At 43.6% G+C, this 112,361-nt stretch overlaps 2 protein-coding genes across 2 annotated transcripts; both read left to right on the top strand.

Moving 5' to 3' along the window:
- Nucleotides 1-11,887: 11,887 nt before the first annotated feature.
- LOC110343175 (aldose reductase-related protein 2-like) lies at nt 11,888-27,528 on the top strand. Its single transcript, XM_040728742.1, has 10 exons — nt 11,888-11,980; nt 14,381-14,548; nt 15,538-15,654; nt 16,551-16,628; nt 22,574-22,696; nt 22,962-23,068; nt 23,514-23,595; nt 24,076-24,159; nt 25,617-25,699; nt 27,138-27,528. Exons 1-10 carry the CDS (start codon nt 11,915-11,917, stop codon nt 27,178-27,180), a joined length of 951 nt encoding a protein of 316 aa, XP_040584676.1. The 5' UTR covers nt 11,888-11,914; the 3' UTR covers nt 27,181-27,528.
- Nucleotides 27,529-64,951: 37,423 nt separating this feature from the next.
- On the top strand, nt 64,952-91,180 carry Bpgm (bisphosphoglycerate mutase). Its single transcript, XM_005082389.4, has 3 exons — nt 64,952-65,101; nt 75,211-75,874; nt 90,318-91,180. The coding sequence occupies exons 2-3, from the start codon at nt 75,274-75,276 to the stop codon at nt 90,494-90,496; spliced, it is 780 nt and encodes a 259-aa protein (XP_005082446.1). The 5' UTR covers nt 64,952-65,101; nt 75,211-75,273; the 3' UTR covers nt 90,497-91,180.
- Nucleotides 91,181-112,361: the final 21,181 nt, after the last annotated feature.

Here is a 112,361-nt window from a genome sequence, read left to right as displayed (position 1 = left end):
TTGAAGTGTGTTATGAATGACTGAACTCGCTGCATCGAAAAATCCCATAGTTCCCACTTTACAGAAGAGCACATAGAGGCATCAGGGAGCCAAGAACTTGATGAGGGCCTCAGGTAGCAGGTGGCTAAACCAAGTTTCAAAGGAAGGTGTTCTCAGCGAGAGCTCCAGTCAATTTGATGCCCTCTTCCTCCTCCTCCCAATCCTCCTCCTGGCACCTTCCCTCCACTTTTCCCTGTGACTTTATCAACTTCTCCTGCTCTTTTTCCACCTTGTGTGTAATATGTCATCATGCCAGAGATGGAGACGCCAGCAACATAGCCTGAGAAACCCACAAAGGAGAGACTCTGTTCATTGAGAGAGAGAGTGCACCCCTCAGTGTCTTACAAACCTAACACAGCTCACATCTCGCAACACTTGGCCTAAGTGCTATAAAAAGGAAAGGAAGGAGGGAGAGAAGGAAGGAAATGGCTTGAAAACTAAGTGGTGACCAGTATGAACGAAGAGTCCCTGGGGAGTGTCCCATCTTCAGCTGATGCTTCTGCAAAGCTGATTAAGGGATCTGAGTTTGATGTTAAAGATTGGAATGTTGAGGGCTAGAGGAGTAGCTCAGCCGTTAAAGGCCAGGCTCACAACCAAAAAGACTGGGATGTTGAAAGCCCAGAGTCAAATTCTGTCGTCAAATTCTATCCATCTTTGGCAGCCTCAATAGGTCTTTGGTACCTACCTACCTCTGTATGTGACCAGGATATTCAAGCTAAGCAGCAGAATCTGGGGGTGGCAGGGCTCACATGGTTTTTAGGAAAATACAAGTCCAGGATCGGTAGCAAGGTGACTAAGACAGCAGTGGCTTTCTAGGACAGGGTAGAACTCCATCAGTAGAGCTAGATGGTCACACTTGAGAGAGCATCATGGGAAGCACACAGGGCAATCTGAGCCTGCCAGCCCTTACAGCCAACTAACAGCAGAAAACACACTTCCTGTTTGGTGTGGAAAACCTCCCTGCTTCTGTGGTACACGTTCATTTCATAGCTCGATATTAAAATGTTAATTCCAAGTGGTAAAGATTGGCCTCAGAAGAAAGATCCTTTCCACAACTTTGCCACCCTGCAAACAGTCAAACGGGCAGATATTTCGCTGCAAAGTTCACAAGCAAGTTTGCAACAGAAACTAATAGAGCTGGGATTCACTTTTCCTGTGCCACTGTGTACACTATGAATCTCTTCTGGATTGTAGACACTGACCCATTCCTTTGGAGTGGATGTGAATGGGTAGGTGCGTTCTTTGCATGAGAAAGTGAATAGTAAACCAGCTTCTATGGTAGCTCCAATGTCAACATGTAGTGATATATTATGTATGATTTATTAAAGCTTGCCTGAGGATTCGGAAAAGCAAAGTCAGCCACAAGCCTTCGAAGGCAGGCACACACCTTTAATCCCAGTAGCCAGAAGCTAGGGGGTGGTGGTACACACCTACACCTTTAATCCTAGGACTCAGGATTAAGGGATAGACAGATCTTTGTGAGTCCAAGGCCACCCAGATCTACACAAGAGTAAGTCAGTCTAAAAGAGAATTATAGCTCACACCTTTAATCCCAGCTTTAGGGAAGTAGATAAGACAGAAGCAAGGTCTCAGAGAGGCATTCATTCTCCAGCCATGTCTCAGCAGTTTGAGACTTGGTGAAGAGCTCGTGCTTGGATCAGCCCTTTCAGTCCGAGGTAGAGTGAGAGCTAGTGCCCAGCTGCTTTGCTTTTCTGATGTTCAACTCGAAGTTTGAACATCAGTCTCTGGGTCCTTTTATTTTTCCTGCTACATCAACAGCTTTGCCACCTAAAGACCCCAGGTCAAACGGCGGAGCTTGCCCACCCTCTGGGAAGCTGCCGAGTATAGCCCTGGTTCATTCTCCCTTACCTCATGCATTCTCAGAGAGGGCTCGCGTGAAAGAAGAGCTCACAGCTGCTCTGTGTGGAAACAGTTACTGCCCAGCCCAAATCCAGAAAATTTCAGGTCACAGCAGATTTCTCGCGAGTGGCTTTCTTAGTTCCCCTATTGCCTAACCTCCCTGTATTCCTCAGCTGTCAGATAATACAGGATCAATTTAACTTTTAAAGGTATTATTTTCATGCAGTGGCATCTTTCTTTTCATATCCCCACTCTGATATGCCATGACCCACTGTCATTTTAGTTCGGTTGTGCTAAGTGGGGCTTTGAGGGGTGTCCCCACTGTGGCCCTTTACTTAGTCAGTAGGTGGCATCCAGCAGCTGGGAATACAGATCCTCTGTGACGTTCCTGAAGCCAAGCTAGAGACTGCACTGAGACAGGAGGCACGCAGGTTCCCAGCAAGCTGGTGCCTCCTAAGTGAGGCTGGCGTGCCCCTGAAACCTCCAGAGAGAAGCGGGAGGGCTTTTTTTTTCCTCTTTAGTGTTCATTGGTGACCTCCAGCAGCCAAGGGACTGAAAGCCAAGAAGCCACTCTCCAGGGTCCTGGACCTCTTCACCTAGGCCACCACCTTGCTGCAACCAGATTTCAGCTCTCCAGTCCCAGCCCCCAGTTGTGTTCACCTGGGAGCCCGAGCACGCCTAAGGGCACTAGCCTGTTAGCTCACACACCTTCCTGGTGCCCAGGCCCAGGGGCGGCCTCTTGGTGCAGTAGGTGACCTCTGGAATCTGAGTCACAGACCTGGACCGACAGACCAGCAGCTGAAGCAAGAGTGCACATCTGTAAATAGCCCATTTCAGAAAGGACGCCGGTGATGGACCCCCGGCTCACTGAAAGCGCTTTCTAATTGGTCATCCATGAGCCCCTCCACCTGGGCAGAGTTCAGGGAGCTGGGGTCCCACGCCTGCAACCCAACTGGTACCAGAGGTGGAGCCGCCTGCTCTGCCTTTGCTTCAGAGAACTGACAGGTAACTGGGCATCCAGGAAACCCAGTTGTAACACTTCTTGGAACTGTAACACTCCTAGGCTTTCACATGAGACCTTGCTGCTAGGGAGAGTTCCAATCCATTCCACTTGTCACTCCTGCCTGAGATCTGTTTTTCTCATTTAAGGTTGTTTATCCTAAATTAACTATAAAGTGCTCCCAATATGAGCACTTTGCTGTCTGCCCACTTCATTCTTGGGGAGGCAAGACAGGACAAGAACCTGGTAGGAGATAGGATATAGTCTCTGCCAACCACATCATTTGCCTTCTACAGAGATCTCTGCAAGCCACCTAAGATGCTATCCTTCTCTAAACAAGTGGCACATGGTACAACCCCCTTCTCCACAGAAGTCTGCAACCGCCGAAGTTCTGAATCTCCAGTAGACTCTTGTTATCATCTGAATTTAAATATCACCCATGAGGCTCCTGGGTGAAACTTGTCATTGACAGGTGGTGTAAATCTTTGAAGATCTTGTCCAGTTGCAGGAAATAGATAATTAGGATTATGCTCTAGAAAGCTGTACCTTCATAAGGCTTCTTTCCTATTTTGTTTATTTATTTATTTATTTATTTATTTATTTATTTTGCTTCCTGTTTTTTATGAAGCAGCCTTCTGCTCATGCTTCTACATCCATGATATTCTGCTTCATTCTGGCTAATACAGTGGAGACAGGAATCCATGGGTGGAAAATTCTGGACCCATCAGCCAAAATATGCGCCTTGTACTTCTACATTATTTTAATTATTTATTGAGTCGTGGTCTTGATGCAGGGTTTTTGAGAGTGACAAGATCCATCTTGCCCAACTGAGCTTGAACCAGAGTTGTAAGATGCCTGATATCCACAGTCATCAAGGTTTCATTTGTAAGAGTGGCTCCATGTTTGTTCTCTTACGGCAATGAGAGTTAGAGATAGGGACTGTCCTGGGAGTACTCCAAGTGGAAGCAGGCTTTATTATGGATTACCAAAGGAGACTGGGATAACGGCTCAGCAGTTAAGAACACCAGCTGCTCTTCCATAGGGCCCAGGGTTATTTCTCTGCACTCACATGGCATACCATCTGTAACTCCATCTGTAACAACCATCTGTAACTCTGGCTCCAGGCGACCCAAAGCCCTCTTCTGTCCTCCTCAGGCACGGCACACACATGGTAAACAGACATGCATGTGGGCAAACATTCACACACATTAAAGAAATAAACCTCTTTAAATTTTTAAAAGAATTATTAACAGAAGAGGGAGAAATTAAGGAAAAGTGAGAGAAACTCCCAAGAGGAGGGGTTCCCAACAGAAAAAAAAAAGGACATGGATAGCCTTTATCCAGAGCTTTTATAGGGCAATGTATATACACAGATGTGAGGTACGATTGACCTTACACGTATCATTTCTTCTACTACTGCAGCTAATTGCAACAGACTTACATGTAAGCAAGCCGATCTCATAAAAGAGAGCAGAAACTGGACAAAGCCTGAGGTAATCTCCGCTGAGACTCGTCAATTCTCTGGGCTATCATGGGCAAAGCCAATGGAGGGTCTGCATGGTTTACGAATGACATCCTTACCCAACCAGAGAGACAGTCACACAGTGTTCTTGTGCTACTTGCCAAGTTAGGGTTGAAGCCTCCCTCCCACAATGCCCACCCCCATTCGTCTCTGACTCTAGCTTTAACCTTGACCATCTGTTGGCTGTTAATCACTTGACCAGTGTTAGTACATTCTGCTCTGATCTTGACATTGACTTTACGGAGCATTCTTGGCTCTCACATTTCTCTGATTACCTTCTAGCTTTCCCGCTGCAGAGTGTTAACTATATCTCAGTTACCAAGGTGTAGATAGTCTTTCACAGTTACCTCATGTTTAGCTCCCTGTCTCCTGGTTGGTCTGGGGACACTCTTAGATGTCAGCAGCCATCTTCACTTACAATTAAGTAGGCTATATGCAGTTGCATTAGAAACAAGAATATACGAAGGGGTAATAGTGTCTTCTGAAAATAGGATGTTCTTATTTTAAATGATTATACACACATCTATACATATACACATACACACATATATACATACACACACACACACACACACCAATAGACTTCTTTCCTATCTGTTTCTATATGATCTTTCTATTTTCTTTGAAAAATTGAAATGGGAATGTTAAAAGGGATAAAATGAGGTCACAGATCACAACTCTCATGTCATTCTTTATCTGAATTCTTTATTCTCAACATAGCATGTATTTCTAACAAAGTAAAGCTAATTATTTATGCATATTTACCTGAAAGGCAGAAAGACAAATTTCTTAAAAATACAATCCAGGAATGGATTTATGAATTCCTGGGGCTATCATTGCTAAGTATTAGAAAATGCCTAAATAAGAGCAAAACTCTTGTTGAACTTTCTGGGTTTTTATTTTAAAGGCACTATGGCTCATTCTTTTTTTTTTTTTGTAAACAATAAGTCTCTCCCATCAAGAAGTGGGATATCTCTGCTTCTCAACTATCCTGCTGGCCTGGTGATTTGCTTCAGAAGGGATAATAGCAAACACATACCACTAGCAGAGTCACTGGGAAACTGTGACTCTGGTAACCCTGTGAATAAGCTTAGTTTGAACAAACTAGACCCCTTCGGAAGAGGGGTCCCAGCATCCTCTGATATTCCAGACCACTCAAGCATGAGAGCAAGGCCAGATGCTACCAAGTGGAGCAGAGACAAACAGACCAGCTGGTTCCAGCTCTACAAAGTCACCAGCAAATGAACGTTGGCTGACATTGAGCTGACTTCTCACCAGAAATAGGTAATTAATTAACCCAAGTTTCCTGACAAAGGTCTCTACTCTGGCTCAGTTTTCCTGGTTCCAGAGTAAACCCAACCAGGAAAGATGCCCTTGTCTTTACTCTGTACACCACAAAGGACTTCTGGCCTTCACAATGCTTGTCTTATCACTCACTACACAGGGGCGTAGATTCAGGAGACTTTGCACTACAGTCTGGTAGCCACTTGATTATGAGATATTTGTGTATGATTAATTTGAGGCAATAATTTAACAAAGGATTAATGATGTGTATTAAGGTTTCCCAGCTGTAGCTATAAAATATTGTGCCTTTTAGCTCCCATGAATGACATCATCATACACAGTCTAGAGGTTAAAATCTATGTTGAGATCCAACCAAAATCAACTTACAAATGAACCAGAATATGTAAATGGATAGAAAACAAAAGAGAGAGATTTTATTCAGTGCTGTATCCACTAGCTAGTAAGATGCCTGTCTCCTACCCATCCTCATCCAAGCAAACACAGTGAGTCAAAAACTAAGAAAATGGGGCTGGAGAGATGGCTCAGCAGTTAAGAGCACTGGCTCCTCTTCCAGAAGTCCTGAGTTCAATTCCCAGCAACCACATGGTGGCTCTCAGCCATTTTTAGTGGGATCTGATGCCCTCCCTCTTCTGGTGTGTAGGCATGCAGACAGAGCACTCACATACATATATAAATTAAATAAATAAATCTAAACAAAACAAACAACAACAAAAAACAGTGCATAAAAGTGGAATGGGGACCAGTAGGGAAGAAAGACATTCTGCAAGACAGTGAGAAGACAAAAGAGAATGATAAAGAAGTGAGCTCATCAAAATATATACTCAAATGGAATTATTTTTAAAAAATTAATAAGAAACTGGAGATGTCTCAACAGTTAAGAGCTATAGATGCTCTTCCAGAGAAGTTGGATTTTGTTCCTAGCACCCACATGGTGGTTCACAACCAACTCTCTGCTATTCCATTTCCAGGGGATCTAACACCATCTCTAGCCTCCTCAGGCACCAGCCACAGACATACATGCAGGCAAAATACCCATATACAAAAAATAAAATAGAGAAACAAAATAAAAATAAGAATCAATAGAAGTACTTTCCTGTGTGTCAACCCAGAACACAGTTCACCATAGCAAGCCCTATGTCCTTACCATGGGTTACTGGCTACAAATGTTATTTATAGCTGACTCCAAGTCTTGTCTACCCCTAAACTGAATCTGGAATTGCAATCTTTAAAGCTAAGAGACTACTGTTCTCCTTTCCTCTGGACCTCATCTCATACAGTAAACACTCTGTTGTGCCCAGACTCTGAACCCCCGCCCCCAATCTACCCAGAGACCAGATCCAATGCAAAAGCAAAGTCTTTTTTTTTTTTTTTTTTTTTTGGTTTTTCGAGACAGGGTTTCTCTGCATTGTTTTGGAGGCTGTCCTGGAACTCACTCTGTGGACCAGGCTGTTCTCGAACTCAGAGATCCACATGATTCTGCCTTCTAAGTGCTGGGGATTAAAGGTATATGCCACTACACCCAGCCCTAAACTTTTCTTTAATTCCTTTTCACAAGTTGGAAGCTTAGCTGGGTGGAATCTTGTTCTGAGGTAACTATTACCTTCATTCTATTTAGCACCGGGTGGTGTTTTTTTTTCTTCTTTTTATCTCTTTGAGCACTGGACTTAATTCCATTACACTTCCTGGTATTCTTTTTCTCCTCAAACTGTACTTTTTGTATTTTTTTTCTTGCTCAGATTGCTCCATTTCATCATCAGTTATAGTAGTCATGAATAACCAAGCAGCACAGTCAACAGTAGGCTGTCTAGAAACCTCTCTGCCAAAACTGTTGATCAATAACTCTTAAATTTAGTCAGAAGCAGATTTTATTTTTTGGACAATGACAGAAATCAGCCATATTCTTTGTCAAAATATCACAAGAATGGTCTCTAGGCCACATACTAATAGTCTTCTCCTCGGAAACCTCTTTGAGTGGGACCTCACAGTTCCAATCACCCTCAGCACCACTGTTTTCCACGCTCCTACTAGTATGACCCATTGAGCCCTGCTTAAGCATTCAATGGTTGTGGCACTCGATTCGCTGGGAAAGGCCAAAGACACAGGCTCAATTCAAATTCAGGTTAAAGGAATGTATTCTTACTGCTAACAGAAGGATGGCAGCCATAGAGGTGAATAGCATACCACACCAAATGGAGCTAAAGGGAGGGTTTATTAAGATGGATAACAAGGGTGTATGTTATAATTATCTATGGAACCTATAGCTGGGCAAGAAAATTGTTTTACTCCCCTCAGTTGTTTCTCCTTCCCATTGTATAATAACAAAAAAGAGCACCTCATCCCTGTACCACTGTAATAAGCGAGTTTACAAAAGCAGAAAGCAGGAGTGCTATTATCTTATTTCTTATCTTACCTATAGGCCACTAGGATCTCACAGGCATTCCAAGGCAAAGATGAATGGCCCTTAGAGGATGTCTGGTACCATACTGAGTTTCTTTAGCCATCACAGGGAATCACAGGGAAGTTACATGTAAATCATTATATAGGTCTGAGCACTCTTGGGGAAGTGTCACCAATGACTGGGATAAGAGCAGGGAGTAACACAGTTCCATCAGGTTGGGCTGGCTATCACATCCCTAGACAACTGCTTTCCTAATACAAAGTTCCAAAGTCTACATTCCATCAAAAAAAGCAAGGTCAGGCTTATCAGAACAACACCAGTCCCAGGTACCAACTTCTGTCTTAGTTAAGGGTTCTTTTGTTGTGAAGAGACACCATTACCACAGCAACTTTTATAAAGGAAAACATTTAATTGGGTGGCTTACTGTTTCAGAGGTTTAATCCATTTTCATCATGGCAGGACATGGTGGTGTGCAGTCAGACATGATGCGGGAGAAGGAACTGAGAGTCCTACATCTTGATCTGCAGGCAACAGGAAGTGAACTGAACTAGGCAGAGCTTGAGCATAAGAGACCTCAAAGCCCACCCCACATTGACACTCTTCCTCCAAAAAGGTCACATATGCTTCAAGATGGCCACACCTCCTAAAAGTGCCACTCCCTGAGCTTATGGAGGCCAATTGCACTGGAACTACCATATTCTACTCCTTTGGCACCCATTAGCTTATAACCATATCATAATCCAAAATGCATTTAGTCCAATTTCAAAAGTCCCTATAGTCTATCACAGTTTCAACAGTGTTTTAAATTCTAAAGTTCAAAGTCTCTTTTGAGATTGTTAATTGTAATCCCCTATAAAATTAAAATAAAAAACAGATCACATCCTTCTAACATATAACAGCACAGGATATGCATTACCATTCCAAAGCATAGGGAAGGGAGCATAGTGAAGAAATACTGAGCTAAAGCAAGATCAAAAACCAGCTGGGCGAATCCCAAACTCTGCCTCTCCATGTCTGATGTCAAAGCATTCTTCAGATCTCCAACTCCTTTCTGCTCTGTTGACTGCATACACTTCTTTCTCTTGGGTTGGTTCAATGCCCTGTTATCAGCTTTCCTTGGCAGGTATCCCATGGCTATAGCATCTCCAACATCTTGGGGTCCCTAAGGCAATCCAGGCTTCACCTTCACAGCTCCATGCATTGGCTTCTCTAGGCCCCCATGCAGGGACACTCCTGCCACATGCCTCACCTCAGTGGCTTTCCTTAGTCATGGAGGCAGATTCCATAGCCCCTGTCTTTGATTCTAAAGCCAGAACCACATGGCCAATGCCGCCAAGTTCTACTGTTTGCTGGGGCTGGAACATGGACCCCTTGTTCAATTGCATCTTCACCAGCTTTCTGTTTTCCGTGGTTTCCTTTACTGCCTAAGCTTGGTTGTCCTCGAACTTGCTTTGTAGATCAGGCAAACTCAGAGATCTGCAAGCCTCTGCCTTCTCAGTGCTGGGATTAAAGGCATGTACAACTACACCTGCCTCCTCTTTTGCAGGGTTCCCTAAACCCTAAGGGTAGGGACTTTATGGCAGCATCCCACTTAGGGATTAGTGTTCCAAGTAATTTCACTCTCTGCACACTGTGTTAAGGTCCCATTACTGAAGATAGCACCTACACAACTCATTGAAAACAGAGAAGTCAAACTGGTGTGCTTACCTAGGCCTTCACCTTTATATACCAGAGTTCATGGTACTAGAAGGTACTGTGCACACTGCCAAAGAGAAAAGTAAACACTAATTTAGCTGCAAACTCTTTGATCTACAATGGCAGCCTGCCAGCAAGATGCACTGGTGCATAACCACACAAAGTTTCTGGTAGTAGCCAACCAAGGTCTGATTTAAGGTTCACTCCATGGGATGGAACCAATACACAACACTGCCTGGGTAGCCAAGAACCTGAGACTAGATAGTGAAAAACCAAATACTGCTGTCTTGCAAGGAACATAGCAATAAAATGACTCCTAAGGACATTATGCTGTATTCATAGATCAGTTCCTTGCTCAGCCATCAACAGAGAAACTGCGACAGACAGGAACAAATAACAGTGTTTTCTCATTTGGATGGGAGGGTGGGAGTAGAGGAACTATAGGTATCCTTTACCCAGGAAATGGCTAGATGGGCTACTGAAGGCTAGGACCAAATGAAACAAAGAAGGCTGGTGCTCTTCAAGATGTGGGGTGCCCAGGGGAATGGTTGGGTAAAGACAGAACAGGCTGAAAAGCACCCATTGTGCTAACTCACACTTTGTGAAACTGGAAGCCATTCCTGGCAGGCAGACAGCACATGCTCCTTTCCATCACTCATAAGAATGGGGTCAACTTGCTTAAGTCCATACCTGCCTCCCCTTTCCCCTTTTTTGAGTAAATACAATATATTATGTCAACCCCAAAGATAGTATAATAGAGTGATTTTGTGAGCTACAAAATTGTATTAAAATCTTTATGTCCATCTTGAATCAAGCTCTCAAAATTAGCAATAAGAACCACGTTTCGTACCTTTAGATCCTGAATGGAGGCAAACTCATCATCACCACCATCACTGTCATCATATCATTGTCACCACCACTTCTATCAGGATCAGCATGGAAATTTTGTCAAATGTGACCACCTAAGTTCAAACCTCCAGACCACAAAAGCTGGGACATCTGTCATCTTGCATTCCTGTGATGGAGTGGGAAGCAGAGCCCGGGAGAATCTGCAGAAACTAGATAATTTCTTGTACCTTGAAATATCGTTTATTCACATTAGAAAGCAAGCATTTAAGAATTTTCAGAACAATAGTGTAAATAATCGTAAAATGGAACCTTTTATTATCCTTAAATGTACGGGGTGACAGAAGTCTAAAATGGCCCTTTATAAATGTGCAGAGTGTCTGTTGCACGTGTAAAACATAGGCAGACAGACAAGAGCACACAGACATGTGCAGAGAGAGACTGGAGGAAGACAGCACTGGGCAGTGGCATCTTGAGTGATGGTAATGCAAGTGACTTATGGTCCCATACCTGCAATCATCTTTAGTTTTCATCCTTTCTTTATTGAGTACATAGCATCTTATAATAATCAAGGATTTTTAAAGTAGGTATTAAAATAATTTTAGTATTGAACAGTCCTGGCCAAATGGCTAACAGGTAATTTCTGACTCTATGAGAATGAGTGAGAATGGGCACTCCTGGAATCACAGGCTAGCATGGAGGTTACCATAACCTTACATAAAGTCTTTCAGCCAGGATACCTGTCCAACTGTCTGTTTGACCTCAGACAGACAGCCCCTTTTTATTGATTCATGTGTCCCATGATAGTTGGTTTCAAAACAATTTGTGTAGGCTTCCTCATTCTGCCTTTGGGAGTTTGTCCTTGCTATAGCCTTCTTAATGCCTTCACAGTTCACTACAGCATGCCTCTTCTTGGGGGCAATATCCCTTCTCAAATAACCTAACCAGTTCATCCTGGAAGATCTTACATCCTATATTATCTTGGTTTGCAAACTTGTAAGTGGCCCTCAAAATTACTGCTTTCTGTATCAGGGAATGTTGGCACTAGGTAGTGTTATCTTTATTCACATTACTCAATCTGACAAAAGACCGAAATAAAATTCCTGTTGTGGTGCCAGACCCTGGCTTATGGCTGCCTGCCCACACTGTAAGAGCTGGCCTCCTGCTCCAGGACATAAAAGCACTGCTTGCCTCCTTAACCAGGGCACAGGGGTGTAACTGCTCATTTAGAACCATTTCTGTAGCAGCCATGGCCACCTTCGTGGGGCTCAGTACCAAAGCCAAGATGCCCATCGTGGGCCTGGGCACCTGGCAGGTGAGTGAGCCGTCGTCTTGGGCCACCTGCTGCCTTCGAGGGCCATTTTGGCATTTCTTCTTCTTTGTACAGCATCTGCCCAGAGTTTTGAACTCCAGAGCCGGAGTACCCTCTTTCTCGGGGGTCTCTAGGCTTCAATGCTACTAGAGTGGATTTTGTAGAAACAATGATAGCTTCTATAGCAAGTATCAAGTTGATGCTATATGTAAAACAGAAAATGGTTTCTGGGCAATTCCTCTCTTAGCAAGTTTTTCTGTGGGTCTCAGAAACTTCCTGCATGTTCTAAGTCTTTGCTGTTACTTTGTTTCTGGTTGAGTGATTGAAAGAGGATAAAAATTCTGGAATGACCCAGATCCCTTTGCTGCCCATGGGGAAGGATTCCATCGCAGCATCTGGCCTGGGAGCCTGTGTGAAAGGCAGAGTCTCAGACCCCAGCCCAGGCTACTGAACTGGCCCCTGCCCTTTACCAAGACTCCACCTGGTTCCGGTATACAGTAAAAGCCCAGCACCAGAACCACAGAAAGCCTGGGCTGGCGGCATAGTTTCTGCCTGGCTATATTAATCTGTCCTGGCAAAATGTCCTGAGGTCCATTCTAGTGCCCAGAGAAGCCGATTTCCCAGCCACCTCTGGGACAAGTCTGACATTGTTCCATCTACTAATCCTGCCTTCTTTGCCTTTCCCCCAGCGATAACATGACATTAGCTAGCTTGTTCCCAGGACCTGTCTTTGGTTTTGGTTCCTTGAAACAGGATAACACTCTGCTACCTTGAACTTGGAGCAATCCTTCTGCCACAGTCTCCCCAGTGCTGAGATTACAGGTGGAAGTCACCATGCTTGTCAGGAGCTGATTTTAAAGTCCTTCTTCTCTCCTGTCCCTTGAGGCCCATCTCTGATGGCTTCCTGTTGGCTTCCCCTTCTTACACCCAGTGAGGACTTCTTTTGGGTTGAAATCTTACCAGAATAGCAAGATTTGCTCCAAATCACAATTTCACCTCCATCAACACAGTAAACAATCACGTGCAGAGCTCCGCTACTCACCGGAAGAATCAGCAGAGGTGAACTTGCAGAATCCCAGCAGTGATGTAGAGAGGACTGTACCAGAGTCGTTCTCAGCAGGAGGAGCCGGTGCTGCAGGGAAGGACAGTGTGCCTATCTCTGTGTGTGAAGGAGGGTGAGGCTTGGGCCTGGACCCTCGTGCCTCCCGGATGCCTCTGAGTGGCCGGTGCAATCCTTGTCCTTATGATGGTATAGCTGTTGATCTCTGCTACATATGCTTCTCTACGTTTGACATCTACAGAAAGAGTTTGGAGATTTTTGTGAGAGATGAAATGTTTTTATTTGTCTGAGTTTGTTTTGTTGTTTTGAGACAATGTCACAGAGCTCAAGCTGGCCTTCAACTCATGGTGTGGCTGAGGCTCGCCTTGAACTCCTGATCTTCCTGCCTTCCAAATGCTGATATCATAAGTATGAGCCAATACACATCATATTTGGTTGGGTTCTGTGTGTGTGTGTGTGTGTGTGTGTGTGTGTGTGTGTGTGTGATGTGCCGAGCACAGGTAGGCCTCAAATTCATGCTCTTCTTGCCTCTGCCTCCCTTGTGCTGGGACTCAAGCTTGCACCACTTTATTCTGCTGAGAGGTGACTCCAAAGTTTTTGTTTTCCCAAAGTACTATCTGGATGCTAGGTGAGATCAGACCATGGTATTTCGACATGGCCTTTTCTCTTGTTCTAGTTTCTTCTTTTTTTAATCCATGAAAAAGAATGTCCATTTACTCTTTCTCTTTATGGAACAGTGATTCTCCAATGAATTGTACCTCCTGAATCTTACTATCAGGTGATGTCATAAAATCTTTACAGCAAGCAAGCAACGTGAGGCACCGGCTCTTACTATTCCTACTTGTCAGTCATGGTTTAGAGAGGCTGGGAAGTCTGTTCAGCCTCATACTGATGCATGGTAGAGTTCAGATTCGGCTTGTAGTGCTCATTTTTGAGGTCCTTATAACTGTCTGGGGTCTAAAAATTCCTCTTGGTCACTTCAGAGGTTGGGGAGTTGCAATGTTGGAGCCATCTGCCACTCCCAGAAACTAGAGACCCTTCAAAACCAGTCTGGATTAGAGAAAAAAGTAATAATTTATTCCTAGAATGGGACATGGGATGTTGATCATTACAATGACACATGTACGAAGGTGCCATGATGAAGCCCAGCACTTCATAGCTAACCTAAAATAATCAGTTCACTTTTCCTTTTCCTTGAAAAGTTTTCCAGCCTATGTTTTTCTCCCCAGTGTCTACTTGGAAATGGGGCCTCAGTGGGGCTGTGGTTTTGAGAATCTGGTCCACATGGAGCCTTTAAGAGGGGACGGGCCTTGGGAGTATCTGTTTTTTCTCCTGTTTTCTAGTCTCCTCCAGGGAGAGTCAAGGAAGCCGTGAAGGCCGCCATTGACGCCGGGTATCGCCACATTGACTGTGCGTACCTCTATGAGAACGAGAGTGAAGTGGGAGACGGGATTAGAGAGAAGCTCCAGGAGGAGGCTGTGAAGCGGGAGGACCTCTTCATCGTCAGCAAGGTGCGGTGGCCGGCTTGGTGACTGTGTCTTCAAGGCAGGCGGGAGATCCGGCCGCACCAAGAGCCCTGTCCATCTTTTTCGTGTGGCTGTATTTCTTTAACCCCCTTCTCCCTTGGTCTTCGTATCCCTGTATGTAGATATCCACACGCCAAGACAGTCCTGGGAGAAGATGCTGCTGGCCCCCAACCCTTGTTGTTTTTCCTGTGGTGGGAACGGCTCCAATGAGTCTCTTGGTGCCCTTGGCCTCTCTGTCTTCTCTTAGTAGAGTCCATCTGCTAAGTGGTAGGCAGAGGGGGTACGTGCAGGCTGAACTCCAGCCCACACTGCCTAGTGCTGTGTTGAACAGCTCTGGCCCCGAGGGTTTTTTCAGACAAGGGCATTTTGGAAATGGTAGGAGCATTATTTATTGTCAACAGGAATCTCTTTATTTCAGTTCAGTAAAAGGTGAACTGTTAAAATATTATTAAAAAGAAGGGAGTGGGTGTGTGAGGGATCCTAGGCTTTGAATTGGATGTAACTCGCCCAAACAGGCTAGTTCTAGGTACTTGGAAATTGCGTAATACGTAGACCCACTGTGGGGATTGGCCACATCTGGATAAACTTGTACTTCATCACTTGAACCCAACAGGCTTCAGGTTGTGGGGGTACAAAAAGGGACAACTTCTCCATAGCATCGGGATGCTTGAAATTTAAGGACTAGTCACAATGCTTTCCCTCTAGGAGGTGACAGCCAAGGAAAGGAATAATACAGGAACAAACATATTTAACCAAAGGCCAAATGTGCTAACGGATTTAAGAAACAGAATACTAAGAGCGTGGAAGAACACGTACGCATGACTTCGACCTTCTGTGTTGCCTTTCTTAACTAACTTTATTATAAACCAATGGCCTGTCCTGGGGTTTGATCAGCTGCAAATCTCAAAGCAGGGAGAGCGACTGTGGTGTGGCCCTTTTTCTCCAAATTCCTCATGCCTCCTTGTCACCTGCAGCTGTGGCCCACCTTCTTTGAGAAAGGCCTGGTGAAGAAATGCTTCCAGAAAACCCTCTCGGATCTGAAACTGGACTATCTGGACCTGTATCTAGTTCACTGGCCGCAGGGATTCCAGGTTAGAGCTGCTCTCTGCCTCATCTGTAGCTGTTGAGCAAATGCCAGAAAACTAGCAGCTGAGCCTGAGCTGAGGGAGGGCGGTAGTGCGGAGGCAGGAGCTCTCACACAGAGTACTCTGGCCCAGAAGGGAGTCTGTGTCAACAAGGTGCATGGGGACGCCACATGCTCAGGTTTCACTTTAATTCTATTTTAGAGAAGCTGTGATTCCTGCCAGCCCAGATAAATATGACTGGCCTGTCACCTTCCTATCTTCTCCTTGCCCAATGGTCTCTCCTAGGGCATCTCATAGGATAGTCTGACATAGCGTTATTAGGGCTCGACACTCCTGCTAGTCCTAGTGTACTCATGGGTTGGCAGCCTGTTGATGCTGGGAGGCCGCCAACCTACCCTGGAAAGCTGCCACTCAGTGCCGGGGGCCTCCTCCTGCCTGCTCTCAAGAGCTTGGAGGAAGTGAAATTCTTAATCTTCCCCCCCCCAAGACCAGCTATGGTGTTGGTGGCATGCCACCCCAAATTCAATCTTTCCTCAGGGTGCAACAATAGGTGCTGGCTGCCGCTATACCCTTGCTATTTAATGTTTGCCTAATTACCCTAAATTAAAATTCCCTCCAAGTTTATGGGCGTCTTGGTACGTTGGGTTAATTTTCATGGTGACAATGATGGCTTCTGCAATATCCTACCAGCCGATTGCAAAACCGAGCCAGCAGTGTCAGATATAAAGGATTTACATGTTGTGGTAGGCTGAGCAGAGATGGGTCTTGAAGTGTGTTCTCCAGAGCTTGACCAGATGCCGTGCAGGGGTGGGGGGTTGTTGCTTCTCTGTCCTGAGATCTCTCTTCACAGGAATGGTTATCTACAAGCAGATTCCAATGGGTTTGTGGTTTTTGCATTACAGCCTGGGAAGGAGTTTTTCCCCACAGACGATAAAGGCAATATTCTTACCAGTAAATACACATTCCTGGATGCTTGGGAGGTAGGTTCTAATTTCTTTAAAGCCCGCTCAGAGAGAAAAAATTTGTTAGATACCCATTGTCTCCACCCTGGAATAGCAGCCTTGTATGGGATCTCATCACTGAATTCTCCATTCTCTCATTATACTTTACGCATCACTAAATGGATTGGGGTTCCCTATGACACTATTTATGTTGAGATCTAAGTGAGGCAGGAAATACAGAGCATTACAATTTGATACAAGCATGCTGGACTGGAAACAGAGGGATACACTGGGCACTTGGAATAATTGGGCAACCTAGAGTGAAAATTGAACTTCTGTAGGTCTCAGTGTCCATTGTCATTTAAAAAAATCATAATATATGATAATAATAATGCATATTATTAGGGTGTGACAAGGATGAAAATAGTTAACATGCAGAAACTTAATCAAAGAGCTCATTGGTCATTAGCTCTACAAAGGGAATGTTGCTTCCCCATGTAGAGATAGAATCCTAACCTAAATGATTGGTAAGTTGTCATCTTATAAAGAAAACGTGTGACACAATCAGGACTGGATCCAGATCTATGTGACCCAAGTCCAGCAGGCTTGGAACATCCTGCTTGGCAGTGAATATACAGGCAGACATCAGAGAACACACTGGCCTGCTTTTTAGGTCAGTCAAGGCATTGACCTGCATAATCATGTAAAAATCAAGTAAAGCATGGTTGTTTTTCTCTAGTAACTTTTCCCACTATATGAGTTAGGGTTACTATTGCTATGATGAACCACCATGACCAAAGCAACTTACACTTCCACAGCACTGTTCATCACTAAAGGAAGTCAGGACAGGAACTCAAACAGGGCAGGAACCTGGAGGCAGGAACTGATTCAGAGACCATGGCAGGGGTGCTGCCTACTGGCTTGCTTCCCATGACTTCCTCAACCTGCTTCCTTATAGAACCCAGGACCACCTGCCCAGGGATGGCTCCACCCACCATGGGCTGAGCCCTCCCTCGTCAATCACTAATTAAGGAAATGCTCTACAGGCTTGCCTACCGCCCAGTCTTATGGAGGCGTTTTCTCAACTGAGGTCTCCTCTCTGATGACTTTAGCGTGTATCAAGTTGACATAAAACAACCCAGCACAGTCACTATCCTCTTGTAAATGCTTAAAAGGTGGGACAGAGTGAATGAACAAGTCATAAAGGGTTAGAAAAATCAGACTCCAAGAATTAGCATGCTGTTTGTCAGGCGGTCCCGAACTGTCTTGTGCTCATACTCTAGGAAGCTTGCCATCTTTGGAGAGATTGGAATTGACAAAATGAGATGTAGCTTTTGCCCAGTTTGCCCCCAAAGTGCTTATCTACCAGCACAGCCACTTTGAGCTTTAACTGGTCGTGGTAAGAAAATGTAGAGAGAGCAAACCCCATGTGATAACTGAGGGTAAAGGCAGAAAAGCCGGGCAGCCTTTCTGCGCCCGGGCAAGGCTGGAAACCCTGGTGTTGAGGAATACAGTCCTGGGGGCATGGCCTGCCTGCTGTCGTGAAGTTAGGTTGTGATTACCTGCACTGGATGTTCACAAACTGCTAGGGAATGAGTCTTTTTTATTCGTGGATATAGTCATTCCTAAACTGACCATGTTTCTTAAGTAATCCAATTAAACTCACTGTTTCAAGAACTAGACTTTGGTAGAACTGTTTCTTTGGTCTGTTTGTCATTGCTACCCCATCTGGGGTGAATAGATGTTTGTTCATCTACTCCGTGGTGGTTAACACAACATCTGGAGATGTATTTAAAGGAGTTATTCTGTTGTGCCCAAGTTGACAGAGACCACCAGGAAGACAAACCCACTAAACTGCAGAAGCAAAGTTTAATGATTGTTCATCCACCCGTGACAGGTACCCCGTCTGGCTAGCTGTCACAGCAGCCCCCAGAGGGAGTGAAGTTCCCTGTCCACTGCTAGGTTTTATAGACAAAAGTCACAGGATTACATCAGTAGGTACGGGGTGGTTTCTGATTGGTTGACATTTGGGAGCAATCAGGAGAATTTCTCAAAGTCATGTTTTGGCATGAAATACCTGTGTAGCAATTATTTTCATTGGTCATTGCTGAGAGGGAACATTCTGTGGTTTCTATGGTATTGTCTTGTTACTTGCAGGTGGCCTCTTGCACGCAGATACCACTAGTTTTCAGAGCTATATCCTGGAGACTACAGGGGAGGTTTTGGTCTCTCATGGAGTTTCTTTTGTGGCCAAACAGTTCCCAGGAACCAAGCATCTAGGAGGCTGGGGGGGAGGGGTGTCTGGAGTTTCTTTGTGTTCAGTTTTGGCCCTAGACTCTGGGAGGCCAGAGTATCTGGAGTTTCCTTGTTTCAGAGGCCTATGTGTCTTTTCTGTAGCCTGTCATGGCTGCTAAAGCAGGGACTGAGTGAGGGTCTGGTCCCTTTATTTCTAAATTATCAGAAGTGAAGCCTTTGAGTTTAGTTTACCCCTTTCAATCCTTGGCAAGTGAATCATTAAATTTGCCACTAGCAGCAGAACATTTGTTACAAGGAATGTGGAGGGATGGGAACAGAGGCTCGGAGGTTAGTTCTGATAGAATGCTTGTAGAGCAAGTCCAAGGTCCTGGGTTTAAATAAACAAAAGCATTCTTTTAATACTTGGGTTTATATGGCTGGGTCTTCAAGACTGGATGAGGCTTCTGGAGTTAATGTAAATGGAAAAAATTAACCCCCAAACTACAACAGGGAGGCTCTGTAAGATTACCTCACTTGGTTGATACTTAGCAAATAATAGAATATGCACACAGAATCAACAATGTTGTAGTGTGTGCACCAACACTCACTGATAGCCTGATTTCATTGTTCATTTTTGCAGTGAGTTGAGGGTACTAATTAGATAAGATGGAAACTGTATATATTACTAGATTAAAACATGGTCTCTTAAATATCTTCTTAATTGTTCATTCCATAACATTTTCACCATAGCTCTTAAAATGATGTCATACTAAGATGGAGTTCTGCCACAGCATCTTACACTAGCTCTAATTTGCTGTCTTGTGAATAAATCCAAGAATAATTCCTAAATAAAAGCTTTACAGAGATAAAAAAGATACTATACTGCTCTGATTTGATCTTGGCCAGATTGAATATGCCTGGACAGGGACTCTCCAATAGAGAGTCCGTTGGTCACAATCTATAACAGAGTAAGGGAAGAGAGTGTAAAGAAGGAAAAATAGATCATACACACACCAGGTCACAGAGTAGCATTTATCTTATTTCCCACTGGGAAGATGCTGGGACCTTCAGATCTCATCAATGCTAAACTGTCTTGCTAGTGAAGTCTCCCTCACTGCTCATTTACCGAAGGGTTTCTCAACTTGGTACATTAAAGTCTGAAGAGGGCATTTTGAATATCCTAATGTCCATGCTGTATCCCAAAGGAAATCAGTAAGAAGCCCTGGGAGTGGAGTCTAGATACCTGTAGAACAACAAATAAAAGACTCAGAGACAGATATGGGATTCAAGCTTCAAGCTAAAGATCAGAAAAGCAAAGCAGCTGGCCACTAGCTCTCACTCTACCTCAGACTGAAATGCTATCCTGGCTCGACCGAAGCCTCTTCTCAGTGTGGCTGGAGAATCCTGAGACTTTAATGTCTTCCTATCCTCAGTGTGGCTGGAGAATGAATGCCAGCTCTGAGACCCTGTTCCTGTTTTAAATACCCCTCATGAGCCCTGGGATTAAAGGTGTGTGATCCCAAGTGCTGAGATCATCTTTGTGTGAGCTGTTTTTCTTTAGGACAGGATGTATTTCTTGTAACACAGTGTGGCCTTGAACTAACAGAGATCTGTCTACCTCTTAATCCTGAGTCCTGGGATGGAAGGTGTGTATCACCACTGCCTGATCTCTAGAGCTTGAGGCTGGCTTTGCTTTCTCAATAGGCAAGCTTTAATAAATCATAAATAGTATATCACCACAGACACCCATTTCCTTTAGAGCCTTCATAGAGTTCAAGATGCAGCCAAGATTGAGAAACAATAGACAAGGTGTCAGCTGAACACACCCTGCTCACCCCACCTCTAATCCTTTGCTCCCCCCCACATCTGTTCATGATTTTACCATCTTTTTTTCATGATATTTTTCTATGCCCAGTTTGACCTCTACTCCTAATGTCTCCCCTGGATCTCCCCTGGGATCCTTGGTCCTTGAAGCTGTGTCAACTGTCAACTGAGCTGAGGTGGAGGGGTACCCCAGAACTTTAATTAAAATTAGAATCTTAAGTGGTGGCACACCCCTTTAATCCCAGGACTCCAGAGGTGGAATGCTACAAATTCAAGGTCAACCTGGTCTATATAATGAGACTCTGGGGTCGGGAGGAGAACCTCAAGCTGCAAACACATTGCTTACTTTTGCATTCTAGAAACTTCCAACAGGAATGTATAATAAACAAAATATAACTGTGTGCTCAATTTGTGGTTGCCAAATAGACAAAAAAATAATAAACCCTAGGTCTTTGAGGTTGAAGCAGCTTTTGTAGGACAAGCTGTCAATGGGACAGCTTTCAGCTCCAATTCAGTTCTAGGCCAGGTTCTCCTACCGTGGCCAGTATATCCACATGGAATTCCCCACTGCATACATAACTGTGGCTGTGAAGGAAGAAAGATCTTAGAACCTAGACTAACAGCTGGTCCTGATGATTCAGGACTATAATCCTAGACAAGCTGGAGACAGAGGCAGGAGGATCACAAGTTCAAATCCTGGCTGAACACTGCAGGGTAAGTTTGCTGGGACGGAAACACGGTGACCATTTACAACTCTCAGGTCACCTTCTATGCTGAGGGAAGTCAGGGCAGGAACCTGGAGGCAGGAATGGATGCCAAGGCCATAGAGCAGAGCTGCTTGCCGGTTTGCTCAGCCTGCTTTCTATTTTCCCTAGGGCCACCTGCCCAGGTCTCATGCCACCAACAATGGGCTGGGTCCTCGCTCCCACATCAGTCACTAATTAAGACAATGCCCTGCAGACTTGCCCACGGGCAACTCTTATGGAGACAATTTTTTAATTGAGTCACTCCAGCTTTTGTCAAACTGACATAAAACTTGCCATCACAAAGGTCAAGGCACAGTCTAGGTAGAGAGATGTGTTACTGAAAGGAAAAGTGTCAGCTCAGGATCTCCAAGACCAAGGTCTCAGACCATGTTCTCAGCACAAAGGAGATTTATTTTCTCTGAGGAACAGAGGGCTAGGGAATAAGAGACAAAGACAGGAGATAGAGGACCAAAGAGAAGGGGAAGGAAATAAGGGAAAGGGGACAGGGGTATTTGTTGGTGTGTGTGTGTGTGTGTGTGTGTGTGTGTGTGTGTGTGTGTGTGTGTGTGTGTGAGACAAAGGACTACTTCTGGATAGCAGTTTATAAAGGTACAAGGGAAACCCCAAATAAAGGAATAGGCCTTGGTGGCTAGCCTTAGGAATATAATTTAATGGTTTTTAGCAAGGCAGAGAGAAAGAGGGAGAAGAACAAGGCCTGACAGAGCCATGCTGGCCACACTAGAACTGGCCAGAGTCCTTCAATCACGGAATTCAAAAGTGGGCCAGGAACACAGCTCAGCGGTAGAGTGTCTATTTAGTATGTGAGAGACCCTAGGTTTCACAACCCTCAATAGCAGAAAACAACTAATTTTAGAAGATATCCCACAGAAGTGATGCCATTCCACAGACTAGAACCTTCTTCGTGAATGACCCAGGTTTGGATGCACAGAGAGCAGAAAGCATTCGAAACCTTCACATATTTCACATTATTTGAGCTTGGGTAGTGGGGCTCGGAACATCCAGAGGGCACCATGGACCAACACTTGCTTCTAGTGCTTTAACTAAGCCTGTAATGGTGGATTCGCTGCAAAGTTACCACTATCCTGTATCATCGTGAAGCTGAGCCAGCGTCCCTGTGTCCTGCTACAGCCATCTAAATGGTCTTCCTTACTGTAACAGGTCATGGAGGAACTGGTGGACCAGGGGCTGGTGAAAGCCCTGGGCGTCTCCAACTTCAACCACTTGCAGATCGAAAGGCTCCTGAACAAGCCTGGCCTCAAACATAAGCCAGTGACCAACCAGGTAAGTTCGCCTTGGTGAAAGAGTTTTGCTTCATGACTGCTTCGACATTGAGAACCAATGGACTGAGCTGTCTTCCGGGGATCAGCGTTCAGGATGCTCAGTGAGGTGGGAGGCAGACCTGGGTCTGGTCTACAGCGCATCTATGGGTGGGTTGTTGTATTTGGCCTCTGCGTTGGTCGTTTCTTGTGTCTAGGGTTCCCTCTGAGCCACTCAGGAAGGACTGCTTCCCTCGTGACGAAAGTGACAGAGGTGTTTTCTCTTGCAGGTCGAGTGTCACCCGTACCTCACTCAGGAGAAACTGATCCAGTACTGTCACTCCAAGGGTATCACTGTCACAGCCTACAGCCCCCTGGGCTCTCCAGCTAGGCCTTGGTGAGGCTTCAGAGTGGTGACTTTCTTTTATCACCCAAAATTCATGTTTCATAATTGGTTAATACTGCTATGAATTTCTAAGGCATCTGACAAAATGTGTCTATAGCAATGTGTGTGGCAGTAGTTGGGGGAGGAAGAGAGGGAAAAGGGAGAGAGAGATAGGGAGATAGAGATAGATAGAGATAGAGAGAGAGAGAGAGAGAGAGAGAGAGAGAGAGAGAGAGAGAGAGAGAGAGAGAGAGAGAGAATATCTGATTCTGGCAATGTTCCATTTCTGCCAGGTCCTCAGACTGGTAAAGCTCTTGAACCTATGGACAGGTCCATGGGAAAGATAAAACTTCTCAGGTCCTCCTGGTTGCCTTGGGAACCAGGTTCATCTCTGACACCATCCTGGTAATGATATTCACTGTGATTATATTCACTCCAGCTGTCTTTCCTCATTTAGGGCCAAGCCAGGGGACCCTTCACTCCTAGAGGACCCCCAAATTAAGGAGATAGCTGCAAAGCACAAGAAAACCCCAGCCCAGGTAAAATACTGTGGTTGGATTTTATTCCCCCCCCCATTCTCCAGCAATCCCTCTTACTAGTCTTGGTTTATTATGTCACCTGCTTTTAATCCCTTGGGGAAGAAGAAATGGGAAATGGGAGTCTGCTGGGATGTCCCGGAAGTACATCTGGTATCAGTGAAGCCAGGACTGCCTGTATCCATCAGCTTCTTGTCATGTCCCCAGGCCGTACCTCGAGAACATGTCAGTGGGTCTGGGTACCAACTGCGCATGGTCTTGGTCTTTTGAACACTAGTTTCCCCATTCCTAACTAGGGAAATTGTGGTATTGTTTCCAGGATCGAGGACACGAGGGGCAGAGCTACCAAGTGTTCCTAATGGTGAAATCCTTAGTTAATTTTTACCTGTTACAGCTAAAGCTGTAAGTAGCCACAGATGTGTTTCCCTTGCCCTAGGAGAGACTCTTATAGGTGGACATCTGATATCTCCTCAATGCGCACAGGTTCTGATTCGGTTCCACATCCAGAGGAATGTGGCTGTCATCCCCAAGTCTGTGACACCAGCGCGTATACGTGAGAACTTCCAGGTAATATCTGAGATGATCATCTGCTATTCCTCGGGGGAGACAGGGGGCCCCTGTCCTTAAGCTTCTCATTGAATCCCTGTTTTGCTAGTGTGTCCTTCCATCTTGTGGACTCTTGTCCCGGGGAGCTGGCCTCAACAGATGTGATGGCTATTCTCGGTTGTCAACTTGACTACATCGGAATGAACTACAATCCAGAAATGGAAGGCACACCTGTGAGAGATTATTTTTGCTTGCTGTGAAGCGAATGGATCCACTTCTAGTCCAGACCTTTGAGGCAGGAAAACTCAGGCTTTCGATTTGGATCTTAAAACAGGAAGACACTAATCTGGGCCACCCCTTCTGCTGGAAGACTTGGAAGAAGGAAGCTTTTTCTCTTTGTCTGCTTGCCCTCACCTTGCTAGCACATCCGTTTCTTTTCTGGCACTGGAACTTTCTTCTTTGGGATTCCGGCATGTACTAGAGACCAGTGGAGACACCCAGCCTTTTCATTATTAAGAGTAGCCATGATTGTGGTGTTGCTTCACAGCAACAGAACACTGACCGAGGCAACAGAATTGGATGAATCACCATTTAGCAAAGATAGGCAGGGGACAGGGACTAGAAACAGTACCTTTTAGCATTGTAAATAGTCCTGCTTACCAGTGAACACTCAGATCATGGGCCATAGACTGTTCTACCCATGCACAGACTGTTCTGGCGTATACAACCCACCTGCTTGCAGGAGAAGATGAGTGGGCTAAATTTGAAGAAATGCCCACTGGAAGACTGCCCCAGCCAGCAGGGCACAACGGGTTCAAACTCACGGGAACCTGGAATGAAAGAGACAAGAGAGAAATGGCAGCAAGACAGACCTTCCAATCAAGCTGCCGTTTAATGAGAATTCTGTACAGGCTTAAATAGGGGAAATGAGGTAGGGGGATGCAGGACAATAAGGGAGGGGTCGGTGTCTAGTAATCGGCTCAGGAGTGTTCTTGGTCATGTACCCAGGAGTGTGTTTTTGGTCACGTTCAAGGAGTGCTGGCAGACCACCACTGAGGCTAAGCAGCGGGAATGAAGAGGTGTTAGTGCTAAGTAGCCTAATTACAAGGAGGAATTGAGTAACCTAACTGTAGATTGCTATCAGCTACTCCCGTGAGCCCAGGTTCTATTCATTAGGAAGCTGGGGAGGAGACTATTCTTAAAAAAGATCGACTATTTACAAGAGGTTTTAAATAACAATTGCTCCCTACAGAGGACTACTATTCAGGTGTCCCTCGGGGATCACAGTCTCTCTCCAGTAAGCATAGCTGCAAACGCAGTCTCCCTCCTTTTGAAGTACTAGACCCTACAAGCAATCCAGGCTTAATTTACAGAACAGTTTGCATGCAACGTGGACCTAATGGGAGAAACAGTAGAACCTCAGGTCTCACTAGCACTTTCCTTGCTAACGATGTTTTTTGGAACTCTCGCTTTTCTAGGTCTTTGACTTCAAGCTGAGTGATGAAGAGATGGCCACCATTCTCAGCTTCAACAGAAACTGGAGGGTCTGTTCCCTGCCTATGTAAGTGGCGCTGGGTTTAGGAGGATGATCAGGAATTTTACTAAAGTTGTGCAGGGTCAGCTCAAAAAACAACAAGGCACGTGGGATGACTATTTTCAGGCAGTTGTGAAAAATTAAAACTTGAGGAAAACCTTTGTTTCCCAAACTTTGCAAATAGAGAAAAGGTATGCTATTCCATGGTAGGAGACAAGGATAGCTGAAGTAACATCACATGCATATGTCAGAGAGTAACAGATGACGTAGAGAAAAACCAAAAGTAGGACAAAAGGCATAAGAATTAATGGATCCTGCTAGAACTGATACTTTCGTCATATGTGATGACCCAGGGGCAGTTTTGCTGAATACAGCAGGATTCTTGGTGCTGAGAGCAGCAGGTGCAAACGCACCAGGTATGTATGGGGTGAGGGATAAAGTACTTGAGTAAGGAGGCCAATGACGCCAGAACCAAATAGACAAGGCTACTGCAGGAAGAAATAAGCTTAGCGACAGCCTTGGGCTAAGGACACAAAGGTGGTACAGAGCGTGGGAAGGACTTTGACTTTAGCTCTTCAGGAGCTCAGAATACAGGAGAGGATTTTGTGAGGTTTGTATATCTCATAATCTCATAGGTTGGAATAATAAAGTGACTTTTTGTACTTAGAAATTACAGGGAGAATAGTAGAATAATCTAGGGAAGAGATTGGACCCACTTCATAGTATGGTAGGAAATTGGATTCTGGATAAATGGGAAAATAGAGCAAATTGAATTTGCTAACACAACAATCAAATGTTGATTTTGTGGCTTTATTTTTGCTTGAGCAACTCAAGAGCAGAATTGTCATTTAGAAGTAGTCATGCTTATGATACCTGTTGAGCATCGAATAGGGAATACCAGCTGGAGTGGGATTTATGGGTGCAAGTCATAGGTTGATAATAAGTCTCACCTTGCTGGCTTCCAATCCAAGCTCTGCCACTTACTCATTGTCTGTGAAGCACCGAGTAGATTTGGTAACCTCACCAAATTGTTTTCTTTTTCTTACAAAGTAGTGATGACAGTACAAATAAGAGAAAACATTCACTGAATATTTAGGATCCTAAACTCTTTGCTTATATTAGCATTTTAACACAATAACCTATCTGCCAATTTCACCATGATTCCCTACTTTACAATGATGTGGGAATGAACCAAAACAGGATTTGTGAGGCCCTTGGTTGTGTGCCAGGTTTCATTATGGCATTATTCTAAGGACTTGGCCAATGATTATTCCCTTGCCCCCTTTCCTTCAAATACTAATTTGAGGGAAGGTCGTAGTATGGGTACCCTTCTGTGTTCCCATGGTCCTGTGAGGGAGGAGGCTAAGAGAGCGGAAAGGTTGTTGAGTGCATCACATAATATTGTCTATGAGATCACATTTGTGACTTCTGTGGAACGCTGTCTTCTGTGTGCATGTTGCTGCAGGACAATTAATGCGGAGGACTACCCTTTCCATGTGAACTACTGAAGCATCATCGACTGAGAAGAGTGTCTCATGGATTCTCTTTGCCAATGTGCAAAGTCCTCCTGAGAAGTATTTAAGTTAAGGCTGTTTGATATCATATCACATTGTATCACATTGTATCGTATCATATCATCATATCATCAAGCAGGTCTTGATGTTGGCCAAATCAAGGCAATGCCGTATTCAAATCCTCATTGTTCAACCAGGAGCAGACTACTTTGGGGAAATGTGACACAAAGAAGGGAACTGTACTCTCTCGAATATAATTTGATGTGCTTGTCAAACACCAGTAGCCATGGTAACACTGAAAGTACAAAGATGAAATAATAAAAGTAATAATAGTAATCAACATGTCCAACACAGTTTGATGTATTCTTTGAATGAGTGCCCTTATTGAGTCCAGATCTTACCATTCACATTTCACTTGGCAAATAATAGAGCATAGGGAGGCAAAGCACTTGCTCATAGTCACCCAGGTAGTAAGTGGCTAAGGCAAATGTCAAAGGCAGGTGCTCTCACGGAGAGCTCAAGTCGATGCTGCTTTCTTCCTCCCACATCCTCTCCTGTTCCTGTCCTTTCCCTGTGACCTTCTCAACTATTGTTGCTTTCCCACCTTGCCTTAAGTGTGCCAGCATGCCGAAGAGTGCATGCTGGTGGTGGCCAAGCCTATGAAACCCACAGTCACCACTATGCATTGGGAAACTTTTATGCAACCCCAGGAATGCAGCGGGAAACAGAAGCGAGTCTGGAAGTGAAAATACCACTGACTTCTGTCTTAGTTAAGGTTTCTATTGTTGTGAAGAGACATGGCGACCACGGCAACTCTTATAAAGGAAAGCATCTAATTGGGGCTGGCTTACAGTTACAGAGGGTTAGTCCGTTATTGTAATGAAGAGAAGCATGGCAGTGTGTAGGCAGATGTGGTGTTGGAGAAGGAACCAAGAGTTCTACATCCAGATCAGCAAGCAGCAGGAAGAGAAACTGAGCCAGTAGGCCTGGCTTGAGCTTCTGAGACCTCAAAGCTTACCCCTCCTCCAACAAAAGAACACACCTCCTCCAACAAAGCCACACCTCCTCCAACAAAGCCACACCTACCCCAACAAAGCCACACCTACTCCAAAAAGGCCACACCTCCTAATGATGCCACTCCAATTGGGCCTATGGGGACCATTTTTATTCAAACCACCTCACCATCAATCTGGGACATGCCTTTTTTCTATAGTATTTATTTCTTCTTAGGAAACATTCCAATCATTCAGAAATGTATAGAGAGAACACGGTGGGTGTCCAGTAACCCATCTTACAAATTTACCATGGTAATATTTGGCAAGGTTTGCTCCAAATGCTTTGAAAAAGAAACTGATTCAAGGACTAAGTGACAGCCAGTGCAGTTAGTATCACTCAGTACCTTTCTCCATCCCAAAGCCAGTGTCTGTTCTCAGACAGCTGAGCCATCTGCTGCTGCTCACAGTCCTACTCGCTCTCAGGGAGACTTCCTGTCCTCTCTTTCCCCATGGGGTGCATGATGGTTGGTGACAGGTGGTCACCTACATTTCCAGGCCTCCTAATCAGATGGCTTCCCCTGGGATTGCTCAGTGGGGGCTTCTATTAGGAGGTTGAAGATCTGCAGAAAGAGAAAGGAAGCTGTTTCTTGAGTGGTATTTCAGTAGAAATAACATTTTCCCACCTAACCCCAGCTTGAAGCTAATTGATTCTGAGTCCTACCAGCTGACACCACTCTGGGGGTGGAGATCCCCCTTCCTCTTGTATCGTCTCATCTCTAGGTGTGGTGGTCTCTTCCTGCTGCTGCTAACCTTGGAATTACCTCCCACTCTTGTTTGATATCCCAGCTCTTCCACCAAGGTTGCAGAAGGGTGGAGCTTGCTTTTGAGGTTTTGATGGTGTCTTCTTTGACTCTCCCCAATGTCTGGAGATTGCTGGGATACCTGTGGCTCTGCTTTGAAGCTGCTGGACTTACTTCTCCCTCTGCCTCTCCATGGTGTGTTTATAGGGACCACCAGCCATCGGATTCATGACCTACTTTCACCCAGCATGCCCTAACTCTAGTTGCAAAGATCCTTTCTTTGAATGAATCTCATTCTGAGGTCTGGACAGACACAGACTTTTGGTAACACCATTCATATGTGTGATGTATTGCAATGCCCTTATTTGAGTGCTCCATGCTTCTAAAAGCATATTTGTGTACCTTTAAAAAAAATAAGCATGTATCTTTACATTCATTTGTCCCTCACTCAGAGGGGCTGAGGTTCCCCCGGAACTGGAGCTACAGTCAGTTGGAAGCACTGTGTAGATGCTGGGAATTGAACTGGAGCCCTCTAGAAAGGCAACCAGAACTCTTAACCACTGAGCCATCTCTGTAGCCCTATGCTTCCTTTTATTTTCAGCACATCCCAGTATATTCACCTCAATCAGTAATACAAAAGTAGAATACGTTAGCAGATTAAGTAGAATAAGGATGAAAATACTTGTTCATTTTTTTGGCATTTCCATTGTTCTAGAAAAACAAAACACATTTGCAGGTATGAGCCTCAAAACATGTGCGATTCTGCACATGAGTTAAATGTTTATTATACTTGTACATTTAATATAATTGCTACATAATAAAAGAGGCATAGTACAATTAAATATTATTATATAATAGATGCATGCCAGGACCCACCATGGTCTAAAAACACTATTGACAGTTGATGGCTACTGAGGGAGATATGGCTCGCTCCCATGGGTGTTCCCACACTCACGTACATGTAGGCACCGCTGACTGGATTCAGCATGTTGAACAACAACAACAAAAAGTAGAAAATGAAGCCAGGAAAGAGGCATATTCCAGAGGGTGCCCAGTAAGTGTTGGAGAGGGAAGTGGGGTGAATATGATCCTAACATATCATATATACCTATGACATTTTCAAAGAATAAACAAACAATAAGAAGAAGTATAGACATAAATAGTTGCATAACTGTAGATATATCCCTGTCATTTCCATTAAAAGAAAGTAAAATGTTGGGAGGCTGGGATGGGAGGATTTCTGTGAGTTTGAGGCAAGCCTAAGCTTCACAGTGAGTTCTGGGCCAACTGGGACTATATAATGAGAACCTTTGTCAAAGGGAGAAAAGAGGCGAAGGAAGAAGAGGAAGAGGAAGAGGAAGATGAGGAAAGAAGCTAGAATTACATGGGAAAACTGTGGGAACACCAGACCTTGTTCAGAGATCCACTTCCCCATCAGCCTGGGAGTAGGCAGCTGTAAGACAATGTTTACTAAAAACATGTTTACTAAAAACAATACAATGCCCAGGGCAATAAGTTCCTGAAAAGGGCTGGCCCACAGGAACCTCCCTGACCTCGACCTTGTCCAAAGGCTAACCACCTCTTCTGACACACCCAGATCAGTTTTTGGTGTCAGAGCAGAACCAGCCAGGGGTAGAGAGAAAGCAGAAGCTTTTCTGGAGGGAGGCCTTTCTTGGGAAGTTTTCTTGAGCCTTTTTGGGGCCTGCTTAAAGTTTTCTTTACATCGTTGAACAAGTCTCTGTGTTGTCAATCCCTGACACCCTCCGCACGTTCTCGGACACAGGCTGCGCAGTGAACGCGGCAGGAAAACATCTTTTCTAGAATTGAAGCAGGGAAAGAAAACCGTGTATAGCTTTTTTAGCCAGAAAGTAAGAGAGTGTTGAGCAGATGATGGTGTCCACTTTAAAGGGTTCAAAGCCCAACTCAAACAAGGCATTCAGATTGATAACACTAATGGATAATAATTCTTGAATAAGATAAGATTTATAAAAACTCACTAAAATGAAAAAAAATGAGAATAGAAAACTCTTCCTTGAGTATTTTGTTACCCAAATCTGTGTAGAGGAGACGACAGTTAGAAAAGCCCCATGTTGATAATATTAGCAACTAATCTACTCAACAGCAGTGGATGTTTAAACTAGTAAGCAAATGTTTGGTGAACAAATGAATGTCTGCCTGTCACTTATCAGTTGCTTATACTTCTTCCTTATTTAATTACTAAAGGAAAACAACAGAGGAATCTGATAGAGACCTACTATTAGTTTTTTGTTGATACGTATTAAAGCATCACACACTTCACAGCTTGAAATAACATGCATTAATGGTATCTAAAGTCTCTAGATCAGACATGAGGCAGATTTAGTCACGATTTCTTAGGTCTTCTAAGCTAAAATCAAAGTCCCAGCCAGGCTGGATTCTTCTCTGGAGTCTTTTGAGTAAGGGATTCCACCTTGCAGTTTCATTCACGTTATTGGTAGGGTTTGGTTCCGTATATTTGTGGGACTTGGATCCCTGTTCTTTGCAGGCTGTCATCTGGGGACATATGCCATCCCTTGTGGTTAAGTGTTTTTCTGCTCTGGTCTTTACTGAGACAAATCTGAACCTCCTTGGAGTTGAAGCTCAACCACACTTTAAATCTTGTGTTTTCTTCTGGAACTGGCCAGACAAAATGCTGTGTTTTTAAAGAGGTAGTTTATTTAGATCAGGCCTTCCTGAATAACCATCCCTTTACCACGTAAGAATGCAATCACAGACATGAGGTCTCAGGGCCATCTTACAGTTCTGCTCCTCACACTACTGTAGTCAATCACATTATCAATTTAACATTTCCAGGGACAGGACAAACTGAAGTCACCTACGAGGATGCAGCGAGAACTGGCTTTAGATCTGTGCTCTCTCTGCTAAAGCTGAAAACTTGAAGTCAACACCTGGCCTCATCATCAGAAGAGGAGAAATGCTCAACTGTGAGACCTGTGATCTCTAAAACAGTCAAGATCAGGAAGGACAGACAAGGAACGTGAAGCCATCACAGATCGAAGGAACACACACACACACACACACACACACACACACACACACACACACAGTGGAAAATGGGTGTGTAAAGGCGGTGTGTGATTCCAGAGGGATCCCTTGACTGTGACAGATGTTATTGCAGCAGCTGTAAGACCCCAATGGGTCTGAATGAAAGGACAGTGAGGAATTAAGATCAGCATCCTCCTTGCAGTACAGGAATATAATGATAGGTGTCGGTCCTGTGTAAGAATTCCACAGAGACGTACCCAAAGGCGACAGCGCATCACGTCTGCAAATTACTTCCAGGTTACTCAGTAAAAAGTACTATTGCTATTGTTTTCTAAGGATTATTTCTGAAATTATCTTTCAAGGGTGGGGGGAAAGAATCATTAATAATCACAGTAAACAAGAAAGGCAAAGTACATTTCAGCTGAATTTTGATGATTTAGGAAAGAATTTCACTTGAAATTTTGGAGACTGAGACTGTAGCTTGGAGGTAGAGCACTAGCCTACTACACATGAGCTCTGGATTCTACCCACAGCACAGCAAAACACAAATGTCGAATATTTTTTTAAAAACACATTTATGGAAAATCTGAACAAAATGTGCTGTCTTTTCTACCAGAAGGCTAAAGAAGAGAAAACTCCACCGAGTCTTTGCACAGTTACAGAAGACAAAATCTACTGTGTCCTTGCATGGCCCCAGGGACTTGACTGGACTGGTGCCTCGAGGGAATGAAGAAATGACAGACACGTGGACGTATGGACACAGAAAAGCTGGGACTGGAGTTCTGGGCTCTCCGACGGAGAGACCACAGCACCCAGGAAGCTTAGCATGTTTCTTAGCATGCTTATTACATACAGTTGCACTGAAGGTGAGCAGGACTATTGCATACACCTGAAGAAAGAGACTGCTGATTACATACAGATAAACAGGAAACAGGGTTTGCAGTAAACAGCTGTATCAAAGAGAAAGGTCTAGCTAACCTCGGCAGGAGCGATCTCTGCAGAGGCCACACTCTTCAGGCTGCAAATATCCAGGGGAAGAGAGCTCTGGCGGACATTTTCTGCACACACTAACAGCACTGGCAAATCAGACCCCAAAGAAGGCTTTACCATTTTTCCCCTGGGGCTGAGGCTGCGATCCTTCATGTGGCTGGCTCATGTTAACAACACACACCCACTTGGGACTTCACACACCCAGCGTTTCCTCCGTTTCCACAAAACTCCATTTAGAAACATTACAAAGCATCTTAAACTTCAGTGTCAGCTCTTCTCCCAATGAAAATACACACTCACGTCTAATTTCTCCCCAGGAACCACTCAGCATTAGCCTAACCTCCAGGGTTATGAAGTCCCATGAATTGTAGCTCTCAGGCTCTGGAGTCTTGTGACTTCACTCCTTTCTCCTAGGAAGCTGGAAGCCAAGTTCTGGGACAAGCATGCAAATACTGGCTTCATAATTATCAACTGGTAACATCATCCCCTAAAAACTCACCAGACAAGGGCTGGAGGGATAGCTCAGCCATTAAAGGCTAGGCTCACAACCAAAACTGTAAGAATTCACCAGACAAGGAGCCGAACACTCGCTGCTCACACACTCGCTGCTGCATGCTCTCCCAGCTCTGGGGAGATGATGGGTTTGCTTTGTCCCAGTGGAGGCCTGCCCTGCTTCAGCCTGGGGTGAGCCTGGGCTGGCAGCCGAGGCTGTATCTAACTACAAGGGCGAGCGCAGATGTGGTCTTTGAGCTGCAGAAGAGAGGATGGGGCTGGTTCAGGAGCTGCAGCCTGGGTCAGGCAGCCTAGAGTCAGGGACTCTTAAGGATAGGAACACTTAGAAAAACCAAGCCCCTTTGTCTTCAACACCACAGTCTTGCTAGTGCTCCAACACCGCTAGTTACCAGGAACTCATTCCCACGACAGGATGTAATGCTGTGTCTAGAAAGGTCTTTTGTGGTTTTCTTTACTCCCCCCTGTGCATCTCAGTTTTGTGTGCAGTGACAGCACAGAACATAGCAACTTTCAGGACACTCTCAGTTATGTAGAGATTGTCTAAAGGCTAAAACTAATTCTAGTCAAGGGGCGGGGTTGAAATTCATCTAATTAAGTTCAACTTTTTGATTTATTAATGAACTTTATTATTAGCTATTTTATTAATATTGAATTGAGCAAAGACATCAGTAAAAAACAATCCATACAGCTGAAAATGACTATGCTTTAAGTTCACATTGATAGCTTTAAGAGAGACAGAAAGCTCAGACTGAATCTTGCAGGATGCTGCATTGGTAGGACTCTTCTGAGACTAAAGTCCAGTGTGCTGTTTTAACAATTTAAATTTTCATTTTTGAAAATTCACTTTGTTAGTCAACTGAGGACTGATCTTGGAGATAATCTATTATAATCTAGTTCATGAAAAAAACTGATAAATATGATCAAATTCTCACTTACATCACTGTCCAGAGAAATATTCCCCTTAAATAAATTGAAACATATGTTTATTTGCTATTTATACTTCCTCCTTGCAGTAGATAGAAAACTTCTGAAACTATTTGAATACTAGAACTACGAGTATAATTTTTTTAATTAAGTCTGAGTCACCTACTTCCTGAACTGACCCAACCAGTGTGGCCCACAGACCCATGCTTGCTGACCAATAATACGGGAGAAGATTCTGGTAAGTTCTGGTTGCATTGTGGTTTTCAACATTTGTTACTAGTCATAAAAACAGCCTCCCTGTCAACTCGTTTCTGTACCTGATGTGTGCAGTTGAGGTAAGCTAAGCATAGAGTATGTCTTACCAGCTGGAGATGACACTTACACAAACACCTCCTGTAACAGTGCACTTGGAACCTGACCACCTTCACCTGCATGTCCTATGCATACAAAATGCTCTTAGCAGCCTGCTGGCAACCTAGGACTCCCACCTGCGCATATACCCAATCCCAAACAATTGAGTAAGTTTCCCTTTCATGACCATCTAAGACAGGAAGATTTAGTCATACTCCAAGTATATCATAGCATTGAAGGTAGAGGCCCATCCATCCTGAACTAGTTTTGGGTGCATACACAGTAACACAAATTGTATCTTCTGAGTCAACTTTTAGGAAGCATCCTGTATTTACCATCTTAGGCTTGTGCATCGTTAGGCATGTGCACACTTAACACTGGATGCACAGAGAAGGGACATGCCCAGTGAGTGAAGGCTTACATAACACAAGCCTGTCAATCAAAACAGAGAACCACAACAATTTTCCCCTTAGCAACAAACTTCCCCCTTCTCTCAGGTCCCATGAAAGCACACATGTTACCAGGGGAGCTTCAGTAATTTCTCATGTCAGTCTTGACAGCATAATTCTTCCTCATATGCAGTATCCTTTCACATTTACAGAAGCTGTCTGCCACCTTTTCAGTCTCTGTGTGCCTTTATTGCGTTCCCGAATAAGTCACCAGGAAGCAGGCAACACACGGCTGGACGTAATCACCAGCAGTGGCCATGAACCTTAGCTCTGATGGCTGCAAGCACTTAGTAAATGATAGACTATATGAATCATTGGGATAGGACGCTGTCGGTTGAAATTTGGAGGACTGGCATGTATCTTACGTTTGTAGATGCTTCGATGAATAGTTAAAAAGCACTCTTTTTCCAGATGAACTTTGAGGTTCACCTCTTCCCATGATTTAGGAAAACCTCTGGCAACCAGCATTTAACTTGTCTTTCAGAGGAGTAAATTGACTCAGAGGACCAGACTTTTGTTTGTTTGGGTCTTTTTGTTGTTGGTTTTCAAGACAGGGTTTCTCTGTGTAGCTTTGTAGTCCAGGCTGGCCTTGAACTCACAGAGATCTGCCTGCCTCTGCCTCCTGAGTGCTGGAATTAAAGGCGTGTGCCACCAACACCCAGTTAACCAGACTTTATTATTATTATTATTGTTATTTCTGGTTGAAAAGGATGCCCAGATGTGTGAGAAGCTCATGTGACGTTTCATGTTGCAAGGTTTCAGAAGAAGGCAGAGCAGAAGAACTATCCCTGGAGGGAGGTCAGAATGTCAACTGCTGTGGTCGCTCAGCAAGGGTTTTTGGAGCATAGGGGACAAGCTAAACTGTCTCTGTGACATTAGTGGAAGACCTAAAGGAGAGGAGAATTGTGCAGCTTTGATGTCACTGACGGGGATAAAGTTCAGGAGTTAGGCCAATACACAGACTCCTGTAAGTTTCTGCAGGAGCACCTGGCTGCCAAGTGTGGAGCTACTGTTGACTTGAAATACTGGGGATTAGCCCTGTAGCAGAGTGCAAAGGGCTCCTGGATGCCCTTGGCGTCAGGAAAGTGATTCTTATGTAGAAAATCCATTAGAATCATTGGGCAGGAAACATGGCAAAAGCAGAGACAAGACCACCTTCATGGGTAGGAGTGACTGGTTACCAGCAATGAATTGAGACACCTGTCATCTGCCACCGCTTGGATGGAGGTCCTTATTCCCTCTTGTGTGGAAATCAAGCCCTTCCTGTCCTCTGCCAATTGGTTTATCTTCTTGTAGTCTCAACCCCTTTCGTTTGTTTGTTTGGCTTTTGGTTTCCTTTTTTTCCCTCCTTGCATTCTCAAACCTTTGTTGTGTGTGTTTTGTTTTTGTTTCTGTGGGGTTTCCCTGGGCAAAGCAAGCTGATCTCAAATTCCTGGGTGTATATGATCCTCCTGCCTCAACCTCTGGAATGTTGAGAACTAAATATATGCTCAGTTTTTAAGTTAAATTATCATCCCTTCAAATGAAGTCCTGGGACTTGGACAGCTTAGTTAGGATTCTGCTGCCACCTAGTGGTCCTTGGCCACCTCATGTTTCCTTCTGCCCATAGTATGCAGGCTAGTCAAGGGGCACCAAGAGAGTTGGAAGATTTGAATATTATACCCAAAATGTCTGGAACTCATTATAAGGGAAAGGAAAATGTATTCGGTATATGAAATACAAAATGTGATATTTTTGCTAGAATGCTTGACAATAGAGGAATATTAATGTGGGATAATTAATATCAAAGGAGTGGTTGCATATAGACAAAAAAGACGGAAGAAGGTTCTTAAAGTTGACGGCCAAAGAAATTATAATAACCACACACATCCCTCACTCAGGTGTCTGCTTTTATGATCCCTGTCTCAATGCTGTTGTTTAAATCTACACCGCCCATCGCATTGTCTATACAATTTTGATCGAACTGACTTGGATGTCTGAAATCAGTGGTAACTGGAAGGCTGCATGCAGTCAAGATGACAGCTTTGAACCAGGTAGCTTAACTTTTAACCGAGACAGTGTCAACCACTTGGTTTTATAAAGCCACCAACTCAAAGCCACGCAGCTCTTTTCAGTCTTTCAAAGGCTGTCCCCGCGTGTCCCCATGTGTAATTTCCTGCACCTGTCCTGTGTTCATTTGCAGGACGGGAAAACACGTGGATGTTGCTGTGTCCTCGCTGCCCAAAACTGACACACACACACACTTAGCAATGTCCTTCTCACCCTCCCAGATGTTTAGTCTCCCTGAGAAATTTCTCCACGCAAGATTTCCAGAATCTCAAGAATCCTGAATCCTAGGTTCACGCACTCCAGACCGTGGAGGATTCCCTGAAATCATACGGAGAAATTTTCTAACTCTCTTTTGCCCACTTTAAAAAAGCAAATTCTAAAAAGGATTGTGTCCCATGAATACAGTGACCTTGCTTTGGGCAATGGGGTTTCCTTTGATCCCAGGCAAATGCCTATGTTTTCCCAAACCCATCCTCCCTTCTGAGCTCATGAGTTGTTACTGAGAGCTAGTCTTCCTCAGGCTTCTCTTAAGTTTGGAATTGATAAATATTTGCTTCCTGGCTACCTTGTTCTTGACCTTGTGAGTCTTTGGCCAGCCTGGAGAAATTCCTTTCTTTACTTCTCAAAGGCAAGATGAATCCTAGAGACTGCTTTCATTCCTTGAACTACATTTCTGCCAACCGTGAGTGTCAGTGGGCGTGAGAAACACACTACCACAGTGTTGCCTAGCAGCCCAGGAGTTCTTCCAGAGACTTCTATTCTCATGAAGCTACAGAACTTGAAAGTCAACCCTTTGATACTGTCCCCACTTAATACTCCTCCATTGTCAAGACCTCTAACTCAAAAATTCCCTCGGCTCCCCAAATCTGTGTTTCTTGTACCTAATAATGCCCCCTTCCTGTTGACTTTGCGACAGGAAAGAATTTGAGGGTGAGCCAGTAGAAAGCAGAGTTGGGCTCTTTTGCGAACTTGGGGCTGGAGATGTAGCTCGGTTGGTTATTGATTGACTAGTGCCATGGCCTTGCCGGCCTCCAGGGACAGACATAACTGAGGCTGCAAGGGAACGAGGAAAAGACACCACACCCAGACACACGGAAAAGCTGGCTCTTAGGTGTACTGGGCTCTCTGCCGGGGACGTCTCAGCACCCCAGAAGTTAACTGTGTTTATTATATCCAGCTGAGCAAGGAGGCAGGGTTATGGCATACATCTGGCTCAGGGGGCAGGTTTGGCTGATTTCAGTAGGCGCAGTCTCTGTAGGGGAGCAGAATTCAGGCTGTAAATGTCTGCGGGGAGTGTGGGGATAAAGCTGTGGTGGACATTTTCTGCACACACAGTCAGCATCCACACGTGGACCCGAAAGGAAGGCTTTTCCATTCTCTATGAGCCTCGGGCAGAGGAGAGGGGTGCAGCTTTGCTGGGTCTGAGGCTCAGGTCCTTGACACGGCGGTACCCATGTCAACAGCACACATTCCCTCAGGACTTCCCTCACTCCGGGTTTCCTCCACACCTCACACCCTAGGGGGCATGCATGGAGTCTCGGATGTGATCCCCGGTACTTCATAAACTGGGTATGTGGGACATGCGGGCAACCCCAGGGTTCAGGAAGGGGAGGCGGGATTATCAGCTACACAGTCTGTGTTGCTTGTGCCAACCTGGGATAAAGACCCAGCTTCAAAAGAAAGAAAAGGAGGCGTTGTAACACAGATTTAAGCAAAGGCCTTAATAAAGGGGTGTTTAGGGAAAGGACACTCTAAATGTGGAGATGGGCTTCTCACATTTGACAGCTGTGTGTCTTTACAATTATATATATATATACATATACATGTATATATATATATATACACACACACACACACACACACAAGGACACACACACTTTGTGGCTTCTGAAGGTAGATTTCAAGTGGTTGTTAAGAAACTTTGTTTTGTAGTGAGTGAGTTCATAGGGTGGATCTGTAGGTCACAAGGTCAAAGGAATCTTTACTATATTAAACCAAGAGGAAATTACAAAAACGTGACTTTCCTGTTAACAAGGAAACTTATGGTCTTGCTTGTGAGAGTCTCAGAAAACTGCAGGATGGGAAAGCAGTGAGGATTTATATATTCAGGCTTTGGGCATGGGTTACTGATATTTTAACATTCTTATTGCAATATCTCTACATAAAATGAATAGTATCTTTATAACACGCTAAATAAAAGACCCAAAGATTGGTTCAAACTTCAAGCTGAGGATCAGAAAAGCAAACCTCAGACAGCAATCTCAGACTTCTATGCTCTCCTCAATGTGTCTGGAGAATCCTGAGAATGAATGCCCACTCTGAGAGCTTGCTCCTGTCTTATATACTTCCCTAATGCTGGGATTAAAGGCATGTGATCTGTTACTTTTTTTTTAGACTGACTGAATCTTTCTTAGCCCTGGATGATCTTGAACTCACAGAGATCCGTCTGCCTTTGTCTCCTGAGTCCTGGGATTAAGGCTGTGTATCACCACTGCCTCATCTCTGTAGCTTGAGGCTAGTTTTGCTTTCTGAATCCCCCGGCAAGCTTCAGCAACTCATAATTAATATATCACCACGTGTCTTGATGTAGACAACTTTCAGACTTTAATTTTGGTGTATGTGCCAATCACAGCTTTGTGCAATTCTGGGGACTGAAGCCAGGGTCTCATGCATCTAGACAAGCAGTCCATCAGCCGGCTCCACATCTACACCTATAGTTTTGCTTTCCCAGGCTAAATTTCTTTGGAGTTTTGTTTTCCTTTGTTCCGTCTGGTTTGAGTTAGCAGCTACAGTTTGCCATTGACTCATTCCTATCTTCAAGCCAAAGGAAGTTCTGAGTGGGTTTGTTTTTTTTTTATGTGATTTTTTTAATACACCAAAATAAAGGACTTTTTGTAATCATTAAATTCCATCTTGTTGGATTCATTGCCTCATGATAGACTTTAACACATTACTACCCTGCCCCATGATCACACTATGTATCTTCTTCCAATTAGATCAATTTTCCAATTATGGCCTTTATTGAATATATTGTTAAAATGTTAAATAGGACAGGCAGTAACACAGAACCCTGTGATTTGGCAAAAGAATGAAAGAAACTAATTTATCACTACTCTTTGGTCATTTAATTGGTACGAATTCACCTAATCTATAATCTAGGCCTAAGATGTTTTTGTTAAAAAAATGAAGGATCGTTCCAAATGCCTGTCCAAGTCCATACACTAAGTTTATGCTACTTTTATTCTTCATCCAGGCCATGAACATATCAAGAATGAAAAGAAGTCTACTGTAGGATGACTTACATTTGTGAATGCCGCATTCATCAACATCTGAGACACAGGGCCCCTTCACCTATGTTAGGAGAACAAAGACGCATATACAGTTTTCAAAAGTGCTCTTCTGGGATGTTATCACCAATGGCTGGTGACTGAGGAGGAGGGACTTCCGGAAGACTGGGGAGACAGAAGGAGATAGTCATTCAAGATTCAGAAAGAGGAAAAGGTGTCAAATAATGACCAAGAAGCACAGAGGGGTCATTTGAGGTCAGTGGTCCTAACTTGAAAGTAAAAGCAGTCGGCATGAGTTTTCTTTCTCCAACTCTGTGCGGCTGCTTGGGTTCAGGCTCAAAATAAAAGTGAATTCAATATCCTACATTGGATATCCTTCATTGTATACACTTTTCCCAACAGCTTCCAACATGTAATTTTGCTCCAAGATGACATATAGGAATTTGCTAAGAAATATTTCCTTAGGAACACTCCAAGTCTTAAGAACAGTTCTGAGGCCAGGTGTTGGTGGAGCACACCTTTAATCCCAGCACTCGGGAAGCAGAGAGGCGGATCTCTGTGAATTCGAGGCCAGCCTGGTCTACAGAGCGAGTGCCAGGACAGCCTCCAAAACTACACAGAGAAACCCTGTCTTGAAAAACAAAAAAACAAACAAACAAACAAACAAACAAAAAAAGAACAGCTCTGAATGTAAACTTACTTGGGAATAAGGTCATTGCAGCTGACTAAGCTAAGAATTTGGGGATGAGATGGTCCGTGATTGGTGGCATGTCCTGAATGCAATGACTAGGGTCTTTATAAGAGAAAGGGGAGAATTTGTGGCACCAGAAGGTGAGGATGGAGGCAGAGACTAGAGTGCTGTCTGCAAGGTCCAAGTTTTCTAGATCCTAGGAGAAGGCGGGGAACAGTTCTCCCTAATCTACCCCCAAACAAACAACCCACTGGCAGCTTGATTTCAGATTCTGTTTTACTCAACTGAGAATAGTCTTCTGCTGAGAGCCATTGGTTTGTAGGAATTTACTATGGTATCCCCAGAAGCTGAGACCGGGAAGGCACTCCTACTTCTGCGAAGCATAAAGAAAATGTTTGCAGGGGGTGGAGACAAGGATGTTTTCTTGGGGCCAGGAAAGGAGGCTGGCACTATCTGAGGTGTCTGAAACCTTATGACATTTCCGGTAGGATCCCTCTAGAACACAATGACTCCTCCAGAAACCACACACAGAGACAGCCTGGAAACCCTGCGGTTGTTTTGAGTTCATTGTCCCATTTCCATGAAAGTGTTTGCAAATATTTTGTTCTCCAGGAAGTCGTATCCCTATGACTTACTCAGTCTGCTTCTGCTGTCCTGAAACAGCTTACAGAAAGTCTGTGCTAGGTCTGTCCTGGAAAGAAGGCAACCTCCCACACATCTGGATGTCTCTGGGTTCCTGACTTGTCAAGTCGGGAATGCTTCTCTTCACCGACGCTTTACTTGAATCTAGTTTCTGTCTCAGGTTCCCCTTAGCCTCCTCAGGGGTCCCTGCTCATCCTTAAAGACTTGTCTCAAGATATTTGTTTTGTCCATGCAAGTGAGACATTAAGTATGTTTTTTTTCATTCTCACAGAATTGTGTATTTCTATTAAGAACTTACTAAATTCTATTATGGTTTACTTCTTTCATTCATGCCTACCTGAAACTCTGGAGGAGCTCTCCTGACTTAGGACTCACTGGACCTTAGCCTAGAATCCAGCTCAACACTTTTTGTATAAGCCAAGGAAAATTATGTCAAGAATCTACAACCATCACCTTCGAAGTTTTTATAAAACATGCAATTGCAGTGACTTGGTTTCTTTTATTTACTTGGCATCTCAGGTTATTTCAAATTTCACAAAGAAACAAAGTGACATAGAAGTTAGTGTGTCTTTCATCAAAGAATTAAGCAGAGAACCCTGAGGGGAGTCTCTTCTCTACAGATGGAAATCACAATGTCACCCCCAAGATCACCAGCTCCTTGCACACATGGCAACATGGCAGGTGGGGTTTTTTTTGTTTGTTTGTTTTTGTTTTTCAAGACAGGGTTTTTCTGTGTTTTTTTTGGAACCTGTTCTGGAACCCGCTCTGTAGACCAGGCTGGTCTCAAACTCACAGAGATCCGCCTGCCTCTGCCTCCCGAGTGCTGGGATTAAAGGCATGCGCCACCAACGCCTGGCTGCAGATGGGTTCTTCTGTTTGAAACCAGCTTGGCAGAAGCTTCCCAGAATTCATCACCACAGCAGCCCGCTGCGCCACATTCCCCCATCTGGTCAAGGCAGAAAGCTGAAGCTGCAATAGTAAATAGTGTTCTACCTGGTGCTGCCGTCCTGTGCTTGATCCAAATGCCCCCTCCCGTCGTGCTTCACTCGGGGTCACCTCTGGAGTATTTTGCATTTAGCAAGGATTCAAACAAATCCTTAACTGTATTCAAACAAAATTAGATACTGTTCTAAGCATCTGAGCATCTATGTGAGTATGCTCTCAGGGAATTGTAGATGCATTCCAGCAAACAAGATCTGGGGGCAGAAACATTAAAAGACGTTTGGGGGAGGTAAGCCGTGTGTTCCTGTGGGACTAAAACCGTGGGAAAGGGCTACAGACTCCTTCTATGATTCAGGCTAAGATTTATAAAAGAGTAAGAAGATACATGAGTCACCCCTCTCACTCACCATCATCACTATTTCTAAATAAAAAACTGGCCAAGAGTCACAATGAAAACCAGAATGCTGTATACCTACAGATGTTGACACTAGAGACTCTTCCCAGCAAGGCTTTCCACCAGTGTCTAGCACCCATCATATATTATTTCTCAGCTTATTTAGATTCTCATAATCCGACAAAAGAATCTCTCACCTAATTTCTGACCATCTTCCCATTGTGATGAACATGAGCGTCTGTCATGTCACACAGACAGAGAACTTGTTCACCTGTGAATCCCAACACACAAACCTCCTAGATTGGGTCCTTCCAGATAGCAAAGCCTAAAAAATTAGAGCTACAGTCATGGCTAGTGAGTACTGTCATGTTGAATACTAACTGGCCCACAGTTCTTCCAGACACACACTGTATCCAGAAATATCCTTGGGACTTTTCACACACTGATCCCAGACTGAAATGAAAAACAAAACAAAAACCCATGTGTCTTTTAGTCTAGTTGGGTGATAGGAGCCAGCTTTGGACCCAGTTCCTCTGACATGACATTTTTCCTTCCCTGTCACCTCACAAGGGACCTTAAAAGAGCATATGCTGTTCTTCCTGAACATGGTTTTTAAAAAGCATAAAGTATATCCTTTCTTTCCACACAGGATCCTTGCATGCTCCTCCTTAACCCCAGTTACAAAGCCCAATTAGATTGCTCAAGAAAACAAGATGCCCCTCTCAGAAGACATGAGGACAGGCCAGAAAAGCTCTACAGAACATACACAGCAAGAGAACACACTAGCTTTCTTATCAATGAGAAGTTGTTGCCTATATCAAAAGGAAATTGTTTCCTTGTGCTATAAATTTTAACCATATTTCTTTACAGGTCAAGTGCCACAAGATTATCCTTTTAAAGCAAAATGCTGAGGCTAATGTACTGTGTTTACAATCCTGCTCTTTAGAGTCTATCAATGTACCAATCTCTACTCCAATGCCAATCACTTTAAATTATTTGTGTGTGCGCACGCGCACACGTTCAAATGTGAGGTTGTTACGTGTATGGATGACAGAGGGCAATCTTCATGGATTGGTTCTCTTTCCACTGTGGGTTTTGGGGGCAGAACTCAGGTTACCAGCCCTGCACGGCAAGTCCTTTTACTCATTTCTCCAGTCCTCAAATGCCACTCTTACTATGGTTACTTCACTTTACTTCAAATAAAATAGCTTTATGTGTGGGGCTGGAGAGATGGCTCAGCAGATAAGAGCACCTGCTACTATTGCAGGGAACCCAAGTTTGGTTCTCCATACCTGTATTGGGCGACTCAAACTGCCTGTAACTTCACTTCTAGATTTGACACCCTCTTCTAGTCTCTGCAGGCACCCCTGCACACAGGGGCATCCACCCATGCACACAGGGGCATCCACCCATGCACACAGGGGCATCCACACATAGTCACATAAGTAAACATAAATCTTAAAAGTATCTCTATGGGGCTGCAATGGTTGATTGTCAATAAATGTAATTATTTGATTAAATTATGAAGATGTAGCACAGCTGTTGTTGAGGGAGTATTAGTAAAAAGCTTCTGTGGTACCTATTGGGTAGCATGCCTGAAGATTTTGGTATTTCCTCAAAGAAAGGCTTCTTCCTTTGGATGAGCAAGAGACAAGTATTCACACACTTATGAGAAGTGTGAGGCTATGAATAACTCATATATAATTTCTCATTTACTACACATCTGGTACACAGACACGATGATGATTAGAAGTCTTAGACAGTGGAGTACCAGTAAATTAACTCTCTGGATTTATCTTTTTCCACTAGCTGACAAGGATAAGCTGTATCACAAAAGGAAGGGGCTTTAAGGGCCATGTACTTTATTTCTCAGCCTGATCTGATCCTGTCTGTCCATCCTGTAGTGCATTGAGCACCTGGAACCTCAGCTTCTGTCAGTATGAGTAATAGATTGCAGTGATTCTAGAGTCACAATTTAGAAAGCCCTTCAAATACATTATTACCTTAAAATCCTGTTTTATTGTATTGTATATGGAAAAACTGAGTCTAAAGGGAGGCTAAATTGTGTCTGAAATGCCAATTTCCTTACTCCATGCCCATTAGAAGAGCTAAAATTTAAGAGTGAGAATCTCAACTATTGGTAGGATGATGGGGTATATTCTTCTGTATATATTTTTCTCTTATTGGTTGATGAATAAAACACTGTTTGGCCAATAGAGGCTGAAGATAGGCGGGGCAAGGAGACAAGGAGAATTCTGGGAAAGGTAGGCAGAGAGAGACAGCAGAGGGACTCCATGTGGAGACCGGGAAGACAGGATGCTCCAGGCATTCTCTGGTAAAATAAGGTCATGCAGAAATACATAGATTAGTAGTTATGGGTTAACAATTAAGAGAGAGCTAGCCAGTAAGAAGCCCTAGAAATCAGCCAACAATTTTATAATTAACATAGCATCTGTGTGCTTATTTGGGGCTGAGAAAGGCAGCGGGACCTGGCAGAACAAGAAACTCCAGCAACAAAATGGCACCCATATTCGGGGCGAGATTTTCACAAGTAAAAACCTGACAAAAGCGTAATAAGTGATTCTAAAAACAAAAGAACAAAGTCAAGTATGGCTTCTTGGTAGCAGCATTTTCTCAGGTGGGCTCTGTTTGCTAGAGGCAAGCAGAGGCTTGCAGCTCCTTTAAGAGAGGCTTCCTGACTCAGCACTTGCGGGGGGAGGGGGGGTTGGGGGGGGAGAGAATTTAAGAAGCCCTGCTACCAAACAATTAAATGGTGTGTAGGAGCAGCTGGCAGCAGCAGGGACCACATCTCCAAGCTGCACAGCACACTGCATAGCAGATTTAGCTTTTACTCATACAGCCACAAAAGGTTTAAGAGTCAAGGTGGTGAGCACAGCTCCCAGTGCTGGGGGTAAACACACACCCACCATGTTGGAAAGACAGCAGCTAAAATGTCCGCTTTAATTTTAGCCATGCTGTTTAGCAGATAAAATGCTCATGGCCAGAAGAAGATAGAGATATACAGTAAAGACAGATTCAGATGAAGACAAACCTCTAAAGGGTTTACAATGTGTTTAAAAATATACATAGGCTTGGGAGAGAAAAGAAAAAGGATAAAGTGGTTAAAAAAGAAATAGGGTAGCTGGGTGTGGTGACATATGCCTTTAATCCCAGCACTCAGGAGGCAGAGGCAAGAAGACTTCCATGACTTCAAGGCTAGCCTGGTCTACAGAGTGAATTCTAGGACAGGCAAAACACACAGAGAAGCCCTGTCTCAGAAAGCAAAAAAATAAAAATAAAAATAAAAGTAGAAGAAACAGAGTAATAAAAAAGCCACATAAAGATGGAAAATACACAGAGAGTCTGGATACTGTTTGTTATTGTGTTGTCTTTAAACTGTTTGATTGTTGAGGAAGGAGCAGCAGCTGCTAACAGACATTTTGAATCTAAATGTTGCCAGATTAATCCAACCTACATATTTTAAAAATGCTTTGACTTCAAAATTTAAGTCTAAGGACAGCTTATTTTGAAAAAGAAGTTCTGCTTTTGTTTCCACAGAAGATGAAAAGCTGTGGATTCCTCTCAGACTAATGTGAGTTGATCAAGCAAGACCCCCTGAAGCAGTAGCCCGGGTGATCCAACATCCAAAACAGCTGAGATGATGCAGCCTCAGACTACCACAGCCTGGATTTAGCCAGGTTTCTGGGTTTTCTCAGAATCCCCATGGTATTAACAGCACACCCAAACATAGGAAGTGGTTTGGAGAGAATGATGCCCAAATTCCCAAATATTGTTTATAATTTTTTTTAGTTAAATGGGGTTGGTTATAAATGGTTAATAATCACAGTCAATCTCCTTCTAAAGAAAAGGGGGGATATGATATAGAAATGAATACTTTGTATTGGTATGGATTTTTATTGATTTATTGATACAAATTTAAGGTCAATTTGTTATAGGTATATTTCTCCTCTTGTTTAGCTCTTTTAAAAATGTAATGTATAATTAGATACAGATTGTAGTCACCTATAATAGCCAAAACTTTTAGCTATGTTAGTTAGATTTTTTAGATATACAGAGATATATTTCAAGTGGATAGATAATCTTCAAACATTTCAAATACCTACAGAATATGGCATTTAAAATGGTTTAAGGTTTTTCATGACAGTGAAACACAACTGCTCCTGGCAATATCAATTATTTCAGAGAGGAAGATGGGCATTAAAGAAACTTGTTACAGAGTTTGCCTTCGACATGGCAAGACTAGTATCATTTGGGCAAGAAACTGCTCTTGCAGGAACTGTGTGCTGTATAAACTGGGCATGCAGGACCCACAGGAAAGTGACTGCTGAACTTGAAAAAACAAAACGGAACAGTCCTTAGGGTTCCTGCTTCATGGAAGAATCTGCCAGTCATTCTTCAGGACACAGAGAAAATTGGCTGGCAAACTGCCAACACAGATGGACAGTTTAAAATGTCCTGCTTTGATCAGGTGTCTGCCAGACACACTATGGCCTATTGGCTGAAGATAGATGCTCCAATGTTACAGAGAAACTTTGGATGACTGTCCACACAGCAAGATGTCTCTGTCAATTGTAGAGTTTATATATTATCCTTCTTTGATGAAGTTGAAGACAGATAGTTATAGTTTTCCTTAGTTATGATAAAAGACAAATTACATATAAGACTTTAGACTCACAAAGATAGGATAGATGATAGAATATTTCTTTAAATTTTGTCAGATGTTAATAATGGACTAAATATTATTAACTATAGTTCTTATTTGTTAACAGTTTTGTTATATATAATTTTACTATGTTAAAGTTAAAACCTTTCTTTTATTTAGATAGAAAAGAGGAGATGATGGGGGATGTACTTCTGTATATATGTTTCTCTTATTGGTTGATGAGTAAAACACTGTTTGGCCAATAGAGGCAGGAAGATAGGTGTGGCTAGGAGATGAGGAGAATTCTGGAGAAGATAGGCAGAGAGATATGGCAGAGGGATGCCATGTAGAGACGGGGAATACAGGATGTGCCAGGCATTCTCTGGTAAGATAAGGCCATGTAGAAATACAAGTGCCCATCAACAAGAGAATGGGCCAGCATGTTATGGTGCAGAATCATGTAGCAATACAAAGAATGAATTACCATGTCAATACACAGAATAATGCCAATGAATGTTAAGAAGAGAATCTAGGTACTAAAGGATATACACTCTAAATTCCACTTATGTTAAGCTGTAGAATAGGTAAAAAAGATAATATGAGGTGTAAAATTACTGCTTGCATTTGGGGTTAAGAGATGGACCGCAGGGGAGTACTCTTTCTCATTAGATAGAAATGTAAAACAGGGATGGTGGAGTAAAAGCCATAATTGGAGCTGAATGATGAGTAAATGGGGTTTATTGTATTATTTATGTTTGAAATTTTCCACACAAAAAAGACATGCGAAAATGATCAAAAGGCTCTCAGAGATCTGAAAATAGCCTGGCATGGCTGGAGCAGAGTCTCTTGCAGTCTTTGATCTCACAGGAATTTTCCAAGATTGCAGTGACCTGAAAACACCAAATCTCTTAATCACATCTCATTCTAGAGCATGGATGGTTACAATGACTAACAGAAATGAATAATGTGGTTGGAAAAACAGATGCTTTTTTAAAAATATAAACATAAATCAACACTGTTCCTTGAGTTACCTGACAGCAACTGAAGCCATGTAACTACCATGGAATATGGGCACATCTAATGGTACAGGTTCAAACCAGTATAATCCCCTTTTCTTAACTTGAGAAGGCTCCTGACACTGTAGTAACTAAACTGCACTGCACCCAATCAACAAATAATGAAAAAAATGATGAATACCTTTTTAAAATTTTTCCATTTCTGGACATTTGCAAGAAGCATGCTCAACGAATCGTCCTACTCCTCACTAATGCCAGTACTGCAGATCATATGATGAGACTGGTAGACTCCCTCCATTGTAACACAATCAACTAGAGTGTGAGCATGAGAACCATTGAGACTCCCTGGAGACCTAAAACGAATACAAATTTATTTTTTTTCCAGAAGAGAACTTATAAATCTCTGTAATTTTTCAAATGAGAAGACTGACTCCAAGAGAAATGAAATGTTTTCTTCAGGGTAACAGTGACTTAGATCCCAGGTCATATCTTCTGATTTCTTCAGATTGAGGTAGACTATGCTGCAATGTGTACAAATCTGAAATGTATCCGTATTGAATAACTCAAGATAACTTTATCTTGGTAATTAACAGTAGAAATATTCTTTTGGGTCCATAGATTTTACAATTTTGGAGGAGGATAATATTTTCAAAATACTAGAAAAAATTAGAAAGCACAGTGTATATACCATTTGCTTACGTATGGATAGATTTGAGTTAACTCCTTTTGTCTTCCCTCTATTTTCTCATTTTGCTTGCTCTTTCATGTGTGTCCTAACACATGCTTTACATGTGTGCTTTTCAAGTTACAGTCTCTCAGTGAATTATGAAGTCAGTTTAATAACAGCTACAATTAACATATTAAAGAATCAAGTTTTGTCTTAGAAAATACCAGGGAGCCTGAGAAAAGAGTAAAGTTGAAAGCATCACTATACTTGGTTTCATGTGTTTCAACTTCTCTCCTATCATATGGGTTCTTGGGATCTAGGTCAAAGAAAACATTACCTACACACGAACTACTTAGATAATATTTTCAGAAAATGACAAGCTTCTGAGAATAAAGGAATTCATTTTGTGAGATTCTACTTGTCAACTGTTAGCCTTAATTTCTGAGCAAATGGAGTCCTATCCAGAAAGTCCTTTCCTACACCTATTAGGTTAGGAATAAAGAGCTTGTGTAACCTTGGCAGGGTCCATGGCAGGTAATATTGACCGAGGTGGAGCAACAAACATGCCAGGCAGACAGAGCTTAAGTGAACATTTTATTAGAAAGGACAGGGGAAAGGAAAGAGAAAAGAGGTAAAGAGACACAGAGACAGAGAGAGGATAGGAGAGAAGAGGGAGACAGGAAAAGTCCTGTATGCCCCAGGTGAACAGCAGGAAAGAGAGAGAGAGAGAAAGCGAGAGGGAAAGAGAGAGCAGAAAGAGAGCTTAAGTGGGCAGAAGTCTTTCTTCTAAAGGGGTCCTTTGCACCTGTGTGCAGAGTAGTTAGTAGTCATGGAAACCTGGGCTGACCAGGGCACTGCCCAAGTGCATTCTGCCAGGTGACAGGGGCAGGCCAGCATAATGCATGAATCCTTAAAATATCTTGTAGGGGACCACCTTGCTTATGTGGGTTTGGCATTTCAGGCATCAAATGGAGGTTGTTGATCCATTTGCAGTTAATTTTTGTGCAGAGTGATACATATGAGTCTAATTCCACTCATCTATATTAGGATATCCAGTTTTTTAGTACCACTTGTAGAAGATGCTGTCTTTTCTCCTAGGTATGCTTTTGGCTTCTTTGTCAAATACAAGAAGGTTATACTTATGTCATGTACTCATGTTTGGGTCTTCTAGTTTTTTCCACTGGTCTACGTGTCTGTTTCTATTATTATAGCTCTATAATATATCTTAAAATCTGGAATGGTAATCTCAACAATATTGTTCTTTTTGCTCAAGATTGGTTTGGCTATCTAGCATCTTTTGTGGTTCCATACATGCTTGGGATTTTTTTTACTATTTTTTTTTTAATGCTGTGGATGTTTTGGTTGGAATTGCATTGTGTCTGCAAACTCGATTTTGGTTGGATAGTAGTTTTCACGACATTAATTTTACCAATTCATGAACGTGGCAGGTCTTTCCATTTTCTAATATCTTCCTCAATCTCTTTATTCATAGATATGAAGTTTTCATTGTAGAGGTCTTTCACTCCCTTGGTTAGGTTTATGCCAAGGTATTGTTGGTAGGAATGTAAACTGGTACAGCCACTCTGGAAATCAGTATGGAGACTCCTAGAAAAAGGTAAAAATAAACCTACCATATGACCCTGCTAGTACCACTATACTGCATGGCATATTCCCAAAGGACTCAACATCCTACGTCACAGACACTTGCTCAACAATGTTCATTTTACTTTGTTCACAATGGGTGGGAAATGGAAACAGCTTAAGTGTCCTTTCAACAGACAAGTGGATAATGAAAATGTGGTACATATACCTAGTGGAATATAGGAAAATAAAACCACGATGTTTGAAAGTAAATGGGTGAATACTGTATTGAGCGAGGTAACCCAGATCCAGAAATACAAGTACTACACGTTCTCTCATCTGTGGTTCCTAGTGCCGAATATTCAGATATAGCTATGTAACTTGGAATAACCACAGAAAGTAGGAAACTATAAGGGGACTATGGTCATGGGTGGGGTGAGGGGCAGAAAAGGAATACCATAATATAATACAGGTGGTATGAAGGGAAAGTGGAGAGGGGTGCTTAAAATATAAACCTATGTTTCTATACGTGTGTGTGTGTGTGTATAAAATTAAGTCATTCCACATGGACTGACAGTAGTACTCACAAGAGTCACAGACTATCTAATAGGACTTCTAGTACCTGGCATGAGAAACCACCATTGTTGCTGTTGGTCAGGGTAGTCCAAGTCACTCCTAAAATAGTATAGGTTATTGCTGCTGCTCTTGGTAGCCTTTCAGAGGTTAAAGGTAGTTCTCTGTTGCTGAAGACACTGCATACTTTAGACACAGGACTTGGAAGATTAAGGCTGGGTCTAACCTGGAAGCTCCTGGAATCTGGCTTCCATGGTACCAGACGGTGCTGTGCAAGATGCCTGTGGAGGAAAGTGGTCAATAGTCTGATGAAGCTGTGATGCCTGTGAACCACAGCAATGACCACAGCAAGATATTCCTAAAGATGTAAGGGTGGCACTCACCTCTGGGTGGTAACCAACAGTTGTCTGATTGGACTCAAGACCCAAAACTCAACAGGAGGAAAATCATATATGTTACTAGAAACTTAGCCACTCCCTGGGGCTAGTGAGATCACAGATCTTAGAGAAGAACTTTCCTAGAACTACCGCCTCTTTACTAGAACAGAATAATTCCTAACTGCATTATAAAACGTACTCGTAGGACCACAGATTACATGTAGATCTCACCCTGCACCGAAGAAACAATTTGCAGCAAACAGATCATTACAGGAAAACACAAGTGGTCAAGATGCAGGGATCACCTGACCCTGGAGAGCCCTGCCCCAACAGATGCATCTATGGCAGAACTTCTGCACCTAGGGCCCAGGAAACTTTAGGGAAGGTGGAGAGATTGTAAGATCCAGAGAACCAAAAAGTCTGCTGTTGAGATTGTCTCCTAGAAATGACAGAGAAGCTGCCCTCATGATATTTGAACAATATGGTTGCCTAAACATGACCAGAACAATGGCAATACCAATGGACAAGCTAACACAAAAGGAGGAAATTCCATGGGGGTCCTACCTACTAGACAAAGAACTACAGGCAACCAATGACTCTCTTCTGGAAGAGAAGAACTTGGGATATTAATTTTATTTTCTTTATGTATTTTCAAACATGGGATAGGGCTATAACATATGCTTGCCTAGAATGAAAGATCTCCAAAACACATAAAAAACCAGCATGGTGGTACACGCCTATAATCCCAGAACTCAGGAGGTAGAGGTAGGAGGATTAAATGTTCAAGGCCATCTTCAGCTACATGAGTTTGAGGTCAGCCTGTCAAAAACAAAAATCATCGTTCCTTTTGTAAAGGTGTGTGTGTGTGTGTGTGTGTGTGTGTGTGTGACGTATGTGTATGTGTGAACCATGTGTGTGTATGTATGAGCCATGTGTGTGTGTATGTGTGAATCATGTTATGCATGTGTGAGCCATGTGTGAGCCGTGTGTGTGTAAGTGCCTGCAGAGGCCAGAAGAGGGTGTCAGATGCCTTAGAGCTGAAGTAGCGGGCAGTTGTGATCTGCCCAACATGGGTGCTGGGAACTAGACTCAGGTCCTCTGGAAGAGCAACAAGCACTCTTAACTACTGAGCCACCTCTCTAGCCCCCACTATTGCCGAAGTTCTGGCATATAGGTATTAATATGTCACTTTATTCTCAAAGTAGCAGTGTGAGTAGATGGAACGGAGCACATCATTTCTATTCAGCTGGTGTGATGCCAAGGCTCTGAGATGTTCAGTAACTCAGTGGAAGCCACACAGATAATTGTAGCAGGATCTAAGTCACCACCCAGATCTTAAGACATTGTGTACAAGAATGACCTTTTGTCCCAGGTCCGTGTTCTTTCTTCCTCCTTTCCTTTAGTTTCTTTCCTTTCCACTTAGCTTCTTCCCCCTTTCCATCTTCTTCTTCCTAATTATGTGACATTTTGCGTGTATCTGTAAGTAAAACGAACTGGCATTATCTCAGTATTAAGATAAGAAATAAGATACTGCCAATACCTCTGAGATCCGGGGACTGCATTTTATCTGTAGCATGTTGCCACGATGGACTTTGTAGTCACTGTCCCTTTCTTGTCACTTACACATCTTTACAAACATACGGTTCTCTATCGCTGGACTTCATGTTAGTGGAACCACTGTATTCTTTTTTTTATTAGAAATGACATAGCTGGCACGTATCCATGCCAATTTACAGATATATATCTTATTTGTTTTGACTGAGTTAGAGCATTATATTTCAGGACTATGCCATGTTTTCCTTCTGACGGAAATCTATTGATTTTAGCTTTGTGCTATCAAATCTATATGACTTCAACTGCACATAAGCAGAAACTTTCTCCAAGATATTCTTGTCGTGTTGGTTAAAATGACTAATTCATATCACGCACGCACCTACAACTTTACTAGCTGTTGTCAAGTTCTTTTCCAGATCTTGGTTCGCATCTTGGTTTCTAAGCACTGTTTCGCAATCAGAAGAACAAGTGTTCCTTGAAGAAATATTTGATTACAGGGCCGGGCACAAAGAATATACAAAAACATGCTGTCGTGCCAGAAAATAATAAATTGCTCTAAGAAAAGCAAAAACAAACAAAAACGTACTCCAACTTGAAGGAACACTAGAAAATGAGAGCAGCAAAATAAATTGATAGATAAATAAAGCATTCAGTCATAAACCATAAAACATTACAAACTAATAAATTGCTCCAAGAAAAGCAAAAACAAACAAAAACACACCCCATCTTGAAGGAGCACTAGAAAAATGAGAGCATCAAAATAAATAGATAGATAAATAAAGCATTCAGTCATAAACCATAAAATATAACAAACAGCCAAACCTAGAAAAATCAGAACTCATGGTAAATAGCCATGAGCTCATCTGACAAATGATTAAAAGCAGCAGGTGGGGCTGGGGAGGCCGCTAGACCACTTGCTGTGCGATGCTGGGCGGAAACGTGTGAGGAGGAGCAATGTTCACACCATTTTAATGTAACCGCAAAGATGCGTATTTATTGCAAGGAGGAAAAGGATGATTTTTAAAAGAAAGGAACTTGGCAAAAACACAAAACAAAGTGACTGCCGGTTGAATAAGATGACATGTCAGCATCACAAACTGCGTGCTGTGATGCCGTGTGGATGTAGCACCATTTCATAGTATTCTCAGCCAACATGTAATAGCGTCAATGACAAGAAAACATCAAACTCAAAACTGAGAGACGTATGACAAAATAATGTATACTCCTCAAATATATCAAGGTTGTGAAAAACAGGAAAAGGACAGGAACAAGAACAGACTGCAGAGGACCAAGAACAACTAGTCAACGAAATGCCAACGTCACTGATAAGGTTCTGGAACACAAAAGAGCCTCCGTGGGAAGTCAGCGGCAAGACTTAAAAGATGTTTCCAGTGGATGTTAGTTTCCTGGCTCTGACTGCTGGGATATGAGGTGTTGAAGTCAGGAGCTGCTAGGTGAAGAATGCATGTAAATTCCTTCATATTCTGGCTGGCTTTTTGGAAAGTATAAATTTAGTTCAAACCTCCCAAAATGGCTTTTGCTATTCCAAAGCTGTAAGATAACAGCTAAGTCATGAGGTTAGCAATCAGAACATCAGCTCTATTTCTGATAAGAACATTGGATTCCATAGCCCAAGGATGAGGCACCGATAAGCTTCTTAATGCCAGGCTTAGCTTAGTGCAGTAGCAGAGGCTGACCTGCAAAGGAGGAGTGATACTGCTAATGTCACTCATGAGCATTCGGTTCCAAAGGAGAGGCTTGGGGACCAGGTCCACTTCAGGGTTGCTCTATCTCCTAAACATAGAGGGAAAGAAAGAGTCTAATTAGGTTACCTAGCAGACTTCTGTCCATAAGAGGAAAAGCAAGTTTTGAAAATCGGGTTCCCTTTGATCGTCACCTAAAAAATCATCTGGGCGAGAAGAGTTTCCTTTGTAGTATTGTTTTAAAGGGAAGATTTTATACTTTATTGACTATAGAACTAATTGTATCTTCGTCGTGAGTCAGTTTTTAATAAACACTGTCAACCCAGCTCTCATTTAAGGAGAGAGAGGATCAAAAGGAGGAAAAGATGAGCAGCAGGGATTGGTGAATGGTGTTAAGGTCCAAGAGAAAGGGCAGGGGAAAATATAACAAAAGAAAGGCCGGTTGATGGGACTTTTAATTCTAAAATAAATGCTGGTGGTGAAGATACAAAGACTGATTCAAAGGAAAGAGGGAAGGGGAAGTCATAGGCCAAGGACTACAAGAAAAAGAAGTCTGACCAGGAAAGAGAACAGTCACTCATTCTAAAAACTTATAGCCCGAGGCCCCTGAGATTCACCACGAAACAACAGACATGCCTGTTGTCTGGTAAAAATATGGCTGTTGCCAAATAATAAAATACTGGAAATGACACCTAAAGCAAGTGCATCGTGCGTGGTTATGTTTTATAGTGAATGCTGCTGCTGAATAGAGCTGATGAGACAAGAGGACACATGGGGACGAAACAAAGACAGCCCTGTATCCCAGTTCTTAAACTGAAACCAGGTCATGACTATAATCCTAGCACCTGGGAGTCTGAGGCAGGAGTTCCAGGCAGCCTGGCCTACCCTGAGACCTTTTCACCCAACAGGAAGGGAGCAACGAGACAGACTGAAGAGAAAGAATAAAACACTAAAAGGAAGGATGGAAAGACTTCTGATTTTCTAGTACTTAATTTGTATGTGTGTGTGTTATTTGTATGTTTTTGCTCATGTCTGAGCATGCGTATAAGAGGCCAGAGATCTGGTGTCTTACACTCTATCATCATCATCATCATCATCATCATCATCATCATCCAGACAAGGTTTCTCACCATCCCTGGAGCTCACTGACTCAATTAGGCTCTCTGGTCAATGAGTTCCAGAGATGGGTCTGACTTAGTTGCCTAGCCCTGAACTTACAGTCACACACCACCACACTTGACTTTTACACAGGTGTTGAGAATCTGAATCCAGGTCCTCAGCTTGTGTAGGAGGCACTTGACTGAGTGAGCCACCTTCCCGGGCCCAATATTTTGTTTTAATGGCAAGACCCCCAAATGACGCACATTTATAATATAGAAGGGACTTACTATGTACCTACACCTTCTATTTGATTCTGTCCACCATTTCTGGAGAAAATACTATAAGCAAGCTATTTGAGGCATTTAAGATGGGCTGACCACAGTAACTTTACATTTCAAAACTTGAAACCACGAATCAACACCTACTATATTGGGAATAGGGATGTAGACAATGTGTCTATAAAATGAGACTCTTCAATCTCGTGTCATGGGATGATGAAATCATCTCTACATAATGTCCAAAACACTTCTTGCCAATGAAAACAGTCAGTTATTGTGGATGTTATGAATGGAAGAAAGACTTGGCTGGGATCTAGTCTACTCCATCACACTTTACTGCCAAAACAAAAACTTCAACTAACTCACAGATTTGTCTAATTGAAAAGTTACGAAGCATAGCAGAATGTTAGGATGTGATAAATCAGAGTTTACATAATAATTTCTAGTCTTTGCTGGAAACATTACATAACTTTAAAATAAGCAAAATAATGATTAAGGATTAGTTCAGGGCAGAAGGTTAAGACACACATGGCAGGTGTTGGGGAAACAGCCCAGTAGGTGAAACGGTTGCTGCGTAAGATGAGGACCTGAGTTCACATCCCAGCAGTCACATATAAGATGGGTGGGGAGGTACACATCTGCAACCCCAGCATTCAGGCATGGAGACAGGCAGATGCCTGGGAGCTTGCTGATTAACCAGTCTACCGGGAATGGCAAGCTTCAGGTTCAGTGAGAGACCCTGTGTAAAAAATAAAAATAAAAATCATAGGTTGGAGAAGCAATTGAGGAAGACATCCAGATGTCAATCTCTGTCCTATGCTTGCACGCCTGCACAAGCAAGTGCATGTCCCCACTAGCACACAAACACACACATGCATCATACCCTCCCCAACAGAAAAAAGAGTGGGATTCACAAAAGTACAGAGAAATGGAATTGGATAACAGGTAAGAAAAGTGGTGCTTGCGGGGAAGGGAAAGAAGAGGGGACGGTAAATGGTGGGGGTAACAGGGTCACATTGTAAGGAAGGACACTAGAAGAAGCTATAGCTGTTCTTACCGCATTCATGACACAGCGATCAGGAACCTGGTGGACACTGGCTATAACTACTCATTGAGCACCTGTGAGAGAGAAAGGGAACTGACAGATACTAGACACCTATGCAGCAAATTCTTTAAATTATCCCATTCTAGCTTCCCAACCAGCCAAAGCTAGATATTATTCCTGCTTCACAGAAGAGTGCTGAAGATGAGGGAGGTTAACTAACTTATTCTCAACTAGGCAAGAATTTGTCCACTTCTACCTGTTTCTCCAAAGCCAATGGTCACTAAAATTTTTTAGGTGTAAATTACCCATTTTAATAATACAGTGGTAAATTTTGACAAGTTTAACACAACATGTAGCCATCATTATAAGCCCAGTTTGGGAATACACTTTCATTACCTGTAAAGTTCCCCAATGCCTGCTTGTAGTTTATCTCTGCAACTTTGTCTTCTGTTAGTTTTATATAACCGGAATCATACACTAAATTGTTTCAAAGGCTCTTTTATGTCACATAAGTTCTTAAGACTTTCAAGCAGCAGTAAAACTATGCCCTATTTCTTTAAAGAGTACTCAGAAATTCCATCTATAATTTACAAGCAACCAAAAGAATGTTTCTCTACTCAGATTATGATGCACTTATTTAATAAACAAAAAATGTGGTTCTCAAGAGTCCTACCAGCTCTATTAAACTTTTAAAAGCAGAGCGATGACATAATAAAGTGAACTAAATATTTCCTTCCAGCTCATGGATTGTAAGTTATAAGGATAACTGATTAGAATGTTGGGGGATGGGTACGTCCTTGAACATCAAGCCAGAATGATCATTTATGCAGGGGCTTAATTCCTTCCAAATTTAGGAGACACTTAAGTGCCGTTGATCATTTGTCAATATAATGTGCTGTCTGAGACAGGGTCCTGGGTGTTGCTGAAGGAAACAGCTGAATTTACAGAAGACACACATAAGGAAAGCACTTGCCATAGTATTTTGTTAGACTGGTCTACTCTTGTTTTGACCAATATAATGAGCATGGAGTAGAGAACACATGTCCCTTTCTTATGGGCCCTGAACAGATTTCTCTACAAAGAAAAATCTCTAGTAATGCGTAGATATACTGGCCTGTGTATACACACGCCTAGTGTTCCATTAGTGAAGAAAGCAGGTCTCTGGGCTTTGGGGCTCCTTGCTTCAGAGTGAACATGGGTCCCGACAACCTGAATTTTGGTACATCATCTTTCCTAGACCCACCTGATGCAGACGGCTTTTCATTGGTTCTCGCTGCAAAGCCACTTCTTGATTTCCATGCTGTGGTTGCCAGCACACTTCTCTCCGTGTGTCTGATACCTTACAGAGCAGCCATCTGGAGACTAGCCAGGGCACTCACCCATCATAGAGAGACCAAACTTCAGATGTCAGTTCTGAATGAGGAGACAAGCCTGGTGACGAATTATTTACTCTCACTCTTTCTTCCTTGAAAACTTCCTAACAGAACAAACCAGTCTGTTTCCTAAATTTATTTTATAAGGACTGTGTGGGGATATAGATGAAACATCATGAGTTTTGTCTGCCTCATGTTGGAGTCGTGGATCTATAGGTAAAACAGCTTTTCCTCAGAAGACAGTAATAGCACCTAGAGACAGTAGCTATAGAAACAGCTCTCCAAGCCAGTAAAGAACATTGTTTTAGATAGTGCTATCTGGTACTGCAAATAGCCTTTCAAATACTTACACCCAAAGAAGTAATATTTGATGCTAAAGTGGCTAATTTAAACATATTTCTAAGTCAAATTTTTTCAAAAATTTATTTTGTGTTTTTCCTGCATGCGTGTCTCTGTCTGGTGTCCATGAAGGTCAGAAGAGGGCATCAGACCCCCTGGAATTAGAATTATGGAAAATCCTGAGTCCCTATGTGGGTGCTGGAAATTGAACGAGGTCCTCTGTGAGAACACATGTATTTAAATGCTCAGCCATCTCTCCAGCCCCTAAAAGAGCTCATTTACGCTTAGGATGACTTCATCATGGATTGATTTTTGTTGTATGTTGTAATTTTCTACGGTATTCTAGATGTCTTTGAAGTGGTCATCTCACCATGAAGTTTTCAAGCCCCCAAGGCATCATGTTTTCTCACCTGACTGACACATATGGCCCAGCACTTATTTGGACTCTAATCATGTGTCTCCACTCACATAGCCCCTGAAACCTTATCTGCTCGGACCAGTCATCTGCTGCCCTGGACGGCCTCCAAGTGGCTCATTGCATTTGTTTTTCCTAGAAGAAAATGAGAAAATCAACCAGGTGGATTTGACAATATATGTAAGAAGTTGTACTGGGTTATTTACAGTGAGACATTTTTAAAAAGATTTCTATCTTATGTGTATGAGTGTTTGCCTGCATGTTTGTGCATTGTATATGTAACTGGAGCCTACAGATGTCAAAAAAGTGCCAAGTCCCGGGAATTGGAATTATAGATGACTATGATCTGCCATGTGGGTGCTGTGAATCCAATCAGAGTCTTCTGCAAGAGCAACAGAGGCTCTTAACCACTGAGATATCCTTTCAGCCCCTATATTGAGACTTTTTAAAGCTATAGTTTACTGGCTGGATGGTGGTGATGATGCATGCCTTTAATCCCAGCACTCGGCAGGCAGAGGCAGGGGGATCTCTGTGAGTTTGTAGTCAGCTTGGTCTACAGAAAAGTTAGGGCAGCCAGGGCTACACAGATAAACCCTGTCTCGAAACACAAACAACCAAAAACCAAAACCAAAACCCTAGAATTTATTGAGTTCCTGTCATGCAAAGAAGATATTCTTTAAATACATAATTTTATGAGATAATTAAAGTTATTGTGCCCATTTTATAACCAAATGAGAGGAAGCTGTGAAACAAGTTGCCACAGATTATACAGTTATGCAGGCAGAATGTAATGGCAGACGACCCTGGGTATTGGCAACATGTGTGTACACACTCTTTAGGTTCAGGAAACGAGGCAGACTGGTTCCGGAGTGCACACCCGACATGGCTGCACGTCTTTGGGTCTATCATTACTTCTGTTCTCTAGTGGATCATGATTAGTTCCCAGTAATACATCTACATTTACTCTTCAAACTGGGACAGGTAACTTACCCTCCGCTTTAACTGCCTTTACACCTACTGCTTTCGCACACTCTATGCCTTTTTCTCTGCTGTGAAACGAGGAAGCTGAAGGGGAACTGGAGGATACTATGTATACAAAGTAAGCAAGCCGGGACCAGAAAAGCAAGCACAAGTTTTCATTCACACGTGGAAGCTAAGAAGGTTGATGTCACAGAAGTAGAGAGTAAAACAGTGGTTTACTGAAGGCTTGCAAGGGAAGGTAGGATACAGCGGGTTTGAGGAACTGCTACCAAAATCGTTAAGTAGGATCAGTCCCACTGTTCTACAGAACAGTAAAGGGACCTTGCTTTACAATGACTATACATTTTGTAGTGAACCAGACTGAAGTAGACCAAAAGATCCCAACACAAAGAGATGATGTTTAGAGGGATAGAAATATTACCATCATATCCATGATACAGTGTATACATGTATCAAATTATTACATTGTGCTCAATACACAGTTATAATTAAGAAATCTGGAAAAGGTAAATATTAAAGAAAAAAACAAGGCTGGGTGTAGCACTTGCCTGTAATCCCACCACTTGGGAGGCTGAGGCAGGAGGAATATGAGTTCGAGGTCACCTTGGGTTACATAGCAGGTCTCCGCCCAGCCTAGGCTAGATAGTAAGATCCTGACTCAGAAAACCAAATTGAAATAAACAGAATTATATGCTTTTCAGGCATTTTTGGGGCAAACACTGAGTATATACATAAAATCTCGAGAAAATAATGGGTGATGACCTGACATAGGGAGAAAGGCAGGTCTCTCTGAGGGACAACAGAAAGGCACTGCTCTCACTCAGCTGGAGGGAGGAGAGAGGAGATTCACAAAGGTTTCCTGCTAGTACCAGCCTGGGTCCCCAAGAGGAAAAGCAGATCAGGGAGACTTATCGGGAAGCTGCTGAAAAGCTGCAGGCAGAATGTGATGGCAGACGACCCTGGGTATTGGCAACATGTGTGTACACACTCTTTAGGTTCAGGAAAGGGGAACCTGTACTTGGGTCAATGATAGAGGGCAGACTTGGGCCCATTGCACTGGATTAACCTGGCTTTGAAAATTCAGAGTTGGTGGGAGACTGACTGACTACCAGCAGCAAACAGCCAGCTCACGATGTTAAGATAAGCAGACAGTCCTGTACATGGGATAGAGGACTCACTCTGTAATTCACCGGAGAAAGACAATGGCTCTGCTAAACTAGATAAAGGCAGACTATCTGCTAAACTAGATAAAGGTCATTGGATAATGTTTGTATGTTTCATGAACCAGCTTAGTCCCACTTGGAAGGCTAGGGCCTCTGTGAAGTTATTTTGACCATGTAACTATGCTACCGTAAAGTGGCTCTTTAATCAGGTTGTTAATGGAACAGCTCTCAAGGTATCAATGGACTGATACTGACTTTTCAACATATGAAAACAATAAAGACAGGCAACAGGGTTAAAATGGTTTATTATTTTCATTTGGATGAAAGTGAGATTACACCAAAGTTGAAATGAACCAAAATGAAATTCCTCATTTTAAGTTTTTTGAAATTCATTCTTGCTACTCTTCTTTTCTTTTTTTTTTTCTTTTTTTTTCTTTTTGAAACAGGGTCTCACTATAGTACCGGTATTCCTGGAACTCACTACATAGACCATGCTGGCCTTGAACCCACGTAAATCTCCCTCCCTCTGCCTCTTTAGTACGGGGATTAAAGACATTGATCACCACATCTGGCTTCCTTACTGTGTTTTAGTTATGTGGACAAATGTGCCCATGTAAATATAGGTGCCCATGGAGTCCAGGAGAGGATGCTCATCTCCGGGAGCTGGAGTTACAGAAGTTGTGAGACACCAGATATGGGTGCTAGGAGCTGAACTCAGGCCCTCTGCAAGGGTGGTATTAACTGCTGAATCATCTCTCAGAATTAACTCCTCACGACTGGGATATATTGCTTATGAGAGGAAGGTGTGGGAAGAAAGCATTTCCAAGAATTACAAATTGGAAACTGGGTTTTTGTCTCAATCCTCAGTAAATACTTAACTATGTCTTGTCAAATCACTTTAAGTTTACTCATTTGTGCAAAGAACTGGATGGGTTTCTTTGGGAGTCCCTGTGAAGCAATGCATTAGTCTAATATTTTTAAAGGTCATCTTTGCCTTAAATGGGTTTATGGTAATCTTTGTGAGCACAAACTCAGTCTTTTAATGTTCCCAAGGAAAACAGTTCATGGACAGATCAGAACACAAGGCCCAGGATATATTCTTATCTAGATAACCATGAGAACAACCCTGCCACGACAGCAGTGACTCCTGACATGGTTAGCTTCTATTAATATTCGTGTCACAAAGACCATGCTTGCTCCAAACATTTGCTGTTTTAATTCCTACTTAAGAGAACCACTGATAAAACTGCTTCTCTGATATAAAATACATATGCTAATGATTCTGGGGAATAAGTCTAAGAGAAAAGGATAGTTAAAGTTTTATATGATAATCTAGCATTATTGAGTATTCATAACAACATCAAAGTATATCAAATGAGTAGGCATTTTTAGGTTCTGATATCCCTAAATGTCAAATGTTGTATGGTTGCTTTTTGTTAGTTAGTTGGTTGGTTTTGTTTTGTTGTGTAGACAGGGTTTCTCTGGATAGCTTCGGCTGTCCTGGGACTCACTCTGTAGACCAGTCTGACTTTGAACTCATAGAGATTTGTCTGCCTCTGCCTCCTGAGTGCTGTGATTAAAAGTGTGCGCCACCACTGCCCAGCTGTGAATGACTGCTTCTAATGATTGGTTTTTTAATGGCTGCCATCATCCTTCCTGAATAGAAAACTTTGGCATTACAGTAGAAATTGATATTGCAGTAGAAATATTTTCTGCCTCACCTGTCCTCATCTGCATGAAGAAAAGGAAGAACAGGCTGGCAAGTGTGTAAGATTGGGAGCCTGCATTCCCTCGTTAAGACTGGAAGCCACCTCCTCCAGGTGTTCGCACCCCGAACTCTAGTTAAATCTTGTTCAAGTTACAACTATTACTGAAGATGGCTAATCATTGCTAGGAGCTGCCAGGCTTTGAAACTTCTCGAATGCTTCTTCTTTGAAACACCAGGAGCGATTCTCATGTGCTAAAATGGGTAAGTGGGGCATACAACTTGCTACAAGTAGATGTCATCAGCTCATAATGTGCCACAGAAGTTTAACGTGTGGCAAGATTATCTTCCTAAATGTATGGATGGATAATTGATCTGAGAACCTGTCAGCTGGTCACAAACTTACTGGATTTGTTTATTGGATTAACTAGGAAAAATTCCGGAGACATTAAATACTAGGCAGAACAGCTTTTAGAAATCGAGAAGGGAGATTTTCCTGTGTTGTCAGGCAAACATACCATTTATCTTCCTCATCACCCTCCCAATTCTGACACACATGCTTCAAACATTGCGTAGCAATTTAAGCCCACTTAGAAGCTTCCAGCTCCGGTGCCAGCGCCGAGCGAGCGACAAGCTGGTCTTCTCACAGGTTTCTCTTCAGAAACTGGTTTTCCAAGTTTACAGTTCTCTTCAGTGCCGCCTCACTGGCCACGTCCCGTTCTGGGATTTTCTATTGTTCGTTTCTCCTCCCTTCACAACGTTAGGAGAAAACTAGAATGAACGGCCGTCTACAAATGGGACACTTTCGTTTTAATCTCTATTTACAACGCATAAACACCGAGCTGCCCTGAAGACGGCCCAGGTAGCATCTGAAATATCCGCTGACTAAAAGAAGCACCACCTCATCTCTTCCACGTTTCAGCCGGCCCGCTCTTCACGGCAGGTGTTTCCCTTCGACACCTCAAGCTTTCCAGAACGTCAAACCGCTCGCAGAGCGGCCATCCGGCTTCGGCCAAAACCCGCCCACCCACGTCGAAACTACCATCTGATTGGTCTATCTGTGCGTCCGTCTCCTCCTTAAACCAATCAAAACCTCCCTTCTTACCGGAGGGCTTTGGGAAAACGGAAAGAACCCCCAGCTGGTAGGGGGCGGGAGGGCGGGGCCGTCGGTGAGTGACAACTGTCTCCTCCAATCCGCAGCGCCATCGGTCCTGCCCAGTCTGGCTGCTGGGCTAGAAAAGAGCGTTGGTGCCGGTGGATAGAGATGAATCCTTGCTGGCGTCCGCGGCTCGGAGTCGCTGAGGAGCGGCTGCTGTTGGTTTCTTTGCCGGTGAGTGGTTTCGCGGTAGCATGTTACAGTTGCGGGAGTTTCTTTTCTATTTTTTTTTTAAGTGGCATGGTGTTCCGTCGTGCGGAGGCCAGCTCCTGTCCTGCCGGGCTCTAGTATCTGGTGGGGATGTGATGCCCGCTCCGTCCCCTCAAGCGGCGACCCTCACGGATCCCCCCCAGGGCTCAGCTGTCCCTTTCTCAGAATGCATCTTCCAGGAACAGTGAGCTCTGTCAGCTGGAGGATGGACCGACGGGCAGTGCTGGTGGCTTTTAGGAAGGTTGTTGAACTCTACCTCCTGGAGGGCTCAGACTCGGTGTGGCAAATCGTCTTGGCTGGTGGAGTCCCTGGAGGGAAGCAGGGCTCTGCACTGAGTGTGGGTAGTGGCGGCAGACCTGACCTTAGAAGTTTAGTAAGGGGAAGGGGGAAAGTGCCACGGAAGGCAGAGAGGTCTCCTAAGTTGTGATCTCTGGAGCCAAGTTGCAGATTCAGGGGAGCACTGAAAACAACCCCTACACACACCCCACCACCACCATGTCCAAAAAGTGTAATTCCTTTTGTTGTAGGGGATAGGAGCCCGCATCTCACTACACATAGGTCAAAAGAAAGACGAAATCGTAATTAAGTTCACTATTAATAGGTTTTGCGGGATGATCCCCCTCTCCCCCTTTCCTAATTAGGAAGGATTTATAGTTTGTGAATTAGCTAACAGAATTCAGACTCCAGAAGGAAATTAAAAGCAAACTGTTACATTTCACCATCAGGTAGAAGCCATATTAATTTGTCTCTAAAACTGTCTCCCCCGAATCCAGAAACTAAGTTTTACCCATCTTCCTGTTACTATAGCACCTCACACACTGTAGATACTCCCGGGATAGTGTTGGAATTTTAAAAGGCATAATTCCAACAAATAGCATAATTAGAGGACAGTGAATTAGAAGCCATGGCCCTGGCTTTAGTTCAGAAGTCGTTACTACTTGAGTGATCTTAAACAAATCATTTCAACACTGACTTTTGATTTTTTCGAATTTCTGAGGCCCATACCTTCATTAAAGTCTACTTAAAAATAAAGATGATTAGACAAATTTTCACTCCCAGGTCCACAAGGAAAATCTCAGTGCACTGAATTCTGTATAAAGTCTATATCAAATAAAAGTGCCCAGCCTCAAGGGTGTGTTCTTTTGTGCCCGTATTTAAACTGAACCAAGCAAAGCTTATCATTGTAAAAAAAAAAAAATTAAAGGAGAGTATAGAAGTGTAATGTAGCAAAACAGGTCATCTTTAATTTCATTACTTGAGCTAACCACTATTGGTGTTTGTATTGTTTGGTTTTAGTTTCCCTTCATCTTAACCTTTTATGTTTTGTTGAAATTAGTAGGGTTGTTCCACTTTAAGTAGTGATTGGTATAATCTGGATTCATCATCCATGAATTCAATTTTGGGTGTCTAGAGAGCAGGGGACGCAAAATGCTTGCACTGGTGGCGCCATGCACCTGTGATCTCAGGATTTAGGAGGTTGAGGCAAGAGAATTGCTGCAAACCTGAGGCCAGCCTGGGCCACACAGCGAGACCCTGGATCAACAGGTATCGCTAGCAAAACCCTCTCAGTGAGGAAATACGGTAATACAGTGCCTTATGGACTATACATTTAGCATTGGCCTCTCTGCTAACATTTGGGTTGCAGAATCTAACCGTAGTTGGTATGCTTCTAGGATGGCACAATTCATTCCTCATTCTCTTTCACCCACATTTGATTGCAATTTTCTTTCTTTTGTTTAAGTCTCTCCTCTCTAACGTTTCCTTCATGCTACTTTATTTCTAGATTTTTGAGTGTATTCATACCATTGGCCCAGGAGAATAAAACTGATGGGCCTGTAGTCTATGCCAATCTCGATGAGTTAGTTAAAGCTCAGTCCTTTCTACCTTTCACTGTTTGGGAGAGTACTTTACCGTAATTCATTTAATATCCTCTAGTAGTCCCTAAGAGAGTGAGGGTTTTGTTATTCATATGGGCATGGAACCTGGGTGTTCCAAGAATTTAATGTGTTCATGATCAAACTGTCTATAAGCAGCTGAGCTGGGCTTCTGCCCAGTTCTTTTGACTTTGAACTTTGGGGTTTGCTGGATACAGTTTGTATGGACAAATCTACTACCCTAGGGAAGTAGCTGGAGACAGAAAAGGATCTTGAGTGGGTATCGCAAACACACTGGTGATCCCAAGCAGGCTGGAACAAGTACCACGAAGTCACATCTCAGTACTACATGTGTGTAACCCTTCCCCGGAAAGAGGGAGCTACCTGCTGTAATCCGTTGTCTTTACAGCACATTGTGTGTGTGTGTGTGAGTGTGTGTGAGTGAGTGTGTGAGTGTGTGAGTGTGTGTGAGTGTGTTAGGAGAGGGTTTCAGTGACTGAGTGGCAGCGTCTGATGAGAGGTGCTCTGAGAACTGCACACACACGGGAAAGTTACCATATTAACTCTAGGGAAGTAATAGCGATGGCATATTAAGTGCCATCAGGATGCGTGTTTGAATTTTTAACACTGAGCTTGAGTCTGGGGACGGCATAGTTTGTTAACATTCTTGAAACTCTAGGTTCCATTGCCTCAAGAATTGTTTTTTTTTTAATTGATTGGAGGCATTGGTAGTCTTTCTCTTTGTCCTCAAACAGAGCCTGCTCATCTTCCATAAAGTTAAATCCCTCGTGCAGTGAGAATTAAAGTTTGCTGAACGATTCCCAGTAAGGATTTGGACTAAGGAAAACCTCGGAGTATTCTGAGGCAGTTTGGTATATTTAATTCTTTGTTTGTTTGTTTGTTTTTTATTTAGGGTTCTGCTGGCTGGCTTTCTTTTTTTATTTAAAAAATTTATTTTTTCATTTTACATACCAACCCCAGCTCCCCTTCCCTCCCCTTCTCCCCCTGCCACCTCCCGCCTTCCCACTCCCCATCTACTCCTTGGAGGGTAAGGCCTACCTTGGGGATAGTTAATTCTTAAAGGTAAGCTTTGGATAGAAATGGTTCTGGTCCCGTGTCCCTTATTTGATATTACCTGACATATTGCTGCCATTTTGAAAGTGGAAGAAAATACAAGTTTTAGGCTCTGTTTGCACTGTTGATTTCTCCATCTTTTCATGAGTTATGATGCAAGAGTCTTAGGTGGACATTACTTTTTGCACACTTGAGGGAAGGAGGAAGCAAAGTCCTAGCAGTGTTAATGTGTAAACAGAGTAGGGAAAGAATAGGCAAAATTCTGTGGCTTAATGATGGACAGAAGCAGGAAGCAGTAGCAAGACGGGCATGCTGCAAATGTTGACGTGGTTAGAGGCTCCGAGATACAGAGGTAACCTCGGTGAATTTGTTTACATGCCCATCAGTCACCTATCGGCTGTCTGTTTCTGCTTGTCAAGTGAATACTAATGTTGAAGCGTAGCTTCACAGTGGCATTTATAGGGAAAAAAATCTTTGGTTTTATAATTTAGATGGAATTTCAACATATATGTGAAATACATATGTGTGTGTGTATGTATGTATGTATGTATGTATGTATGTTATAATGAAAGGTCTTGGAAAGTTATAAGTAACCCATGAAGGTACTCTTTGAATCACTTATTTGATTCTGTGTTGCTAAGACAGCTGCATAGCACCTGCTTCTGAACAAACAGACTTTCACTTTAGTATAAAACACTGCAACATGATTTACACAGAGTTAGAGCATGTCAAATGCGAGATATGTTCCGTAGGAGGTTAACAGGTGAATCATTTTCCCATAGTTCCCCCTTGAACCCGTTCCTAAATACTGAATTAAACACAGACTGGGTATTCAGACTGACTTCAGTGTGCTTAGTGTTTTATTCTCTGAGAAAAAATAATAATTGTGAATGGGTTCCATTACCTGAGATACTTTGCAGTTCTGGCCAAGAGTAAAAAGCTGGTGATTTTTTTGTCTGTTTGTTTGTTTGTTTGTTTGTTTGTTTTGTTTCTTCAAAACAAAGTGTCACTATAAGCCAGCTATTTTATAGCTGAATGGGACTGTCCTCTGTGATGGGATACTTGGTTTAAGGCCAGAAACACCAGTGTGAAGAACACATCCAAGTATGGGGTCTAGCTAGACAGGGATTTGCAGACCAAAGCCTTCTGGCCCATTATTTTTTTATATAGGGTGGTTTTGGGTTTTTTTATTTTTTATTTTTACATTTTAAATAGATAAAATTAACCTAGTAATGAAAATTACATGATATTCTAATTTTGATGCCATCATCAAATTACATCACATTTACTCAAACTTATGCACTGCATATAGATACTTGCAGCCACAGAGACAGAATTATACAGTTGTACTTAGTTATGACAGAGATATTATAGTCTACAAAGCCAAAAAAATTCACTGGATTTTTACAGGGAATATTGCCAACATCTTAGCATCTTAGCTAAATTATAGTTTCTTTCTTATTCTTCTTTTCTTTTTTCTTATTCTTCTTTATTCCTTCTAACAGCCACCTTCCTGGTCTAGGTTGTCATTATATGTTACCAGGGTTACTGCAAAACCCCTCATAACTAATATTTGTACTTCTCTGTGAGTGTAAATGCTGCTTGGTCCTCAAATGCATGCTATTAACCCTTTAATGATATCTCAATATTTATAGTGCAGTCTGCATTCTTTGGCACAAGGTCCTCCTGGAGCCTCTATTCAGTTTTATCTTTCTAAATTAGTCTCCGTCTACTTCCTGATTATGCCCTCTACAGAGTGGCCATATAATTTTCCAAATAGGTGTGATGGGGGCCTTAGTAATAATTATGTTGGGGGAGGACAAAAGCGTAAAGCAGTAATGTTTGGGGCAGATCAGAATGAATGGCACCTACTTACCACTGCAGCCATCCGAATGGGCGGGATGGATGGCGCCTGCTTACCACTGCAGCCATCCGAATGGGCGGGATGGATGGCGCCTGCTTACCACTGCAGCCATGGGCCGACTCTTCTCTCTCTGCACTCTTGCGGACTGTAACCTCAGGCTAGAACGCCATTCCTTTTTTTACATCAATCTAAATTTAAGCATCTTTCCAAATCCACCTCGACTAATGCTATGCCCTGCCTGCTCTTCCTCTTTTATGAATGAAAGCTTCTCATGGTGTTATTTACTTTCACTTTTAGTGGCACACAAGCTTGTACACCTTCCCACACTGGTGTTTTTGAAGACATAATCTCTGCTGGAGCCCTGTTCCTCATGGGTTTATCATTATGCTGTGCCCAAATTGTATTTCCGCACATTGAAAACCTAAGAAATGGATAGACCTAGGAAGGCCCACAAGGATGGGCTTTCAGCCTAGCAATCATTCATTTATCTTGTTGAAAATAGTAAGAAAAAAATTGGTCTGTCAAGGTTTGAGGTCAGAACCTTGAGTTCCAGTATCGGTATGGCAGAATGGTTGAGGGTGTGGAGGTGTCCTTGGGGCCCCCGCTGAGACTGAATTATAGTTCTGCCATTTACAACCCGTGTTACTTTAGGCAAGTTCTCCCTCTCAGTTCTGAGTCTGTAAAATGGGCATGACAGGAATTACTGCATGAAGCATGGCTGAAGGTTGGAGCACGCACTCTGAATTACCTGCTGTGGTTAAGGTCACCACCACCACCATCATCATCATCATAGCATAGGTGGGGTGGGATAAAACAACAATCCGAGGTCGGGACATAAGAGCAGAAGAGCTGGAGGAAATGTATACCAAGTGCTGGGGTTCTCACTGAGGACGCAATGGATGCAGGAGACTCAGAGTGGCATGGGCCCTGAGAGAAGATGGTCTCCATGTAGAAGTGACTAATCGTAGTCTTGAGAAGTCGCTTCAGTAGAGCAGACAAGGCGCACATTCATAGTTAGAGGACTAGGAAAACAATGGCCAGGACTGGGGAGATGGCTCAGTCCTATGCAAATGTGAAGATCTGGGCTTAGATCCCAGGTATTTATGTAAAAAAACTAGGCTTGGCGGTACATGCCTATAACCCTAGTACTGGGGAGGCTGAGACAGGAGGATCCCTGAGGCTTCCTGACCAGCTAGTCCTGGTCAGATCCAGGTTTAACATGAAGTCATGTCCCAATAATATAGTAGTAGTAGGAGTAATAGTACTAGTAATAATAATAATGTGAAAAACAATAGAGGAAAGCACCTGGCTAGCAACCTCTGACCTACACACACACACACACACACACACACATGTGCATATACATACATATGTAAAGTGTGTATACACGCCATACCCACATGTACCCATAAACCGTAATAAGAAGGAAATGTCTAGAAAGAGGGGAAACAGTGGGAGAAAGGGAAGGGAAGATGAGCTAGAGTCACGTGACATGTTGCTTTAATAAACTTTCCTCAAGCAGGCTATGCTCTTAAAAGGAAGAAGCTGGAGAGATGACTCAGCAGTTAAGAGCACTGTCTGCTCATCCAGAGGATCTGGGTTCAATTCCCAGCAGCACGTGGCAGCTCACACTTGTCTAGTCCTGAGGACCTGACTCCCTTTCTCGTTTCTGTGGGCACCAGGCAGACTGTATGTGGTGCACAGACATTCAGACAGGACACCCACACACATTAAGTGAATAATAAGAGGAGGAAACTGCAGGGAATAATAGCCCAGTAGCCTATGCAGCCATTTTTATAGTAAACTAATTGAGGATTAGCACCTAACTTCAGTGTCAGTCACTGGCTGAGGGACAAAAAGAGCACCTTTAAGGAACTGCAGAGGGGTGGGCTTTACCCCAAACAGTAAAAACAAAGCTCGAGGCTTTAAAGGGATGGGTTTTAATTTGGGATGGGAGGGACTTACTCTTCATGACAACAGTAGCTCTTCGGGAGTTGCAGTGACTGCCTGGCCTGATGAGGCTTACCAGTAATGAGCTACACTTTTGTCTGTATTCATGTGATTCAGCACATTCTCTGCAATGGCTGCGTAGATCTGAAGGGACAAGTTGTGACTAGAGATGCTTCTGTAAAGTGAAATCCATGGAGCCTAGATTCCCAAACCAAGACTACAGCACAGACAGACACACACAGGCACACAGGCACACAGACAGACAGACAGACAGACAGACACACACACACACACACACACACACACACACACACACACACACACCCTGCTCTGTGGTGAGGATATAGGAAAGCCCCATCTTTTCCTAAGAGTTGTCTCCACGGTGCTTATGCAGTCATCAGAATTCACCACCATTCTGACCACTTCCCATAGTTCAGTGGCACCTTCTTTTCAAGTCATTCTGACTGGTGTACATGTTTGAGTGTGCAGTCCCTGCCTTGAACTTGTCAGACTGACAAATGAGTCAGTCAGTTGCCAAACATTTGATAGGCCAGCTTCAACAAATACTGAGAGGTGTCTTAAAGGTTGCCAACTCGACAGTGCCTTTGCATGCTTTGGACAGCTAGTCGATAGGAAATTAGTTTACCTGAGATAGATGGTCTAGTTTGCTACTTTATCCTCTGCTTACATCTTATTATGTCATTGTGAAGGAAAGTGTGTGTTTGTAGTTTTGTGTTCTGCTCCACTACGTATATTTTCAGTAAAAAGGAAATCAGGATTGTTTGTTAAAAAAACATAGAGGCAGTTGTAGCAGATTAAGATACTGGGAAGCTCCGTGGCAGGTATCTGGGTACTGATACTGCCATCGTTCCTCATTTGTTTGCCTTGATATAATTTGTAATCCAGAACTGATCGAGAAATGCTTGTGTCTATAGAATTCGTCCACCACGCCTGTCTTAGTTTCTTTTCCGTTGCTGTGATAAAATACTCTGACAAAAGCAGTTTGGAGGAGGAAGGGTTTATTTAGCTCACAGTTTCAGGTTACAGTCCATAACTTCAGGAATGGGAAGCGGCTAGTCACTTTACACCCACAGTCAAGCACAGAGCAGGCAATAGTGCGTCCACAATAGTGCGGTGCTCCCTTCCTCCGTTCTCCTACAGGTCTGGTCTCAGTCACACAGTCGAGATCATCCCCACAGGCACGCTCAGAGGCCATCTCCTAAGAAATTCTAGATTGTCAGTTAATGCCAAGATGATGCCTTTCTTCATTGGAAGGGAAAATTCCTTCGCTGTTCAGCCTGGAGGCTTTGTGCTTGACGTGCCAAATTAAGGGCTTGAGTAGAGGAACATTTGATTGCCTGTTTCTCATTTCTTACCCGCAAAACAAAACACGTGATTTACAAGATTGAGTATGGTTGTCAATAGGCACGAAGCTTCTATTACTTGGCTGATGGAGGCTTTCAAAGCAGGAATATAAAAATACCTTTTCTTGGGGCTGCTGAGATGGGTCAGCATTTGAGAACATTGGCTGCTCTTCTAGAAGACCTGGCTTGTTTCTCATCACCTGCATGATGGCTAACAACCATCTGTAACTCTAGTTCCAGGGGATCTGTCACCCTCTTCTGGCACAGACGTGTGCTGACAAACCGTTCACACACACACACATCTTTTTTTTTTACACACAGCTCTAACTGTGCACCACACCCATCCACATGAATTCATTGCTTGGTCTTCCCCACATGAAGATCCTTGAAGCTGGAGCTTCATCAGTGAAGAGTCAGCTGCCTCAGGTGACTTTCATCCTCTTCCCTCTTCTGCCACCTTGGTGCCCCTCTCAGGCTGAGAGGGTAGGCATTGTGCGGTCTCCCTGCAGCTGCCCTGCCTCGTGAGGCGCTTGCACCTGAGCCTTGGTTCTTCTAGACACTGGGTGTGTCCTCCTCCAATTTCACCACAGCCTCAAACTGAATGCTCAACAAGAAAGAAATCGTGATTCTAATTCTTGTAGCCTTTCAGCTACTTACAAACCACCTCGGTCACCACCACCACCCCTCATTCCTAAAGCCTTATTTTAGTGAAGCTCCCCCCTCAGAATCTCCAGGAATGACTAAACAAGAGTACAACCCAGACACAGGTTCCAGTAAACTCTGTCACTGGTTGTTACATAACTGCCGGTGAATCACAACTCAAGCAGGACAGAAAATCTCCGGCTACTGGGAGTTGTCCAGAATGGCAGAAGCCAGGCCCCGGTGTTCATATAATCTTTGCTCCTAGTGTGGAGAAACCGGTGGGGTGGAGATGGAGAGTGCCAGCTGAGCAGTGTGTGTCCATAGTGACCCACTCTTGTCCACCGTCTGAGAGGCGGACTGATGCAGCCGGGCCTAGAAGAATCAAGGGAGGGGGTAGACGCATAGGTCTTTAGGGTAGTAGCATCAGCATAAGGAGGTGTCAAATTGCTCTAGGGTTGCTTTCCTAGATGGTCCTCACAATTTGTAGCTGATGTGAGTAGAATTTCTACAGCAGGAGAGGAGGAGGCAAGGCCTTCTTATCGGCATGGTTCCCTGCACTCCCACAGACGTGTTTCTGTTAATCTGTTCCTGCAGGCAGCATCTCTCAGCTGCTTACATTTGATAACTTGTTTTGCATCCGGATTTATTCCTGCCAACGGCAGGTGAAAAATTACCTCAGTGAGTGCTACATTTGCTCTGGTTAAGGGCACTTTCTACTATCCATAGTTCTGTTTGAGCGTTGAACCGAAGTGTCTCCCCAGACCTTAGATTTGTGAACCTGTAGCATCAAAGAGCTGGTTGCAACCTGTCAGAGAGAGTGTATGGCATAGATGTAGTGTTTCCCTGAGATAGCGTGTTTTGTTACGACCATAATAAGGTAACTGGAAAAACACTGACAACTCTAAAGGGGAAGAACGCTTTCCGTGTAGAGTCAGCTGGGCACTCCCAGCTACCAATCATTCTTTTTGAGATCTGTAATTCATCTCTTTTGTTGTCTCCTTAATAAGCATAAACTGCCTACTTGTTGGGTAGAAACACACCATTAGAATGGAGTGTTGCCATTTTATGTCATACAATTAACGTACTATCTAGTCATCAGAGAAGTTAGGTCAGCAGAGTTGTCTGTAATTATCTGAACAGTGCCTGTGCATGCCATCGTGTCCGAACAGCAGATGTTTGACGTCAAAACTGTTCAAAGGAATTTCAGTTTATCTTAGAAACTGGCTGTTGTATAATTGTTCTCCATTACCGGGTAGTCATTTGAATAATGAATTGTAATTTGTATTTTTTCTCTTCTCTTTCTAGACACAGTGCTGTTCTTGACCATTATCCCATTGAGAACACCAGGGAAGCCCAGCCACCGCCAGCATGTCCAAGCACAGACTTATTATACTGAGACATGGAGAGGGTGAATGGAATAAGCAGAACCGATTCTGTAGCTGGGTGGACCAGAAACTCAACAGTGAGGGACTGCAGGAGGCTCGGAACTGTGGGAAGCAACTCAAAGCCCTGAACTTTGAGTTTGATCTGGTCTTCACCTCCATTCTCAACAGGTCCATTCACACAGCCTGGCTGATCCTGGAAGAGCTGGGGCAGGAATGGGTTCCTGTGGAGAGCTCCTGGCGTCTCAATGAGCGTCACTATGGAGCCTTGATTGGCCTCAACAGGGAGAAGATGGCCCTGAATCATGGTGAAGAGCAGGTGAGGCTCTGGAGGAGAAGCTACAACGTTACCCCGCCTCCTATTGAGGAGTCCCATCCCTACTTCCACGAGATCTACGGGGACCGGCGGTATAAAGTGTGCGACATAGCCCTGGATCAACTGCCACGTTCAGAAAGCTTGAAGGATGTTCTGGAAAGACTTCTTCCCTACTGGAAGGAAAGGATTGCTCCTGAAATACTAAAGGGCAAAACCATTCTGATATCTGCTCACGGGAATAGCAGTAGAGCCCTCCTGAAACATCTAGAAGGTACGGGCGCTCTGAATTGCTTTAGAGCTTGCAAAGGGTTGTAGTTGGGTCTTCCTCTAGAAATAGAGAGCACTCTCCTCTCTTCATGCCCCTTGTCACCTAATGTTTTAAAAGCCACTGTCCTATAACCTAAAACTCGTGTAGTTTTTGGTGGTCATCTGGCTGAAGCAGAGGTTTTCAGATGTCAGTGGGGGTCAGTGTGACAGAGTTGTGAGTTGCACCCTGGGAGTTTCAGAATCAAGAGGTAGAGTTAAGACCTGGCATTTCTTAGCAGTTGCTGGTGACAGCTGCCGTCTTGGGGCCTCTGCACTTTGACAGGCTCTGATCTGAAGGGTCACATGGCTTCTGCTGTAAAATGAACAGAGGCTAAGAATTGAAAATAAATTTATTTGAGTAAATTATCTAGAATTCAGTTTTGTCTATTTTCTTCCCATTTCAGATAGTTGTGGCTGTGTTTTCAGACCTGGATTCCCTGAGCAGGTCTTTTGTTCCAGTTTCCCAGACTAGGCTTGGTCACTGCCTGTGAGAGTGATAGAGGGGAGGGAGATGAAACAGTTCAGGGTTATCCGCACACTTCTGCTAAGAGCTTGAGAGGATTAGGAGCCTCAGTTTATTTCAGTCACTTGATGCTGTATTGCACACAAGAACTCTTGAGAACCCTGGACTCACCTCTGTGGGGTGCCAGGGATGGAGGCTCACTCTTGCTGTCCCTTCACTAGTCCCCATGGCTGCTCCTTTGGGTGCTCTCCACCACCTTCCCTGCCTCATCACTGGCCACAGCTTGCTCGTCACGAATCCCGTGCTTCACCGTTCCTCCATGAAAGCCTGTAGAGTCAGAATGGTTGAAGCTCTGTGTGAAAGGAGATAGGTTGCTGATCCCAAAGTGACGGCGTGTCTGAGATTCTAGTGGGAACATTTTACCATATGGTATCTTCCCCTAAGTTTTAGGGCATTATCTAGACCCGGGTTATTACTGGAATACCTGACATCCACTATCCTGCAGCGTCTATAATCTACAAACATTGTCAGCTGTTACGAAGTTTATTGGATAAGCATGGTGGTCATCTTTTTGTGCCTATGTATATATAGCTTATTTATCCAAGTATATAAAGGATTCTATTATTAATTGCTCAGGAAAATTAAAATGTAATTAAATTATATGTAACTGTCATTAACAGAGTATAATTGTTGTTTAAGGAGTTGAAGATTCAGTTAGAACAGCAAACTTGAAATTCCAATATTTCTGACAGAATTTATATTCTATGAATTTAGATCATTTTGTGACCAGGCCCCAAGGAAAATGCCACTGTCTCTATCAGAGTGTTCTTTTTCCTTAGCTAGGTGATCCCTTTTTTAAAAAGTTTCCTGCTATTTAGTACCATTTACTCCTCACCTGTCTATAAGTTTAGGTCTCCCAAAGACATTTCTTTCCCCTTGATGTTTCCATTGATAATTTACTGTTTGTTAAGGATCTCTGCCAAGGGAGCTAGGAAAGGTCTTACCAGTGGTGGTGAGAGAGGCCATCACCATGGTAGATGCGAAGGGAAAACACCTATGGAAGATGAGCTTGAACATTAAAAGACTTGTCTGCAACTAAGGGAAATTTTAATGTATTAATGATTTATTGAAAAATTACCTAATCAAATAGTATAGTGACTTTGGAAAATAATTTTTCTACTTCCTAAAGGGACTCCGTGTACCCTGAGCATGACCAACTGGCCCACTCCTGTACTCTTGTGTTAGTGTCCTAGTGCAGTTATAAAGATAGTGCCCAGAACTGGACACTTAAAACAGCAGAAATTCCTTTGATGAGTCTAGAATCCCTAAGTTTTAAGGTGTGGGTGGGGTTTTCCTCTGTGTCCAGGCTCTGCATCTTCTAGATGCTGGTGATTGCTGCCAGTATTTGATATTTCCTGGGTTTGTAGGCCATCATTTCTGTCTTCTTCCCATGTATTCTTCCTGTGGAGGTAGGGGTCCTTGTCCGTATTCCTTGATGTTGTACAGACACCAATGCTATTGAGTTAGTGGCTACCCCAGTGACTCATTTTAACTTGATTATTTCTGTTAAAGACAAGGCCACATTCTGAGGTCCTGGAGTTTGAGTCTTCAACATATCTTTTTTCAGGAATACAGTTCAACCCATATCAACTCCCACAAGAAATAAAAATTTCCACACTAAACTTGTATATAGACTTTCATAGCAGCATATTCATAATAGCAAAAAAGTAGATCAACTCAAATGTCCAACTATGAGCAAATTAAATGTTTTACAGCCATACTGTAGTATTTTTTGTCAGTAAAAAGGAATTAAGTACTGTATGTGCTATAACAGGTGAATGTTGAGATCATTGCATTATGAGAGAGTAGTCACAAAGAATTATCAGTATAGAATTCTTTCTAAACAGTCCAGAATGGGGGCTGGAGAGGTGGCTTGGTGGTTAAGAGGACCTCTTCTAGAGGACCCAAGTTTACCTCTCAGCACCCAGATTTAAGGGGCTGACACCCTCTTTTGGTCTCTGAGGGCACCCATACATATGTGGTATTTACTCATGCAGCCACACATACATGCACATAAATAAAAATGAATCTTTAAAAACATGTCCAGAATAGGCATAAATCTAGAGACAGAATATAATGCATATTGACAGGACTGGGGATACCTGGAAAGTGGGGGTGATTGAGATAACTTGGTACTTGAAAATTGATTGTAATGATGGTTACACAACTCTGTTAGTGTTGCAAAAGCTATTGAAATGTATACCTTAAATGGCTTGTATGTGAATTATATTTTATTAATTCTATAAAATCAGTGAAATTAAAAATCAGGTTGGTCAAGAATGGTTTAGGGCATATATATGGAAGTGATAGCATATGCATAGATAATTATAAAATAAGAAAGGCAAAAACTTAGTTTTGGTCACTGGGACCAAAAAAACTTCCTGGGTTTCAGAGAAGTGAGCAAGCTTTAGGCCATTGACTGCTTCCAGCACTTCTTCTGAACGTCTTCCTAAAAGCTGATTATATAAGACTCTGGTCTTTCAGAGGTCAATAAATGAATGAACTTGTTATAACATCAACGAAGGGAATGTTTTTCACTTTTGATTAAGGCAGTGGAATTGGAGTGGGAAGAAAAGGCTTACACAGGAAGTATGCAAACATGAGAAAGGCCGAGGACTGGAAGCTGTCTGCAGGAAGAGGAAGTAGGCACAAAGGAGCTAGAGACTAGAAATGGTGGGTTTGGTGCAAGGGAGAAATGGCTCAAGAGCCGGAGATGTAGGTAGACTCAGTCCATAATCCAAGAAACAGCACAGTAGGTATGCTGGTTGAAATCCGACCCCGGAAACAGGGAGCGTTGGCTTTGGTTCTTGCCCATCTTGTGAGGACCCCCCCCCCTGGCCTGTGTAGCCTCCTTTGGAACCACTTAGGATTCGTGGAGTTCTTTCGTGTTCCCATGCCTTCTGGTTATGGACTGCCTGTCTAACGTGGAGGAAGTTATTTCATGTATGTGAAATAGGCTGGGTTTGAGTTTAGGATTATTTCATAAAGTAGTTATCTATTGTTTGGGGAATGCTCCAAATGCTTTTCCATTTGTTTTCTCTTATAATACATATTGAAATTAAGAGCCAAGTGTCCTCATAGCTTCTTAACTGTGAGTCAGAAACAACTGAGTCACGGCAGGGGATTCTGCAACAACGTGAGGTTGTGGGAAGTCTAACAACACTAAAAGGTTCCTGAGTGCACAACTAATTCAGACCCAAATGCATAGTGACTCCAAGGTGTTGCACATTCTAGGATGTGAAGAAATGGTGTCTTGAAGAGTAGTGTGTCTCTCTCAACTTGACGAGGTCTCAGCATCTTCGAATCCGTTGTTGACATGTCCACTCACTGGCATAATGACATGGTCTATTATCTTGTAAGTCAGATCTTCAGAAGGTCACTGTTGTTTTTTTTTTTTTTTTGCTTCAGTTACGGGCGATGGAATATGAACCACAAGTCTTAGCAAGCCCATGTGGAGTTTATGGGGGAAGGGGTGAGGGGACAAAGGGAAATGGGGGAAGGAGGAAAAAGGGGTGAATAGGTGGGAGACGCTTGCTTAAAAGGGGAGCTTGCACATGCGTACAGAGCCCTTACTCAGCCCCATAACGCTCACATAGCCTTGAGTAGCCACCCAACACAGGGCCCTTTGAGCTGCCTGAGTACCTGCCTGAATGCCAGTATGTGTGTCCCGCCCATTGCCGGGGGGCGGGGCCAGCAGAATGCTGGGGGTGCAATTAACAGAGCTTCGTGCACTGCTTGATAAGTTCTTTTTATGGAAGGTGGGTTGAGACAGGGTTTCTCTGTGGCTTTGGAGGCTCTCCAGGAACTAGCTCCTGTAGACCAGGCTGGTCTCGAACTCATGTCTTTATTTGATAAGTTCTTAACCTAAAATATTCGACTGACTCTAGATGCTAGCTTTTTCCAAAAAATTGAATCTCCACTAGTTTAGGAGGGACATCTCAGCTCTCTCATAGGAATCGATACTCGGAGTATGTGTGTTTATTATGGGAACTTATCACATTGCCAGTTTATATTACTGTAGTTGCTTGTCCCACAAAACCCATTTCTGATGTATAGTAATCATCGTGCTATAATTACTACCAACTTTTACTTTTAGAATTACCCCAGCTCAAATAATAAATCATAAAATCACCTTACTTTATGGATTTGTTCTTAATATTAGACTTAACAACTAATCTGAATTCATTAGAATTGTCTTTGAAATGCATACTCTCTCTAAACACAAAAGTTGCAAAATTGCTTACACTTTTTTTTAAGGTAAAAATGCTTGTTGTAGATGCATCTGATTCCAACTCATGTTTTCCATGGGTATTAATATTTACATAAAAATCCCCCCTATAAAATTGGGTCTTACAAGGAACTGGGAAAACTTCTCATATTGTCCTTAAACTGCCTGACAAACATAAAGCATGTAACTGATTATAAAACTACCTTCTTGATTGTTTAGGAACTAACTAGAGAGGGAGCAGTGGTAACTACAGTTACGTAAGGAATTATTATACTGTCTTTAGAAGTCTGCTCACATCCCTCAGCTGCTCTCTGATCTCCTGGGTGACATCTATACTTTAGCCCTGTGGCTGTTGATTCTTAGGGCACTGCTTTGCTTCTCGTGGTTTGGAACTGTGGCATTTCTGCGTCTGACCCCAAGTGTGCTTAGGAGACAGGTCCCAGGGAAGCAGCCCAGGAGGCCTAGGTGACTTGGCCATGACGGCCATCATCTTCAGTCCGAGTTGTCAGCTCTGACCCAAATCCAGTTTGCTCAGTTTCTCGATTGCAGACAAGATTTTTTTTATTTTAAAATTTTGACTGAAAGATAGCTCTTTCCTTGAATATTCTTAATTCAAAACATTGTAGTGTAAGCAGCAGAGTCCAGAGCAACCCTGGCAGGTGAACCACTTTTTTAAAAAGTAATTTAATGCCTTTCCTTACTGCCATTGTAACACTGGCCTATGAATGGCACTCCCTGCACAGCTGCTCAGAGAGGCCTTTGGGGAGCTTATGCTTTCTGCCAACCCTAGTCCTAGACATTTTACATAGATATCTTGTTTCATGTAGAAACCTGAATGTGGCTTTGAGCTCCCTGGAAAGCAGTAGCTCAGTATTAGGTTTTATTCTGCAGTTTACCGTCTCCATGTCATGTCATGTTTTGTTTGTTTGTTTGTTTGTTTGTTTGTTTGTTTGTTTCATGGGATCAGTCACTAATGAATAAGTTACTCTACCTAATGAACTGCTTCAGTTAAAACAAGCAAGCTTTTCACACCCTGGCACCGTGGGTGAATCACCACATCATGCTAAGTGAAAGAAACTTGCCTGAAAAGGCTGTGCACTGTCTCAGCCCATACATGTGGCATGTGGAAAGAAACCAAGCTCTGAGAACCCAGGAGAGATGAGTGCCACAGGGCAGGCTGCGTGACCAGGAGAGAACCTGGGGACAGGGGGCCGGGCTCCTGGGTGTCCTTACTGCAGGTGCTTATACAGCTGTATGCAAAACTTACCAGAGCTGTATCATAAACATTTAGGGCAAATGCAGTGACGTTGCCCCAGAAAAGACACACTTGATCCAGAGTACTCAGTGAAGTGCCCTTAATTGGGACCTTAATTTTTTTGTTCCACAAAGTAATCATCTGAGTATCAATTAGGTGAAGGTTGCTCACACCTCCCTGTGCCTTTGAAAACTCACCTTGTTTAGTCTTCTGAACTGCGTGGCGCTGACTCTTCAGCATCTAAGACAGCAGCAGCATCACGGGGTCCCCTCTACAGCCCTCCTTCATGAGAAGTTACATATAAGATCCCCGAAGAGTTTGCTGACATCTTTAATTTTCATGCTGTTGGGTATTGAATCCAGGGCCTCACACCTGCCAGACAAGCATCCTGCCACTGAGCTACTCCCTAGCCCAGCCATACATTTTGTTAGTCTTGCTGACGTCACTTATATAGATTGTGAACCCTTCTAATAGTGTCTCCTCAGTCGCAGACCTATGGCCTTTATTTGCCACCATATTCTACAGCATTATGTTTTCTTGTGTTCCCCCCACGTACACACAGACCCCACTTCTTACAACATCTAGTCTAGAAATAGTTCTATGAGCATCTTGGAGCCAATACATGTGGTTGATACAGTTGATGACAAATGTTACTGATTGGAAGTTAGCTAACATTCTTACCTAAGGATTGCCAGCTTAGAAACCTTGTGGCAACATCTATGACAGGCTTCCTGCCTGATGAGCCTGGCCTGTACCCTGTCAAGTGACTTATTTATATAGATGATATCGTGACTTGTAGATTGTATGTAACCTTGAAGCCACTTTACTTTTAACCTGACAATGTTTAATACTTTCAGAAGTCAAAACAAGGCATGGGATACTATACAGTAAGAAAACTCCTCCAGGATTTAGTTTACTGGCTTGGGGAAGCATAAATAATTACCTACACATTGCCGGTAAGCTGGGTTAAAGCAGGTCCCACCCCTGACTGGCTCAGATACCCTTCTCGCTAAGTTGCAAGAAAGCTTCCAATACAGGCTGGAGAGCTAAGAGCATCCTGTCCTGCACAGTTCCAGACAGGCATGTGTTTCTTTTTCTTGTGGTTGGCATAGTCACTTCCTGTTTGTTTCCTGCCGGTCCACACTGAAGGAAAAGTCAGGTACCAAACTGGGTGTTGGATGTGGTCTGCCCCTCTCCAGAGGAAGCAGACTGTTTAGTCTGGGTTTAAGAACAGGATTAGGCAGGCTCTAGACTGGGATAAGACAGAGTGGCAGGCAAGACATTTGTGTAAGACTTGGACTTTGTCCCCAGAGAACTGTGTGCAGCTGCACACACAGCAAGGCAGAGAAGCAGTGACATGAAATTAGAGGAATGGGAGCAAAGGTCAGCTGGAGCTGGCTGCCCGTGGCGACCGAGGTGTGTGTCACCTCTGGCATTTAGTGTGACATTTTCAGAATCACAAGCTCAAGCCCTCTTTCTTGGGAGACAAGTAGTTGCTTAGTGGTAGAGTTGATCTTTCTTTTATGCAAACCTACAAAATCTATAGTAACCTCTATTTTAAATATCGTAAGATTTTAACTATAAAATTTAAAGGTAAATGAATTTCTCTTGCCTTCTTTTAGGACAACAGCTGTTATCCTGTCATTGGGTTACAGTATTTAATACCCTGTTTTCTTTGGCTTCCCCCAATCTGTCTTTAAATTGTATGTATGTGAAATTAAGGTTTTTAAGGACATAAAATTAAATGTAGTTGTTGGTCTCCTGTAAGGTACAAGGTCCCTTCTCTGATCCTTTATTGATAACAGAAGAATACAGAATTCTTATCACACGGGTCCAGCAGGAGACTGGGTGGGGAACGGGTAGAATCTGTCTCACAGTTGAAAGGGTTGACTGGAGCTGGGTTTTTTGTGTTTTAAATCCCAAAATATGGGCTTTCCTTTTGTCCTGTAACAAACCCTTCTATGTCCCCCAATGAATGCTTCTTCTCCTATTTCATTTCCTTCTGTTAAAAGATTTGTAGGCAGTTTAGAGAAAAGCTGAATAACACCCAGAACACATTTAATTTGGGCTTGATTAACACTGGGTATAAACAACTTTTGTTCCAGGCTAAGAACTGGCTAACTGCCCCCCAGCCCCCCCCACACCCCTTTTCTTGTTCATTTCATAATAAAAACAGTCCAGGCTTTAATCAGGACTTCAACAGTAGAGACTAGACTTAACTTGAAAACCAAGAAAGTTAGAATTCATTCAATTCAGCTGTATGCCCAGGGCCAGTGACCCAAGTCCCGCTCTTGGACAGGTACTGAAGTATACATGAATGAGTGAGACAGATAAGGCCGTGCCCACTGTGGATCTTACGTGCTCTTTCTAATTTTTCAGAAATTTCATCAGAAATGCACATCCAACTCTACCTTCTTTGGAGTACTCTGATGCAAAAGCTTTATGTTACAAAATCTTTAACCTTTATTCCTTATGACCTTCAGTCGAATGTAAAAAGTACAGTCATAGTAAATCCACTTGTTGTATACTTCATGTATGATAGACCATATATCTAAATAGTTTCTGCATCTTAGCAAGCAACCCCCGAAAGTGCTGCTCTCAGATGGGCAGACACACACTTTGTTCTTACAGTGAGGTGCTGTCTGAAGAGCTGAACTCACAGACAGGTAGAGCAGAGTTCTCAAAGAACTCATCATCCTGGCAGAAGCCAGACTTGTTCCAGCATCCTCCCAGAAGGTAGGGAGTGGAGCCTTGCAGTCAGAGTTCCCATCAGCTGCAATGACTTAGGAGGGGTGCTTGCACGTGCAGAATGGACCTTCTGAAGTTACTCCTGCGTGCAGAAAGTAAGTTTGTTTAAAACTTCCACTTTTGGTATGGATTTGCTCCCTTCATTTTCTCCTAAACTGTTAGTTCTTATTTGAAATACTTTAATCATTTCAACTAGTTGCGGTGATGGTGTAGGTATTGTTGAGATGATGGTGTGGGTGTTGTTGAGGTGATGGTGTGGGCGTTGTTGAGGTGATGGTGTGGGTGTTGTTGGGGTTATGGTTTGGGTATTGTTGAGGTGATGGTGTGGGTATTGTTGGGGTGATGGTGTGGGTATTGTTGAAGTGATGATGTGGGCATTGTTGAGGTGATGGTGTGGGTGTTGAGGTGATATGTGAGTGTTGCTGAGGTGATGGTGTGGGTGTTGTTGAGGTGATGTGTGGGTATTGTTGAGGTGATATGTGAGCGTTGTTGAGGTGATGGTGTGGGCATTGTTGAGGTGATGGTGTGGGTATTGTTGAGGTGATGGTGTGGGCGTTGTTGAGGTGATAGTGTGGGTATTGTTGAGGTGATGTGTGGGTGTTGAGGTGATGGTGTGGGTGTTGAGGTGATGGTGTGGGTGTTGTTGGGGTGATGGTGTGGGTGTTGTTGGGGTGATGGTATGGGTGTTGTTGAGGTGATGGTGTGGGCGTTGTTGAGGTGATGTGTGGGTATTGTTGAGGTGATATGTGAGTGTTGCTGAGGTGATGGTGTGGGTGTTGTTGAGGTGATGTGTGGGTATTGTTGAGGTGATATGTGGGCGTTGTTGAGGTGATGGTGTGGGTATTGTTGAGGTGATGTGTGGGTATTGTTGAGGTGATATGTGAGCGTTGCTGAGGTGATATATGAGTGTTGCTGAGGTGATGGTGTGGGTGTTGTTGAGGTGATGTGTGGGTATTGTTGAGGTGATATGTGGGCGTTGTTGAGGTGATGGTGTGGGTATTGTTGAGGTGATGTGTGGGCGTTGTTGAGGTGATGTGTAGGTATATTGTGGTGCTTGCCTGGCTGTAATCCCAGCCCTCCAGAAGCTGGGGTAGAAATCTCAACTTCAAGGCAAGCCTGTGCTACTTTCTTAAATGCTAAAGACAGCAAGTATATAACGTGAGGAATGGGCTCTAGAGGGAGTGTGATGGAAATCAGGTAGATAGAGTAAGGGCTTGGTGCCTTTTCCAGTAAAACGTTCTTGGACTCTATTAAATGTGAGCTAGAGATTGGGTGTGTAGCTCAGTTGGTGTAGCACTTGGCTAGAGTGCAGCAGGGTGTGGTGGTGTGCAGGCTTGTAGTCACAGCACTTGGGAGGTGGAAACAGGAGAATCAGAAATTCAGAGTCATCCTCAGCTACACAGTGAGGCCAAGACCAGCCCAGGCTACATGAGACCTTGTGATTAAAAAATAAATGGCTAAATAAAAACTTAAAAGAAAAATCAAACCCTGAGCTAGTTACCAGACAGAGAATGTGATATCTGAGTTCATATTTTAACCTGTGTTTGATGCCCCGGTGAATGAATTTTTTTAGCGTGATTTGCAGTGTCTTCTGTGCTAGCTTAGTTTGGTTTCATGCAGTGCAGCGGCACTGCCCCAGCTTGGGAATTCTGTTTACTGAGCTTTCTTGGGATGACACATTCAGTATATGCCAAATTTTAGTGACAAGTAATGGCTTCCCTGTGGTTTTTCTTTATTTTCTATCTTAAAATACCAGCTGTTTAAATCTTATTGACTGATTATTAACCAGTCTAAGTATTTTAAGTATTTGTAAGTAATTAGTTTACTATGTGAATGGGTTGAGGAGTATTAAAATAGAATGTTAATTTCATCAGAAACACTTCATTTTTCTTAAAGCTTTTTTTTGTTGTTAGTGACATGCTATAGTCTAGGGGCCTTTGTTTAGTGGACTTACACAAAAATGAGTCATTTGCTACTTAAGCATTGGCCAAGGACTCAGCCTGCTGAATCCAGTTGCATCTAAGTCATACCAGTTAGTTCCATGTGGTATGCTCTAGCTACCCGCTGAAAACCTAGAACCTGGCCCACGTGCTCCTTGTGTTTAGCTATTTTAAGCTCAGCAAACCTGCTCTTCCCCTTTACCAGTGAGAACATTGGGACTGCCATAGGACCATGGGCCTACACATAGTCCTCGGCAGCCGCTGGATCTGCATCCTCCTCTTTATGTGGACCCAAACTCAGGTCCTTGTGTTTGTGTGACAAGCACTTCACTGGTTGACCCATCTCCTCAGCCTCACCTGTCCTTTTTGTTGACTGAACCCTGGGGGGGGGGACATCTACTGCTCCGTATTTTTGACAGCTTTACTGAGCTATAATCTGCTTGTAACTGAGTGTTATAGTGCTTTTCGTGTATAACTGTCCTTAAGTAACTGTGGAGAACTGGTTCCAGACAACCATGCAGTTACCAAAATCTGTAGGTAGATGTTCAAGTCCCTAATATAAGATGGCATGGTACTTGTGTGGAACTTGTGTATACTCTCTCTCCTCAGGGACACTTGTATATAACTGTGTTCTCTCTCTCTCTCTCTCTCTCTCTCTCTCTCTCTCTCTCTCTCTCTCTCTCTCTCTCTCTCTCTCTCTCTCTCCTCAGGGACACTTGTATATAACTGTGTTCTCTCTCTCTCTCTCTCTCTCTCTCTCTCTCTCTCTCTCTCTCTCTCTCTCTCTCTCTCTCTCTCCCCTCAGGGACACTTGTATATAACTGTGTTCTCTCTCTCTCTCTCTCTCTCTCTCTCTCTCTCTCTCTCTCTCTCTCTCTCTCTCTCTCTCTCTCCCCCCCTCAGGGACACTTGTATATAACTGTGTACTCTCTCTCCCCTCAGGGACACTTGTATATAACTGTATATACTCTCTCTCCTCAGGGACACTTGTATATAACTGTGTACTCTCTCTCCTCAGGGACACTTGTATATAACTGTGTACTCTCTCTCCTCAGGGACACTTGTATATAACTGTGTACTCTCTCTCTCTCCTCAGGGACACTTGTATATAACTGTGTACTCTCTCTCCTCAGGGACACTTGTATATAACTGTGTACTCTCTCTCTCTCCTCAGGGACACTTGTATATAACTGTGTACTCTCTCTCCTCAGGGATACTTGTATATAACTGTGTACACACTCTCTCTCCTCAGGGACACTTGTATATAACTGTATATACTCTCTCTCCTCAGGGACACTTGTATATAACTGTGTACTCTCTCTCCTCAGGGGCACTTGTATATAACTGTGTACACTCTCTCTCTCCTCAGGGACACTTGTATATAACTGTGTACTCTCTCTCCTCAGGGACACTTGTATATAACTGTGTACACTCTCTCTCTCCTCAGGGACACTTGTATATAACTGTGTACTCTCTCTCCTCAGGGACACTTGTATATAACTGTGTACTCTCTCTCCTCAGGGACACTTGTATATAACTGTGTACTCTCTCTCCTCAGGGACACTTGTATATAACTGTGTACACTCTCTCTCTCCTCAGGGACACTTGTATATAACTGTGTACTCTCTCTCCTCAGGGACACTTGTATATAACTGTGTACTCTCTCTCCTCAGGGACACTTGTATATAACTGTGTACACTCTCTCTCTCCTCAGGGGCACTTATATACACTCTCTGTCACACTCCCCAGTGGCACTTGTGACACCTAGAACTGTGTGAATTGTTGTTCTACTCTCATGTTCAGGGAATGACAAGGGGGGAGGGTTAGATCCTTTAGTACACAATCATTTGTTTCCAAATGGTTTCCATCTGTGGCTGATTGAATCCGTGTGTGAGAATCCAGTGGACAGGAAGGACTGACTGTCACAGTCATGAATCCAGCAACACCATCAGTTTCAGAAGGAAAGAGTAGGGACTGCACTGATCAGGGGTGCTACTAAGTGCAGTTGTAGCAGTGTAAGTTCTGGGGTGGTGTTGCGTAGTAGAACTGTTATATTCTAGAGTAGGGACTGCATTGATCAGGGGTGCTACTAAGTGCAGTTGTAGCAGTGTAAGTTCTGGGGTGGTGTTGCGTAGTAGAACTGTTATATTCTAGATCGCTCAGGAAATTAGAAGAAAGGCTTTTGAATGTTTTCACTGTAAGAAATAATGTAAGGCAGTCAGTATGTTTAACTTGATTTAAATGTGGATAAATACTTTTCATTTTCCAGCCTCAGTTAATCCACTTTGTGTAATTATAGATTTGTATGCTCTGAATATTATCTGTTAATGGATTTCTACAATAAGTAGTCTTTTGTGGCTGCTTTAAAAAAAAACAAACTATTGTTTGGAACCGAATCCAAGGCCTTATGGGTTCCATGCAGACACTACTAAAAGCTATATTCCCACTATCATGTTTCAAGGCTTATCTGTATTGTAGCTTATATCAGTACTTTATCCCTGTTCAAAAATTATATTGCATTGTAATTCTTAGATCACGCATTGGCTCATTGGTTGATGGTTGTTTTGGTTATTAGCAGTAGTCCTGATATGAGGTGTTATATATAACTCTTGATATGGACATATGTAGTATTTCTCTTCAGCATATATATGCCTGAGGATTTTCCAAACTATTCCAAAGAGGCTACAGCCTTCTGACCTCCTGACTCTACACTGTTAGAACTTTCTGCATTTGTGAAAATGCTTGGTTATATCTGACTTTTTCTGTAGGCATCTCATTGGCACACACAGAGTGGTCACTCCTTGTGACTTGGATTTGCATCTCCAGGAAAACTAAGGGTGCTGGCCATCTCCTCCAGTGCTTTTGGCAGTTTATGTTTGGAGATAGGTTTCCTCAGATATTTTGCCTACTATTTCATTTTGTTGTTCATCTTTTTATTTCTTGTTTTATGCTTTTATGAAGATCTTACTTTTAAAAATGATTTTCTTGGCAGTGCTGAGCCTCGAGTCCTGGGTCTTGTGCATTGTAGGCGAGCACTGCCCCTGGGCTTATGTCCCCAGGCCACAGGACTATGGATGTTGAGGGAGGCCAAAGGTGTTGGCGTTACAGGTGGCTGTGAGTGCCCACTTCTGTAGACAAAGGTGGATTACCTATAATCTGCTTACATTAAAGTATTAAAGGTGACCTGTCCAATACACACGCCCTCCACCCTTAGCCGTTGGGATGTTAAGGGCAGTAGCAGACAGAGGCCTTGTTTACCGGCGTTCTCTAAAGTCCTCTCCTGATCCCTCGTGGCTGTGCTTCCTGGCTCTCTGGGAGAAGTCCTGCTTCACTAGGTTTAGCTCAAACTCATTACTACTGGAAAACCAACCACATTCTAGTCAAGTGTGAATTAAATTCCATGCTTAATGAAAGAAAAGCCCTCATCTTAAGACTAGCATTCAGACGATTTTGTTTTCTTCCAGTTTTAGATAAGAAACAGCCAGGAACAAGTTGCCCAGAAGGTACATACAATTCTCAGACTTAGCACCATCTAAGCTTTGATTTCTGTTAAGTTTCTTGGTGTCCTAGAACCGTAGGCGGGACGCCCTCGTGGTTTTTGGCATGGTGTTAGGCACATAGTTAATATGGGACAAGTTCAGTGTGCGCTCAGATGGCAAGGTAAGACTTCTCCAGGTCCGTCTGTTGACCGCGTTTCTTCTCTTCTGCCCACAGGTATCTCAGACGAAGAAATTATCAACATCACTCTTCCCACCGGAGTGCCGATTCTGCTGGAGTTGGACGAGAACCTGCGTGCTATTGGACCTCATCAGTTCCTGGGTGACCAGGAGGCCATCCAGGCAGCCATTAAGAAAGTGGATGACCAAGGAAAAGTGAAGCAAGGCAAAAAATAAAACTTACCCGGTGTGGCCAGGAGCCAGTGCCGGAGTGGTGTTCAGTGTGTTGCTGCGTGGGTTTCTCCTTTCCCCAATGCCCCCGTTCTCCCAAGGCTAGGCTGTGTGGTAGAGTTTCTGTAGATAACCGGGTAATCTATCATGGCCCAGATAAGACCTTAGGATGCTGGAGAGCTTTTGACTTAAGCCTATGCTAACCTTTCTGCTACTCCTGTTTGAATTAAGTTATCAGTGGGGTTTGATCAAGGCTGTTTTATGAGTTTTGGAGACAGGAGAGTAGCAAGTGGAGATCAAATTGATTATCACCTAACAAGTCATTACTGAGTTACCACTGACAGGCACTGTTCCAGTGAGCAGTTCACCTTTTCATTTAGTAGTTCTGAGATGAGTGAAGACTACTAGGTAGTACTGTGGTAGTTTAGACCAGAGGCCCCTCAAATGAGAACGCCACAAACAGATCCTAGGGAAGATAGCCGAGCATCACAATAGGGCAAGGAGCTTTAATCTCTCCTAGCCCAGCGCTGCCCTGCATGCCATCAATGGAGACGGTCTTCAGCCACTAGAATGATCGGGACATGCACAGCTGTGGCTGTTTATATCCTCTTTCTGTTTCATTTTTAGTTTTTGAACTTTAATCTCTGGGTACTTAACAGTTAGTTTAAAATAAAGTTTTGTGATTGCAAACAATGTGCAAAGTGTTTGAATATGTGATAAAATTCAGGGTGGCCTCTGAAGCTGCCCTTGATACAACACACCAAGGGCTGTACTTAGTTCAACACTGGCCACTCCTGAGTTGAAGGCTGGGTTGGGGAAGGAAATTATGGTGTGTGTGATTTTAGTCTCCTGATGAGGGTGATGGGTATATGGGAGCTTCTCACATACATTTGCTGTTCCTCAGCTAAGGACGACAGATTATGGTGTGTGCCCTAGTTTAGGTGGGCTGTGAACAGGAGTGATCACTTGTCATCCTCAGGGCGCCCCTGGTCCACAGTGTGGTTTATGTGCTCCGTCAGTCATTTCCGTAAGCTGTCGCCTCGCCGAATGCAGGGCGGGTACACATTTATTTTGCAGTCACGGTAGTTACCATAGATTAGTTTACTTGTATCCATTTTATATTAAAAATTGTCTATGACAGAAACCAATCCTAAATTCTTCCTGCTGCTTGGTATCCACTTTGGTTCTTTGGTTTTTGATTCAGTGTCTTTAGGGGTTGGCAGAAAAGATGGCTGAAGCGATGCACAAGGCGTTTGGAATCTTGGAGACTTCTGTAGGGGATTTTTGCCAGCGCTTTCTAATATTTACTGTTTTTGAGATTTGACTGTAATAGATGTGAACAGAAGAGATATTAGTGGGGAAAATCATATAAAATTACTTTTAGCAAGTACGGTGCTTCAGCCTCAGGATGAGCGAGTAAAGCTATCTCCTGTGCCTTGTTAGCTTGTACCTGGGGTTTCTGGAAGGGGCCCTAACTGCATCCTAATCTTGGCCTCTTTCTGAAACTGTGACAAACGAACAATTTTTCTTCTTCTAAAGCAAAGGAAGGCAGCCGTCTGTAAATGTGGTCCCCGGAGTGTGTTGTTGTGGGTTCCCTGGGGACCAATGTGACAGGGCTCCTTTGCTGTGTCCAGTTTGGTGAGATGAGGCAAAAGCCAGGGGAGCAGCAGCGTCCCTGTGTCCAGGAGTCGTGCATCTGAGACAATGCCCACGGGGCTCTGTTCAGAGGGTGAAGGTTTTGCAGTAAGAGTAATACTGCCACTGAGATAGCAGTGCGCCCTGCATAGGGTGTTTCTAACTGTGTTGCCATGGCAACAGTGTACGAGAAAACCAGTGTGATCTCTTTCCGGGTTGGATTTTGCCTCCAGTCAGCAAGTTGTTTCTCATCTCAGACTCTGATTGAAATGTAGTGTCTTCCTTTTCTTCCCATTGCTCCTCCCAGGAGAGGGTTCAGATCAAGAATCCACCCTCAAGCCAGGTGGTGTGGCCTTCTGTCCTGGCACTCAGGAGGTAGAGGCAGAGGAAGATGGATCACTGAGTTTGAGCCCAGACTAGTCTACAGATCAAGTTCCAGGACAGGTTCCAAAGTTACATAGAGAAGTTCTGTCTCGAAAAACAAACAAACAAACAAAAGAATCCATGCTCTCCATAGACACTTTTATCCTGCAATTGTAGTTCTTTATTTTCCTAGTCCCTTTCTAATTTTGACAGAATGAACTGCAGGAAAACAGATTTACAAGACAGAAGACTCCTCATCCACAGCGTCAATTTTAGTCATTCCATAACTACACGTAAGAATTTTCACAAAGTTCAGCTCCTCCTAGAAAAGACTTCTTGTAGAAGCACCCCACCATTTCCTCAATAGGCAGATCCTGGTCATATGTTCTGGTTTTATCTCTTGTGTGATTGGTTTGTTGCAATTTTTGGGCTCACTTAATGCATCTGTTGCGTTAAACTGCCTTGTGTCACAGGAGATCTGGCTGTGACAGATGGCAGTTCAAGCTAGGGTCTCACCCTGGACTAAGAAAGAAACTGAAACCACTGAATCCAAAACCAATATAGAACATCAAAAGATAGATAATAAGACAAGTTTAGTTATCCAATATCTAATTGGCAGAATTAAAGGTTGAACTGAAGTGATTCTGTAACTGGTAGCTGTATTTATTCAAGAGTGCTGTAGATGAATGTGTCCCTCCAGAAGATGTGTTAGAAGCATAAAATTCCAGCGTTGATGGTTTTTTTTGGGGGGGGGATTAGGTTATTAAGTTTATTTGAAGTCATGAGAGTGGGGCAGAGGGTGGCTTTCTTGGCTCTATCTTAAGAGAGAGACCTGAACTGTCTTTCTTACATATTCCGCTGTGTAAAGTTAGGCTCTCACCAGACCCTAGCAGCATGCTTTTGGTCCTTCTAGACCCCAGAACCATGAGGTAAATTCACCATTTTTACAAGCAGTAAGCAAAGAAACAGAGATGAAGACTGGGTGATCTAGCTATTAGTCTTTAATAGTTTAGAACCAGAAGCAGAACCCAAAATGTGCTGTTACTTTGACTGGTCTTTGCTTGTAGCAGTGGCTGTCTGTCTGTCTGTCTGTCTGTCTGTCTGTCTGTCTGCCTGTCTGTGTCTGTCTTGAGACAGGATCTCTCACTGGTCTGGAGATCAGGAAGCAGGCTAGATGCTCTGACCATTTCTTCACCTCCCCAGAACTGGGATTAGAAATGTGTACCATCGTACTTGGCTTGGAAAAAAAAAAAAAAAAAAAAAACAGAACAAGCAAACAAAAAACCATGGGTTCTGTGGCTCAGACTTAGCACTTTAATGCTTTCTCCCCAGTTTCTACTTTGACTAAGTTTTAGAAACATGCTACCAAGCAACACTACTGCGTGTGTATACATAATACAACATGGCTTAATCCCCTCTTATTTGAGTTGGAGCTGACCATTTATTGTAAATGATCAATACATTAAAAATATTTTCATTACAAAAAATGTAATATCCATGTAAGTAGAGCATTTATGAAGCATAAAGAGCACTTGTGGTGGACACATAAGTCAAGTGTCAACTTAACAACCACGACTGTGTTCCTTTCATTTCTTTCCTCCATTCCCCACTGGCTTTGTTGAAACAAAACAAACAGCAAAGACGATACATTTTAAAAAGGCAAAGAGCTCAAGTGGTCTTTTCAGGTAAAGCGGAAGTTGCCTGTTCGTGCGCCCTGTTGGTGCTCTATAGAGTACCAAGGCAGAACTCTACATAGAGTATAAAATGCAACCAAGGAAAGCGTGACAACTCAAGTCTTGATCTGTACATGGTCTCCATGATTTCTGGCTGCTGCCGAGAGGCGTCTCAGCTTGCTAGGTGTGGCTTCTGGAGGACCATTGGGTACCTCCAACATGAAATGTGTTTAGAGATAATGTTGCAGACTCTTCTTAGCCTGTGTGTGATTTGTATGTGATTACCTCCAGATGGCACTGTGACGACTGTGTCCCTGAAATGACTTCCTAGTATTAAAGGTGAGTAAGTTTACCAGTATTGTAAATCTGACACCATCATGGGAGAAGAGAGACACAAGACAGAAAAAGGCAATTTGGGCCCTTGGCTACTGGATTTGGACTGGAAGCCTTTGTGTGAACATGTGTATGTATTTTCATGTGCTGCCACCGCCCTGCCAACTTGCTGCTCTGAAAGGGCCGAGCAGCATAACCCACTAACCCTCAGCACACCTGCTTCCCTTTGCTCTTAGTTCCTGAGTACACACAACTGGGAACGTTTAGGGAATCGGTTCCAGATCTGAAACAGATGATGCACAAGGTCTCTACACCAGGAAGAACAGAGAGACATGTCCCAAGACTGATGGGACACAAAAGTTGACTTAAAGAAACAAACTTGAGATAATTTAAGAAAATTCATTTTAAAAACACTGGTGATGATAGTGATGCGTTATAGGACATCGACTTTTAAAAATCACCAATAAAATGGTGGATTTTAAAGACAGAAACAAAACGCTACACTCTTCTAAAGTATAAACATAACTGACAGGAGAAGACACTCGATAAATACAATTTTGTGTTGACTTCAGTCCTTCGCTTTGCTTGATTATGTGAAAGGCTAGATAAAGGCAGCTGGTTTCTGTCCCCTCTGTCTCGAACTCCCCTTGGTAGATAAGGGAAATAGAAAATGTGTTAACATTTATTATCTAGGGTGTACATTATCTATTCAGATGGCTGTGAAGGTAAAGGCATTTACGGTCAAGCCTATGGACATGGTGGGCAGAGAGAACCAACCCCTAACTTGTCTTCTGCTTCCCACATGCATGTTGTAGCACGCATACGCACACGCACTAAGGACATACAAGAGAAGAGTGGTTACATAGTCGTTCCCTTTTCCGTTTCTTTGCTTTTGAAGCTTCCGCTGTGTGTCAGACCGAATTAGCTCGTCTGCTGGTGGAACACATCAGAACATCGTTGTGATTGACACCTTTCACTTGAAGAGTAATGGAGTTTCTCTCCTGGTGCAAACGTATATGCCCTTGCTCCTTAGCATCTTGGCGGGACATGACTTCTTGGTGCTACCCCATGGCACCTAAATTCTACTTAATTGCTGGGCCTCCATTCCCTTGAATTTGAGCTCCCCACAGCGGGCACCTCTCAGATGTCCCTTGTGTCACTTAGCTCGGTGACATAATCCAGCTTGAATGTAAGTGACTTGGAAACAGCCATCATTCCTGCTGCTCCATTCACCCGCTGCTGAGACGTCTGAGGGTCACTGGCCTGACGTAGGCACACCTCATTACCTACAACAGAAGCCAAATAGATTCTGCCACACTAAATGTTTCCTTTTTATTTACAGTGCAGCTGGGCATTTAGGTCTGCATTTTCAGCTTTTTGTCACTGACAAACTACCCGAGGAAAACAACTTAAGATCTCTTTGGCACGGAGGTTTCAGTCCATGGTCAGTTGTCCCTGTTGCCCCCAGGGAGAACATCATAGGAAGTGTGTGGGAAAGCAGCGGTAGCCAGAAAGGAAGGGGGAGAGAGGGGTGGGGGAGTGGCCAGAGACAATACACTTGAGTGACATGCCGCCAGTGACCAGGCTCGAAACAGGCTCATACACCACAGTTTCTCTCTCTCAGTAGTCCACTCAGTTATGTCTCTGTCAATGCGTCGGTGTTTTTATTGCTTCAGAATGATTCAGTTTTAACTCAATTTTTGGTTTTAAAAAAGCAGAATATCACAGCACTCGGGAGGCAGAGGCAAGCGGATCTCTGTGAGTTCGAGGCCAGCCTGGTATACAGAGCGAGTTCCAGGACAGGCTCCAAAGCTACACAGAGAAACCCTGTCTCCAAAAACAGAAATAAATAAATAAATAGATAAACACATAAATAAATAAATGTGGAATATCAAATCCACCCCACCTTTCATTCTTTTCATTTCCCACACTGCTATTCCCTTTTAACCGTGTGTGTGCGCGCGTGCACATTTAACCCACTGAGTCCATTTAGTGTTGCCATTATGTACACGAGTGTGGGATCATCATGGAACATGGGTAACCTCTCAGACTGCATCCCTGAAGAAAACAGGCTCATCCTTCCCAAGAAGGGATTTCATGACTCCCTCACCCACCCGTGCTCAGACTTTTTCTGGGTTGCTTATGTTCATCCTGTCCCAGCAGCTGTGAGCTCTTGTGTACAACAGCCTTCTGTCTAGAAAACATTGTTGCTGTCAGTAACTGCCTCTGCTCTAACGGTGTTTCCATCTCCTCTTTCCTGATGATGTCTAAGCCTTGAGAGTTACAGTACGCGGAGGAATCGAGCTGGTACATCCCTACTGGCTAGCTTTCAAAGTGATGGAAGATGCTAGGCTCACTACTGGGGGATAAAAATAGCAGTTTTACTCAGCTGTGAACCCTGCAAGCTACAGTAACATGTGGCCTGACAAGATGCTGACCGCTGCAATAATGGGACAAATGTTATAAAAGTAACTAGTCTCTTTCTGATTGGATCTAAGACGTATTCCAGAAGATGTAACCCAGGCCTGGTGCTGCTGTGGAATAATCTTTTTGTACACTGTGAAGATGTGTCATTCTGAAGAGTCTAATAAAAAGCTGAATGGAAGAATTTTCAGGCACATAGGATGCTGGGAAGAAAAAGGAGAAGTAGGAAGGAGGAAGAGGAGGAGGAGGGGGGAGGAAGAAGAAGAAGAAGAAGGAGGAGGAGGAGGAGGAGGAGGAGGAGGAGGAGGAAGAAGAAGAAGAAGAAGAAGAAGAAGAAGAAGAAGAAGAAGAAGAAGAAGAAGAAGAAGAAGAAGAAGAAGAAGAAATTTCCAGACAGAGAGGAAGCAGCATGGGCAGTAAAGAGTAAAGGTAATAAAGGCACGAGACAAAAAGTAGATTGATAAAAATGGGTTAATTTAAGTCGTAGGAACTAGTTAGTAACAAACCTAAGCTATTGGTCAAGCTTTTATAATTAATAAGTCTCAATGTCATTCATTATTGGTGAGCCAATGGTCCTGACAAAAAGGTCCAACTACATGGTACCATTAACTGGGCCAAGAACCCAAGCTGGGTAGATCATAGGCTCTAGAGAGAACATGCTAGCAAATAGCTGTTAGAGGTACATAGTGTTAAACTGCTCCCTACTTTTAGTCTTTGCTTTATACCCACGGATAGATGTATCTATCAGCCCTCATCAAATAGGCTTCTTTTTGCCATAGAGGGCTATCAATGCAGAAACCCACAATTAGTCAATGTACAGAATAAGAAACTGAGAAGTTCTCAACACTTGTATTAAATTTATTGTGGGACACATGCATGCCTTGGTGCATGTAACTTTGGGGACTGGGACTGGGTCCTCTCCTTTTACCATGAGTCCCAGGTGTCAGACAGAGGTCATCAGGCTTGTGGCAAATACCTACTGAGAAGTCTTGCAAGCCTTCAGTGCAATCTGTTTGGATCAGAGTCCTCGTGATCCAGTTACTTCCCCAAAGCCCCATCTTTAAAGAAGCAAACAAAAGAGCCCAAAACTCCCATTAATTTCCTTTTTAGTTTTTCTTTTAATTAAAGTATAATCTGTTGATTCACTAACTGTTACCCATATGCACATGAGTTCAGGGCTGGCCTCTTGGTATTGTGTAACCAGTTAGGACTGATTGTCCCTCTCTCAGCAGGCATTACTTGCCTGGAGCTCTTAGTTTGGGGTTGGGGCCCCATTAGATTTTCCACTTTGTTAGCATGTTTATTGGTATTGTCACCCATCTTAAGGTGAGTCTTGCAAGGACATTTCACATCCAAACTATAATATCTGAAGTCTTCTCGCTTTGAAAAAATGCAGTTTATGAAAATGAATTAATTTTCTTGATATGTGGAGTCAGCATATCTCAGGATGTGGCATCAGTGTGTGTCCAAAGTAGATGTCATTCACTAGCAACCCTGTTGACTCCTAGCCAGGATGCCGGATGGCTACTCTCCTCGTGAGGAAGCCATCACAGCGGAAGTTGCTTTGCTGCCACTCAGTTGAGAAGGGCACATCTACCCAAGCGCCTTGTTTGGCCGACACTTGAAAGGAAGTGCCATTGGAAGCCGTATTGAACTAGATGTGATTTGTATCAGAGGAATTTCAGAGAATCCACTGTCCCACGGTGATGATAAGACTACGAAACAGCTGGGAGTGGGCCTTGGCAAATGTAAGCACTATGCCAGAAGGCAAAAGCTGGCACAGAGCTCTGTACCCATAATTGAGGCCACTGAGCCATTCTGACAGATTCTGTGAATGCCCGGAGTGCCCCCAGAGTGCCCCAGGCAGCTCTAGTCACAGCCTCGCTACTGGATGGCTTTGTTTCTGAAGTGTCCTGGATCCTGACTCAGATAGCACAGTGTCTATGCAGCCAGGAGAATTTGATCATTTTTTTGTTTCTGCACATGGACACTGGGGGTCAGTATTTATTCACAAATGCTTCTGTATTCGGCTCTGGCAATCTACTACAACAAGGAGACTTGGAATTCCTCTGTGGGATTTCTTTCTGTAGTCTTGTAACTGGAGAGCTTCGCCTATGTAACCATAAACACGAATAGAAACACTGGATCCCCATGAGATTTTAGCCTGGGAGAGGAGGCAGTTTTGAATCTAATACACTAGTACCAAGTTCTTCCTGGTTTCTGGGCACTTGTCTGTCAGCCCTTGCCACGTCAGCACCCTAGCCACCAACCTGTCTTTTCTCGTAATTGCGGTATCATGGCCACAATTTTACCACTTCTCCATACCCATCGCTCCTGCTTACATAAAGCCTTCATCTCCGCCCCAGAGTTAGTCTAGCAGCTTCCTTGTCAGTTCTTTGCCTCAGCTTTCCCCACTCCTCTCCAGACAGGCGGCAGAGTCACACATTGCAAGCCTTGCACCACAGCCTCACGCAGACTCCCAGAAGGGCTAGTGTCCTCCCAGGCTCTTCCCTTCAGCACTTGCATTGTCTGCCTCATGTCTGTCATCTTACAGGACTGATACAAGTAGGTAGGGTTGGGCAACCCTGCCATTCACTCTCACAGAAGTTCATCCGTTCGCTTGTCTCTTTGCCTACATGACCAGGGAAGTGAGTGAAGTCATGTCTGGGTACCATTTTTAGTATGTTGGTCCTACCTGTCCAAGAGCATGGGAGATCTTTCCATTTTTTGATGTCTTTTTCAATTTCTTTCTTTAGGGACTTAAAGTTCTTGTCATACAGGTCTTTCACTTGTTTGGTTTGAGTTACCCCAAGATATCTTATATTTGTGGCTATTGTAAAGGGTGATGTTTCTCTGATTTCTTTCTGGGTCTGTTTATCATCTGAATATAGGAGGGCATCTGATTTTTTTGAGTTAATCTTGTATCCCGCCACATTGCTGAAGGTGTTTATCAGCTGTAGGGGTTCCCAGGTCACTTATGTAAACTATCATATCATCTGCGAGTAGTGATAGTTTGACTTCTTCCTTTCCAGTTTGTATCCCCTTGATCTCCTTTTGTTGTCTTATTGCTCTAGCTAGAACTTTAAGTATAATATTGAATATATGGAGAAAGTGGACAGCCCTGTCTTGTTCCTGATTTTTGTGTAATCACTTTGAGTTTCCTGTAATTTGATGTTGGCTCTCGGCTTGCTGTAAATTGCTTTTATTATGTTTAGGTATGTTCCTTGTATCCCTGCTTTCTCCAAGACCTTTATCATGAAGGGGCATCAGATTTTATTGAGGCTTTTTAAGCATCTAATGATATGATCGTGTGGGGTTTTTTCTTTCAGTTTGTTTATATGATAGATTACATTGTCAAATTTCCATATATTGAACCAACCCCAAATCTCTGGCGTGAAGCCTACGTGGTCATGGTGGATGACTTTTCTGATGTATTCCTGGTTTCAGTTTGCCAGTGTTTTATTGAGCATTTTGCACCTATGCTTATTAGGGAGACTGGTCTGTAGTTCCCTGTCTTTGTTGCATCTTTGTGTGGTTTGGGTGTCAGGGTTTCAGTGCTTGCCCTCTAGAAGTCCCTATTTATTCCCTTGCGGTGTCAGTTTTTAAGGCATGTCTTATAGCCAGTCCTTGATCTTTAACCTGTCTAGACTCTGGTTGGCTACCCTGTGTGCAGAGATGATCCCCTGCTGCTGGCAAAGGAGCAAACAAAGGAGCCTTAACTTATCATCAGATCAGAGGACTGCCCCTCAGGCAGTTCCTTATGCCACAGAAACAGGTTATTTACAGAGACCTGCCATGTTGTCATTCAAATTATGGTGTTACATAGCAATATGACTATTTTGTGAGTGGAAGGAATTCCTAGTTTTGTCATCTTAAGAACTTGCATTTATTTCAATAAACACATTTCACATGGATCCATTCATAGTCAGGGTAGTGGTACATATCTTTAATCCCAGCACTTGGGAGGCAGAGGCAGGTGAATCTCTGTGAGATCAAGGCCATCCTGCTCTACATAGTGAGTTCCAGGACAGCCAGGTGTAACAAGCATTCTTCCCACCAGCCTGGTCGCAGAGCCGCATAAGTCCTAAATGAACATGCAGGACACTATATTAATTATGAAGCTGTTGGCCATTTTCTATGGTTTCTTGTTGGCTAGCTCTGATTTAATTATTAACCCATAACTGCTAATCTGTGCATTTCCTCTTACTAGAGAAAAAGTCCAGACCTCTTACTCCTCTCAAGTCCTACATGGTGACTCTCCACTCTTGACTACATTTCCCAGAATCCTCTTCATCTCCTAGTCCCTCCTATCTTGCTTCTCCATTGGCCAACAGTGCTTTATTTATCAACCAATAAGACAAACATATACACAGAAAGACTTCCCCCATCATCTCCTCTTTTCTGTCTAAATAAAAAGAAAGGTTTTAAGTTTAACATAGTCAAGTTATATATAACAGAACAGTTATCAAGTAAGAACTATAGTTACAATATTTAGCCCATTAACATTTAGTAAGATTTAAAGAAAGTATTTTATCATCTATCCTATCTGTGTGAGTCTAAAGTCTTATATGTAGCTTATCTTTTATCATAACTAAGGAAAACTATAATTATAACTCTCCAAACTACTTCCTGCTGTTAGGGGGCGCTGTCTTGGGGATCCTAAGAAGACCCAGAAATCCAGGCTGTAGTGGTCTGTAACTGCATCATCTCAGCTGTTTGGGGGATGTTGGATCACCTGGGCCACTGCTTTAGGGAGTCTTGCTTCATCAAACCATATAAGTCATGAAGGAATCCACAACTTTTCCCAAGTAACCTGTCCTTATATCTAAATTTAGAAGTCAAAGGATGTTTAAAATGTATAAGCTGGATTAATTCAGCAGCATTTAAAATCAAGTGTGTTTTATCAATTTTGTCTTTCCTTAGCAATTGAACAACAGAAAGACAACACAACAGCACACAGTATCCAGACTCTCTGTGTATATTTCATCTTTACGTGGCTTTTTTATTACTCTGTATCTTTTAATTTTACTTTTTACAATTTTGAGACAGGATTTCTCTGTGTGCTTTGGCTACCTTTGAACTCCCTCTATACACCAGGCTGGCCTTGATATCACACAGATCTGTTTGCCTCTGCCTCTGGAGTGCTGGGATTAAAGGCATGTGCCACCACACCCAGCTACTCTCTCTCTCTCTCTCTCTCTCTCTCTCTCTCTCTCTCTCTCTCTCTCTCTCTCATCCTGTTTCTTTTTCTCTCCCAAGGGGCTAGTGAGATGACTCAGTAACTAAGAACACTTAGGGTTTCTTTTTAAATTTATTCCTTCCTTTATGTGTGTTTGTATGTACGTTTAGTGTGTGTGTGTGTGTGTGTGTGTGTGTGTGTGTGTGTGTGTGTGCGTGCGCGCAACATACACATTTGGAGGTCAGAAGACAACTTGAGACAGTGAGCTCTTTCCTTTTACCATGTTTGTCCTGGGGAGCCTCAGATTTTTAGGCTCGGTGGCACGCACCTTCACTAGCTGAACCGTCTCACCTGCCCTCTGTACTGTTTTTAGTGGGAGAATTAAAAAAAAGAGATCCACCCAAAAGTGATCAGAGAGTGAGGTTGTCCAGGGAAGCTACAATGAGCATGTTTCCTTTTCATTCACTTGCAAGCTGTGCTAGCCACACAGGACACTGTGTGGAGCCAGAGAGCTGAGATTTTCTTCTACCTGAACTTTAAATTGATGCTTTCCTAAGTGGCTACAAGTGAGTTTGCTTTCCTTCTTTTATCAAATTATCTGTCTTGATATTTGGAGAATCCAGAACATGCGTGTTGCAGTCTGACTGAAGCATAGAAATAGTTAGAAGTAGATGTACAACGTGTTTGATTTTCCAAAAGGGAAGCAAAACCGTGCTTTCTTGGGCATGGACAGTTTAGAGTCAGTAAGCTCCAGCCTCCGAAAACCGCCAGTGTTGGGACACTGAGAAGTGGCAGTCAGTGCTCCAGCTGCTGTAAACTGACAAGGACATTAGGTGGCTCACAGACCCTTGGGGATGACCCCAGAGTGATGCCTGGAAGGACACACAGCTGAGAGCAAGACTTGAATACCACCGGGTTGCTCCAACTAGGACTCTGTGCCAAGGGGCCAGGCACAGACACCGCCCTCCTGCTGACTGTGCTGGGCACTGGGCACCAGACACAGACACCGCCCTCCTGTGGGTCATGCTGGGCCCTGGGCACCAGGAACAGACACCGCCCTCCTGCTGACTGTGCTGGGCACTGGGCACCAGGCACAGACATTGCCCTCCTGCTGACTGTGCTGGGCACTGGGCACCAGGCACAGACACCGCCCTCCTGTGGGTCATGCTGGGCCCTGGGCACCAGGAACAGACACCGCCCTCCTGTGGGTCATGCTGGGCCCTGGGCACCAGGCACAGACACTGCCCTCCTGAGTGAGGGTCATGCTGGGCACTGGGCACCGGGCACAGACACTGTCCTCCTGCTGACTGTGCTGGGCACTGGGCACCGGGCACAGACACTGCCCTCCTGAGGGTCATGCTCGGCACTGGGCACCAGGCACAGACACCGCCCTCCTGAGGGTCATGCTGGGCACTGGGCACCGGGCACAGACACTGCCCTCCTGAGGGTCATGCTGGGCACTGGGCACTGGGCACAGACACTGTCCTCCTGCTGACTGTGCTGGGCACTGGGCACCGGGCACAGACACTGCCCTCCTGAGGGTCATGCTGGGCACTTGCTCTAGAAATTTATTGATGGTATCCACTTAGCAGTGACTACAAAGCACACATTCCTTTCTTCTGTACTCATCCATTCTCTCTTTTCATGGAACTTTGTCCCCTCGATGACCTGGGACTCAGACACAGAGCCACCTTCTTTCTCTTCACCAGAATGTTAGTTCAAGGTCAATACTAGTTACTGAAAGGCCCGTGCTGGAGTAAGGACAGAAGACACTATCACAGTGAGGGCCACCTACTGGTCTGCAGCGCCAAGCTCTTGACTCAAAGGCTGCAGCACGCTCATGACGTTGTACAAAGTCTGCCTGCTCTGGGTACCCCAAGCTCCCAGCTCCCATTCACCTTTTCCAGCTATGCTTTTTTCTACAAAGTTGAAGGGTAAATTACATAGTAGGAGATCCTGGGCAACGCAGGCTGCTGAGGGTAACTGCTTTCAAATTGATGAGATGAATTTGCTCAGAGGCAATGCTGCGGTGGCAAAAACTGCTGTCTCTGCCCACTTCCTTCTCTTTATTCCAAATCAGACTTAAATGCCAGCCTTGCCCGAGGCTCACGCTGAGACCTGGACCTCAGTTACTCCAAAACACACACCCTTCTCAGAAATCTGTGATTTCATCATTCCTTGACCAAATGAGTCCAGCCGCAGAGACACAAACTTTCCATTGGGATTTATTTTGCCGCTCTATTTTGGCGAGTATGAGCTTTCCTCCCTCTCTTGCTTTTGAAACCCTATTCATTACAAGAAATATAGGTTTTTCCAAAACTGACTTTTAAAGTAAACTTATTATTAAACACATACATCTTGCCTTTCTGTCTTTTTAATTCTGGTTTATGGGTTTGAAGACTAAGATTCAGAACAGTCAATGGCTTAGAAAGTGAAATTCAGGTTGTATTTGGCCCAAGTCCCCTGCTCTGGGCTTTGAAGTCTAAAGATCTCGGATGACCGGCCTCCCCTGTCTCCACAGTCAGATCCTGCTCACAAAGTCAGGAGCCTCAGCCCCTGGGCGCAGGCAACCCATGGCTTCTAGCTTCCAGTTGTAACTGAACACTAGTACATTTAGGAAGCAGGGTGGAATTACTTGTTGTACAGATGAATAATTCATAACAATTGAGAAGTGTGAAGTTAAGGAAATGCAATTAACCCAGAAGAAAGGTTTGTTGCAAATGTTTATACTAAAGACTATATGATGCAAACGCAGGTCAGTCTTAGAGAAAGAAGAGAACGGGGAGTGATTTTTAAATATGGGGTAAGCTCTCTCTCTCTCTCTCTCTCTCTCTCTCTCTCTCTCTCTCTCTCTCACACACACACACACACACACACACACACACACCAGAAGACAGAAGGAATGGAGGAGCCCTGGGGCAGAAGGAGGAGCAAACTAAAGATGTCAGAGGTGTGCAGGGAAGGCAAGAGGGAAGGGGGAGGAGGGGGAGGAGGGGGAGGGCCGAGATGTGCAGGGAGGACTGGAGGGAAGGGGGGAGGGGGAGGGCTGAGATGTGCAGGGAGGACTGGAGGGAAGGGGGAGGAGGGGGAGGCCCAAGATGTGCAGGGAGGACAGGAATGGAGGGCGGATGGTGCTGAGATGCTCTCAGGCTCCTGGCTGGCTCTGAGCTATGCTGAGGGGAGGGAGAGAATGAGAACTATAGGATCTAGTTAAGCACCCCCCTCCCCCAGTAAAATGCCTGAAGGCGATTTCGAGAGCTAGCCTTGGTGACTTATGTCTATAATTCCAGCACTAGGGATGTTGAGGCAGGATTCCAGCAACTTCAAGTCCAGTGTGCGTTATACAGTGATACCTTAGTTCAACATCCCTTTCCCCACCAAAACAATCAACCAAGGATGCTTCAAGTTTTACTCAGAGTTCCAGATTAAGAGGGAGGGATTTCTGCCTTTAAAATATGTCCCGCGCTACCGTCTCGCCAGCAAGAACGACGCAGGACACTCGGATCCTTCTGCAGTAAAGCTTTAATACATCTTGAGAGATAGATGATCAGCTTCTGAAAGGGAGACCCCAAGCTAAGAAACCCAGCCCCTTATATAAGCCTAGGAGCTCCGAGTGAGACGTGTAGAGCCGGGATTGGTGGTTTGCTCATCACCCCAGATGACGGGTGAGGCACAGCTTAAACGGTAAACTCCAACTGACAGCAGATGTCAGCGCCATCTTCTAATGGCGATAGCGATAGTGAGGGCGGCTCCTCACATCTCCCCCTATTCATTTATTTTTGAAGCCATAGGACACCCACAACTTTGGAGTGGAGATAGAGGTCAAATCCCCATGTGCAAATTTGGAACATGTACAAAGCTCCTCTCCAGGGTCTTATCCCCAGAGGGAGCCCTGACCAGTCCCGATGTCGTTTTTCTGGGGGAAGGAGATCATGACATAGAACCTTCATGCAAGATGACTTATCTCCCAGGAGAAAGTCGTTATACCGCAGACCTCTCCTGTGCAGTGCTTAGCCTTGCAACTCCTTGGGCTGCTGAAGCCTACCCACTCTATCCCGTGCAATGAGACTAGCCTCGTGGGGTGCAAGAGCCGGGAGGCCAGCGACCTATTGCTTTAACATGGTTAACCAAATGTCAGGGGAGGCTCCGTGTTCTAAGGCAGCAAGTGCTTGTGCCACCATCACTTTGTCTCTTTTGTTTGGGCTCTGAGCTTACACACCATCCAAAGCATCAACACTATTCCACAGCAGAGAACTAGGCTAAATGATCCCACCCCCACCCATTCCTTAAAATAAGAAAATGCAGATGAAATCCAGGAGGAGAGGCCTTCCATCAGAGAAAGATCCAGACGCGTGGAATTCACTTGCAGGATCGCCACTCTCAACTCACGGAGTGTCTGCTCAAACTCAAAAGTCCAATTCTGTAATAAATGTTGAGACAGAGCTTTTGACAGGTTAGCTGCTCTTGTAAAATTCTCATATTGTACTGAAGTGACACAAAGGCCAGGCAACTTTTGTTCACATCCCAATTGGGCCATCTGCCACAATATATCCAATTGTTCCTGAACCAAATTAATCTGTTGGTTTACCAACATCAGGCCTCCTTGTATCTGAGAATTGGCAGTGGCCTGTTTATCTAGGGCCATGGTCACAGTGGCTGATAGTTCATTAATGGTTTGAGTTGTCTGCACAGTGGCGGAAAGTGCAAGGGCCGAGGCGGTAACCGAAGCAGTAACCGCGGCGGCAGCTATCAGGCCCACAATAATAGCAGAGATCCCAAAAATCTCGCTTTTCCCTAAACAAACTCAAACTACTTGGCACCTCAACAGGAACTGGAACAAATCGAGGCATGCGCATTACCAAAGCAAAAGGGTGCTTAATAGCATCCCAGCATAATGCATAAAAACAATTCTAAGCAGAGCAATTTATTTCTTTCTGATTCTTACCTAAGGTATCATTACTCACAACCCAAATAAAGGGCAGCCAAACACAAATTGGAGCAGCTGAATAATTAGTTCTCTTAAAAGGGGTATACTTAACATTGGAGGAGGACCAATCAGATGATCCAGAGCTCTGTCCCTCACTCAGACTGTTGCCTAATGCCCCTTTCCAATCAAAAGTAATCTGTCCCTTCTCACTATATCCTCCAGCAATCATTGCCATAGGAGAAAGATCAGTACAGCTTCCATTAATTCAAAAGGATTAGCATTAGATCTTTCTGGATCCATATGAATAAAATTATCCTTTAATGAAGAAATCACAGTAAAGCACAAGCTTCCTACCAATGACAAGGTTCTCTCATCCTGAAAACTCTGTATCTGAGGATCTAAAGGCAAAAAGGCAAGCCCCAACTCTCTATTAGTTGTGAAAAATCTAGGGAACTCCTGGGCATTATGCATCACTGGCATCGGTAGGGGAAGGTAGACATGATGGCCCACCGTAACTCTCCCATCATACTAGGAACCATCATCCCGAGTAGGAGAGTCTTCATCACCCACTTGGCCTCCATCCTTCTTATTCTGGAGTTGTGAAGGAGCTCTTCGAGTGAGTCTTTCAGGGATCCACAGGGGGTTTTCTTCCTCCTGTGGAAAAACACACACAGCTCCCCTGGATCTTATTAGAATAGGATCCGGGCCTTTCCATTCATTAGTTAGCACATCTTTCCATTTTACAAATTCTTTTGGCCTATCAGGCTCTAAACTGTGGCGATCGGCCGCAGTGTGGCCTTGGGCATCAGAGTTCAAGAAATTAAGGGTAAAAAGTGCCATGGACACAGCAACTCTTGGTACCGAGGGTAGAACATCCTCAATACTCCCCTTTTGTTTAATCAGATATGATTTGAGTGTACGATGGGCACGTTCCACAATGCCCTGTCCTTGAGGGTTATAAGGTAGGCCAGTTAGATGGGTAACATCCATTTGCCGACAAAACTGTCGGAATTTTTGAGAGGTATATGCTGGTCCATTGTCTGTTTTTAAAATTCTGGGTTTTCCCCAAGCACTCCAGGCCTCAAGGCAATGTTGAATCACATATGAGGCCTTTTCCCCTGTTAGGGGTGTGGCAAACATTACGCCAGAACAGGTGTCAACAGAAACATGAACATATTGAAGCCTTCCAAAAGAGGGAATATGAGTAACATCCATCTGCCACATCTGCAATGGTCTAATGCCACGTGGGTTTATTCCCACGTGGGGAGCAGGTAAGAATTCGCAGCAATTCTGGCATTGAGTAACAATTTCCCTAGCCTCTTTCCTGGATAGAGCAAAACGACGGCGCAAGGTCTCAGCCGTCACATGAAAGCGCTGATGGAACTCTTTTGCTGCTTGTGCGTGGGTAGACAAGGCAGCGGCCACCAGCTTTGTAGCCTTGTCCACTAAGTCATTCCCTAAGGACATGGGACCTGGGAGTCCAGAATGTGCTCGGACATGGGTAATGAAAACAGGAAATCTCCTATTTAACAAGGCAGCTTGTATCTTCTGAAAGATGTTAGCAACTCTGCTGGAGGATCTTATTATTCCAGCTATCTCAAGGAGATTAACTGCATTAACCACATAAGAGGAATCTGATACAATATTGAGGGGTCCTGGAAAAGCCTCAAGAACCTCCAGTACTATCAGACATTCTACAACTTGAGGTGAAGTTTCATTATATTGTTTAGATATAACCCTATCCTTGACCACATAAGCTCCCATACCAGTTTTCGATCCATCAGTGTACACCACAGTCCCATCTGGGAGTGGGTCTTTAGCTGTCACTTGTGGAAACACTATAGCCTGGTTTAGGGCAAACTGTAAAATTGGATGCTTTGGAAAATGATTATCAATTTGTCCTGAAAAGGAAGTAACTAAAACTGCCCAATCACTAGATGTGGCTGCCAAGGTCTGAACTTGTGCAGCAGTATAAGGCACAATCAAGGAATCAGGATCCCTGCCAAAATGCGTAACAGCTGCTTTTATTCCGCGAAGCGCGAGCTGTGCAACAGCATCAGGGTACCAGTCAATAATCTTAGCAGGGGAAGCATTTGGATGAATCCAAAGTAATGGTCCATGTTGCCACAGGACTGCAGTTGGCAATTGAGCTGTCTTAAAAACACACAGATTAAAAGGTAGTGACTCCTCAATACGTTGTAATTGTGCTTCCTGTAAGGCCTCTTCCACCATCTGTAAGGCTCGGTGGGCAGCAGGGGTAAATTTTCTGGGTGAGGAGATATGAGGCTCACCCTCCAGGAGATCGAAGAGGGGTTTTAGATCAGCAGATGGAATTTTTAAAAAGGGCCTCAACCAATTTATATCTCCCAGAAGTTTCTGAAAATCATTTAATGTTTGTAAGTGGTCTTTGCGAATTTCTATTTTCTGAGGAACTATATTTTTGGGAGTAATCATTGAGCCCAAAAAGAGCCCTGTATCTGCAATTTGAACCTTTTCTGAGGCAATCTCTAATCCCCACTGTTTTAATTCAGCCACCAGCATGGGAAAAGCCTTTTGTAAAACATCTAACTCTTTGTGACAAATAAGAATATCGTCCATATAATGGATCATGATTAAAGATGTAAATTGCTTCCTAATTGGCTCCAAAGCCTCCTGCACATACAGCTGACATATTGTTGGGCTATTGGCCATGCCTTGCGGCAGTACCTTCCACTGAAATCTCTTGTCTGGTTCCATATGATTAAGAGAAGGGATAGTGAAGGCAAACCTTGGTCTATCCCGTGGGTAAAGTGGAATAGAGAAGAAACAATCCTTAATATCTATAATAATAAGCTTCCAATCTTGAGGAAGTGCAGAAAGCAAAGGAAGTCCTCTTTGAACAGGGCCAAAAAGATGCATCTGATTGTTAATGGCCCGCAGGTCATGGAGTAATCTCCACTTCCCAGATTTCTTCTTAATAACAAAAATTGGTGTATTCCATGGGGAGGTAGAAGGCTCTAGATGCCCCAGCCGTTCCTGTTCTTGCACTAATCTTGTGACAGCCTCTAATTTTTCAGAGGATAGAGGCCATTGAGAGACCCATAACGGCTCCTCTGTTTTCCACGGTATGGGTCGTGAAGCCTCAACGGCCCCTAAATAAAACCCAGTCCTTTTCTACCCCGATTTCCATGTTGTGTAATGGGTTTTATTCTGCCTTGTTCTTGCCTACCCAAGCCTCTACCCTTTGTATACCCCATCTTTGCCATAATGGCTGATGCCTGGGGGAGTATTCATTAGTTAGGGTCATGCCCATGGCTTGTAACACATCCCGTCCCCATAAATTTACAGGGAGTGGCAACACATAGGGGGTAAAACATCCCTGTTTGCCCTCAGCGTTCTGCCAGGTTAAGGCTGAGGCACTGATGGCAGGAGAGGACTGGTATCCAAGACCTTGTAGAGAATGAGATGAAACAACAGTGGGCCAAGACTTCGGCCACCAATGGAGTGAAATAATGCTTTTGTCTGCTCCCGTATCCATTATCCCTTCAAATTCTTTTCCATTAATTAACAATTTTATTGTAGGTCTCTCATTTAGGGGTATAGCCAGATAGGCTGAATCACTTCCAGAAGATCCCATAGCCCTTTTTTGTAAAGTGTAGGTTTCTCCATCCCCGAGGGAGGGCAGCAACACCAGTTGTGCAATTCTATCTCCCTGCTTTATAGAAAATACACCCCGAGGGCTAGAACAGAGAACTTGAATCTCCTCTTTATGATACGGGTCAACAATCCCAGGATATATAATGAGTCCCTGTAAAGTTAAGGAGCCACGGCCCAGAATAAGCCCAATGGTGGCAGGGGGCAAAGGTCCAGGGGAATGGACTGGGACCGGTTGAACATTCATTTGGGGCATGAGTAAGAAGTCGGAAGCGGCACGCAAGTCCATTCCGGGGTTCCTCGGAAGCCTCTACTTCCTCTTGATTGCTTTTCTGAAATCGGTTCCCATATTTCTGAGGGCCCTGGGACCATGGGCCCCGTGACCCGTTTTTTGATTGGGGTACCTTGGGTTCTTCAATAGGGGGCAGAAGCCTCCCTTTCATATCCCAGACTGACCTGCACTCACTAGCCCTATGATAACCTTTACCACAACGACGGCAAAGCTCCAGTTCTCTTGTTCTTTCAGGGGATTGACAATCTTTCTTAAGGTGCCCCATTTTCCCACAATTAAAACAAGCTTTTCAACTAGATAAATCTCTACGCCTGTGCGTTTGTAAAATGGCGGCAGCTAGTCCTGCATTGGTTAGGGGTCCCCCAGCTCCCTGCACACTCTGAGCCAATCTTGTAAACCTTTGCTTTTGCTCGACATTCCTGGGTTGCTTGTTCATAGACAAGTTGCTCAATCAGGGGCATAGCTTGTTCTGAATCACCAAAGATGCGACCGGCGGCCTCGGTCATTCTGGCCACAAAGTCTGAAAATGGCTCTTGGGGTCCTTGGACAATCTTTGTAAGGTGTCCACTGGATTCTCCCCTTTTTGTGAGGGCCTTCCATGCTTTAATAGCAGCGGCCGACACCTGACCATAGACGCCCCAGATGTAGTTGGTTTGATTAAGGGCATGTTGACCCTGACCTGTCAGCATTTCAAATGTCCACTGCCTCTGATTCTCATCTTCAGCTGTGGCATTAACTCTAGCTTGCGCCTGGGCTGCATCATACCAGAGAGCCTTCCATTCCATGTATTGTCCCATGTTGGGAAGCACTGCTTTCACTGTCGTCTGCCAGTCAGTGGGAGTCATGGCAAAATTAGCAAGCCTTTCTACCTGTATTGTGGTAAAGTTAGCATTGACCCCATAATTACGAACGGATTCAGCCAATTCTTTGATTTGATTGTAATCTACGGGAGTATGTACTCTTCCGCCTTCCACATTCTCGAATACTGGAAAAGCCATTTGTATTTTTCTCCGTTCCTCTAAAGGTAAAAAGGAGTCAGTACCAGTATTCAGCCGAAGCTCATACTGCGGAGGCGCCGAGGGGCGTGAGCCCGCCGGATTTATAGGTGGTGGCCTCACATTCATTTTTGTTTTCAGCGGCCGGTGTCTATCAGGGTGATATCTTTCTTCCTCATACCGTGCCACCTCCTCCTCTAGACCACCTTCTTCGCTAGAATCCAGAGTGTCAGAATCGGAATTATCTAGCTCCAAGGCTTCTAGCTCTACCGTAGGGTATAGCCTAGATTCTGGCTTTTTCTTTTTCTTAGATTTGTTAGGGGGTGAATGATCACTCCCTTCTTTCTCTCCCCTTTCTTAACTTCTTGGGGAGGGCCTTTTTTCTTAGACATGTCTTTCCTTTTGCGAGCTCCCATT

Source organism: Mesocricetus auratus, unplaced genomic scaffold, assembly GCF_017639785.1.
Source record: "Mesocricetus auratus isolate SY011 unplaced genomic scaffold, BCM_Maur_2.0 Super-Scaffold_100019, whole genome shotgun sequence".
NCBI lineage: Eukaryota > Metazoa > Chordata > Mammalia > Rodentia > Cricetidae > Mesocricetus > Mesocricetus auratus.
This window is presented reverse-complemented; position numbering and strand designations above follow the sequence as displayed.

Coding starts and splice junctions, on each gene's coding strand:
- LOC110343175 (XM_040728742.1), top strand. CDS start 11,915: ATGGCCACCTTCGTGGGGCTCAGTACCAAAGCCAAGATGCCCATCGTG. Junction 22,697..22,961: donor ATAAGCCAGTGACCAACCAG/GTAAGTTCGCCT, acceptor TTTCTCTTGCAG/GTCGAGTGTCACCCGTACCT. Junction 23,596..24,075: donor ACAAGAAAACCCCAGCCCAG/GTAAAATACTGT, acceptor CAATGCGCACAG/GTTCTGATTCGGTTCCACAT.
- Bpgm (XM_005082389.4), top strand. CDS start 75,274: ATGTCCAAGCACAGACTTATTATACTGAGACATGGAGAGGGTGAATGG. Junction 75,875..90,317: donor CCTCCTGAAACATCTAGAAG/GTACGGGCGCTC, acceptor TTCTGCCCACAG/GTATCTCAGACGAAGAAATT.